This window comes from Arachis ipaensis, chromosome B4, assembly GCF_059453495.1.
Source record: "Arachis ipaensis isolate K30076 ecotype BB chromosome B4, ASM5945349v1, whole genome shotgun sequence".
NCBI lineage: Eukaryota > Viridiplantae > Streptophyta > Magnoliopsida > Fabales > Fabaceae > Arachis > Arachis ipaensis.
The window spans coordinates 4602172-4721663 of NC_142439.1; the positions used below are offsets into that span (position 1 = coordinate 4602172).

At 30.4% G+C, this 119492-nt stretch overlaps 11 protein-coding genes, 2 long non-coding RNA genes and 1 pseudogene across 26 annotated transcripts in view; 7 read left to right on the forward strand and 7 right to left on the reverse strand.

The window, feature by feature from the left end:
* The first annotated feature begins 18866 nt into the window (after positions 1-18866).
* Positions 18867-24148, forward strand: ARF1 (auxin response factor 1). 4 transcript variants are annotated; one of them, XM_016341829.3, is made up of 14 exons: positions 18867-19067; positions 19195-19272; positions 19648-19763; positions 20087-20182; positions 20268-20324; positions 20480-20632; positions 20734-20818; positions 20977-21067; positions 21199-21363; positions 21598-21717; positions 21808-22049; positions 22118-22599; positions 23175-23365; positions 23454-24148. In XM_016341829.3, exons 2-14 carry the CDS (start codon positions 19230-19232, stop codon positions 23641-23643), a joined length of 2031 nt encoding a protein of 676 aa, XP_016197315.1. In that variant the 5' UTR covers positions 18867-19067; positions 19195-19229; the 3' UTR covers positions 23644-24148. The 4 variants fall into 4 exon arrangements, with proteins under 4 accessions (XP_016197315.1, XP_016197316.1, XP_016197317.1 ...); XM_016341830.3 differs by having other exon boundaries at positions 23472-24148; XM_016341831.3 differs by having other exon boundaries at positions 18886-19067; positions 22136-22599.
* Positions 24149-24221: 73 nt separating this feature from the next.
* On the reverse strand, positions 24222-27826 carry LOC107638515 (uncharacterized). 2 transcript variants are annotated; one of them, XR_015881079.1, is made up of 8 exons: positions 27380-27826; positions 26758-26930; positions 26071-26164; positions 25706-25816; positions 25505-25594; positions 24888-24973; positions 24647-24707; positions 24222-24539 (listed from the first exon to the last, which is right to left on the reverse strand). XR_015881079.1 is itself a non-coding variant. In XM_088485177.1 (8 exons), exons 1-8 carry the CDS (start codon positions 27728-27730, stop codon positions 24433-24435), a joined length of 1077 nt encoding a protein of 358 aa, XP_088341303.1. In that variant the 5' UTR covers positions 27731-27821; the 3' UTR covers positions 24222-24432. The 2 variants fall into 2 exon arrangements, 1 of the variants encoding a protein (XP_088341303.1); XM_088485177.1 differs by having other exon boundaries at positions 24647-24711; positions 25505-25593; positions 25705-25816; positions 27380-27821.
* Positions 27827-29174: 1348 nt separating this feature from the next.
* Positions 29175-29985, forward strand: LOC148566523 (uncharacterized). Its single transcript, XR_015880797.1, has 3 exons — positions 29175-29231; positions 29595-29670; positions 29779-29985. It is a non-coding gene; the product is annotated as an uncharacterized LOC148566523 (long non-coding RNA).
* A 1200-nt stretch (positions 29986-31185) lies between these two features.
* Positions 31186-32519, reverse strand: LOC107635862 (F-box protein At2g17036-like; annotated as a pseudogene).
* A 7176-nt stretch (positions 32520-39695) lies between these two features.
* On the forward strand, positions 39696-44351 carry LOC107638516 (putative serine/threonine-protein kinase At1g54610). Its single transcript, XM_088483914.1, has 8 exons — positions 39696-39963; positions 40291-40821; positions 41212-41496; positions 41608-41925; positions 42107-42334; positions 42739-42839; positions 43290-43407; positions 43807-44351. The coding sequence occupies exons 2-8, from the start codon at positions 40471-40473 to the stop codon at positions 44056-44058; spliced, it is 1653 nt and encodes a 550-aa protein (XP_088340040.1). The 5' UTR covers positions 39696-39963; positions 40291-40470; the 3' UTR covers positions 44059-44351.
* A 954-nt stretch (positions 44352-45305) lies between these two features.
* On the forward strand, positions 45306-46482 carry LOC110262399 (uncharacterized). Its single transcript, XM_088485703.1, has 2 exons — positions 45306-45513; positions 45686-46482. The coding sequence occupies exons 1-2, from the start codon at positions 45398-45400 to the stop codon at positions 45951-45953; spliced, it is 384 nt and encodes a 127-aa protein (XP_088341829.1). The 5' UTR covers positions 45306-45397; the 3' UTR covers positions 45954-46482.
* A 10364-nt stretch (positions 46483-56846) lies between these two features.
* On the forward strand, positions 56847-59646 carry BMY3 (beta-amylase 3). The gene is made up of 3 exons (XM_016341833.3): positions 56847-57316; positions 57921-58403; positions 58502-59646. The coding sequence occupies exons 1-3, from the start codon at positions 57083-57085 to the stop codon at positions 59384-59386; spliced, it is 1602 nt and encodes a 533-aa protein (XP_016197319.1). The 5' UTR covers positions 56847-57082; the 3' UTR covers positions 59387-59646.
* Positions 59647-60427: 781 nt separating this feature from the next.
* Positions 60428-64232, reverse strand: LOC107638518 (tubby-like F-box protein 3). Its single transcript, XM_088483228.1, has 6 exons — positions 63572-64232; positions 62433-62520; positions 62156-62285; positions 61887-62066; positions 61261-61743; positions 60428-60850 (listed from the first exon to the last, which is right to left on the reverse strand). Exons 1-5 carry the CDS (start codon positions 63887-63889, stop codon positions 61272-61274), a joined length of 1188 nt encoding a protein of 395 aa, XP_088339354.1. The 5' UTR covers positions 63890-64232; the 3' UTR covers positions 60428-60850; positions 61261-61271.
* Positions 64233-73076: 8844 nt separating this feature from the next.
* On the forward strand, positions 73077-73758 carry LOC148566524 (uncharacterized). The gene is made up of 2 exons (XR_015881387.1): positions 73077-73206; positions 73324-73758. It is a non-coding gene; the product is annotated as an uncharacterized LOC148566524 (long non-coding RNA).
* A 1406-nt stretch (positions 73759-75164) lies between these two features.
* Positions 75165-81526, reverse strand: LOC107638519 (uncharacterized). 4 transcript variants are annotated; one of them, XM_016341835.3, is made up of 14 exons: positions 81396-81526; positions 81066-81198; positions 80700-80818; positions 80307-80387; positions 79993-80039; positions 79440-79497; positions 79047-79160; positions 78714-78830; positions 78003-78096; positions 77462-77550; positions 76623-76715; positions 76275-76471; positions 75788-75995; positions 75165-75394 (listed from the first exon to the last, which is right to left on the reverse strand). In XM_016341835.3, the coding sequence occupies exons 3-14, from the start codon at positions 80779-80781 to the stop codon at positions 75342-75344; spliced, it is 1233 nt and encodes a 410-aa protein (XP_016197321.1). In that variant the 5' UTR covers positions 80782-80818; positions 81066-81198; positions 81396-81526; the 3' UTR covers positions 75165-75341. The 4 variants fall into 4 exon arrangements, with proteins under 4 accessions (XP_016197321.1, XP_016197322.1, XP_016197323.1 ...); XM_016341836.2 differs by having other exon boundaries at positions 81066-81139; positions 81241-81436; XM_016341837.3 differs by having other exon boundaries at positions 78714-78821; positions 81066-81489.
* Positions 81527-83773: 2247 nt separating this feature from the next.
* LOC107638521 (vesicle-associated protein 2-2) lies at positions 83774-86417 on the reverse strand. Of its 2 annotated transcripts, none has more exons than XM_016341838.2 (8): positions 86221-86417; positions 86060-86130; positions 85902-85983; positions 85709-85824; positions 85279-85461; positions 84709-84930; positions 84382-84459; positions 83774-84030 (listed from the first exon to the last, which is right to left on the reverse strand). In XM_016341838.2, exons 1-8 carry the CDS (start codon positions 86267-86269, stop codon positions 83917-83919), a joined length of 915 nt encoding a protein of 304 aa, XP_016197324.1. In that variant the 5' UTR covers positions 86270-86417; the 3' UTR covers positions 83774-83916. The 2 variants fall into 2 exon arrangements, with proteins under 2 accessions (XP_016197324.1, XP_016197325.1); XM_016341839.3 differs by having other exon boundaries at positions 83774-84027; positions 86221-86405.
* Positions 86418-106919: 20502 nt separating this feature from the next.
* On the forward strand, positions 106920-109319 carry LOC107638524 (acyl carrier protein 1, chloroplastic). Its single transcript, XM_016341843.3, has 4 exons — positions 106920-107133; positions 107827-107940; positions 108337-108459; positions 108981-109319. The coding sequence occupies exons 1-4, from the start codon at positions 107077-107079 to the stop codon at positions 109107-109109; spliced, it is 423 nt and encodes a 140-aa protein (XP_016197329.1). The 5' UTR covers positions 106920-107076; the 3' UTR covers positions 109110-109319.
* Positions 109320-111980: 2661 nt separating this feature from the next.
* On the reverse strand, positions 111981-113708 carry LOC148566525 (uncharacterized). Of its 4 annotated transcripts, none has more exons than XM_088485194.1 (3): positions 112827-113708; positions 112290-112370; positions 111981-112209 (listed from the first exon to the last, which is right to left on the reverse strand). In XM_088485194.1, exon 1 carries the CDS (start codon positions 113432-113434, stop codon positions 112925-112927), a length of 510 nt encoding a protein of 169 aa, XP_088341320.1. In that variant the 5' UTR covers positions 113435-113708; the 3' UTR covers positions 111981-112209; positions 112290-112370; positions 112827-112924. The 4 variants fall into 4 exon arrangements, with proteins under 4 accessions (XP_088341320.1, XP_088341319.1, XP_088341318.1 ...); XM_088485193.1 differs by having other exon boundaries at positions 111981-112203; positions 112803-113708; XM_088485192.1 differs by having other exon boundaries at positions 111981-112370.
* Positions 113709-114521: 813 nt separating this feature from the next.
* LOC107638522 (kinase family with ARM repeat domain-containing protein) overlaps positions 114522-119492 on the reverse strand; it is a 6842-nt gene continuing 1871 nt past the window's right edge. For all 3 annotated transcript variants that reach the window (XM_016341841.3, XM_088485786.1, XM_088485785.1), the window contains exons 5-10: positions 119312-119373; positions 119086-119164; positions 118924-118977; positions 117195-118832; positions 116199-117068; positions 114522-115784 (exon numbers count right to left, since the gene is read on the reverse strand). In XM_016341841.3, coding sequence (XP_016197327.1) covers positions 114687-115784; positions 116199-117068; positions 117195-118832; positions 118924-118977; positions 119086-119164; positions 119312-119373 — 3801 coding nt within the window. In that variant the 3' untranslated portion in view covers positions 114522-114686. The remainder of the gene's footprint in view (positions 115785-116198; positions 117069-117194; positions 118833-118923; positions 118978-119085; positions 119165-119311; positions 119374-119492) is intronic.

Sequence of the window (119492 nt, forward strand, 5' to 3'; positions counted from 1 at the left end):
TTACATGCATATGTACAACCGATCAAACAGAGGGAGAGATTCAGGCTGAGGAATAACCTCCATCAGTGCTGTTGAACCAGGGTTACTTCTATGTAACTCCATCAGGTAATCCCGAAATTTCCTATACTGAGCTCTCTCATTGCCTAATACAATCTCCCGTGCAGCTTTTAATGCCCTGCTAATCATCTTTGTACTGACATGGACATTGTATTCCTCAACCATGTGTTCCATAGCCTGTTTCGGCTTCATATCAGACTGTGTTAGAAGCCTCTTCACCAATTTGGATGTAACCCAGGCCCTGTCAGCTAAGTTGCTTCCAAAGTCCCTTCCACAGTTATGCTCATTAAATAGAGTTTTCACTTGATAGCACCTATTGGCACTATTCCAAGAAGTCAATATCAACCACGGACAAGATTCTCCAGCACATGCAGCCCTTACTCTTTACTTCTCATTCTTAATGTATATAACATCCTTACCTTCATAAACAAAATAGTCTTTCAGAGCTTGTTTGAATACATCCATTGTAGGAAACATCTGTCCAACCTTAAAATCCACTTCACCATACTCAGTGTCTTCATTATATGAGTCAAATGATGTCCTCCCCTCATCATCATTAGAAATTGGACTGTTGAAGGCTTCATTTTCGTATTCATAGGGCCTTTCATAGTCACTATTATTTTCTAAATTATTTGGATCAATGTTGGATCCATAATGTAGCCCACCATCTACAGGGTCACTACTTTGATCCTTACTTGGGCCTGCATCAGCTGCATGAGGCCCACTTTTATCCTTGCTCCCACCATTAGACTTTCCATCCTTCAAGATATGCTTTCTCCTCACACCAGAATACTTCCTTGAGGCCACCTTCTTAGCACTACTAGGGGATATGTCCTTGTCATTACCTTTCTTCTTGTTTTGTGTTACTACTTTTTTTGGAGTAGACTTCTTATCTGTCTTATTCTTAAGCACTCTCTCATCCGAACTAGTGTCAGAGTCCTCCTCATAACCAGCTGGAGGTGGTTTCCATGCCTCATCCTCGACACTTTCATATCCGTCATCAGAACTTGATGAAGAATCACTCAAACCAACATTTTCAGCTGCCAAGCCATCACCTACCACCTCTGGCATATCTACAGGATGGTCAAAATAAATGTAAAACTCCTCACTGTCCCTGTTCTTGAGTTTGTTCTCCCTCATCTCATTAATCTCATTATCACCCTTAATGGGATGAAGCCCAGCTTCCATGTCAGAGGCCAATATGTCATACCAATACATCTCCTTATACTCAACATAACCCAACTCTTTAAATAAAACAACCAAATCAAAAAAAATTCACATAATCTAAATCCATTGGTGGGAACCTCTTCACTTTACCATCCACATAACTCATATATCCCCCACTGTCTCTCACAAACTTTCCCCCGTGATGAAACACGAGAACAACAAAATATTCAGACATCTGTAGTATAATATAATGCATACATTAAAGCAGAAACTAGCATACAAATTAAATTTGACTCCATTTCAATTTCACTTTTAAATTAGAAACCCTAATTCATTTTCTAACTCCACTGACATTGTTTACTATTTCTATTCTTCCTGGACCACACAAACAATGTACATGCCAAAACATGTCAGACTTACTGAAAATGACAACACACATTTGAAAAGGCAATGGAAGGACCACACTAACCTGGCACGTCGCAAACGCCGTGCAATCTCCGTCCAAGCTTCAACCAAGCGCCGTCAACACCAATATGTGGAGGTCAGTCAGCAACTTTGTTAGCAACACCGTCAGCATGTCGCTCCAACTTCAACAGGTCAATGATCACTACAAGGGGACGACTCTTGCTCTACTAGGGTTTTCTGGTAATTATCAGAGCAACACAGTGGGCTTATATGGAAACCCCAACATCACGTTCCCTTATTCAATCAAAACGCAACGTCTCAGACCACTAAAACGACGTAGTTTTAGGTCACTAAAGGGGGAGAAATCGACCCCTGTCCATTTTCCAAAGGCCACGTGGAACTTAACAGACTATTAACCTCCAACTCAGCAACGTTAACTGACACGTAGGCAAGTTTCGTCTGTTTTGGTCAGGGGAGATGACGGAAGGACCGGAAAGTCTCACAAAAGTATGGGACAGGGACCGATATGTCTCTTTTTTTTGACAAGGGCCGTGATGTCCATCGAGAAAAAGGACAGGGACCGGGTTGAGTGTTCACTCTAAGAAAGAAGGCAAAGGATTCATGGTTCCAAAAGGGGCATGTTTGGATTATTAAATGGTCCTATAATAAAATATATTTTTAAAATTTTTTAATAACGATTAAATAATTTTTATCTAATTTTAATTATAAATTAATTTCTTATATATTATTTAATTATAAAATTTATTTTTATTTTATAAATTATTATTTTATCATTCATATATCATGTTTATTAATAATCAAAAACTAAAACAATAACAAATTAGATCTTCCATTAATAGTAATAATTTTTTGGCAATCCTAATCGATTCAAATTTTATCGTTGATCCGTTACATTTGTATAGAGTTGTGAACTCGTGTTTCTTATAAAATCAATCGATTGGATTAATAAAATAATAGGTTGAATTTCAGATTTCCCATAATTCAATCGATTGGAATTCATGTTTCCACAAAACAATCGATTGAATGTTGGACGATAGTATGGTTTTCTCAAAAATTAATCGATTGTAACTTTTACACAATCGATTGAACGATGATTAGAATGTGGGTTTTTTCTAATTCAATCGATTGTTCATGTTACCTAATCGATTGAAGGCTTCAAAGTAATATGAGGTCTCACAATTCAATCGATTGGTTGTGTTATGCAATCGATTGAATTGTGCACTACGTTATATGTTACGCCGTTCTCAATTTTTCTACTCGTGTTTATAAATTATTATTTTATTATTCATCTATCTTATCTTTAAAATTCTATCTTTAATTTTTTAGTTTTTATTTTTATTTAGATACTCTAATCTTATCTTTTCTTTAATATTAAGGTTATAAATTGGTGAATGCAAAACTTTCACCCTCAACCCGAGCTCTTTTTGCATTTTTAGTTCTGGCTATTTTGGGGATATTGATTCGGTGAATTTTTATAGGGATTTGGATGAGGATTAATAATATGTCTGTAGTTTGGAGTGGATGTTGATGAGATTGGAGAGGAAGAAGAGAGAAGTTTTCTGAATTTAAAGAGAGAAGAGAGATTATGAAAAAATGGAGTTGTAAAATTTAAAAAGGGGAGGGAGGCTGAACACAAATGGTTATCAGGCTTAATATATAGCGCATATCAAAATTCAATCGATTGTATCATCATACCAATCGATTGAATGCAGTAAAAAATCTTATTCACGTCACATTTAAATCGATTAAATGCTCATACCAATCGATTGAACTGAAAAATACCATTAGTCGCCTACAAACTTCAATGGATTGTATTATCGTACCAATTGATTAAACTTTCATATATCATTCTAATAGCGTAAGTCAATCGATTGGGTAACAGAACCAATTGATTGAATTAACTAAACCCAGATTGCTTTGATGATTTCAATCGATTGGGTAATATGACCAATCGATTGAATAAGAAAAATCTCACATGTCTTGCAAAATTCAATCGATTGTGTATCAATTCCAATCGATTAAATTTCTAACAAACATGATTTTTCCAATCCAATACGTATGTAACATGATAAAATTATGATCGATTAAGATTGCAAAATATTTATTACGATTAATGAAAGATCTAATTTGTTATTGTTTTAGTTTTTTTATTATTAATAAACATGATAGATGAATGATAAAATAATGATTTATAAAATAAAAAATAAATCTTATAATTAAATAATATATAAGGGACTAATTTATAATTAAAATTGGATAAGAGCTATTTAACAACTATTAAAAATTTTCAAAAATATGTTTTGTTATGAGACCATTTAATGGTCCAAACATTCTGATATCATCGAATTCAGTGCCAAGAAAGAAGGAAATAATAAAGAAGGTTATAAAAGGATAATTTTATTATATATAGTAAAATGTGTTAAAAAAGAGAGGATAATATTAAAATATAATAAAGTGTTATATTTTTTATTTAATATTAGAGAAAAAAAATTAGTGAGTTCTGTTTATTTTGTTGTATTATTTATTTTCTTTTTTTTTACTTTAACTAAATAATAAAAAAATAGTTATTTTTTTAATTTTTAGGTTTAACTAATATGTGTTCTTAGAACATATAATAAATTTACTACTAATAAAAATTTTAAATATTTTTATTTGATGAATATAAAATAAATACATTTAAAACTTAAATTGTTTATGTTTTTAATAAAAAAATTATTTTATAATCTTAATATGTATTTTTAAGACACATAATAGATAAATACTATTTTTTTTTTAAATTTTCTCTTAAAACATATACACTCTTAAGTAGGAGTGTATATGACCCGATCCGAGGATCCGACCCGACCCGAACACTTTAGGAGTTATTTTTATGTGATTTCACCGGATTTAGGGTCGGGTAAGGATCTCAAAAATAGACCCGGTCATTATTTCGGGTCCGGTCCAGGCCACGGCTCGGGTCACCCGAACTCGGTCCGGTGACCCGGTCATCATACAAAATTAATATTTTGTGTTATTAGTGATGGATGATGGCTATTCTTATGTGAAATTTAAGTATTGTAAACCTTAATATTTTGTGTTATTAGTTATTATAAGACTATGCGTTAATGTTTTATGTTTAAAATGCATAAGATTTTAGACTAATGCATAATATTGTGTTATTTTTATTGATTTAAATATTTGGTGTTATTAGACAATATTAGTATTGATTATGGTTATGCTTTAATTTTAGAGAAGAGTTGGTTCTCGTTATATTTTTCTAAGTGAATTTTACTATGTCAAATAATGATTGGAGTCTTGGAAATTTGAATGTTTTCACATGCTAGCTTATAAGAAGGTATCAAGGTAGTGTAATGTTAACGGCCCAGTTTTCACCTGATATAATCGTGACCCAAAAGTGTATAGGTTCAATCGGGTCTAAGGTTGGATTCGGGTCTGATAAATAGGTCCGGTATATATTTTGGGTCGGGTATTGATCACATCAAACTCGATTTTATCTTACCCATGCACATCCCTACTCTTAAGGTGAAAAAGTTGAAAAATTGAGGAGGTGAAAGTTTAATTGTTTTTAAATTAAGATTATATGATTGCATTTGATTGAAAATATAATTTTAATAATAATTAATATCTTATTTTATTATTTGCAAAATTTTTTATCTTAACAGATTTTTTATCTATTAAATATTATTATGTAGTATGTTATGGAAAGAAATAAGAATTTATACGATGGGAATGATTATTTTTTGTTGATTAAAATTTTACTCTACATAATCGTTATGAGGTAAAAGAGAACTATCTATATTGTTTTATACTCAGACAATTAACATCAAATATTATTTATATCCGTTTTAAAAATCTAATTAACTATTAAAAAATCCACACCATTTAAGACAGGTTGAATGAAATTGGAGTAGTTCAAATTCTCATCTTTATTTATTTATTTTTTTTAAGTTAAGAGTAATTCAAACTCAAAACTTTTGTAGGTGAGAATAGAAATTGAGAAATAAAAATTAAAAAACAAAAACTAAAAAATTAAAATTAAATTAAATTTTTGTATATTATATTTAGTGTAAACGTACAGAGCAAAATTATATTTAGTATTTTTTTATTTAAAATAAATATAAATATAAAATAAAAATATTTATTAAAATATTTTTAATTATTAAAAGATATTATTAAATTTTTAATTTTTATTTTAAAAAATTTTGATTTATTATAATTTTATTTTTTCAAAATACTAAAATAATTAAAATTTTATATCTCAAAATTGAATTTTTAGTTCTAATATCTAATTATTACACGCACAATATTAAATCCTAATCTTTTTGGTCTGAGTCCCTTGGTTCAAACTTCCAATTTCAGTTTGTTTAAAACTACTTAAGAAAAAGGAATGAGGTGAGTAATACTAGGACTCAAACTCTATACCTGCCTAGTTGTCCTATCTTAGTTTTAATTTTTTTTCCAAAACCTTATCGGTAGTGGCCAATGGGAGTGAACTCTTTTAAGTTTTTTTTTTAATTATTTAATAAAATATAATATTTTATTATTTATATTTTTTAAATTTTTTTGATTTCATATAAAGAGTATAAAACTTGTTTGAATGAGTTTTTATCAAAAGATATTTTTTTAAGTGGTCTTTTATTAAAAAAAATTAAAAATAAAAGTAATTTGATATTTATATAGCTCATAAAAATATATTTTATCTAATAATTATATTTAGATATAATAATATAAAATAAATTCTTATTTATTTATTATGTTAAAAAATATTTGTTTAAGTAAAAAATCTTTAAAAAATGTAAACTATAACTTTTAAAAAATATATTTTTATTTTTTAAATATTTTTATTTTAATTATTAAAATTTTATCAAACACAATAAAAAATAAAAAGACTTTTTTATTGGAAAGAATTTTTTTCTAACAATTTAATCCGCTACCCAAAGCCCTTGCGTGACATGTGTAGTTTTAGTATACTTTCATTCATATATTTATTTTTTAATATTTTTCTATTTAAAAAAAATTAAAATTAATTATATAATGTAATAGTTTAACTTTTTACAATGTAAATATTTTATACAGTCTATAAAAATTAATTTTTTAATATAAATATAAAAAATAAAATATATAAAAATATTAATATTTATGTGTATAATTTTAAAAATAAAAACATATATTGGCCATGGAAATTTGAGAGTAGTAGAATGCATACAGTCCTATTCTTAAAATATTTTTTATTCAGAATTTTTATTTAAATAAAATATATCTTTTATTTATTAATTTATGTATTTAATTGTATTTTTGTTGACAAAAAAATAAAAACAAAATTACAATATTTATACTGGTGTTGGTAGTGAAAATAAGATTGATTTTTGTTTGTATTTATGATATTGTTGCCAACTTGCCATCGAAAACGAAGCAATCTTTTTTTTAAGGGTTAAGTAGTTTTTTTATCCTTAATGTGTTGGGTGAAAATTAAAATTATCTCCGATTTTTTTTATTATTAAATCATCTTCAACGTTATAAAACATTATAAAATCATCCATTTATTCATAAACAATATTTTTTAGACAATTTTACTTTTAAACAAAAATTGAAAAAAATCCTCCCTACCCTCACCACTAACCTCTCATCATCATCACCATTGTTACGCATCTCTTTCTCCCTTTCCTTATGGCCCCACCACTGCCACTATAACCATCACCATTGGCATCATAACCATCACACCCTTCTTTCTATTACTAATTCATCGTCCTAAATCACTATCACCCACCCACTACCCCCAACTCTTTTCTTTCCACTTAAACCCCTTTTTTTGGTGGAACAATTCAACAATTTAACAGAAATCATCAACCGTAATCATCAACAAAATAAATTTAACAGAAATTTTAAATTAAAAAAAAATTCAGCAATCATCAACTGCAATCATCAACAAAATAAATTTAACAGAAATTTTAAATTAAAAAAAAATTCAGCAATCATCAATTGCAATTTCAGATCCAAAATTAGCAACAACATAAATAAAAAAAAAATTAGAAAAAAAGAAATGATGTTTATGTATTTCAAAAATTAAAAAACACAGTAGAGACAGAGCAGGTGTACAACAATGATGGGAGAGCAACGAAACCCTTGCCCAGCCACAATGGAGTGGTTGAAACTCTAACGATGGCGGCGCAGCAGAACATAGCGCGACGGGAGAGGAACCAGAGCTCAAGTTAGGCGACGGCGAAGAAAAAACCCACGGATACATAGAGAAGATGAGGGGAGCAGCAGAGGGTTGGCCTAGCGGCGACGGAGTGGCTGAACCCCAGCTACGGCGGCGCGACAAGCCCCAGGTGAGAGAGAGATGAAGAACGACAAGCCCATCGCGACAAGTCTTATAGCCACAACGTGACGACGACGGTCACCCTCTTCTCTGCTGTCACCTCCCTCTTCTTCCTTTTTTTTTCCTCTCTTCTCCCTCTTTTGTTCTTTTTTTCATTTTGGTTTTTCCATTTTAGGTGAAAAGGAGTGGGGTAATGGGTGGGGTACTGTGAGTACTAGGTAGTGATATTAGGAAAGGGTTTTTATGTCATTTTAAAAAATATTATGAACAAAAGAATAATTTTATAACGTTTTGTAACGTTAAGGATGATTTTAATAATAAAAAAAGATCGGAGATGATTTTGATTTTTACCCAAGACGTTAAAGGACAAAAAAAAGTATTTAACCATTTTTTTTAACTTTTTTTTAATCACTATAGGCAAAAAAGAGAAAATTATAGTCATCCTCCATTCCCTTTGTGCACATAATTCAATTTACAATGTGAAGGAAAAATTGCTCTATTTTTGCTTATGCGGACAAAAAATTCAGTCCTGTTTTTTAGAAAAATTCAGAAAAACACAATAATATTCAAAACGATAAAATTGTGTATTATAATTATTTGAATAAATAAGTAAATTATTTTATTTAAACAAAAAATTCTTTTTTATTCATATGATTGTATAATAAAAATATTTTTTTAATATTTACAAGATTTAAATCCAATATTTCTTAGTTAAAATATTAAATATTTATTACAGTTTTAAATTTTAATGAATAAAAAGATAAATTAATAAACAGAATTAAAAATTTAAAGACTAGTATATTTAAAGAGAATTGGATATTCGATTTGGTATTTAAAACTTAAATAAAAACATTATATGTTTTATTTCTTTTTCTCTTTACTTTATTTTAAATCAAGATCACCCAGTTATGAGATTAAATAATTTATCATTTTAATTAATCCCACATTAATTATTCTTACAAAATTATTTTTATGCTATAATTTGAAAAAAAAAAAACTTAATTTTAAGCAAAACTACACCATTATCCAACTATTTAATTATAGTACAAAGTATTATTTTAGTTCCCAAAGTTTTAACTATATCCTAATTTGATCCCTAATGTTTTAAACGTCCTATTCAATTTCAAAACAATTTAAACAGGTTTAATATTATTATACGGTTAAATTTGGCACGAACAATTAGCATATTTATGAGTCAATATAATGTTCGATTTCAGTAGGTAATAAAATCTATCAACTCATGATCACTAATGTAAAAAAATCTTCATTAATTATTCTTCGAGTCAAATTTAACCGTAGAACAATATTAAATTCGTTTGCAACTTTTTGAGACTAAAATAGAATGTTTAAAATATTGTTGAAGACCAAAATAGTGATTAATTATAACATTTGTCGAGGTATTGAGTATAAAGTGTTTGAGCCTGATCAATTGAAGTATCATAAAAAGTATGCGCAATTTGAAAATGAATGTAATTAGTTGATAGGTAGAAGAAACACTTCTGAAAAATAAAAAAGTACAATGAAAATCACACATGTTTAGTAACAAAGATATCAACTGATAATGCACTTTATTCTCCCTTCAAATTTCTTCTTGCCAAACTTTACGGATGTCAAAGTAAAAATAGAAGATTCAATAAAACGAAAATAAACACAAATATGTATTGTGTTTCTCCAATAGTCATAAATCGTTCCACCCCTTTTAATTTTAAGGGAACGAGTAAATCGTCTCAAACTTTTTAAAATTACAGAAACACGATAAATTATCCCAATCCTTTATGTTTTGAGTTTTAAAACTTTACTCATTACACTCTAAAACGATTTATACTTATCTTTATACGCTTAATATTCTGGAACGAAATACATACTTTTCGTTTTCGAAAATATTCCATACATTAATTGTTCTAAAGTGCCACTTTTTACCAATTAACTTAAAATACAATTGGTTAGCATGATTTGCATAAATATGAGAAAAGAAAATTCACATACATAATTTGATTTAGGAAATTTATATAATATTGGATCTCCTTTATTTTATTTAGGTGAAAAACTTAATATTTAAAGTTAAATTTAAATTAAACTTTAAAAATTTAAATCATTTAAATTAAATTTTTAATTTTATAGTCATAATTTGTGTTAGTCTTTAAATTTATTTATGTTAGTGATGATGGTGCTGTTTTAGTAAGTTAATTTGCTACATTAAATAAAATAAAATGATGTTATTTTATATTGGTGTTTAAATTTCAACAAAATAATGTCGTTCCACACGATTAGAATATAATATATTTTATTTTATAACTATCACTAATAAAAAAAAGATACGTTTTGTGTGAAATAACGTAATTTTGTTAAAGATTAGATGTCACATAAAATAATATTATCTTATTTTATTTTAGATAATAAACTAATATACTAAATCAGCATATTGTTAATAGAAATAAATTAAAAAACTAACAAGAATTATATTATAAGTTTAAAGATTTTATTTGATTCAATTAAGAATTTAAAAATTAGTTTAAATTCCACCTCAAATTTTGAGATTAATTTAAGTATTTACCAATTAACTTACTTGTGCTTTGATAGTTATGACAATTTTGGGTGTAGGTCTATAATTGTGGTGGCAGTGACTACGAATATGGCAGCAATCAAGAAAGAAGAAGAATAATAACAGAAGAAAGGTGTTGTTAAATGGCTTTAGAAACATTAGAAACAACATTAAATAATAAAAGGTTTAATTATTCTATTGGTCCTTATAGTTTCGTAAAATTTTCAATTAGGTTCTTATACTTTTTTTCTTTTTAATTGGTCCCTGCACCAAATTTTCTTTTTCAATTAAGTCCATTTTAGTGGTAATTGGCTTAATTTTATAGGGACCCAACTAAAAAAAAAGAATTAGTATAGGGACCTAAATAAAAGGAAAAAAAAGTATATGACCCAGTTAAAAAAAATTTGTGCAAGGACTCAATTAAGAAAAAAAAAGTATAAGGACCTAATTGAAAATTTTACGAAACTATAAGGACCAGTAGAGTAATTAAACCATAATAAAAAAATTATTTTGATTTTTAACTGAAATATTAAAAATCAAAGCAATATTTTACCGAATATTAACTCATAAGCTCAACTACTAAACTCGTTGGACTTTTAACAAATGGAAATCGAGTTACCTTGAGAGTTGGCTTGTTCGCTTCCAAACTAACACAAGTAAATAATAAACAGGTCTTTGGCTTTTTTAAAATATTATTATTTTCAAAAATTAAAAAATACATTTATATTTTTGATTATTCTAAAATTTGGATAAATTTATTTTTCCATTAAAGTGACTCCATTGAATTCGATCAAAAAATTTGATGTAACTCCTATTATACTGACTTAATTGTTACGAAAGCACACGTAGCATGTAATTTTTAAAATAAGATATATTAGTCCTCTCACACCAAAATGACGCTGTTTCACCAAGACCCACAATCTTCTAAATTTATGAGTCATAATCCTTCGAATGCATAGAAACGATAAAGTGGGTGAAATAGTGAACGAAAAGGGGGCAGTATTTCGTCCCATAGCACCCGACAGAGTATCATCAAGTTCAAGAAGAAGTGGAGGTGGAAGAAGACAATACCAGTTCGCTGCGAGCTCGGGTCTTAACGCAACAGATGATAAAGATAGCGTCTCACCAAAGTGCTTTTGTGGAGTATATTTAATCATGTTCATGTCGAAGACGAGCAGCTGTTGGGTAAATTAGTATGAGAAGATGACAAAATCTTATATTTGTGTAGTGGTTTCAACGCACGATTAGATCGCTTTTTTTAGAGAGATATTTGTCCCCACACTTAGTTGCTATAGGGTTGATGACAATACTCTCACAGGATACAATGAAACCTAAGAATTTCTTAATTAGCAATAGTAAGAAATTCTCAACTCTCTTGAACAAAGGAAATTTCTTAATAGTTGATTAAAATGTACACCTAGTACTTCTTTTTCTGAAATAGTGGACAAGGACTTATTTATACATATTGCACGTAGCAATTATGATTAGTTACGTATACAAATGGTTATGTCTTTTCTATTGCCAATAGATACAATGTTTTGAACATACACAATCTTTAAAAGGTTATATCCTTTCAACCAAATGATACTAAACAGTTAGTAACCGTTTATTAATATTAATAATAATATCAATAATATTAATTAATCAAATTTATAAATACCCTTCAATCCCCCACTATTTACAAAATTTAAATGTCATACAAGTATATGCATAAAGAATGTGTCATTAAGATTAAACATTTTTTTTAGTGTAAATTTTAAAGTTCTAACGAAGTAATAGGTGTCTAATCGATTAAACCTATACTCCATATGCTGGTACCAAAAATCACACACATTACTTATACCCTCCAAGTTCAAGAGTTTACAATTTTAAACACTTATATGGCCTTGTGCTCATCCTGGTTTCATGAATATTTACGAGAATAAAACCTCTAAAATTCTCTATTAGAGCAGCACCACTCTTATATTCATATAGGTGGAATCTTTTGATAGATAATATTATCATTCCATTAAGAGTTTAAACTCACCCTCCTAATTTATTATAAATAGCACTAAATCCTATACCTTAGTGCTCCAATTGCTAAATAACTTGTTATTACCCATTAAACTTTGAAACTAGTGGTCTACTAGGATAAGGTTGGGTTCCCATCAGGTTTTAATCCCATTTTAGCAGTAGTTTCTTTGATTTTATCCCTTGACAAACCTTTAGTCAAAGGGTCTGCTAAATGTCCTTGAGATCTTACATAAGTAATGGTAATTACACCATCATCTATTAGTTGCCTCACAAACTCATGTCTCAAACTTATATGTCTAGACTTTCTAATATAAACCTTATTATATGCTTGAGACATGGTTGATTCACTATCACAGAAGATTGAAATGGCTGTCGTCTGCTGTGGCCACAGCTTTATATCATATAACAAATTTCTTAACCATTTCGCTTCTTTACCTGCGGCTGATAAAGCTATAAACTCAGCCTCCATAGTAGAATGTGTAATACATGTTTGTTTCTTTGAGGCCCAACTTATTACTCCACCACCTATGGTGAAAATCTATCCTGAAGTGGATTTGTTGTCACTAAGATTTGTAATCCAACTTGTGTTGGAATAACCTTCTAAAACTGCGGGATAATCACTATAATGTAATCCCAAGTTTATGATTTTCTTGAGATAACCAAGAATTCTTGTTATAGCTTTCCAATGTTGATTGCTAGGCTTTCCTGTAAACCTTGATAATTTGCACACAGCAAATTATATATCAGGTCTAGTACAATGCATTGCATACATTAAACTTCCTATAACACTAGCATATTCTAATTGTGCTATAGGTCTTCCCATGTTTCCTTCTAATTTAAGATTAGGATCATACGGCGTATTGGATTCTTTAATTGTGAGATGATCAAACTTTTCCAATACCTTTTTGATATAATGAGATTGACTTAAAGTAAAGCCAACTTCATTCTTATGCACCTTTATACCTAATATTGTATCAACTTCATTCAAATCCTTCATCTTGAATTTAGAAGTTAGATACTCCTTCGTTATACGAATTCCTTCTAAATTTGTTCTGATGATTAACATATCATCAACATATAAACAAATGATTACTCCATAATATTTAGTAAATTTTAAGTAAATACATTTATCCGCACTATTATGTGAGAAGCCATTTGATAACACCACTGAATCAAACTTCTCATGCCATTGTTTAGGCGCTTGTTTTAGCCCATACAAAGGCTTAATTAATTTGCAAACTTTCTTTTCATTTCCGGGTAGCACATAGCCTTCCGGTTACTCCATATAAATTTCTTCATTAAGATCTCCATTTAAAAAAACCGTTTTAACATCCATTTGATGTATGTGAAGCTTATGTATGGATGCTAATGCTATAAGAGCCCTAATAGAAGTCATTCTTGCCATAGGTGCGTAGGTATCAAAATAGTCTAGACCTTCTTGTTGTCTAAACCCCTTGGCCACTAACCTTGCTTTAAAGGTTTGTAATGAACCATCAATGTTATACTTTGATCCTGGAGGCAAATCAACCAAGACCCAAGTATTGTTAGATAATATTGAGTCCATTTCATCATTTATTGCTTCTTTCCAAAAAGCATAATTCCTTGAAGCTATAGCCTCTTTGAATGTTTGAGGATTACCTTCTATGTTCATAACAATAGGAATCTTGTTTGTTACAGAATTCCTAATTCCTTCTACCAAAAGGGTGATAGCCTGAGAAGAAATAAAATCTGGACCCAAGTCCTTTTCTTTTTTTACTCTCAAACTCTTCCTTGGTTCAATCAATTCTTTGTCGCTTAGACGTTTATTATTTTGATTATTTATTTCTTGTGAAATATTAGTATCATTTTGGGGATACTCTGAATTAGACGTTGAATCATTGATAAATTTATTTTCAATAAATTCTACTTCTCTTGATTCAACAACTACATTAGACACTAAGTCTAATATTCTATATGCTTTAGAATTTTGAGCATATCCTATAAAAGTGTCTTTTATGGCTCTTGGCCCCAATTTGGTTCTCTTTTGATCAGGAACTCAATAAAAGGCTAAATACCCCCACACTTTAAGATAATTTAAATTATGTTTCCTTCCTTTCTAAATTTCATAAGGAGAAACCTTTCTATGTCTTGATGGTATCCTATTATGGATATGACATGATGTCAATAATGCTTCACCCCACAAATTGTAAGGCAATTTTGCATTTAGTAACATTGAATTAACCATATCCACTAAGGTACGTTTTTTCCTTTCTGCCAAACCATTTTGTTGCAGAGTATATGGAGCGGAAGATTCATGCACAATACCATGTAATTCACAAAAGTGATCAAATTCATTAGAAAAATATTCTCCACCTCGATTACTACGAAGAACTTTTATTTTCTTATTATGCATATTTTCTACTTCCATTTTATATTTCTTAAACATTTCAAAAGTTTCATCTTTATTTCTAATCAAATACACATAAGTAAATCTAGAACAATCATCCATAAAAGTTATAAAATATATTTTTTCTCCTCTAGTAATATTGCCATTTAGTTCACAAATATCACTATGAATCAACTCCAATAAATGTGTATTTCTTTCAACTTTAGGAAAATATTTCTTAGTAATTTTGGATTGTATGCAAATATCACATTTCTTATTAAAATCCTTGTTACTAAGATCAATATAGTTATTCTTTTGCATATATTCAATTGATTTGTAATTTAAGTGTGCTAATCTACTATGCCATAAATCACAAGAATCAACAACATACAATGAAACATTCACTTTATTAATACTAAGTTTAAACATACCTTCAGTACAATATACTTTTCCTACGAATACATTATTCTTAAGCAAGATCACTTTATTGGATTTCATTACAACTTTGAATCCCTTCTTACACAAGAGACTCACAGAAACTAAATTTTTCTCAAATCTGGAACATGAAGTACATTTATTAAACTTAATTTCTTTCCAGATGTAAAATTCAATTCCACAGTTCCTTGACCACAAATTTTGGCCGAGTTGTCATTGCCCATTAAAACCTCTCTATTGTTCACTTCTTCATATGTTTTGAATTGGTTGCGATCATTGCAAACGTGAACAGTAACCCCTGAATCTAAGCACCATTCAAGTGATTTTCCTTGTGTTGCTATGTTAACTTCTGTAACCATGCCAATATGCATGTTTTGTACTTTTTCTACAACCATAGTAATTAGATCCTTCTCTTCCACTAAGTTGGTATTTGGTGCTTTCTTTTTCAGAAGTCTACATTCTTTGATATAGTGTCCTTTCTTGGGACAATGATAACACTCTCTTTGTCTCTTCTTGTCTTGCTTTGAATCTTTAGAGAACTTTCTTTTCTATCTTCTTATTGGTGTTGTTTTCACCAATATGATTCACTTTAGAACTTTAAGAAAGATACACAGCATCACGTTTTCGAGTTTCCTCCTCTATACGTTTATGCCTTAGTAATTTCTCAATTGTGAAGTTCTCACCAAGATGTAAAAGTTTCTTCCTATAACCATTCCAAGATGAAGGCAATTTTGAAATAATTGCTCCAACTTGTAATGATTCAGGGATCACCACTTATAGATCACGAAGTCTACTTACAAGGATTTGTAATTCATGAATTTGATCCATGACAGGCATAGTATCATTCATAATAAATTCAAAATATTTCATCATAATAAACTTATCTGTTCCTTGTCGTTCGGTATTGTACTTTTCTTCCAAAGATTTCCAAATCTCTAATGGTGATTGAATTGACATGTAGAGATCATAGAGTCGGTCGGATAAAGTATTGAGAATATGACCTCGACATGCAAAAGTATCTTCATCACGTTTCTTTTTCAATTGAACAATCTTTTCTTTCTCTTCCAGTGTGGAATTTTCAGCGGCATCGGCAATTGATGTAGTCTTTGGGTCAATCACATATACAAGATTGAGAACTGAAAGAAGAAACATCATCTTGTCTTTCCAACGGTTGAAGTTCGTTCCATCAAAGCGATCTAATTTGACAAACTCTTGATTCATGACCTTGAACGTAGTATTTTGATCTTGTGCCATCTTCAAGAAATATCTCTCTAAAATTGTTGGGTAAATTAGTATGAGAAGATGACAAAATCTTATATTTGTGTAGTGGTTTTAAGGCACGATTAGATCGCTTTCTTTAGAGAGATATTTTTCCCCACACTTAGTTGCTATAGGGTTGATGACAATATTCTCCCAGAACACAATGAAACCTAAGAATTTCTTAATTAGCAATAGTAAAAAATTCTCAACTCTCTTGAACAAAGAAAATTTCTTAATAGTTGATTAAAATGTACACTTAGTACTTCTTTTTCTAAAATAGTGGACAATGACTTATTTATACATATTGCACGTAGCAATTATGATTAGTTACGTATGCAAATAGTTGTGTCTTTTCTATTACCAATAGATACAATATTTTGAACATACACAACCTTTAAAAGGTTGTGTCCCTTCAACCAAATGGTACTAAACGGTTAGTAACCGTTTATTAATATTAATAATATTAATTAATCAAATTTGTAAATACCCTTCAGCAGCAACCCTAACAGATTATTTATAGGGTGTCCATTTCATAAGGTAAGTAAAGCAACTATGTGGAACTGTATTTGTATTAGAATTTATCCTCAAATACCAGATTTTTTTCTGAGTTATTTGCAACTGACTTCTTCCAGGTCACTATCTTCTTTTTACCTTTTAGACTTTTTTCTCTTGCCACCAATAATTTCTTACTACTGTCAGTTTCAGTATTATCACTTTTAAATTTAACTGGTGGAAGTTTATATAACACATCCTCCGTGATCTCATACCCATCATCTGAGGAGGAGGATGTCTTAAGTTCCCCTAAAATATCATCTATGTCCACTGTGCCATCACTGTCCTTGCCAGCATTATTAACAACTTCGGGATCATCGACAAAGTAGTCAAAGTATACTTAGCTGTCTCTTGGTTCTTGTTGGATCATACCAGTATACTGCCTTGTATGACTGGTATCCCAAACCCTTAAATAATATTACCAGATCTCCAAAATTCACAAAGTCCAGGTCCATTTCAGGGAATCTTTTTACCTTTTCATTTTGATACACCAGGGATCCATCACTTGCTCTGACAAAATTACCTCCATGATAAAAAATTGACACCACAAATACATCAATCATTTGAAATTAATCCATGAATAACTATGTATAAGTTCAACCAACTATACACACAACAGATAATATAGTCACATTTCAAACACCAACGGCTCTCCAAAATCAGAAACAAAATTTATGAATGAAACACCTTTGCCCTAACACAATCCTTCCTTCAAATCCGACACACGACATTTTAAAAACGATTTTTACACTTCAGTACACCATTTTTACCCACACTATCAACATGCACACAGAATGCTTTCAAAATTAGTTCACAGATGAATAACAAAAACTTCATCGCTAAGCAAGGCGATCTTACCTTCTAACGAAGACAGCAACCACGACCTCAATGCAACCTTCTTCACCGCATCCGACACTGACTTCACACCGCAACAATTGCTCTTCTACGTAGTCTAATTTTTGGAGGGAGAAACAGAGAGGAACGAGTTTGATTGTTTTTTTTCTTAGAGTTTTCAGTAATTCTTTGAGTGTGATATGAGTGTTATGGATATTGCATAAAGGGATTACAATGTGTATGGAGGGGTTTTGGTGAAACGGCGTCGTTTTGGTGTGGGAGGACTAATATGTCCTGTTTAAAAAGTTACATGCCACGTGTGCTCCCATAACGGCCAGGTTAATGCAACGGAAGTTACGTCAGACTTTTTCGTCGGATCCAACGGAGTCACTTCAACAGATGAATAAATTTGTTGGAAGGATCAGAAACATGAATATATTTTCTAATCCTTAGGACGAAAATGTCTGCAAAAAAAAGGTTAGTGACTTATTTATCATTTTTTCTTAATATTAAGTGTTTGTTTAGGTGTTATTAAATTGATAAAAAAGATTAATAAAATTTTTTTTTTATTTTTTAGCGTATTTAATAAATTTCTAACAATAAAAATAAAATTATTAAAAAAAAAATATTTTTTTGAGAAGTTATAATTTATATTTTTAAAAAAAAAATTTTTCTTAAAAAAACTTTTTTTTAACGTAATAAATAAATAAATAATATTTTTATATAATTATATTCAAATATAATTAATAAATAAAAGATTTTTATATAATATTTTAGTTATATTTTTCTTAAGTTATTTTTGAAAAAAATAACTTAAGAAAATGGTCTTTTCTCCTAAACTCGCTCCAACATGTCTTTAATTCTACTAAAATAAAATACAGGAAAAAAAAAAGAAAAAAAAAATGATATTATTACAGAAATAGAAATAAGGAAATAGGTGAAAGAATCGAGGCAGTAGCAGCAGCGAAAGGGAACAGAGTGGGTCTTGTCGGCTTCAACCAAACACGACCTTATCAGCGATCTAATTCGATCTACACTCTTCTGCTCTTCTTTCCCCCTTCCTTTCCCAAACCCTAGCCTACTCTCAATTCTACTAGGTACGCTTTTTCCCCATTTTTCTTCGATTCTCATTCTGATTTCATTTCTCTTCTCTCTCTCACCTGGATCTACTCTCTCTCTTCACTTCTCTATTTTCCTTTCATTTTCTCTTCTTTTCCTCTCCAGCAAACTAGCACACCACTTACGAACTTCTTCAACATATGGCTTCAAATCAGATTCAGTCATCTACTACAATTCATGCAGGTTTGACTTTTTTTTTTCCCCCTTTTGCGCAGTTTCCGTTAATTCTATATTTACTCAAACGTAATTACAAATGCAAATTACTTTCAAGCCTACCTCGGTATCCCCAATATGCTTACTGTGGTGGATTTCGAATGCGTTTCTGTTTAACTGGGATTGTAATTTCTGGATTTCTGACCAAGAAAGAAGTAGCACACATCACTAGTTAGAACTGCCAGGTTGAGCTGCAGCTGAATTTCAGTGATATAATCGGATTAAAAAAGGGACTTTTAACTCAGCGGCTCTGCATTGTTTCTAAATTTCTTTTTAAGGGAAAACAAATCTGGAAGCAAAAAAAAAGTTCAAAATCCCTTTTGTTGTTTATTCATCCTTTTACAGGGGCAACCAATGATGCTTTATACAAGGAACTGTGGCATGCCTGTGCTGGACCTCTTGTCACTCTTCCTCGTGAAGGGGAAAGGGTTTATTACTTTCCACAAGGTCATATGGAACAGGTAAAGGTTGCATGGCCTTGAATTATTAATATCCTGCTTCAATTCCAGTGAGATGTTTGTGCTTTTCTAAGTCTTGCTTTAGCTGAAGTCTTGGATGCTGTAGCTTAGTTGTTCTTTTATCAGTCCTTGAAGATTTTATTGATGTTGACTAGGCTGAGCTATCAGCTATGTTTATTCATTTTGAAGAATGACTAATCTTGAGCTATAATTCATGCCAATTTTTTATTGATTACATGGATTTTGTGGTATTGTTAAGTTCAGTTCCCATTATTTTATTATAGAATTCTTTTAGTCTCTTACCTGTGCCGTTTATTATTATATAGCTCGAGGCATCTATGAATCAAGGTTTAGAGCAGCAAATGCCTTCCTTTAATCTTCCATCTAAGATACTATGTAAAGTGGTCAATGTTCATCTTCGGGTGAGTTGCACTTTTCCTTTTCATTTGGAAATTGGTCAAGTTATATAATGATCGTCATTCACTTATCAATTCATCATGCTTGTAGGCTGAACCTGAAACCGATGAAGTATATGCACAGATAACTTTGCTTCCTGAAGCAGATGTTAGTTCCTCTCTTATTCTTTATTTGATATTACTTTTATAGTTAAATCTTTTTGGTTATTTTGATTCTATTTCTCAAGTCCCTTTCCTATTATGATGTATTTTGTTTTGGGTTCTCTCCTTTTTTTTCCCCCCTCTCTTTCTGTTGTGGTTTAGCAAAGTGAGGTGGTAAGCCCTGATGATCCTCTGCCTGAGCCACCAAGGTGTACAGTCCATTCATTTTGCAAGACACTTACCGCTTCTGACACCAGCACCCATGGAGGTTTCTCTGTTCTTCGAAGACATGCGGATGATTGTCTGCCACCACTGGTTTGCATCTTTCAACCTTTTTTTAAAAACAAAAAAGTAAACATAAAAGTTCTTTATTATGATCATATTTAGCCTCCTCATAATTTCCATATTTTGTTCAGGATATGTCTCAGCAGCCACCATGGCAAGAATTGGTTGCAACTGATTTGCATGGGAATGAATGGCATTTTCGGCATATTTTTCGAGGTATTAAGTGGTTTATAGTTTTCATATTTCCTTATTTGAAAGCATATATAAATGGGTGTGGTCTTTGACACTCATCTATCATTTTGTTGATCTGTATAATTTGATATTTGATGTTCACTCAGTCTGTTATGTTCCTGAATGCACAAACTAATTTGCAGGGCAACCAAGACGCCACTTACTGACAACTGGTTGGAGTGTCTTCGTCAGTTCCAAAAAATTAGTGGCTGGTGATGCATTTATATTCTTAAGGCAAGTTGTTTATTTTAATAGGGGAAGTGCTGTTTCTTTCTGAAGGAGCAAGACAAAAATAGCTTGCAGTTTTCATTTAATTTTGTTGTTTTAGTCATTGTGGTTGGTTTTTGTTCCATGAATTACTCTAGGGGTGAAAATGGAGAGCTCCGAGTAGGAGTTAGGAGGCTCATGAGACAGCAAAACAACATGCCATCTTCGGTTATATCCAGTCACAGCATGCATCTCGGTGTTCTGGCTACTGCATCTCACGCCATTGCCACCGGAACACTGTTTTCAGTATTTTACAAACCCAGGTCTTGTATTTAGCGCTACGAAGTTATTATTTGTTGTAGTATGCTTTTAATTCTTGATGTTGGTGTTTTCAGTTTGTCATTTTTTCAGAGAGATTGGTGTACCATCTTTTAATTTATAGTTTTTAAAATTTAAAATTTTTATTTTATATATGATAGGGATAGGGATGATAATTTTATTTCTTGTCTATTACTTTAACGACTATAAGCTCTGCTGATTATCAAAGTTTATCTCAGAACAAGCCGGTCGGAGTTTATTGTGAGTATCAATAAATATCTTGAAGCTCGAAATCATAAACTCTCAGTTGGTATGAGATTCAAAATGAGATTTGAAGGTGATGAGGTTCCTGAAAGAAGGTGCACAAGCTAGTTGCTTTACCTTTTTTATTTTATTTTAAGTTTAACACGTCATCCTGTCTGATAAACATTCCTATCTTGTGAATACAGGTTCAGTGGGACAATTGTTGGCGTTGGAGATAGCACATCATCAGTTTGGGCTGATTCTGAGTGGCGATCGTTGAAGGTTCAATGGGATGAACCATCGTCAATTTTGCGTCCTGATAGAGTTTCTCCATGGGAATTGGAGCCACTTGTATCTACCACCCCAGCAAACTCCCAGCCAGCCCAAAGAACAAAGAGATCGCGGCCTCCCATCCTGCCTTCACCAATGCCTGATTCATCAATGCAAGGTATCTTGCTCTTACACTTTATTCAAGCAAATGTTATTCTTTTGCACACATTCTTATCTTTGCACCAGGTGTATGGAAACCACCAGTTGAATCTCCATCTTTCTCCTATCGCGAACATGGCCGAGACCTCTATCCATCACCTAAATTCAATTCTAATGCAGCCAAATTTCTTGGTTTTGGCGGGAATATCTCTGCACCCAACAAGTCCATATATTGGTCTAATAGGATGGAAAACTCTACAGAATCATTTTCACCTATAGCACTTAAAGAATCTGCTGAAAAGAGACAAGGCACTGGAAATGGCTGTAGACTCTTTGGAATTCAGTTACTTGACAATGCTCATGCAGAAGAAAGTTTGCCAACTGTCATCTTGTCAGGAAGGGTGGGTGATGATAGGTCTGTTCCATCTTTGGATGGTGAGTCTGATCAGCAGTCTGAACCATCAAATGTTAATCAATCGGATATTCCTTCTGCAAGTTGTGATGCTGAAAAATCATGCCTGCGGTCTCCCCAGGAGTCACAAAGCAGGCAAATAAGAAGCTGCACAAAGGTTAGATAGCATAACTTGTACTTAATGTTGGTGTAAGATGCATTTATTCGCTTTCCATTTAGAATCCTTGAATATTCTTGACATTTTCCCTATGCACTTCTTTAGTTAGCTGTAGGTTAATTATTTGAATGTCTTAATCATACAGAATTGTCTGATGATTTGTAGCTTCTGATATATTTTTTAGAATGATTCTGCGTTGATTGACAGCATTCGACACAATGAATACATACATGAGATTGGATTGAAAGTTTTTGACATTGATACGCAATAAAACTTCATTCCTAGTCCGTTCAGAATCATGATAAATGGTTCAACTAACCAAAATATTTTAAATGGAATCCACATATTATCGGTAGTTGAATATTCTCTTAGGTACTTATTCATAAATGCTACAATAAGATTGTTATAAAGCTTCTGCTTTTTGGATGATTCAATTCAATCTAGAGGTTCGTCTTTTTTTTTTTCTTCCTAGAACTTGCAAAGAGGGTTAACTTCCTCCTTTTTTACAAGATGGTGGTGCCTGCCTCAACTTGTTTAATGAGATTCTTTTTGATAAAATTCTAATATCATTCCAGGTTCACATGCAAGGTATGGCTGTTGGAAGGGCTGTGGACTTGACAAGGTTTGATGGATATGAGGATCTGCTTTGGAAATTGGAAGAGATGTTTGACATCAAGGGTGAGCTCTGTGGATCTGAAAAGAAGTGGCAGGTTGTCTACACTGATAATGAAGATGACATGATGATGGTTGGAGATGATCCATGGCTGTAAGATCCATTGGTGCTAGCTTTTTACATAGAATCATATTTTTGTTACATATTATTAGGGTATTCATATGTCTATGTTAAACTCTAGCTTGCTAATTTACTGCAGTGAGTTCTGTAGTGTCGTGAGGAAAATTTTCATCTACACAGTAGAAGAGGTGAAGAAACTTTCACCGAAAATTGGACTTCCAATTAATGAAGTGGTTAAACCAAGCAAACTGGATGCTGAAGCAGGTGTTAATCCAGAGGATCAGTCATCCGTTGTGGGGCCTGGTTGCTAGTACTTCTAGTAGAAAAACAAAACTCATCGCTATATTACAATAAACATCAGAATGGAAGTGTAACGCGAGAGAAATTAGATGAACTTGACAAGCACTTCATCATGGACTATAGGAGCCACTACTGGTTTACTCTGTTTATCCCAAGCGGCATGGCAGCATCAACACTTCCAAGCAGAAGACTGGTTTGATACCGCTGTTTGATCTGCCTGGAAAGATAGGCTTCTGGTATTTTTGGGCACTCTGCTTCTTCCGTGGCTTAGTTTATGCCAATGGTTCATGTTCCTAGCTTATTCAGTTTTGAATGCCCCCCGAGCATTAAGAAATCAGTCTGTGATCGAGTATCTTAATACACATGCTTTGGTTTTCTTTTCTGGTTCTTGAGTAGTTATCTCGATGTATTGTATGTCATTTCTGTATATAACCTTCTGTAATCTTCGAATACTATTTAATGTATGTATAACAAGCGAAATTTTCATTTGAATTATCTCAGATCAGATAATTGGTAGTATCTTCACATGGTATGTTTACATGCTTTTGCCTTCCGTTTTCTTTCTATCATTATTTCAAAATTGATGAATTGTATTTTAAAACGGTATATTATGGGTATGAATGTATAAATATATTATTGCCCACAATGAAATTGAGGCCATTTAACAACTGGTGAATGATGATGATCCTTTCTGTACAAGAATGTGGGATAAAAAAAAAATACTATAAACCTCAGCACTTTAGCCACAATAGAACAAGTTGGTTTCAACACAAATTAAGATACTCAGCAGTTATAATCATTCAGAGGGTCTCAAGAAAATGCGCAAAGCTAGTGTACTTGGGCTCCCACCCTAGCTCGGCGCGCGTTCTCGAGTTGTTTAATCTCTTACCTAGAGGATCATCGGTTCCTACCGAAAGAAAAAAAAAAGGTAAACCAAGATAAATTGTGATTATGATTCATCAATTACTTTTGATTTTCAATCTCAACTGTTTTCAAAATCAAACAAGTCTTTACCTGTGAATTTCTCAAATCTTTTACTAAATTTCCCACTTTGGTTGACTAGATCCATCACTTCCTGCCTGCCATGATGTAGAAAAGGTGTGAGAGTCTTCCAAGAAATATGATTAAACAGGAAATGATGGAAACAATTAACACTTGTGAAAATGATGAACAAATATGTGAAACTTGAAAGCAAAGCAAATTATCAAATGAATAACATTTTACATAGTCTCAAAGTAAAGGGAAGCTTTGTAACCTGGATAAAGGGTGGTTATCACAACCCAAGAAAATCCTTCTGCGACATTTCTTCTTCAAGATTGTAACCGAAAGGGAAGCTGCATCCTGGTTTCCATGCCGACACATTTTTCAAAACAAAATACTCATCTTTTCAAAATGACAGCCAATATATGGAAACATGGAAAGGAAAAAAGCAACTTTATAAAAGATAGTTGAATCGCGTCTCAGGTGGTTTGGATATGTGAAAAGAAGACCGATAGAACATCCAGTCAGGAGGGTGGATGAGATGGAAGATGGACAAAGGGCGAAAGGCAGAGGAAGACCTAAGAAGACCATCCATGAGGTGGTCAAACGAGATCTACATGTAAACGGTCTCTCAGTAGACATGATACATGACAGAGCACAATGGCATCGTTTGATTCATGTAGCCGACCCCACTTAGTGGGACAAGGCTTTGTTGTTGTTGTTTGTTATGGTTTGAGAAAATACAACTAGGAAACAAAATACTCAAGTATACAAAGGACATAAGAGAAAGAACATAGTGGAATAATCTCAACACTTGAGCTGCTAAAGCCAAATAATATGGAGCTTCGATAATCTACCAAGTATAATAAGATGATGCAATGACATTCTGACCTCATAATGTATAAGATTCAGGATGTGGTCAGGTCGAGATTCGACAATCCCCTTCTCTAACCAATAAACGTGTGCGCCTCTATCTTCTTTGTTTTAAAGGTCAAGGTAGACATCAAGTGTAAACATAGAAGAGAAAACCACCGAGACGAAAATGATCTTTGAGATCAGAGCAAATAGAATACCGAAAACTGAAAAGGATATATAAAGTCCGGACAGCCTTACGACAGAGCCGCCGAACTCCAGCACAACATTTTCAGCTTTAAGAAGGACGTCGGTCCTGGGGCTCCTCCCAAATGGCACAACCGGAGTATCCTACAAAGAAGTAAATCAAACCTTGGGAACAAGACACTTTGGCACCATCATTCATACACCAGAAGATGCTGAAGCATGATTCTATAATTATATAAATCCGAAGATAACAAGGAAAAAAGTGATGCACAGTTGCACAAATGAAGCAACCACAAACAGATTCAAACTTGTAGATGTGATATGTAAACAATATCAATATCATTGATTCAAATATGACAAGAAAAACAAAAAACAAGCAGCAAAACAATGTTTCCTACCTCATCACAAAAGCCATTGTTGTTACAATCATAAGGAGCAGAACTTGATGTAAACAGAAAAGCACCTTCGCCGTTCCAGCACAAAGCAGCTTGCCTGATTGGTTGACAGTTCACAACACGTCAGTTCGGAAATACACCTTGTAAACTGATTTAGTTTCCTTCTATTTTAAGTATGTTTATGTTTTTTATGAAGGATATACATAAGTATCACATTCGAGGCCGTTGTCAAACTCTGAAGAAGAACAAGAGTAATCATGCATGACCCACAATAATTGTTGCTTTTTTGCAAGTTATAACATAAAATCAGGGAGGGAAATCAAGTGTAACAGTTGAAGGCTTGAGACTTCTCACATAATTCAGCACCATTTTATGCAAGCATGTTTCCCACGTAAATTAAGTTTCCATAATGGCATGTTTTCCAATAATCCTTGTGAACGAAGTTTGAAAGTGCAAAGCTTTAATATTTATACAAGAAATCTAGCAAAACAATATAATCCTCAAAGAAGCAATTTTCGCATCTAAAATACTTATCTGTATTTCTTATATATATATAGTCAACAGAAACATTAAAGCCTTGTGATTCTAGGGAGTAAGAACACCCTACATAGCAGAAGATTGTTGACAAAAAGGGACTTAATTCACAAAGGTGCTCAATATTTCATGCTAATCAACTCTGAAATTGCTCACCTTAGATCACCAGGGTAGTCTGCAGATTGGTAAGGTGGAGCACAGAAAATCACATAAGGGAATTTGTAGTCTTCTTTTGTCCACTTCAAAGAGGGACTAATACCCAATTTAATCAATTCTTCATGATGATTAGTAGTTACAGTTTGTCCAAAAACTTGACAACCCGGATATTCCTGCTTCGGTCAATACAAAGTTACAAACACATATCCATAGAAGCATATTGATAACAAGGATCAAAATTCAAATCTTCGAATCTGGGCTACATTTTTCACATAAGCCTTGCTTGACAATTGTTTAAAGACAGAAATACAAAGACATTGGAAGAAAACACAAACATAGAAACATGTACATGTCAAATGTTTCTGTCCCGGTATAAAGTATATCAATTTTCTGTCCACCCCAAAATCAGGAACAGCGGAACAAAGACAAAAACAAAGGCAAAGACACAATTTTTATGTAATATATGTGTCTTTGTCTAGATTTCTGTCACTGTCTCCGTCTCTAACTCTCAGTATTATATATTTTCTGTGATGAGACAATTATCAAATACACCAACATCATAGCTACAAATAAAAGTACATCAAAATAGACAAGAGACATGAAAAGGAAAGAAAAAGAGCACCTGACGCCATTTCTGAGCAACCAAACGACCAAGAACACCAGGACCAACGATGAGAAGGTCGTGTTGTCCAATTGCATGAGAAGGGGAAGACCCCAATTCTTGACTGGGAACAGAACCATCTTCTGCCGAGACCTGAAAATGGGTAGCACTAGCCATCAAAGACAAAGATAAAGATAAAGTTTTTGACTTTAGCTTAATACCCCAACTTGAAGTAGTGGATAGTGAGGGTAACAAGTTTTTGGACTTAGAATAAGGGAACCCAAAACGTTGAAACTGAATTTGAGTTTGAGTGTGGTGCATGCAGAGAGTGATGGAGCTGAGATGAACGATTGTTCCCAATCCCATCTTCATCAAAAACCAATTTTTTAAGTCTTTGATGTTATCTCAATTCCCGAGATTACATTTTTTTTTGGCATAACGTGTGTGAACCACCAACCAATCATCCGTAACGAACTTAGATTAATCGAGTGAAAAAACTTACTCGACCATTTAAGTAAGTATTAGAAGTTCGAATCTTATCTTATACATAGAGTAATCTTATCTTATCTTATTAGAATTTAGATTTGCGACAAATTAATCACAAACTTATAACATTAGGAGATTCTATCTATAACAAAAAAAAATCACAATGTCACGTTTTCTCTTTACTACTCGCAAAGGTGTGGCAAAATGCATTTAGCTACAGTTTGAAATGTTGTCAATAATAAAAGAAATAAATATATAGTTTTGTATATTAGTACAAAATATTTACTTACTAGTACCAAATAAAAGTGTTGCTTTCAATAGCCTGAAGTCAATTCCACCTAATTGTTTTAAAACCAATCAAATTGTAGCACTGTATGGATAATAATTTTTATTATGACTATTTTATGATTATGAAACATGAATGATGTAATATGCATCAATATTCCATGGCGTGTACATTTATTTATATTAAATGATTCCGGAACAACCGAGACAATTTTCCGTTTATTGACTTTCATTTTGGGCATCACTTTTAGTTTTGGTACTATTTATCTTTAGACCCTTATTAAAGTTTAAAAAAATTGAATAAACTACTTTTTTTTTTTTTATTTACGAATGATTAAGAAATTGATAAATTTATTTATGAAAAAATAAAATTAACGTTATATTTATAAAAGATGAGTTTCGGTGAATAAAATTATCCAAACATTAAAAAATTATCTAAATATATTAATACATTAAAATTAATAATTAATTTTAGTATATACCTAATATTATTATTTTGTTAATGTATGATAATTAATATGGTCCGATATTTAAGTAAATAAAAACTTTTGGTAAAAATAATACAAATTTACTCACATAAACACAAGCTAAGTAATAAAAAAATAACCAAATTATACATGATGTGCATTAAAATATAACCAATTTGGGGTTAAAATATCACCAAATTATACATGATGTGCATTAAAACATCTTCTCAAAAGCTTAAAACTAATTTTGGGGTTCACCAAAGATCAAACTCTTGACCTTTCGGATCTAGCATTCTAATACCGTACATGATACCACTCATCTCAAAAGCTTCAGCTAATAGGAAAGGGTAACACTAATGATTATATCTCTAATATTTCCTAAACCTCTATAATATTCCATTGGCTCCTCATACTTTCCCATAACCAAATTATACATGCATGTATGAGAATCAACATGACAAGGGACAGAGACAATATGAAAATGTTTAGGTTCACCTGCCTTATAACAACAATAATCTCTTTATCTTGTTGTAGCTGTTCTTGCACTTCAATGTTTCTCTACACTGCCAATTACCATGATGTAAAGCAACAACCAATCTCACTTGTCACCCCAAATTCGAATAAAGGATAAATAGGTACATGATCTTTTGGTTTATAGATATTTAAGTTTTTGAGAATTTAAAAATACATTTAAGTTTTTAACTTTTTCAAAATCTAGATACATCAATCTTTTTGTTCATTTGGGTCTGTCAGACCTAACAGAAAATGCAAGATTGGTGACAACAAAGCCTGGTTGTTATTGGTCTATGAAACTGTCCACAAACCTTAAAAATATAGCACCAGGGATTTAACTAGAAATTATTTTAATGTAAAAGTTGGGTGAAAAATATTGTTACCATTTTGTTATGTTGTCATTCATGTCCCCTATATGCTGAAAAATGAAATTTCTACTCTCACAAGTCACAGCGTACCATGATATTCCAATCTCTCTTCTGTAGGATATCAGGAAAAAGATGGAAACAACTCGTGACCAGTTAGCAGAGGCATTGTATCAGAAGGGGCTTGCGCTTAAAGGTAAGAGTTGCTTCATTCTTATTCTGATCATGTTTTCTTAAGCAATTACTATACAAAGTGAAGAACCATGCTTATGATTGTTTCATTTCTTTGGTTAATGACTTAAAGGTTAACTCTCAGTGTAAACAGTACCATATATCATGCATGCAGTGCTGCATGACAATTAGCTCCAAGAAGTGAGAGATCCCTGTAAAGCGTGTGAAGTTAACTTCTTTTCTTATACATCTGGTGTATGCCATAAGTGCTACTTTTCATTTAACCTAAAGATTCAAATAATGTCTTACATAACTATAATTGTTATGATCAATTGATGATCATGACGATAAACAACATAGTTTCTTCTTTCTTGTGTCTGCTATGCTGCTATGAAACTTTCTATGGTTAGTTTCAGTCATCTGCATTATTGTTCTGATGAAAATGTTAAAGTGATTCATTGGCCTGAAACGAGTCACTTTTCCATTATGGTAGTGATTACAACCCTCTAACTGTGGGGTGTATTGTATTTTAGACAGCAATACTGTACATTTTCATCAATAATTGACTGTATTTGTGAGAATACAATAATTCATGTAATATTATACATCATTTTCATTTTACACCAATAATGATGTAGGCTTTTGTTTTCCCTTCATTTTTAATTAGAGACACTTTTTAACAGATCGTTCACGTATTTTTACCGATGATTCTAGCAATGGTAAAAATTAAATAATAATTTGGAAACATGTATTCACCATACAGGGAGAATTGGAAGAACTAATATTCAAGGATATATAACAAATTAAAAGACTTGAAATATGAAAGAATAAAAAGATTAAAGTACAATGACAAAAGCTTAAGTTGAAATTATCTCATAAAATTAAGGTTTTTCTATAGAAAAGTCTTTATGAAAAGCTTCCGGTGTTGCAACAAGTTTACAGTCGGTTCGCATCCACTCCTGCTACTTGTCCAAGATGCATGTTGAAGACTGAATCAATTTCTTATGCTTTGTTCTAATGCCCCCTGTCTTCAATAATATGGAGGTTAAGCTTAATAATCCATGACCTATGGATGAGAGATGCATGTTGAAGACCGAATTAATTTCTCATGCTTTGTTTCAATGCCCCCTGTCTTCAATAATATGGAGGTTAAGCTTAATAATCTCTGACCTATGGATGAGAGAAGAAGAGACATTTTTCAATTGGTGGCAACGAGTCTTATCCTAGGCAGCAGCTCAATTCGACAGTAGACAAAAGACCCTCCTCAATTCGGTGTGTTTTTGAGAATGTAATAAGCTCAGCACCAGAGATAGTGAAAGAAGCCAGCAATTTAGTGCATAAACTCGTGAGCGATACCTGATAGATGCTGCTAATTTTCTTTACTCTTACTTTACTCTTTTCTAAACTCTTAGTCTTTCAGTCACAGTTGATGATAAATGAAAATGTCCAATTCTTTTGTCCTTCCTTATGGAAACACTTTTATATTAATAAAATAACATTTATCTTTAAAAAAAAATGACAAAAGCTTAAGGAGTATGAATTAGAGTAACAACCGAAGAGGAGGACAAAAGAACTTCACTTCTGGCAATACTCTCTGGAAATTTCCATAGTCCAAATCGAAGATGCCGATATCTTGAGCAACCGGACGGTAAAATGATGATTGCAGATCTATTTGGTTATCTGTAAACCAAATCTGATTTCCTTTGCTTAGAGAAGGCACAGGAATTTGAACAGAAGAATTAAATCCAATCACTAGTATGGAGTTACCTAAATTATCTATCGTTGACCATTCTTTTCTGTTTCTTTTTAACTCATAGATATCGAATTTAAGAGTTTCAAATTCTTCGCCTTTTCTCCCTGTGTGTCTTACCAACATCAATAAGCTTCCATTGGCGCACCCGATAAGATATTTAGACTTGACAGGGCCTAGGGGAATTTCAGATGGAGGTCTGCTTTCATGGATTCCTCCCTTAAGCCCTGATCTTGTCTTTGTATCAAATTCGTATAGCTGCCCGTAATAGTTTACGGCATATATCTTTTCTTGGAAAAATATTATGTCATGAACCACTCATCTCTCGAAAATTCTAGCCCTGAAAATTCTACCCATCTCATATTGCCAGGCTTGTAAAAGGCCAGCCTCCGGTAATAAGGTCCGAATATCACCACCGCCACAAAATTTTCAATGTCATACTCAGGAGATGAGTTTATAATAACCTTAACAACATGCAATCTATGAACTTCATCTCTTTCCTCGGTCATCGTAACGTCATCATAATCCAACAGTGTGTATTCATTCCCATGATTATCAGGCTGGTAATCAATTACATCGGGTAAAGTTGAGATTGGAGGAAGATCCAATCTACGATTTGTAAATGGATTTAACATTTGGATAGTGCCATCGGATATGGATACGACAATTAACCATCCATGACAAGAACCGCGAATTAACTTGTCGTAGGACTGCATTTCTGGCAGCATGATATGGTAAATGTTTTTCTCTTCAAGGGCGCAAGTATCAAGAGTTTCATCATCTGCAACGCCTAATTGCATGAGATGATGAATCTCCTTGTCTTCGTCAGAATGATTCTTGACGGTTTCGTCAGGTAACAATAACCACGGAATTTTGTTTTCATTGGGAATCTTTGGAAGTTTCAAGCGCCACTGTTTGCAAACAAATCGAAGTTGGATGTAATCATGGTAGGCATGGAACCGTTTTGAAATTTCTTTCAACAAATCTTCATCAATGTCTGCCCATCGATTAATCTCGTCCATGTTGAAAGTGTTGGTTGAAGAAGCTGTAAGGATATGTAAATATAATATAGAAGACTAAGAAGAGGGAGATCAAGAGAGAATGTGAAAGGATAATTAGTTAAGGCAAAGAAGACGGAAGAGCTTTTGCAATGGGTTATAATTTATATAAGAATCATAAGCATAATTCAACCAAATCATATAAAGACATCTAGGAAATTCAATGCAGAATTGTGGCAATGTTTTTATTTTGAATCAATAACAGCAAAACAACAATTCACCAAAACAAATACAACATATTGAATTCGAAGCGAAGATTAGGAGGGTTTTCTTGCGCTGGTTTTTCTCACAACATTGATTTAAATAGAGAAAGTATTGGGATAATATGATTTCTATAAAACAACATTTTTCATTGAAATACATGGAAGAAAAACGCTATGTATTTTTAATATGGGGTAAAAGCAGATGTTTTTAAATAAGGTAAAAAGTTTGTGTGTTTTTTATTTATATGGATACCACAAATTTAAGGGTCAGATTTGTGGTCTAATTGTGGTTTTAAATTTTTTTTTAAATGCAAATTTGAGGGTCAGATTTAAGTTTTTTATTTTAAATTTTTTTGAATATACAAATCTGACCCTCAGATTTGTAATCCTATAAAATCTGACCCTCTCTATTTCCCTAAATTTGAGGGTTCGATTTATTACTTAAAATTAAAAAAATTAATCCATATTAAAAAAAAACACACTAATTATTCATAATAATGAATTACACACAATTTTTTTCTATATAAAAAATTAGCCGAAAGAAAAAAGGTGACTAAAATAAATTAGAAACAATTAGACAAAATTAGAAGTAAAAATTTTACTAAAATAATAAAATATAAAATGAATACTCATACCAGCGATGGATTCAGAAAATTTTGATAATAAGGACGAAATATATATAACATGATAATAATTTTTATAATAAAAGTATTACGTTTACATAAAAAATTAGTTATGAAATTATCTATTATAAATTTGTGTATAAATACATATATCATTTAACTTATTTTTAATGTATATTTTGTATTTTAAAATTTATATTTTAAGGTTTATTTTATATAAGTGATGTTATCTCAATTCGCGAGATTACATTTTTCTTTGGGCATAACGTGTGTGAACCACCAACCAATCACAATGTCCCGTAACAAACTTAGATTAGTCGAATGATGAACTTATTCACCCATTTAAGTAAGTACTATAAATTCGAATCTTATCTTATACACACAATAATTTATTGGTCACCCACAAACCTTTAAATAGAACTTAAATTCGCGATAAATTAGTCACAAACTTATAGGATTAGGAGATTCCATCTATAACAAAAAAATCACAATGTCACGTTTTCTCTTTACTACGCGCAAAGGTGTGGCAAAATGCATTTAGCTACCGTTTGAAATGTGGTCAATAATAAATGACTAGAGTACTAAAATATTAGTCATTAGGAAATGGGAATAGGCAAATAATAATCAATAATTTGTAGATAATAATAATAATAATAATAATAATAATAATAATATATTTAAATAATTAAAAGAAATAAATATATAGTTCTGCATATTAGTACAAAATATTTACTTACTAGTACCAAATAAAAGTGTTGCTTTCAATAGCCTGAAGTCAATTCCACCTAATTGTTTTAAAACCAATCAAATTGTAGCACTGTATGGATAATAATTTTTATTATGACTATTTTATGATTATGAAATATGAATGATGTAATATGCATCAATATTCCATGGCCTGTACATTTATTTATTTATATTGACTTTCATTTTGGGCATCACTTTTAGTTTTGGTACTATTTATCTTGAGACCCTTTTTAAAGTTTAAAAAAATTGAATAAACTACTTTTTTTTATTTATGAATATTTAAAAAATTGATAAATTTACTTATGAAAAAATAAAGTTAACGTCATATTTATAAAAGATGAGTTTCGATGAACAAAATTATTCAAATATTAAAAAATTATCTAAATATATTAGTACATTAAAATTAATAATTAATTTTAGTATATACCTAATATTATTATTTTGTTAATGTATGATAATTAATATGGTCCGATATTTAAGTACATAAAAACTTTTGGTAAAAATAATACAAATTTACTCACATAAACACAAGTTAAGTAATAAAAAAAATAACCAAATTATACATGATGTGCATTAAAATATAACCAAATTATACATGCATGTATGAGAATCAACATCACAAGGGACAGAGACAATATGAAAATGTTTAGGTTCACCTGCCTTATAACAACAATAATCTCTTTATCTTGTTGTAGCTGTCCTTACACTTCAATGTTTCTCTATCCTTAATGGAAAAGACAGTGCCAATTACCATGATGTAAAGCAACAACCAATCTCATTTGTCACCCCTAATACAAAAAAAAAAAATAGGTCTTTGATCTTTTGGTCTATAAAGGTTTAAGTTTTTGAAAATTTAAAAATACATTTAAATTTTTAATTTTCTCAAAATTTAGATACATTGATCTTTTTGTTCACTTGGGTCTGTCAGACCTAATAGAAAAATCAAATATATGTCCGTGATCCTAATTTGGCCGATATACGGATGTACATGTGAGACAATTTTTAAAATAAGATAAATTAAACTCAAGATTCAAGAATCAATATGTCTAAATTTTGAAAATGTCAGAAACTTAAATATATTTTCAAATCTTCAGAGACTTAAATATCCATAAACCAAAAAGTTAAAGACCTATTTGTCCTTTTCTCTCCCAAATACATCGTGTGTAACATGCATTAGGGTTAGAAATATTTATGATTTTTTTAAAATATCCCTAACTTTTAATTTCACTCGATTTTGTTTATAATATTTTTTATTTATTCAATTTTATTTTTAATGTTTTTTATTTATGTCAAAATTATTTACGATAGGTTTTTATTTTGTTCCTAAAATTTTACATAATGTTCGAGAGTAATTTTGGCATAAATTAAAAATACTAAAGATAAAACTAGATAAAACTAAACGTTTGGAATACTTTAAAAAAAATTACAAACATTAAAACACAAAAATTATATTTTATCCTATATATTATTATATAATTTTCACACAATAAGTGTGATATAAGACAATTGCATATCAATTCCTACAACATTACCATATACCACATAATTATATTGGTGTTCATTGTGTATCATTATATTCCAACGCAACTTAATCATATTGTATATACTTTTATTATAGGTCTCACATGGAACTATGATATAATTTTTTATATAGTATTTATAAATGAGAGGTAATTTTTGCTATATAAACTAACTTTTAAAATTAAATTTATTCGATTTAATATAATAGGGTCACCACAAACTATATTTTGATTGAATACTAAATAATTAAGTGGCAGAGATAATCCGTAATCAATATATCTTTATAACCAATCTTTTTGGTATAATATTGTGGGTTTATTTGAAAGAGCCATAGATGTATATGCTATGAAATGGTTCTCATAGTGTGATTTCTGCGTATATAAGAGCATGCAATTTAATAAAGAATAAAATCTTTTTAAGTGGAAGTGAAAAAATGAAAGAAAAAATTAATGAATTTAAACATTTTAACATAAATAATAATATTTTTGTGAGAAAGAATTAATTAAAGTTGTACTCCCTTTTTATTTCCACTAAAATATTTTTTTTGTCTTTATATCACAGAAATATGTTAGTCATATATTAGTATTACATCTTTTTAATCCACAATTGTGTAATACATCAACATGACATTTATTTAAAAAATGATTTCTATATCTTTAACTTTTTTTTAATCATTTTTATAGTTTTTTAAATATAAGAAGAAAAATATATATACAAGAGTCCAATTATTATGTAAAAAAGTCATTATTTTCACACTTGTGATGTCGAAGGCATGCAATCTTGAACTTTCATGGCTATGAAGGATTGAATTGATTCTATTACTTTGTCATTGTCACACTTTGCTATAAAAGAAAAGCAAAATCAGAATGGTACACAAAATAAGAATGAATTATTTGATGTCAAAAAAGAAAGGAGAATAAATTACTTGGGACTGCCACAAACTTTGCATAAAGATGATAGAAAAATACTGTGCCTAAAGATCAATAATATTCTTGGACTGGCAAATATATTTTGTACGCTTACAATAAAGCTAAAATTTGGTCTTAGCTTGTCACAAAAGTTTAACACTTTTTCCCCGACCATGGTGCATATGTTAGGTTAAGTCTCTCAACTTAAATAAATTATCGATTAATTAAAAATATAAAAATATCATTTATTTTTTTAAAATGCAAAACATATAAATTATTTTGGGAGACTAATTTATTTTTATATATTTTGAATAATAAAAAAATTTAAATATTTTATATTTTAAAATATGAGATATTTTTGTATTTTCAATTAGCCATAAATTTATATATTTTTAAATTAAAAAAATTATAGACTTATTTATTTTTTATTTTTTTATTTTTTTTTTCAGAAAATAGAACACGAATTTAATGCTCTCTTTTTCCACATCTTGATTGAATAAGAACCACAAACATATGGTAGGAAAATACATATGGTAGGAAAATAGATAAATAATTTAGTAGAGAATTAAAACATCATAATTAATGAACTACGTACTCTCAAATTTTAAGGATAAGTTTTGTATACGATTTTGAGTTCAACTGAAATATATAAAATTTTTAGTCAAATTAATCTTAAAAGATATAGATTAATTATTTATTTGGATAAAATAAATATATTACTTATGTTAACAATTTTTTTTGTATGTATAAAACAAAATAATACCTTCTCAACAACTCAAAATAATTACTAGAATAATACCATATTACACATTTACACCATAAATTAAGCCAAGTTGTAACTGTTTTTTTCCTTTTAGTTTTTGAAATTTGATCGTTAATCTAAGACTAAATTCAAATTCAGAAATATTTGGTAACTAAAGAAAATTAGTCAAAAACAGCTATAATTTACCTTATTTAACATTCATTAATTATTGCGATAATTAATTAATATTAAATAAGACAATTTTTGACTATTTTTTTTGTCTACCTAATATTACCCGACCAAATTAACTTCCAAGTTCCAAGTTCACATTTCTAATTTAGGTCCCTCAAAAGATGGAATAATAAATTTCATATACTATTTTTCATCATGTGATCCAATGTACCTTCCCCACCAACTAAATGATGCACTTTTACCAACAATATTCTTTGTATATTAAAAATGAATTACTAAATTAACTGTGTATATTTATATATATTAAATTAAATAATCAGTCATTAAAATAATTAAATATATCAAAGTAAAATAATTATATATAATAATAGATAAATGATTAAATAGTATAATATTTTTTTATAGAAGATCAAATATGTATTTCTATAGTCACCAAAAAAAAAACACACACATGTTTATACGAAATGACAAATTAATAATTAATTTTTAATGTATAAACAATACAATTGTATTTTTACCGTATCCAATATTCATTCTTCTCCCTAAATAGATAGTTAGCTAAGTTATTATGTTATAATTTAGAGATTATTACATATCCACTAACTTTTTATTACATGAGATTCTTGCTCAATAGTGTTGTCAATTTTTTTTTATAAAATTGTTTAAAAAGTAAATGTTATCATATTTTAATTAATATTATTAGTATATAGTAAAATTATTTACATATGCAAATATATTTGATAGTTAATTTACTAAATTTACAACATTTTGCATTAGATATGAGTAGTGGTGTTCATGGTCCATCCGCCCTGAAGATCCAGTCCGATCCCGAATTTTTTATGGACTAATTTGGTGTGATTTCACCGGATCTAAGGCCGGGTAAGGGTATTAAAAATAGACCCGGTCATTATTTTGGGTTGGATTCGCGCCATAGTTCGGGTCACCCGAATTCGGCTGGATGGCTCGGTCATCATACATAATTAATATTTTGTGTTATTAGTGATGAATGATGGCTATTCTTATGTGGAATTTAAGTATTGTAAACCTTAATATTTTGTGTTATTAGTCATTATAAGACTATAAATTAATGTTTTATGTTTAAAATGCATAAGACTCTAGACTAATGCATAATATTGTGTTATTTGTATTGATTTAAATATTTTGTGTTATTAGACAATATCAGTATTGATTGTGGTTGTGCTTTAATTTTAGGAAATGGTTGGTTCTTGTGATATTTTTCTAAGTGAATTTTATCATGTCAAATAATGGTTTGAGTCTTAAAAATTTGGATATTTTTACATGCTAGCTTACAATAAGGTAATGCCGGTTTTTACTTGGTATAATCGTGACTCGAAAGTGTATAGGTTTTATCGGGTCGATGACCGGGTTCGAATCTAACAAATAAGTCCGGTATATATTTTGAGTCGAATTTGAGTCACATCAAACCTAGTTTCACCCGACTCATGAACACCCCTTGATATTAGAAACCGAAAAAGGAAAGAGAAGAAAAAATATCTTAGGACTTAGGAGGCAAAAGAAATCATATTGAAGTGAATCCTCCTCACTTGTAGTTGTAGTGGTCATTTATAGGCTATGTTTGATTTAAAAATTTAGAGATGGGTTAATTAAAAGAAAAATGACCTATCTACTATCTAGTAATATTTATTTTGGTACGTAACATTTTTTTTTTAAATTTCTTAAAAAATATTTTAAGAATATTGATTAAAAATATGCAAATATAAATTCTTTTAATGTATTTAATACATAAAAAAAATTATATTTACTTTATACTTTTTTAAAAAATTTGAAACACTTGTTACCAAGAGTTTAAAAAAAAAAATTATATTTACACAAAAAAACAACCATAATATATTTATGTAAAATATACGTGTTTTTTACATAATTATAATATATATTTTATATAAATAATTTGTTTGATGATTGATTTTTTGTATATATATATAAAAATTTAATTTTGATATATTATCAATGTAAAATAATTATACATATTATTAAATTATGTAATGTCATATCAGTAAAAATGATTATTTTTTATATTAATTACGTAAACAAAAAAAATAAATGTGATTGTACAAGTTGTGTAAAAGAAATTAAAATTAAACTCTATATATAATATGGTTATTTAAAAAATAAAAAAATGAAAAAGTGATTGTGATTAACATAAATATAATTGTACAAAGAGTTAAACAGAATAGTAGTATAGTGCATTTGTCTGATTCTTGTGTATACAGTCTCATTACTTTGATTGGAGTCTAAGGTTTTCCATGGAAGCTTCTTCACTTGATAACAGCAGCACACACAGTACCAATTAGAGTGAACAACAATAACTCAGTTTTCATTTCATCTGAAAAAAAAAAGAGAAAAAAAAAATGAAGTAAGAGAGTAAAAGACCATAGTGGGAGAGAGAGAGAGAGAGAGAGAGAGTGAAGGAACCAAAAAAAAAAAAAAAAGTAAGAGAGAGTGAGATCCACCACCACTCCCCACATCATTTGTCTCTCTCTTTCTCTCTCTAAAAACCATTACTTTCTTTCTTTTCACTGATCTTTGAATCTGGTAAGAGTCTAAGACCACCCACACAACTCACCCTTAACTGTTTCAATTCAACTTTGATTCTCTTCCATATCCAAAATCCAAAAGCAGAAAAAAATAATAAAAATATAAAAAGATTAAATTTTTAAAAGACCCACCTTCAAAAGAAAAACACACTCACACTCACTCACACACAATACACAAAAACACTGGTATTGTTTTCCTTTGACTGCACCACAAGTTTGTGGGGTGTCTCCAAATCATTGCTCCTTCACTTTTGTCTGCAAAAGTTGGGGTCTTTTGAATTAGCGTTTCCACATTTCAAGCTTCCTTTATTTTTTTTTCTTCCAGGGTCAGTGTGGTGGGTGAATCATGACTAGGGTTTTTTCTCAGAGCTGAGGAGTGGTTGTTGGTGTTGTTTCTGGTGGAGCAGCTTCTTTGGATGGCGAGAAAATGAGAGGGAAAAAATGTGGGTTTGGTGGAAATGTGTGTAATGAGTTGAGGGTATGAGTAAAGGAGATATTTTGAGAGATGGGGTGTGTGTTTGGGAGACAGTCATCACAAAAGTCCGGTGCGGCGGCAGAAGGGGAAGCGGCGGCGGAGAGGAGAGAGAGGAGAGAGGAAGTGAGGGAAGCAAAAGCAGAAGTGGTTGTTGAGACTCAGAATGGTGGTGGTGGTGGTGGAGAAGAGAAGAGGAGTTCAAGGCAAAGAGGTGAGAGGAGAAGATCTTCAAAACCAAATCCAAGACTGAGTAATCCACCAAACAATGTTCATGGTGAGCAGGTGGCAGCAGGGTGGCCCTCTTGGCTTTCCAAGGTTGCTGGTGAAGCCATCAATGGATTGACCCCTAGGAGAGCTGACACTTTTGAGAAGCTTGATAAGGTGAGAGGATTTTATTTTTCTTAAGTTTAATGTTTTCTGTTAAAGTGTGGGAAGCTTGGTTGTTATTTTGATTTGATTTGATTTGATTTGATGATGGTGGTCATGTTTTTCTTGCTATTTGAATTTTGAGCATCTGTGGTTTTTCTTTTTAGATGTTCTTCATTGTTCATTTCATTAAATGAAGGATGTTGATGTTATGAATGTGTTGCTCTTTGCCTGCAGTTGGGGATTCTTTAATCCAAATGAATTACCATATTGTTTATGTTGTTTGATTATTTTGTTAATGTAATCAAGAGCAACACCTAAAATTAGTAATATATGAAAAAAATGAAATAAAAAATCATCACATTACTTGCTCTCACTGGCACCTTACTATTTTTTTCCAATCAGATTGGGCAAGGTACATACAGCAATGTTTACAAGGCTAGGGATACTTTAACCGGAAAAATTGTTGCCCTAAAGAAAGTCCGTTTCGACAATTTGGAGCCCGAGAGTGTGAAATTCATGGCCAGGGAGATTCTGATCCTGCGTCGCCTGGATCATCCCAATGTCGTCAAATTGGAAGGTCTAGTGACTTCTAGAATGTCATGTAGCTTATATCTTGTCTTCGAATACATGGTGCATGATTTGGCTGGACTCGCTACAAATCCAGCGATTAAGTTCACAGAGCCTCAGGTATTACTTTATTTAAGTGCTAAGTACATCTTTTGTTGCTTGAAATATATGATTAATTGGTGGTTTCATAAGGTGGGCCTTTAATATCTGATCATATTTGTGTGTGTTAAGGTTAAATGTTACATGCAGCAACTATTTTCGGGGCTGGAACATTGTCACAACCGTCATGTGCTGCATCGTGATATAAAGGGATCAAACCTTCTTATTGACAATGATGGAGTTCTTAAAATTGCTGATTTTGGATTAGCATCGTTCTTTGATCCTCATCACAAGCATCCTATGACCAGTAGAGTGGTGACTTTATGGTATCGTCCTCCCGAACTTCTTCTCGGGGCCACCGAATATGGTGTCGGAGTGGACCTTTGGAGTGCTGGCTGCATTCTTGCTGAATTGTTGGCCGGAAAGCCAATTATGCCTGGTCGAACAGAGGTAATCTCTACTGTTTATTACATTATATGGGTTCTGTAGTTGCACCTTGAGAGCAGTCTGTAATTTACTAATCTATGTTAGAAGGTTTTGCTCTCCATGGCTTTTCTACTTTCACAACTTGACTTTGTGATTTGCGCTTCAGATTTTGCTGGTAATATAATATGCAATTCATGCTTCGTAGGTGGAACAGCTACATAAGATATTTAAGCTATGTGGTTCTCCTTCTGATGAATATTGGAAAAAATCAAAGTTGCCACATGCAACAATTTTTAAACCCCAACAATCGTACAAGCGGTGCATAGCAGATACTTTTAAAGATTTTCCGCCGTCATCCCTTCCACTTATTGAGACCCTTCTTGCAATCGATCCAGCAGAGCGTCTGACTGCCACTGCTGCATTGCATAGTGAAGTAAGATAATAATTGAGACTATGGAAGACTAACACTTCTGCTAAAATTGCTTGATTGGTCTCTCTCTATGATGTTTCATTCTTAAATTATTCAACAAAATTCATATGTTAATGCAATAACTATAAATAGCAATTTTATAGTGGATTATACCATGTTACTAGCAACTATCAACTTACAAAATACATTCCTTTGCTTTTTAATAACTGTTATTTGAGTTTTGAATTGCCATCTTTTGGATTTTGAAATTGACCATGAACAAAGTTAAAATGAATTTATTGATGGATGAACTGCTGAGCACCTATTTTTGTTCACACTTTTAATCAACAAATTGGGTTGCTTTTTTCCTGGGAAAATCATAGCAATGTAAGGATCCAAGTTTGACATTATTTGCTTCTCTTTTGCAGTTCTTTACAACAAAACCTTATGCTTGTGATCCCTCAAGTCTTCCAAAATATCCTCCCAGCAAGGAGATGGATGCAAAACTACGTGATGAAGAAGCTAGAAGGTTAGCTTAAGTCACTTTTGACATGATTTCATTGATATGTGATAGAAAAATTTTGAAATTTTTTTAGTGAAACTCCCAAATTTCTGACGAAACGTTGTTTTCGTACAAATTAACCTGAAAGCTTGCATGTTATTTATGTCTTGATCATGTTATGATGCGGTTTTGCTTATGTTTCTTTTTACATCCATATAAATATCCATCTTTTAATTCTATTTCTGCCATGTTGCATTTTATTTATTTTGCTTTTGTTTCTTCCTTTTACTTAGTTGAGGGAGTTTCTCAGCATGTATGTATAGAACTTGGAACATGTTTATTTAGTTATCGTTCACCATCTTTACTTTCTCTCCACCTCCTCCTCATACTTCATCGAGTAGAAGATATTTCTTTCAAAGATGAGAAATTGATGATTCAGATATGACAATATTTAATTTCAATATGTCATGACTGTAGATTGAGAGCAGCTGGTAAAGCTAATGCTGATGGTGTCAAGAAATCCCGACCACGCGATAGAATTGGCAGGGGAATTCCAGTTCCAGAGGCTAATGCTGAATTGCAAGCAAATATTGATGTATGTCAGATAAGGCATCTCATTCTCTTTAAAATTTTGCCTCAGTATTAATTTTCACTGTTTGGCTTATAGACATGAAACTTCTGAATTTATGCTTCATTTAGTTTGTGAAAACTGGAACCTAGTACTGAACTACAACAACAACAACAACAACAAAGCCTTGTCCCACTAAGTGGGGTCGGGTACATGAATCAAACGACGTCATTGTGCTCTGTCATGTGTCATGTCTACAGAGAGATCATTTACATATAGATCTCGTTTGACCACCTCAGGAACCTAGTACTGAACTAATGGGAAGAAAACTCTCTAGAGAATATTAGGTCCCTAACTCGCATTTCGTCGATGATCAGTTGCTTCCAGTTCTTGATAGCAGTTCTAACAGTTTAATCCTTGTCACAGAGACGGCGACAGATAACACATGCGAACGCGAAGAGCAAGAGTGAGAAGTTCCCGCCTCCCCACCAAGATGGAACTCTAGGCTATCCATTGGGTTCTTCGCATCACATGGATCCGGTATTTGATCCTCCCGACGTTCCGTTTAGTTCCACGAACTTCTCACAACCGAAATCAAGCATGCAAACGTGGTCTGGCCCCTTGGTAGAATCTGCCGGCGGTGGTGCACCGAGAAGAAAGAAAAAACACGGTAGGTGACCGGCCGGAGGCATATCGGCATATACACTCAAAAACATCTCAAAGGAGGACTCAAAACACACAATTGTGTGAGGATTCAAAGAGAAAGATTCTTGTAGTATAACACCAAATCATTTTTTAGGAGTATCCATGAAGTTGGTAACAAAGCCACTAGATCAGAGGTTTATTCTCTATCTTGTATATCTTACTAATATTATTATTATTTATTATTAATTTTTTCCCCCTTTAAGTTTTAAAAGCTTAATTAGGTTAGATGAACATCTAATAAAATAGGTTTTGGAAACCTTGCTGCTATTTACCTTTCTCCCTAATTTTGTTACTTTTTCAAACCATTTCATTTTTCATTTCACCTCTGCTTATCCAGAATCATGTGAATTGTGCAGTACTTAATACATAGTTTTCAAGCTCTGTTATTTCTAAATATGAATGAATGAATGTTTTCCATTATTTTCCTCTGCACCTTGGAGTAGAAACTAAGAGTTAGCATGTTAAAGTGGAGCTTATATCAAAATTCAACATGACAAAGTGAAAGTGACATAATAAACATTTTTTTTCTTTATTTGAAAGTAATTTATCTATCTTAATCATCACTCAACCTATTACAATCACCTTGCATGGGAGAAAATAAAGTGTTACATTGGGATCTAAACCGTGGTCAATTTTACTTTATTTTTCCTTCTTTTTGATCACTCTCTCTCCTTCATTCTTCTTCTTTAACTCTTTTTTTTGGTGGGGTTTTCATATGGTCAAATCAATGTGCTCAATTCAAGTGATACAAGGGTGTCTAGGACCAATTTGAGTTACCATTCTACATCAATTTTTAGGAAAATTTTCAAGGGTGCCGTCGTTTTAGTGTTTCAGTGATTTTTAACCGTTGATTTTAATTATAAAAAATATATATAATATATATAATTAAGATCAACGGTTAAAAATCACTGATATATCGATACGACGGTACACTTGAAAATCTTCCCAATTTTTATAGGTACACAATATCTTTCCAATGATGAATAAAACAAACTTCTCCATCTCAAATTTTGGTGCTATTTCTAGTTCATCATTAAAATAAAAATGTACCAACATTTATGGTCTCTCCCTAAGTATTATAAAGAAGGGTAGATTGAAGAAAATCTGTTGTTGAGTTTGATAGTTAGATTCCAAACCTCTTTATATTTAAGCTTTTTAGGTTTGTGTATTGTAGGACACGTGGCATCTATAGAGAATCCCAAGTACTAATTTTGGTCTTATCAACCATTCAATTATTTGGTGCACCCATATCTTATATATGTTTTGTTCTCACTGGAGTTGGAGAGTGCAATAATCGAGTTATACCCTAAGGATGAGGCCCCAAGGACCTCCACTTCCTCCTGGAGGGCCTGGGCCTCCGGGCTTTCCCGGCCCACTATCCGTACTTGGCAACTTCTTCAATGGGCTATGTAGTGCCATATCTTCTTGGTATGTAACATTTTTCCTTCTTGCTTTAATTAGCATTAGTCAATATCTAATCTATAAATGATGATTTAGATAGAACTTTAAAGAAAATTAGAATATACTACTATGATTATGATTTATGAAAGTGGAAATTATTGAACATTATTTTCCACAATGTTTCCAATTTTTGACACAGTTTCTACATAGTTTGCTGTTGTTGCTTGCTACAAGAGTGTTTTGGTGGGCCAGCTGAATCGCCACCTCCCCCGCAGACTCCGCTGCTAGCTCCGCCTCCACCTCCACCTCCCCCTCCACCGGCGCCACCTGTACCTACACCGCCACCACCCGGACCTCCTGGCCCTGATTTTTCTCCTGCTCCTCCAAATCCTTATGGGCCTCCTGGTCCTTCAGGCCCATATGCTCCTCCCGGGCTTCCTGGTCCTATTGGCCCACCTCCTTATTAAGGAAGTAATTTTTTGGCGGTCCATCATAACTTATAACCAACAGCTCCTTGTCCAAAAAAAAAACGGCTCAAAGAAAGAATAAATACAAGAGAAAAGGACAAATAGGTCCCTGACTTTTTGTCCCGCGGACATTTTCGTTTTTTACCATTGAAAAATACTTTTAAGTTTCTGACCTTCACAAAATTTGGACGGATCAGTCTCTCCGTCCAAATGCCTCCGTCAGGGACTGATCCATCCAAATGTCTCCGTCAGGGACTGATAAGTCCAAGTTTTGTGAAGGCCAGAGATTTAAAAGTATTTTTTAATGGTCAGGGACCTATTTATCCTTTTCTCTAAATATAAATGTTTCTACATTTTAAATAATAATAATTTTAGACCAAAGAGCTTAATGATGTAACCAAATTATGGTGATTACATTGCCATGAGAAAACCCCTAGTCTAATGCTTGTTTTATGTTATTGTTTAGATGATTATTAGCATTATTAGCATACGAAGATAATATATAACTTTGCATGTGATTGTATCTAAATTATGTCATTGCAATTTCTTGACTTTAGTTAAGATATTCAAATATTTCTTCGACGACTAACAAATTAAAAACGTATTTATGACGTAGGAGCACACGCACAGTTGTTTTGATAACTAAAACAAATTGTTTTACGCACATTGATTAGAAATAATGCAAGGTAATTAATTTTTCCATTTAATTGGTATGGCAAATAGAGCTTAGAAAGCGATGGGTGGTAGAAAGTAGAAACTGGAAATAAAGTAGTGCTTTTTCTTTTAATTAAAAAACAATAGAAGAGTAAAATATAAAAATCAATCCATCATTCAGATATTTTATTATAAAAAAATAAAAAAATAAAGATAAAATAATATTATCGTGTGGACAAGTACAGGTCATAGTCACATTTGAATGATTGAATTGGGTCAATTATTTTGCGGTGTTGTCCCAATGAATGCATATCCACATGCACCACGTATTTCTTATGATTTTCAGGGTCATTTTATTATTCAATGGACACTTTACGTCGTGTAAGAAATTGAAATGTCAAAATATTAGCCTAAAAATAAATTTGAATTAGTTTAGTAATTAATTTATTAATTTATTTAAATAAATATTTAAATTTAAATTTTATTTTGTGTATATAATAATTTATTGATCAAAGATAAATTTTTAAATAGAATTTAAAATCGTAACGAATTAAATTTTAATCTGTCAAACTAAAAGATATGGTGAGAAACAAAAAAAAAATTAGAAAAACTTTAAATAAGTTCGATGAAATTATAGCTTACTTGATAAATGTTAATATTCTAGTCACTAAACCAACTTGGATTGGTCGAGTGGTCAGTTCACTCGTCTGCTTAAGCAAGTGTCGAGAGTTTGAATCCTGTCTTGTGCATGCAACGACTCATTGGCCAGCGGCAGATCCTTAAATAGAGCTTAGATCTGCGACAGATTAGTCCTTAATCTGTCGGGTTGGGGAATACCGTTTGGGTAAACACAAAAAAAAAAAAACATTCTAGTCACTAATCTTTTATTTTCTTAAATGTTGTTTTCTTTCTTAAAAAAAGAGTTAAGTTCTAAAGTAGTCTTTGAGATTGGCGCCATGTATCAAAATTATCTATGAGATTTTAATTGCACCTATTACATCCATGAAATTGGTAAAAGAGTATTACGTTAGTTCTTGATCCATTTTTCGTTAATGACTTGCTGATGTAGACCATTAGTGACACATATCACTTTATGTTTTGGCCACGTGTGATAGTATGATGACGAGTCGTTCAGTTACACGCGGCATACTGATATGAACGGTTGTGTCAAGTGTCATAATAGAGGTAAATACTAAGTCAGTATCCGAAAGATTTTGACGCTGACAAAATAATACCTGACTTTTGTTATTGACAAAATAGTCCTTAAATGATTTTAAAATTTGACAAGTGTGTCCCTAAGTTTGCCGGAGCACATTTCTGATGAGAAGGCTGCTGAGGTGGCCACCGAAAAATTCAAGGTAAAATTTTTAATTAATTAATTATCCAGAATCTAATCCCCCCCCCCCAATCTCCCTTAATCCTAATCTCCCTCCCTTCCCCCTTTGAACCCTAATCCCCCTTCCGCAACGCACTCTCTCACACTCTCAATGCACTCTCCCAAAACGACAGTAGAGCTCAACCTTCTCAGTCTCACAGAGTCGTTGTCACTGAAACCGCACGGTCGCCATCTCGTCATCGGCTCTTCTGCGTCAGCCAACTCCTTGTCATTTGTCTCCTACTCCGTCGGCGTCACGTCGTCTGTGCGCCTTTACCGCTGTCGCCTTGCCTAAACCCACTCTCCGTCGTCCCTGCACCTTCACTGTTATCTCATCAATATCACCTCGTAGGTATGTGCTTCACAGTGGCTCGCTTCCCTTCTTGTGGTCAAACATAAGAACAGACACACATAACAGCAGCGTCTTACTCATCGGCCTCGTTTCTGTCACCTCTGCTCGCTGTCCCACCACCAGTCGCCGCTCGTAGCTGCTCGCTGTCAGTCGCTATCCTACCTCCTCTGTCTGTGTTCCGTTTTAACTCCACCGTGTCGTGCCTCCTTTGTCTCTTATTCTTCTGACCTGGTCTAAATCTGCCTCTTGTTTCTGTGGTGTTTGTGTTGAGCTTTATTTTATTTTATTTTATTTTTATTATTGTACATGAATCTGTTTGTATTTTTCTAAGATTTATTGTTATTAATCTTTTTGAATTGTAAATTAACCTACAAATTTGGAACAATTCATGATTGAAAAAGTGAGAGTGTGATAGGGAGGGAGGATCTTTTGCTAGATTAGGGTTCAAGAGGATTTCTAAGTTTACGGCAACTCATGAGTGAGAGAGTGCATTGGAGAGGGCGGAGGTTAGGATTCAGAGGAGGAAGGGAGGGGGGGATCAGGGTACAGAAAGGGGGATCTTAGACTTTTCAGGTTTGATTGATTGATTAATTAATTAATTAATTAAAAATTTCACCTTGAATTTTTCGATGGCCACCTCAGCATCCTTCTCGTCGGAAATGTGTTCTGGCGAGCTTAGGGACACGCTTGTCAAATTTTAAAATCATTTAAGGACTATTTTGTCAATAACAAAAGTCAGGTACTATTTTGTTAGCGCTAAAATCTTTCGGGTATCGATTTGGTATTTACCTCATCATGATATTATTTGGCCATATGTCAGTTTGTGCCACGTGTCACAATATTGTTCGTTCACATGTCATCATTATAAATATACCAAATTAGTTTTTGATTTTGTATTAAGTGACTCATTTTAATCTATGAAATTGAATATGGTATATCAAATTAGTTCCTTCACCAGTTTTTTCTATTTTTTTTTGTAAATTTAAAATTCTCAATATCTTTAGATGTACTAATTTCAATTCTATTTTTTCACATATTGTTTAAATACAAGTACTTTTATAATATATTTTTAAGTTTTTAGTTTTAATTATATAACTTTTTACAATAATTTAATATTGATAAATTTTATAATATATAAGTATGTTATTTTTTTAAAAAAAATTATATGATTGATTAAACATATTTTTTTATTTTAATAAAAAAATACGTATTTTTAACAAAAAATCAATAATCAAAATACATATTTTTTATTTTTTCAATTTCTATAAAATACGTAAATTTTAGGCTTCAACAATATGCATTTTTTTAATCAATTATATAATTTTTTTTATTAAATAACATAACCATTATTATGAGTCCTACCTAAAATTGGTTATGTGCAAATAAACTAGACCAATTTAGTATATCTGCGATAATGATACAGTAAATTATACATGGACAAATAATATTGTGACACATATCATAAAATAATATATAGTCAAATAATATTATAATACGTGACAGAATAATTGTCTACATCAACATATCCCATATCATTGATCAATTCGTTATTATTTGTCAAATCATGAAATAGCACGTGTCATTAACGATTCACATCATCAAATCACATTAGTACAGAGACGGATCCATTCATGTGGGTGTGGAGGCAAGCGTCTCCACTACAATTTGAAATTTTATTGAGTAGTATATAATAATAATATTTATTTGCCCCCACTAAATTATTAAATTTGACCCCACAATAATTTTTTATTCAACTTTCGACACTTGATAGCCAATTTGAAAACTTCATATTAGATATGTCCATTATAATGATTAATTTTCAAATTTAAATAAGATTCGTATTCTTTCTTAGAGATTGACTCAAAAGAATATTATCTATACATTTATGTTTCTTCTTTTAAAATTAGCTTTAGTTTTTTTCATAATAACTACACTAATCGAATGAACTTTTTTAACTATGAATATCATTAAGAGCTAATTTGTATGAAAGTTGAGTTTTAAATAATTGTTTAACGACATATACAAAAAAAAGACATTTTAATTATATTGTCAAGGTTTCAAAATATGAAATATAAAAAATTAAATATTTTAATTTGTAATTAGATATTTTAAAACCTAATCATATTTTACAATAACAAAATATAATTATAACAACAATTATGTTACGTATACATAAAATAATCACTTGTACAGAACAAATCTTAAAATATAAATTTTGAAATACAAAATATATATTAAAAATAAGTTAAATGATATATGTATTTATACACAAATTTATAATAGATAATTTGATAGCTAATTTTTTATGTAAATATAATATTTTTATTATAAAAATTATTATAATATTATATATATTTTGTCTTTACTATCAAAATTTTTTGGATCCGTCACTCTATCAACATGCTATTTATGAAAAATAGGTTAGAAACTAACGTAATACATTCTTGCTAATCTCAAAAATATACATAACTGTTGTTATTAAAATTTGAAAGACCGACGTCAATATCAAAATTCACTTTGAGGTTAACTCCTAAAAAAATTGTTTGGTTGAAAGTGTACATAAAAAATTAATTTAATTAAACGGAACTTCACTTAACTAAATTTTAGTCTAAATAAAATAGTAAGGTTACCCTTTTATTTAAAAGAACAAAAACATAGTCCCAGACTATTAATTAATTATCAAAAAACAATACTTTATTTTATAATAACTTTTACTTTATTAGTGCAATAATGATGTTAAGAGGTATGTTAGTAATCTCTCTTCTACAATTATAATAACAACAAAATATGTGTTTCATTCTTGTCAATTTACATGTTTCTCAATAATTTTCTGGGAAGATGCTAATCAACTGGGATTTCAAAGAGGAATTGACATGAGCAATTAATTCAAGCTTCAATCATTGGGTTTGAAAAATAATTACTTGTGGAAATTTTCTTCTTTATTTTTTTTTTTGTTTGTAACTACTCCTTAAAAAATTCACCATATTATATGGATACCAAAAATCAATTATCTATCTACTACAATCATCATATTTTAATCAACTTTCATAAACAATATAACAAAACTAAATTCATATTTATAATTAATTTTTATAAACAATATAATGAAACATGATTCATATTTATGATCATACACTAATCAAATTAGATTAATACTCATAATTACATAATGGAGGATTTTTTTATTCATATAAAAAATCTGGTTATTTTCCACTATTAGAAAGTTTAATTATTTTAATAGTTAATATTATTCTATAGAAAAAAATTACTCGTAAATTACATACAAATATACATATTTAGCAGTTAATTTTTAGTATTTGTATATATTTTTATTAAAATTAATACCATATATAAATAATTTTTTAAGAAAAATAAACCATCAGATCCGGCTCAAAGTTGCTTATGAATTTCTAGACTACTATTACTTGTTAAATTATTCATGTTTTTTTAACTAAGAATACAATAAGTTTAATTTATAAAATTAAAGATTATGGTGAAGTATATTTTTTATTCTTAAAATTTGTCAAAAGTTTTAGAAATATCTCTAAAATTTTATTTTGTTTCGATTTTATTCCTAAAGTTTTCTATTTAAATCAAATATATCCCCGACACTTAAATTTTTTAAAAATTTAAGACTAATTCAGCAATAATGCATAACAATTATCTCTAGTTTGCTTGTGTTGATGGTTATTCTTATAAAATTGTTACTGAATTAATCCTAATTTTTTTAAAAATTAATTGACAGAAATATATTTAATGTAAATCGAAAATTTTTTAGATAAAATTAAATAAAATAAAATTTATAATTATTTTTAAAATTTTTAACAAATTTTAAAGATTAAAAAGTATACTTTTTACACTGAAAAATTATTACGATTTAGGAATTTAAGAGATTAAAACATAAATCTACTAGAAGCAACGTGTTTATCATGTGGCCAGAACATTGATTCACCAGTCCATAACGCCTTCAATGCTCAAAGTTGGTTTTAATCAATTTCGGGTGGCCACAAAATGACAATAAACTCTTCAATTTTTCCGGCTATTATAATTCAAATTCCTTTTCACAAATAATAAAATTCTTTGGAAAATAAAAAGAACAAGACAGAGTAAACCTTGCACAACAATAACACTTTGTCAAATACTTGGAAGCATGAACTCCATAATAATAACTTCTAAGCAACAATTAGTAGTAGATAGCAGCAACCTAACATACTAATTAAAAAGATTAATTAATTCTGTCAACATGGTTTCAATCTCTTACCACTTTAGAGCTATAAATCTTCCATTAAAAATCACTTTAATTATCCACAAAAATAAAATATAAAATTTTGGATTTTTCTTATTAGATAATGAGTTAGACAATTTTTCATTTTAAGCATTATAATATATTACATATTTACACACCTAATAATAAATTTTTTTTATCCATTACTTAACTAAGACAAATTTTGAATCCAAGTGTATCTATTTAAAACAAAGATCATAACCACTAAACTAAGATTAAAAATGTTTGGATTTTGAACATGGCAAACTTGGCAAGACAAGCAAGGTCCACATAAAAGATTTCTCTCATATATGTTGATATGGTGTAGCAATAAAATATAAAAATTTTATCAGGAGTTTTGTGTAAAGGGAAGGAGCTTTTAGTTTTTGTTATCCAAGAAATAAAAGTGCATGGTTTGATCCTAGTCATAGAAGAGTCAGAGAGATTCCAAAAAGAGAACCTAGACAAATGATAGAGAAGAATAATGTTATACATACAAATTTTTTTTATTAATTAAGTTTAATTAAATTAATTTAATATAATAAAAATTAATTATAATTAATATTATTTTAAATTTTATTATTTAATTTAATTAGATTTAATTTATAAAAAAATTTGGATGTGTAGGTTACTTTATTAAAAAAAAAAAAGAGAGATCCACATAGACCAATGAATTGAATCAAAATCTGATGGCACACCACACAACACACAGCACATAAAAAGGGAGTGTGAGTCAGCACAGACGCAGCAGCAACCAAAGAAGCATATCTATGGTCCACGTGGCATGTTAATCCACAACCTATCATTCAATCCGTGAACCCAAACACCAACGCCTTCTCTTCTGTCCCTTTGTTTTCATACACACCCTCCCCCACCTAGCTACATGCATAGTACCATAGGATCAAATTTTTCTAATATAAAAATTTGTTAAAAAAAAAATCATAAACTAAATAGTTGCTGTTAATTAATTATGTATATAAATTGTTTGGGAAATAGTTATTTTTTTAATTTATAATTAAAATTTTTTTGTTAAATATGGCTTATTCGGTTATTTCGGTGTATTTATGTATTTTTAGAGACGATAATAATAGTTGCCATTGTTAAATATAGCTTTTTATTTTTAATTTATAATTTAAAATCATTGAAAAAGTCATGCTTGTTGTCTGTGTATTTTTGTGTATTCCTATATATTGTTTATAGATCTATATACTATTTAGAGACGATGATAATTGATTAAAAACGCAAAATTGAAAAAACTTAAAAGGGAGTTCGCCGGGAGATTAGGCGAACTTGCCAATTTTTATAGAGCTTGCCGGGTCTGACGAACTTATTTAAATGCAAAAAAAAAAAAAATCGTATTTGAAGAATTAAAGTCCAAAAATTACGTGGGAAGAAATAATAAATTTTTTTATTTTATAAATAAAAAAATTCATGTATTTGCTTGTTGAAAAATACTAATATTAAAACGATATTTATTATAGGTGTGGACTTAGCGAAATTATTTATAAAATAAGAAAGTAATGTTTTAATTTTATGTATAATTAAAATTATAAATTAATTATAATTACAATTTTGCCTTTTTATTTTATCAACTTATTTAAAAGAGTTTTTCACTAGTATTATTATATATTATTACTTTTCAACTTTAATTTTCATTATCTACTACTAGCCGAGTAGCCATATATGCCACTTGCATTCTCCCTATATTTATGGGATTTGCCTACACAAATTATAATAATGCTATATAAATAATATGAACAAATTAAATTTATATTTATAATAAAAATATGAACAAAAGTACGTAAAAATTTAGTTGCTAATTTTTAATAAAATTTAATTAATATATACTTTAAAAATACATGTTAAAGATTATAAATTTAAAAAATTATATTAAAAATAAAAAAAATTTAAGTTTTTAATATATTTATTCTGTATTTATTAAAAAAAATTTATTAATAATAATCTTATTGTACTGTATTAGGATATATGACTATATATTTGTATAACTTTTTTAATATTGAAAGATTTTCAAGTATACCGTCATATCGGTGTATCCGTGATTTTTAACTGTTGATATTAATTATATATATATATTATATATATTTTTTATAATTAAGATCAACGGTTAAAAATAACTGAAACACCAATACAACGATACACTTAAAAAATTTCCTTTAATATATTCAAAACATGGTTGTAATAAAAATTTGTACAAATTGTTAAACCAATAATTCAATCAACAGTTAAATGTGCAATATAGTCTATTAGATTTGGATAGGATAATGAGGGTGTACACTCACTGTTACAACATTTTTGTGGTGGATTTTTAATGTTTGATAAGAAAGTCTATCCAACTAGAGTTAAGAGTAATATATAGTACGACTATTTCAGTATTTTGTAAATTTTGATTTGTTAATTTGTAGATAAGATTTGTTTGTAATTGGTAAAATAAGGAACCTTTAGTTTCAATTTTAAATTTTTTCTATTTTTAAAAGTTGTAAAAGGAAAAGGAGGTCAAGACAACAAATCAGTTTTTTGTTTTGATTTAATACCAAAATAAAACAGAAAGCAAATATGCCCCAACTTTTATTAGCTACCCTAAGTACAACATTAACAATAATTAAACTTCGTTTTGTTAAGTCACCGAAAAAATTTTATTTTGTTAGGATTTTTAAATTTGTTATATATATATATTTTTTTTTACCAAAGATAAGAGATTTGAATCGCAACCTCTTAATTGAGTATGAGAAAAATATGTCATTTGAGCTATTATTTATTGGCTTAAATTTGTTATAATTGTTAGGGATAGTGGAGTTAATTGCATGAATCCAATGTGAAATAAAACATTAGGCGTTAACTCTATATTCATTATCAATCTTATTTTTATGTTTAAAGGAATAAATAAATTTTTAAAAATTTATATTTTAGATAGATTAATTTTAAAAAAATATTAATAAATTTTTTTACAATAATATAGATAAATTAGTTTAAATTAAGATTTTTTACTATAAATATGGAAACTAATTTAAAAATAATGAGTTTACATCTATTATTTTAAAAAATTTTATTAATATTTTTTAGAGACTAATCTATTTAAAATATAAATTTTTATATTTTTATTTGTCACGTTATTAGGGTGGCAATAGGATGGATTTGGGCTGGTTTTGGTCCTACATCCAACTCTGTGACTCTGTCCTACAATAATCTGCATAGATCCGACCCATTTTTACATGCGAATAGTAAAAAGTTGAACTTTAACTCGTTTTATTATTATCTGCCGTTATAATTATTAAGATCTAATAAATAAAATTAAATTTTAAAATTTATATAACCATCACATATATAACATAAATTAAAATAAAAATTTAAATATAATATAATATCATTAATTATTTTACATATATTATATATATACTAGAACGACTAGGAATGGGTATTACCTAAATCCAATCCCATCTCATTCAAAATTCCGTCTCACACAAAATTCGCGCCCTCAAAATAGATAATTACTATGAATAGGAGCGGAATGAATACCTGCAGATTCGGTAGTGTTGCTAACCCTAGGCGTTATTCTATTTTTATTATTTCCTTCCACATTTGTGATATTCAGTTATTCAGTTACCGTAAACAAAGTAACATTATTCTTTTGGATAAAGTATGCAAATTGCAATTATGGGATAACTGATAAGATTCATGGGACTGGATCGGAATCTATCCTCGTAAGCAGCATGGACACCAGCTTCTGTTTATGATTACATAATTAAAAATATTTTTTTTTGCTAAATAACTACTTTTAGGATATTAATTAAGACAAGGTTATTATTGTTAAAAATTCTATTTTTTTTGATAAACATATTACATTTACAAAAAAAGCTCAACTATTTTTTACAAAACTACTATTTCTATTAATCATCTTAACTAATACTCTTAAAATACTTGTTAACAATTTGTTAAACATATATCAAATTTGTTTTTTTTTTAAATAGAATATAACAATTTAATTAGGTTAATAATTTTGGATAATCCAGCCATGTGTCCAACTCATGAATTGGCCAATAGCTAGTGCCGACCACGCAATTTTTTTATTCTCTACTGTATTATATTATTATAATATTAATTAATTTATTATTGTTTGGTTCTTAATATTCATAATTTTCTTTCTTTAGGGAAAAAAATAACAACAGTATTATAATTATGCGGTTCAATTTTGGTTTCCTATGAAAGGGACACGTGGCACATTCTTACGCCAGCTTTTGTCTCACGTTTACCGGTTTCAAAGAAAAAGCGCGTGTGCGAGTTCCACACCTTTATATATGATGTTACCCCCAATTCTTCTTTATCCATTTTCAAAATCTCTTCTTTCATTCAGATACTTCATTTCCTGTGTTAATTATCTCGGAAATTTCAAGTGGATTTTTCTGATTCATTTTTATTACGGTATATTTCGTTCGGTGTGATTATTACTAGGGTTTTTGCTGTTGATCATGGAGATTTCGGTGATTGGGAGCTCCCAAGCTAAATTGGGAATGCCCGAATTGGGAAATAGGGAGCTGGGTTTTATTAATTTGAAGGATGGTTTTAGGGTTTCGAATGATAGGGTTTGTTTCGGGAAAAATATTAGGTGGAAGAAAGCTGGGATAAGATTCACTCTGAGAGCTCTTCAGTCTGAACCTGTTCAAGCGGAGAAGCATTCTGGTGCTGGTAGAAGATCCAAATCGGTAAGTTTTTTCTGTTTTGATTTGCATGCTGGGTTCTGTTTTTGGTTGGTGAGAATCTTGTGTGGAAAAATGGGATTTTTATTTGGGTTTAACCAAGGAAGAAGCTTTTAATTAATTAAATAGTTCTGTGTTGTTCTTGTTTTGACCTGATTTTTCTATATATTGTTAGCTTTGAATTAAATTCAGAGTATGTAAATATTTGTGTTGAATTATTCAACAACATCAGCCACCCAGCTAGATGAATAATAACTTAATAAGTCAACACAAATTAGTATTTTATGTTATTTTATTTGGATGGGTATGGTTTTCTTACATTAACCTAGATTTTTTTATTAATGAAAACTGAAAACCATGAGAATCGAAGACTAGAGTGTTTTGTAAGGGCTAAATGTGGATAAGATATTCTCTCTTCATCTGGATTTTATGCTAATCAGTAGAGCTATCCCTGTATAATATATTGTTGAAGTTCTTGATATGATTCGTTTGCATCATTTCAAATCTCATGTTACATGTTGGGTCAAACTAAATGCATTAGGTGTTGTTATATGATGTTCAAGGTCAAGGATTAAAAAGAAACTGACATGGCTTAGATAATATGATGCAGGATGGTGTAAGATTATTTGTGGGTCTGCCTTTAGATGCAGTTTCTAAAGACTGCAATTCACTAAACCATGCTAGAGCAATTGCAGCTGGTTTAAAAGCTTTGAAGTTATTAGGAGTTGAAGGTGTTGAGCTCCCTGTTTGGTGGGGAATTGTTGAGAAAGATGCTGCAGGAAAATATGACTGGTCTGGCTATCTTGCTATTGCTGAGATGGTTCAGAAGGTGGGTCTTAAGCTCCATGTGACACTTTGCTTTCATGGATCTACAAAACCCAATATCCCCTTGCCCAATTGGGTTACCCGGATTGGCGAGTCTCAACCCAATATTTACTTCAAGGATCGGTCAGGACAGCATTACAAAGAGTGCCTGTCGCTGGCAGTTGATACTCTTCCTGTTCTTGATGGGAAGACTCCAATTCAAGTGTATCAGAATTTCTGCGAGAGCTTCAAGTCTTCGTTCTCTTCCTTCATGGGCTCTACAATTACGGTAAGACTTTTGGATCCAACAACTATGTGATCAAATATCCAATTTAAGATTAGTATGTATGGTGACAAGGTTGTAATCAATATCTTTAAATATTGCAGGGCATATCGATGGGTTTAGGACCAGATGGCGAGCTACGTTATCCATCTCACCATCATCTCTCAAGTGATGGTAAAACTCAAGGAGTTGGGGAGTTCCAGTGTTATGACCAAAACATGCTCAGCATTCTCAAGCAGCATGCTGAAGCATCTGGAAATCCTCTATGGGGGCTTGGTGGCCCCCATGATGCCCCTACCTATGATCAGCCACCGTTCTCCGGTTTCTTCATGGATGGGGCTTCTTGGGAGTCTCCATATGGGGACTTCTTTCTTTCATGGTATTCCAAACAGCTTATGGCTCATGGAGATAGCATTCTTTCATTAGCTTCTTCGACTTTTGGCGACACTGGAGTGACAGTATATGGAAAAGTCCCTCTTATGCACTCTTGGTATGGAACTAGATCCCATCCTTCCGAGCTAACAGCAGGGTTCTATAACACGGCTAAGGGGGATGGGTATGAGCCAGTGGCCGAGTTGTTTGCTAGGAACTCATGCAAAATGATACTACCTGGAATGGACCTGTCCGATGCATACCAGCCAAATGAAACCCATTCAAGCCCTGAGTTGCTTCTTGCACAAATCATGGCAGCTTGCAAAAAGCATGGCGTGCAAGTTTCCGGTCAGAATTCATCCGAGTCTGTAGTTCTGGGAGGTTTTGAACAAATCAAGAAGAATTTAGGTGGAGATAATGTATTGGACTTGTTCACATATCAAAGAATGGGAGCATATTTCTTTTCTCCAGATCATTTTCCATCATTCACTGAATTTGTGAGGAGCCTTAATCAACTGGAACTGCACTCTGATGATCTACCAATTGCGGGAGAAGAAGAAGGCACTCAATCTATGATTACGAGCCAAGAATCAAGCGTTAGCATGCAAGCAGCCTAAGCATTATTGTTACTTTGTGATGTTGATATTCTCATGTATATATACCAATTTATTATTCCTGCAACAGATTTGAGGACAGCTTATTTTGTAAGATGAGTGAGTGAGGTTGCCTATTTATTTATAACCTCAACAAGCCTAGTTCCGTCACAATTATGTGTCTTGTAAAATAGTCAAGGTGAATGGCAAATGACCTTGCTAGTCAATATATTATTATTTAGCTTAAAAACATTTTATATGGTAGAAGTAGTACTTTATCTTCACTAATGTGGTTACTTTCTCTCTCTCATTCATAGTGTGTTTGATTTTGATGTGATCTTCACTCTGATACAAAATCTTTTTTCACCTCAACATTTTGTTGGATGTATTTTTGGGGATTCAAATAACATTGCTCTACTGGGAAGGTGAGGAGGGAGCAATACTTTTATAAAGAAGGGAGAAGCACTTGTGATAGCCATGACATGGCAATGTTATCCAATGAATTAGACTTAAATTTAAGGTCCATAACAATCTCAATCTATTACAGGGAAGCTTATAGAAGAAGAGAAGGTTGCAGATGAACACTGACTCAAGAGAGTCAGAGTGAGAAGCACCAAGAGAAATTTTTCTGGCCTGTCTCTCTGTAGGTAGCAAATAGGGGTGTCAAATGGACTAAATGGCCAACCCAACATGGGTAACCAGGTTAGACCCATTAAAGATTTCATTTTTACAAACCTATTTTTGGAGCAAAAATCTGCCTATTTAAAGTAGTTAAAACAGGTCATCCTGATGGACTCGACTCATTTTGAAAACCAAAGTTTGTCTGTCTCCCCATGTCTTTCTTATTTGCATGTTAACTGCTTTTATTGATGTTTTGATAAGCATAATGTAATGGTTGTAATCTGAACATGTTGAATAGTTGCCTTTCACAACAATATATTATTAAGTAGCCAACTACATAATGAAAAGAGCTGAATTCTTTAATGCTCTTGATAACTCATTGCTATTTCTCAGTTGTAACAGCTAAGAATTTCTAAGGCATAACATCAAAGTAGAGGAAACAACTTTTTGAAATTGTGCTCTTGCACACTTAATATGTTCATATGAGAGGATGAAGTCAGGGCTATCCAAAGTTGCAGCAGTTACTCCTACTAACATAATAATCTCAACAGATACCACCACTGTATTGTATAAACAACCAAATGGAGGGCAAATTGTAAGGAAATAAAGAGTTAAAAAAAAAAAGAATTAAATTTATTTACATGGAGAACTGGATTCAACATTGGAACATTACAATTTCATCTGATGTTGTGACCTTCCCCAGAAGCTTGTGATCCCAGGAACCAAGTGAAACTCATCCATTCAACCTCAGTTTCAACACCAACCAACAATCACCTTTACCAAACGGTTTTCTAGAGATAGATTCCCACCAAGTGGGATTCAAACCTAGCTTCTCCAGCATCATAGCAATATCAATATGGCTGAGAGCTGGAAAGAACAAGAAGCAAGCACATCAATTAGCAAACTGAAAAAACCTAGACATCAAAGAAAGCAGTACCCAGAAAAAAAAATTTCATGCAACAATGTTCTCCTATGCAGTAATTGGTGGACATGGCTAAACCCATAAACCCTAAATTATTATATTTAAGTTGACAGAAAAAAGTTAGACAATGCTCAATTGTTTTTGTTCATTAGATAAATTTGGTCACCATTATTAATACCAGAAATAGGATAATACATAACAAACCTCCCAGCCGGGAATTTCATAATATTGGCTACAATAAGATAGTAGTAACACTATTAAAACTCCTTTAGCTTCTCTGTCTTTCTATTTGTTTATGTATCATCTCAGCCATATTTGAGTTTTTACATATTGGGGTTTGCTTTCAAATGTGTACCTGTTCAAATGTCATTCACATGCAATCTTGGTATCAAAGCTGCTGAGGCAGATTGCAAATGCCTGAAATGCTGAGATAGGATATCGATAATCCATTGTAAACAGATCCTTCCCAACTTTTCCAAATTGGAGTATGATCTTATCATGTTCTGGTCCAGCAGGTCCATTTTCTGGGGAAGCCACCAGCTGAAAGTTTTTAACCGAAGCAATTGTCACCCGCCCATGAAAGTTCAAGCACCAACACTGCAGCTGCTCGTGCCACCTGGGAGCCTTGTTTTTTAACACCAGAACCCCATCCTTTTGATCAGCCAGGGGTCCAGAAAGGGAGTTGTCAACACGATTTGACCTCGATCGAAAAAAAGGGAATGTGGGGAACATATCTGCATTGCTGAGGGAAAACTCGGTCTGTGTAGGGGCCACCCCTCCCGGTTCAATTGCTGAAGCAGGAAGGGAATCCATGATGCAGTTCATTCTCCTAGGCCCCCTGCTTGCCATATTGAGGTAGATACACAATAAGCAAATAGATTTTCAGCAAAATCTTCCACTACTTGGATAAAATGTTTTAGTTTAAGAATTGAGTTAATTCAAAGAAGAACCTATTATAGTTGCATAGTACATAATGCTTACCTAGAGCCTAGCACATTCAATTCATATGATATGTGAGCCACTGGATAATTGCCTGTAGGAACCTTGGGTGCAACTTGTTTTAAATTCACCAGCCTGGTGGAGCGACTTTTTGTAATCTTTGCCCGGGCATGGGGAGGCTGCCCATCATAGATTGTGAACTTGGTTCCGAGAAAATTTGATCTTATTAAAGGGGAAGAAAAAGGTGTAAGTATTCACACTAATAAGGAAGAAAATAATGAATTCTCACGTTTCATGAATAGAAAAATCACCTCAGTTTTCCAACATAGGTGTTGCTTCCCTTTGACATGTCGTCTGCATGCAGAGAGATGATATAATCTGTGCAGGTGGGACGTCTGCATTTGCGTGCAGCCAAAAGGAACTTGCCATCTTCAGATAGTGCTGAATTGGAGAGAAAATGGCCAAAGAAACATACACAGTTAAAGAGTTAGAATCTTTAGATATTAAAAGGGAAAACAAAAACATAAAATGGAAAAGGTTTTTCAAGTGTTTCAATGAAAGAAACTAAAAGTTTTATCATATACTCACTATTAGATAAGCTAAGATACAAATAGTATGTTTGGGTGGACCGGTTGCGCCTTATAAAGCACTGGAGGAGATGCTCCCTTGGACCAGGCTGCAAAAGTTATTCGCCAATCAGAACGAGTTAAAGCAATGCCACTGGGAAAAGGAAGACACATAGAATTGCTCGGCAATAAAAAAGACAAAACGGTCGTCGCATTCGATCAACAAGGCTTTCAAAAACAAGGGAATCTTTAGAGTAACACCTTAGATAGAAAGCATGAAAGTAATTAATCAAAGCATTCCATTACAAAGAGCATCTTCTACCTACTCAATTTGCAACAAGAAGAAACTTCCACTTTTACTTTTTGGCTTGATTTGTGAATTGTTATTATATTATATGACAAGAACAAAGAAATCTCTGGCAAACTAGAAGTTAATTGAATCAAAATGAGCCGGCACAAGAAAACATAGCTTCATGTAAAGATACAATTAAGGCAAACAAGTTGCCAACAGAAAAAGAAAATGATAATTCCCAGAAGCTACAAAACATTGTCCTTTACCATATCTTAAAAGGAAACTACAGAGTAATTTCACACACAAAAAATACAAAGTACACTGTGAGTAGGAATCAAGCATCTTCTTTTCTAATAGCATATAGTAATTCCATCCGTAAGCAATATCATTTAAAATAATAATATTAATAAGGCATATTATAAGGGTTTTGCTAAGCGCACTTGTTAACGATAATTAAAATAAGCAATTTTTAAATTTTTTTTCCTTCAATACATGCACTACAAATGCATTAGCAAGTTTAATTTTTTGGATTTTCAATAAAAACTTTTCGCAAATGACATTTGTTAGCCAAATCATATTATATAATCTTAGCACAAATTCCGCTAAATATGTTGCAATAAAATTTACAGAAAATCAACCATCAATTGTAAAATTATGATCAACAACCCCCCCCCCCCCAAAATTAAACCAAAATTTAAAAAAATTAAAACACTGAAAATAATTTTTTCTTAAAATAAAAAAAAAAAAAAAAAAACACATTTTTTGGCGAACCCCATTAAAAATTTCCATCGAAGAAAAAGCAATTCCAAGTTCCAAGTCGTTCTAAGGTTGAATTGAACTTGAGAGGAGCAATTGAAGAACCTACGAACCTGTTTAACAGAAATTGGGAAGGTCAATTTTGCTGATAGCTCAGGAGTCTTAACGATCTCTTTAGTGATGTGTCTCCAGCTCCGGCAAACTCCGGCGCACGCCACCACGCTCTTCCTCGGCGGCCACGCCGCCTCCGACGCCTCGATCCTGATGAGCACCTCTCTGAGCAGCTCCTGCGGCATCTGCGCCCAGCAACTCTGCCTCAACCCATCGTCGGAGATCAACTCTGAAAGTGCTGAATCTTCTTCCATGGAAGACAAGTCCTGAACCACGCGGTGAGAACGAGACCTCATGTCTTGGATTATGCTCCTTATCATCGTCGAGAACCGTTGTTTTGTTTACCCAACAACCGCAGATCGGTGATTAAGAAGAGAAGAAGAAATGGGGTGGAAAAAGTTTGAAGCTTTTTTATGGTGGGTGGAGTGAATCAATGTGGCTCTGTGTGTGTGTAAGAATAAGAAAATGAAATTTAAAAAAAGAAGAAAACAATGGGCGATTTTTAAGCTTGATTAATTAATTAATTATTTTTTTTCTTTTTCTTCTTTCTTTTGTGGAATGTAAAGTTGGATTTTTCTTTTTTTTTTTAATATAAAAAAAATGATTGGTTATTTGGCGATTTTAGATACGATTATTTTAGAATTCACTGTTTTAGAGATATATTCTTATCTTATATGAAAGGATTAGCCTTTAGAATTTATATAAGTAAATGAGAAAATATTGTAAACTAATTTTTGAGAAAATGACAAATAGGTCTCTGGCTTTTTGTCTCGCGAATATTTTTGTTTCTGACCATTAAAAAATATTTTTAAATTATTGACCTTCACAAAACTTGAACGAATCAGTCCCTCCGTTCAAATGCCTCTGTCAGGAACTGATCTGTTCAAATTTTATGAAGGTTAGAGACTTAAAAGTATTTTTCAATGGTTAAAAGTAAAAATATCCGCATGACAAAAAGTCAGGACCTATTTGTCTTTTTCTCCTAATTTTTTTAGTTAATATGTATTTTTTACTTGTTAATTTTTATTCGTGTACTATTTTATTATTTTGATTTGTTAATTAATTAGAAAAAATAAGTACTCTAACAAAATAATGAGTTTTGTCAATAAATATTTCATATTTTAATTTAAGTTTTATCTTTCTTTCTTTTTTATTTTTATTTTATTTTATTTTATTTTTGGTTGGAAGTTTACATATAAGGAGGAAAAAGCACAAATGATATTTCCACCAACTAAGAAAGAAAAGGTTCAAATGATAAGGAGTATAAGACGACAAATGATTTATTTTTAATTATAAAATAAAAAATTAATTATTCTAATAATGTTCTCAGGAATTTTAATTTTTGGGGAAACTATATGTTTATATTTCTAAATATTGATAACTTAGCTTTTTATATGTGACTCTTGTGTGGTGTGTCAATTATATTATAGTATATTAAAAATTAATTATTTATATAAAAATATATTAAAATATAAATAATATATAAATTTATGTATAAATATATATTAATTATTAATTAATTTAGTGACCAATTTTATATATAAATAATATTTTTTAATACAATCATGATTTTTTTAGAAGTCACAGGGCATAAGCTAAGTTGAAGGTAGGTTTGGTTAGGTGAGAGACTCAAGGATCAGGTCCTAGGACTCAACTTTTGGTTCCATCTACTTATTATTATTAGATCCAATAATATTTCTGAAATAAAAATTCTTAAAATAGACAAGAATCTTCTCAATTGATTTATTTACTAGAAAATATTTTTTATTGTATCATTTCTTTTTGGCAACTAAAGTAATAATTTGCATAATCTTTAAAGTGATGGACATCTCAAGGGAAAAAAGGAAAGAAAATCTAAGTGGTAAAAGATATTATCACTTTCTTTTTAATCATGTCCATTTCTTGTCTTTGTTTTCTTATTATATCAATTCTTTTTCTTTTTAAAATAATATTTCAAAATTTTTAATTAACATTCTTTTTAAGTTGTTATTAATTTTTTTTGGATAATTATTTTAATTAAAATATTATATATTGTTATGTTATTCATTTTATTTTAATAATGTTAAAATGAATAACAAAGTGCTTAAATGTAAGTTGATAAAAATAATAATAAACAATGAAGCACTTAAAAAATTAGATTATTGTGTTTATGAGTTGCTTTCATTCAAAACTATACTAATAAAATTATGAAGATTATATCTCCAAATCAATATTAATAATATAGAATAACTTTTAAAAATATTTTATGTTTCTATTGAAGTTAAAATTTATGGGGCATTTTAAACATGCAAGTAAAGTGGCAGTAAAAGAAACTTTACTTTTCATATAATTTAATTCATTATTTTTCTTACCTTCTTATTAACTGAAATTTAAGTGCAGCCCTATTTTGTTTAAGAAAACAGAAAACCAAAAAGAAAAAAAAAAAAAGTGGGCCTTGGAATATTAATTTTGATATTAACTATTTAATGTTAATATAGAAAATATTTTATAATAATTAAAGTTTTGACCAATTTATGTAAACTGACTGTTTAATTTTTTTTTTCTCCTTTTTTTTCTTTTTTTTTTCTTTTTTTTTTAACATTTTTTTCTCCTTCTCTTTTATGTTATGCGTTATTTGTACAAAATTTTTCTATATTATTTTTAAAATTTTTCTATAATAATTTTAATAAAATTGTAAATTATTTTCGTATAATTTTTACGTTGATTTTGAAATAATTTTTCTATTGAAAATGAAGATTAAAAAAATAAATTGAAAAGTAATAACTTTTTAACCCTTTATTATTTAAAAAAAAACTTATTCACTTAATATTTTCCTGAGTTCTAATAATAACAATGGTATAAATCTATAATATTATAATAAAATAATAATATTAAATTATGCACATATTTTATCGATCGTTATCATTTTATCAATTGTTGTAGCATCTTTCATGATAATAATAACTAGTTCATCCACAAACAAACAAATCAAAATTGAACCTTCATTAACAAGCAACCCAACAAATAGAAACGCATATTTACATCATCATATCTTTGAAATTGAACCATACTCTACTAGAAATGATAAAATCAACATACAAGAATAATGCACAATATTCTATTGATACAGAGCAATAAAAAAAAAGAAAGAAAAGAAAACAAACAAACAAAACAAAACAACTCAACAACTCGAGATTTATCGGTTCAATTTCTATCATGTGTGCATATATATGATTATTTTATTTTAGCATTTTTTATTTTTGTTATAATTTCAATTAACAAACCTTTGAGTTTTCACCAACTCGAGCATTGGCATTGTTCATCTCTTAGATTTTCGAAAAACAAGTAGGTGCGTGTTTAAGAAAATTGAAATATTAAAATTATTTTTAAAATAATAATTTATTTATCATGTAATTAATAATTATTCTGAAATATTTTTATAAGTCTAACATTAAAAATCGAATTCAAAAATATAAGAAGTTTTAAGAAATCGATTTGATGATTAAGTATTTTTTTGGATTCCAAAAAATATGTTACAAAGATGATATAGCTCCTTATAACTCATTCTAATGTCTAATAACTCAATTTCATGAGATTAATTGTTATATTGTAACTATTATTCTACTATTAAAAGAAAATGTTACAACATTGACTATATATAAGTCTAAGAACATCATATGAAGAGAGATCATAATAAGACATTAAACATCTTATGATGAGAGTATTTCATAAAAAGAACAACTCATATAAGAGAAATTTGTGACATCGTAACCTCATAATATATGCACTATTCTAAATACGTGCACTCAAGTATGATCTCTAAATTTCTCTTGCGATCCATGCTAACTTGAATATCAGAGTCCTTGCAGGTACACTTCCTACCATTGAAGATGACGAATTCGGGATTGTGGTAATATCGTGTCTCCAACCTACTCTCTATAACTTTGTTCAGATAACTCTTAAAGTTAAAAGAGAAAAAACACTTCTAAACAATAGCGTCGTTTGTGGCCTTGTGGAAACACGTTGCTTATCGTATTTTCGTGTTCTAAGTTTTATCCAAGATGAGTTTAGCGCAACATATGTTTACAAGATGAACAATATAAAAAAATAAATAAAAAATACATGGTCATAAAAGATAAGTATTAAAACACATAACACAAAAATTCCACCAAAAAGATAAAAATGTTTACAAATTTCAATTTGTGATTATATCGCTATATGCTTCAAATTTGGAGGTTTGGTAACAATTTAAAAGTTGTGAAGCAAGAAATCAAGAAAAAGATTTTTGCAAATTTACCACAAAGAATATAACTTGACATCCAAAAAATCAAAATTTACAAAGTTGGAAGACGAAAACTCATTCTCTATTAATGAAGAAAAATGTTGAAAATCCTAATTAAGCTCTTTGAAGGCAAATTACATTTATACTTAGACACGTAAAGGTATGACTTGTTTTAGTCAAATTTTATAAAATATTTTAGAGCATATTATTATTCAAAAAATAATAATATAAAAATTTGTGGTAGAAATAAGAGAATAATATCTGAATTGTTTATTAAAAAAATTCATGAGTCAACTAATTTAAATAAAAAAAACTCATCGTTCAATTGTCTAAACAATTGCTTTAGATCGAAAAAAATTTATTAGATAGATTATACTTAAATAAAAAATTCATTATGCAATTATTTTAAGAGAAATAATTTTTTTATTAAAAAATTCAATATTTTTACGATTGAGTTACTATTTCAAGCATAATAAATTTAATAATTTTTTATTATGACAACTTGAATTTATTTTGATATATTTTTATCAAAATCTAAAAAATTCGAACGTTCAACCTTACAAGTTATGAGTTGGGGGTATTCACCACAAGAAGTCCATAAAACTAAAAAATAAAAAAAATCTAACATTCAAAGAATAAAAATATTGAATCTTAATCCTAAAATCACAATATATTTTGATTTAAACAATCTAACTCCCAAACTTATAAAGCAAGATAGTAACCTACGATTGATAAAAGTTATGGTCAGAGATCGAATTTTATAAGAAAAGTAAGCAAAATAAAAAGTTTCACCTTAAAGGATGAGACGCTTGGGTTGAGATCTAAAATTCGAAAAATCTTTCTCAAAAGAAAGATATATTGAGTTTGGAGGTCTGTTCTGGAATATTTTTATAAGCCCAATACTAACAAATGGGTTCAAGAGTATAAGAAGTTCTACGAAACCGGTTTAATGATTAAGTATTTTCTCAAATTCTAAAAAAATATGTTACAAAGAGGATACTAACTTCTCATAACTCATTCTAATATCTAATAACTCAAATTTATGAGGTTAAATTGTTACATTGTAACCATCATTCTACTATTAAAAGAGAATGTTACAACATTAACTATATATAGGTCTAAGAACATCATATGAGGAGAGACTGTAATAAGATATTAAGCATCTTATGACGAGAGTATTTCATGTAAAAAACAGGCCACATAAAAAAATATTGTAATATCGTAACTTCATAATATATGCACTATTCCAAATACGTGCGCTCAGGTATAATCTATGTCTTAGTTTTTTTTTGCAACTTATACTAATTTGAGCGTCGGCATTCTTAAAAGTACACCTCCTACCATTAAAAATGACGAATTTGAGACATTGAAAACTCGAAATAAAAAAATAATGACAATATTATATCTCCAACCTATTTACAATTTTATTTCAAATAACTCTTAAACTCAAAAAAAAAAAAAATACTTCTGAAAAATAATTATGTCAAAATTGACCTTCTATATTTGAATAATTTAGTTAAAAAAACAATTTTAAAATAGTTTTGCTATTTGGACTTTATGCAGAGAAAAAAAGTTATCTACTTAGAGTTTATATAAAGTTTTAAATTTGCTCTTTCAAAAAAAAAAAATTCTATTATCAAATAGAGTTACTTAAATCAAGCTGATTAAATTTTCATGAAACCATAAACAATTAAACATGGATGATTTTGAAAAGTAAAATAAAATTGAGAGAGTTGAATAAAGATCAATGAATGACATCACAAGCTTAGTGTGAGTGAAAGCATTATTATTGTGGATTTGATCAAAACAATGAAGAAGAAATTAAACATTATTGTGTATGTCATTGTCCAAATCAAATGTGGTCGATAAAGGTTTTAATTGCAATTGGTCTTAACTCGTAGACTTAATACCACAACTTAGCATTAGGTAGAGTTCCCCACCATTCTTAAATCTCCACGCAAAAACAATGCCTTTCATCGCATTCTTATTATTAGGACCCATTATTTTCCTCAACCACTTTGATTAATTCCATATATATAACACCGTATTTTCTTATTTTATTTACACGCTCAATTTATTATCATTGATGGCATACCATCTCTGTGCTTTTTATAAAAATAATTTTAGTAAAAATAATCATCAAAATAATAATAAAATAATAATTATAAATATAATTAAAAATATTATTTTAGTGTTATTTTTTTAAAATTATTTTTTATAATTATAAAAAGTTATTTTAATAAAAATAATCATAAAAAATTATAAAAAAGAGAATCATTTTAGTGTTGGATTTAATTTTTTTATTATGTTTTAGTATTTTATTTGTAGGTCAAACTTATGCCATTTTTAATCACTAAAATTAATATTATTATAGAACTCTCTCTCTCTCTATATATATATATATTTTCTCACATTGCATTTGCTTGAAGAAAATAATATGTTATTTGATGATATTAGTATATATACCTAATTAGTTTGTGCGTGACCAAGACAATAATTAACGGAAATGCAGGGAAGCTTACATGAAGTATTGAATAAATATTGGAGTTATAAAACAAAGAATTAGAAATTTTTTGGGTATTATTAAACAATTTTATTTTATTTTTTAGTGTATTTAAAAAATTTTGATAATAAAAATAAAAATATTAATTTTTTTTAAAATTATAATTCATATATTTTTTTTAAAGATTTTTTCATTTAAAAAATTATTTTTATATTATTATGTTCAAATATAGTTATTAAATATAAAATATTTAAATATAAAATTATTTTTATTTTTTTAATTTTTTTAAAAATTCACACAAATAAATTCTTACAAATAAAATTTTGTGAAAATAACGTTAATACGTAGTTGATAAATAAAGGTTTTCTAATAATAATTAAATAATACTAAAGAAAGCAACATGTTTTTCACCCCTTGAATTGCACAAAATGGTGTGTCAACGTGGGACGTGGAGAGTAGTTGAATAATAATTGGAGATTTTATCAATTTATATAGAAAACAAAAAATAGTGTTATTTAATTTTGAGAATTTAATTTTTATATATTTTCAATATAAAATAGTTTTATACGTGTATTTAATTATGTAATATTACTTTATCAATGTTTCAAAATTAAACTATTAATTCTAAATAAATAAATATAGGAGTCAACACAATTCTAAAAGAAATAAAGACCTAGTATTGTATATTTTCTTTTAACTAGTCTTCTATAACAAATTTCATTTCTCAATAATATATGAGAAAGCCGAGATTTGGATCCTTTCACTACGATAAATAAAAGCTTTTTTTTTAATCATTTTCCTTTAGTATTATATATATATATATAAGTTTTATATTATTTTTATAGTTTGGATAATTTTCAATAAAAATGAAAGGCAAGTTGTGGTCGCCACCAGCATTGTATCATAAACTCACAACAAACTTACACCAAAAAAAAAATAAACTCACAACAAACTATTTATTTAAATTAAATAAAAAGACATGATAGATATACAAGTTACTGACTTCAGAAGGCTCTTTTTAGTTTTTAATGTAAAAATAAAAAATAATACATGTAATTTAAATAATGCATTAGTTCAGTAGTGGTTATTTGAATTTGAAGTCCGTGTTTGATGACTTGATGTCATCTTTCTCTCCTAATTAATTAATATTGATTAATAATAATAGTATTGCGTTATCTCATTCCTTTGTAGGGGTGAGCACGGGTCAATTTGGTTCGGGTTCAAGATGAAATTAGAATCGAGCCGATTAAAATGTAATTGATTCGGTTTGATTCGAATTTGTATTTTTTTTGTGTATGTACCCGAACTAAATCAAACTGATTAAAAATAGATTGATTCAATTCGGGTAATTGGATACTCGATGACTTTGAAATTCATAAAAAAAAACCAAATTTTTATCTTAAAAATTCAACAATAACATCAATAGAAATAATTCAAACATGTTAAACACCAAATACATTAAAAACTAAACTCATTAAAATCCAAACATATTAATAGTGAATAATCTTTATCTAATGAAAATTCAATTTTTTTTTAATTAAACACCAATTTTTTTATTTAATTAATATAAGATCGGATTTACGGGTTGGTTCGGGTTCCGTACTCCCAGAACTGATACCCGAACTAATCACTAACAAAGACTATCGGTTTAGTTCGGATTGAACCCGATTACCCATTGATTCCAGAACAAATTTAATTGGTTCGACTTGGATTCGGACAGGTAATCGGATACCCGCTACCCGTGCTCACCCCTATTCCTTTAGTTGATGAAATATACGTGGAAAAAAAAAAGAAAGAGAAAAGTGACGTGTAGAAATTGGTAATGGACAATAGATAATTAAAAAGAAGATACATACACATTACTATTCAGAAATGAACAAAATAGGAAGCATAAAATATCTTGTGACATGGTTAAGGCCAAAACTATATTCTCACTAAGGTCTGAACATAGCTTCTATGCTGAAAATTGAAATAACATTATTCCTATAAAAAGACAAGTTCCCTATATTATCCAATCCAATATTCTAATAATAAATTAAATTAAAGAGTTCGTTTTATTTTGTGTTGATCAAATTGGAGATAAGTTAAAAGAAGCAAAGGCAATCAATAACAACTAAAAGAGAAGACAAAACGATGGAAAGGACCACATACATGTGTATATATATGTAGGGGACAACAGAGTTTCATGAGTATCAAGCTGATCAGAAAAGAAAGGGAACGCCATGCAACAGTTGAGACAATAATTCTATGGCGGCAATATAACTCATGAATCAATGTATCTTTCTCCCAAACCATGATGATGTCTTGTCCCTCCTCTAACTCCTACTCATAAAATAATAATACAGTATAATTTTCCTTTTCATTTAAAGTTTTGTTTATAGTCAATAAATTATTGTATATAGAAATAAAATTTAATTTTTAATACTTATTTAACCAGATAAATAAACTAATTATTTTGACCAATAAATTTTTGCCTATAGAAAGGTTTTAATTTCTATATTTGCTTTAAGAGAATCAACATGTGAAGCATTTACGTGATACTATACTATGTGGTTATTGATGCTACCCCATAGATATTTTTGGACTATGATCATATGCATGTCCATTTCATTGCGTTAACAATTGAGTTATCCTTTTCTGGTTGTTTATAGATATATTCTATTAACTCGAATCCACTAACTCAACTCGGACTTGATGACTTCTCCTATTTTTTTGTTTTTATTTTTTCTCCAAAACCACCAAGTATATAGTGTTGCTTTAAACGACTTGATATTAGTACAGTTAAACTTTTCTTGTACATCTTGAATTATAATTATAAATATAAAAAATAATTTAAGAAGTAAGGGGAAGCTTCTATAGACATTCATTCAAAGGTATCTATATTGTTAGTTTTACTTTTCCAAAAAAGGACCAATTTATTCACTTTTTTCATTAGAGAAAACTCTCTAGTGCAGCAAAATCAAATCTAAATTGAGATTTAAAAAATGCAGATAAGAGGGTGAAACGCACGAAGGCGGCAGAAAGAGAAAAAAGTAGGCACCATATACAGCACCTACTACTCTTCAGTCTTCACCACCATTGGAGACGCCAGGTGAAGTAAAACCTACCATAATGTTCCATTGTGGTTTGTGGAGTGGTGTCATTATCCTGTGATGGATATGGACCAATTTCTTAATAGATTAATTTTCATGTATCAGAATGTAAATAATATTTGTACTATCATTAAATAAAAATTATGAAAGCTATCCTGTCATAACAGATAGTGAGACAGGTATGTAAAAAATAAATTACCCTGACAGTTCTTTATTTTTCATTGGACACTAAACAGTATATATTGGAAATGCTGTGTTTTTTTTCCCCCCAAAAAGCAGGGTGAATAAAGAGCAAAACTGGTTTCCAAGATAATAAAAAAGATATGGATCATGATCAACATATTCCCATCACAACGGACAAAAAGGGAGTCTCTTTCTGTTACTATCACATACCATAACAGGGCCACTAATGATAATTATAATTGCTATTGGCATTTTGTCACAGCAACTACTTATCCCACCAAGCTCCCAAAAGCTTGAAAGAAGAGAAATAATTGATTCCTCATTGAATTGGAGCACCAATTCTCCACTTCATTCGAATCTTCGATGGGTGACCAAAATGTGAATATTCATAGCATTTGCAGATATGCTTCTTGTTCCCCTCAAGCATGAAATTGCGCAAAATATCAACGTGCTATTGTATTATGCTTGCTTAAAGATAAGAAATCTAAGTTTTTAAAGAACTGTTATTAGTAATAATGCGTTTGCACGCATGGAGGTGTGGGCTCCATTTGGGAAAAAAAAGTAAATATGTTTTTAAGAGTTTGATAAACAAATGCCCTTTGGTACATTTGTGAAAGAAGTACTTGTTTAAGCAGTAAAATAAATAAAATAATTACTGAAAATTCAAGTTTTTAATATTTCTAATACACTTAATGCTTTAAAAATTTCAAAAGTTTCTATGTTTTTTCTTTTGATGACTTAACAAATGTCCTAAAGGCACTTATTAATTAATTCCTTGTTTAAACTATGTTAAAATTAATATCAAATTTATCTTGAAAACTTACATTTCTTAAATACATATACAAAAAGAACTTTTTTAAATTTTAATATTCTATCTTTAATCCAAAACAACTACTGTATTCATTTTGATAAACTAATACATAGTAGCCAATTACACTGATTTAAGCATGACAAAGTGTCTGAACAACACTGATTTTATCTTTCCTTAAATTATCAATAACCTTTTCATTCCTTTCATCAGTTTTCCATATATGGTATATATCATTCAAGCTAATGTTTATTTATCTTTTGTCTCTGAATTTTATATCTTCTGTCACAATACAATTTCCACAAAAAGCCTTACTATCTGTGCCTTGAACTGCTAATACAAAGAATGGAATCTTAAAAAGAAGGGGGGAAAAATGAGAGGAGGGGGCGGAAGGGGGAAGACAGAATCCTCCAAACAGCTCATTTAGGATATACTTTTCTGAATACTCAGAATGGTTGCAAAATTTGCTGTACTTGCAAATTTAGCAACACTTGATCCTGGATAAATCACATAGAGCATATCATCTAAAGACATAATCTTGCTTCGCTTTTGAGAATACTCTAAAAATAAGAAAATTTACTTATATTGGAAAATCTTGTAATAACATGAATGATGCCAGTGTGCCTGTTGCCACCAAGCATTCTTCCTTCCATTTTATTAAGAAGTCCAAATTGTTATGAAGTTAAGCAGATTAGAAAAAGAAACCCAACTTTCAGGAGTCAGCAACAAAATTACGAAATTTGAACACAGAATTAATAATTTCTTCATTTCCAACCATTATATAACAAAGGTAAGTTTCATTTACAGAGTAGATGACAGGATGCACAATTTGAGTAATTTACTCTATCAGCTTCAAAAATGGAGCTAAATCCTAATCTCGTATTGGTTACCTGTACCACCTAGCAAAAAAATCCCATCGAAGTTGCTAAATCACAGGAACACTCCCGTTTGGTTGTTGTATTGCTCCGAGAGGATTTCCTACAAAACCAAGTCCACGTCACTTCTATGGACATCTAAGTTTCCCATGATATTAATACAACTACTACAACTAAAAAAAAAAAAAAAAAAAGCACCACACACACAGTAACACACACTCTCACTCAAACACACTAACTATAACAACTAAATGTTATGTGGCTTATCCAAATGCAACAAAGGTGCTGCAACATATCTGTTTGCTCCTTGTCAAAGTTTGTGCTTCAAAACTAGTTACGTAATAATTAATTAGTACCAAAATGCTGTGAACCCACTTATAGCTAGAGATACTCTTTTGATAATTGCCGAATTTACTTAATTTAGCATATGTCATGATCAGCATAAGCAGCTTGGTATAACAGTAAGACCAAATAAAACAACTTAATAACATATTACCTGTGTTGCTAGCAAAAGAATAAGGTTTTGAAAGAAAGTTGCTTCTTGTCAAACCCGTATGGGTAGCTGCAGACCTTGAAACATTATCAACAAGAAACTGATTCGACAAGCCACCACTTGGCGGACCTTCTTTAAGCATGGATATTTCTGAGCTTTTTGCAAGAATATGACAAGAATTTTGTGCCTGACACAAGGCTGGTGAATTGCTCTGTTTTCCAGGGGGGAAAAAAGGAGGGAAAAAAAAGAGCTTTTGGTCAAGAGCATGTGAAAAGAGAGGGTCTTTAGCATTCAAGCAGGAAGTTACAACCAGCAAGTGGAGCATACAACATAATTCCTCCTTGCTTTTAGAATGACCAAAAGATAAAACGATGATAAATGTTTACAACTATGACATTAGATTGCACCTAAGCAACATTAAGAACACAAGATTCAAAACCTGTAACGAAAAAAAAAATCAGTATTAAATAACAAGTGAAGAATGTCACACCTCCTTGTTCGGCACATTATCCATTCTTTCAAATGAAGGGTTCATTTGACTTGAATCTTGTACTGGTGACATCTTTTGACTTGCATCATGATGTAATTCCTCACACATGTTCTGGAAATATAGATGACGAATTGAAGCACGCAATCGATTTCTCCTTTGTGAATAATATATCTTTGTAGCAAGGGGTGCAGGAAAATCTAATTGAACACAATCATATAAGAATAAATGGAAGCATTCAACACTGAGGAATCTCAGAGAATAAATGTTTCAGGAAAGGGCTTCCTTCCCACAAGCTACAATAAGGTTCATGAATTGGTAAACTAAAATATATTTTGTTAGCCTCTATACCATTCTTCGCCGTAAGTTGCTCATGGACCAGCCCAAGGTTTTTATGGTTGAGGTCTTCATGTTCAGAAACAGTTCTGTCAAGCAAATCCTTGCCTGAATGGATTCAAGGAGAAAAAAGATTAGGCTATCCTTCCCATGGCCAGTGTCCATACAAAAAGTTTTAGAAGGAAATGAAATTTTAGATTTGAGGGAAAATTACATAGCTAACAAATACTTTTACAAGAGACTTTTTGAATGTTGGGCACCATGCAGACTTAACAATTGCTTGATCTTGTTGTCCCACATCTTAAATTTATGAATATAGGACATGATTTGATTAACACAAATATTTATCAAATAAATTTTTTGCAGAGTAAATTTTAACTTTGATGATATTTATTGATTTTGAATAATGATTCAGGCTCTGGCATTCAATGTATTGAAGCTTGATCACATCTGCGTGGCGAAAATCGAGTGCATCTAATGATAATTTGAATTCTACTGAAGCACAGTCCACATCCATATCCTTCATCAATGATTTCATGCATCATAGATAATACATTCCACAACCCCTTCCCCATGAATGGTCTCATACATTTTTAAAAAGTATCATTTTCCTTGTTTGCACTAGTAGATTGAACTTTTAAACAAACCATAATAATGAAACACTGGGATGAAAACTAAAGACTTTCAACAATGCTATACAATGGAAACAAATTTCTTAACTGTATTCTAACATCAAGTATAACTTAAAAATGATAATTTTTAGTCAAAAGCTTATGATTCTTATTGGAAAAAAAACTCATTTTGATAACTATGGCAAGAACAAATGACTCCGACATGCATAGTGGCACACTTACATGTAAATCCATCTGTGAAGCTCGCAGTTTTTGTCACTCCATATTCTGTTACATGAGTTTCGGGTAAAGGTAAATATGTGCTGGCTGTCCTGCAACCAAGGTAACAATACAAGGTAATGAGGTGAAAGGAGGATGTGTAAAAAGGTAAAAGAAGAAATACTGAATTCCAAACTTAATTTTTAAACAAAAATGTGAGTTATCCTTTATAGACAGGATTTTCTATTCAGGGATCAAAATTAAAGACAATTAGGGTAAAGAAGTCCCATTAATTGTAGTTTATCACTTTATGATGTTCCAAAAAGGGTGGCACACTGGTCATAAACATGGAGTTAAGATGTAAGACATGTTCATCTAGTGGGAAAAGGCTTTGCTGCTGCATTTCTCTCATATGATCCTTTTATGCCAGCAAAGATGCTCGAATTCACAAGAGTCCTCCAAACAGCATTATATTTTTGGGGCACAATATCAATTTCAACGATATCAAAATAATCAAACTGCCCAAAAAAAACCTATAAATGTCAGAAGAACTAAGAAAGCATACGCTTTACGACGTTTAGTTGGAGGATTCATTACAGAAGCTGGGTGATCTCTATTTCCAGGATTAGTTCTTGTATCCTCCATCATAGGTGTCGCATCTGCAGAATTTAAGTGTCCTATGTAAATTGGATCTAAAATGAAGCAAGTTTTTAGCAAATCAATATTATGGCATCATAACGCATTACGAACATTAGTCTCCATAAAGTTAAATCAAGCTCCACTACCTTAACATAAGAAATTAATTGTCTAAATTATCAAAATTGTAACAACTAGAGGAAAATATATCTATGTTAAAAGATATTACCAGAGGTTTTAGGTCAAATTTTGAATGCCAAGGTAAAGCTCTTAATGCAGAAACATATTTTCATGGGAGAACACATACAAGAAAGTCAGGAGGCTAATTTTTAGTTTCATAAAAGCATTGAAATTAAAGTGCACAAGTGACTTTATTTGTTCGTTTATCAGTTCAAAATTCAAAGTGAAAGTCAACATAAGAAGTTAAAACATCAAGACATACTAACTAAAAATTGGAATAACACCATCGTGCCCTTATCTTTTCCAAACAAATCATTGATAAATTGACTTAACCTTAGGAAAACTTATTATAGATAGCAACATGGCCAAAATAAGTGAGGATCTTCGAAAAACACAGGTCAAACTATTTGTGAGAATTGCACAAAATCAGAAAAGTGGAACTTAATACAAGGGGTTTTACCTTTCACTACATTTGAGAAGGCAGTCACTCTGATTTGACTGTTCAAGGGTGATTGTGATGCACCAGTATCAATATTATCCATAGATTCATATTTCCTCTGCTCCCGAACTGCAGCAGCTTGGTTTATTAGGGTTACGAGGCACAAAAAATAACTTTATGAATACCTAAGATTAGAATGGGGGCAAAATAACTGAAAAGCTCCCATTAAGAGGAAATCACATTCAAGAAATCCAGAATGCAATTTCTGAAAGATGCAATTTTGAAAATAACTGAAAATCAACAGAACATTAAGCAAACACTAAAACAATACAGAGAAGGCAAATGTAAGGATACGTGCACATGAAGTTGATAACTTTTTCTTTTCTTTCCTAGGAGGTTTTCGATTCCCTGTGCTGCCATCAAGCTCCAAGCTAGTTTGTTCTGTAAGCTTTAATGACCTACAAAGTTCTGAAAAAGAAATGAGGAAAAGGGGGTGAGAGTAAAACATAGAAAAATCAATATTAGCACTTCTATAACAAAGAGAGACCAAAAACAAAGCGTAATTAAACAGCCAACACCATATGATGGTCTTTGTAAGTCAATGATCTAGAATTTAGAAATTAATTGCATAATATTATAAGCATTCAACAGGGCATTGTAATGTTCTGATTGCCAATACTCATCCTCATATATAACATAAAGAAATAATGAAAAGTTCTAAAACAGATGGAGAAGAGACCCCCAGACCTGCATGACTGGCATACTGGCTATCCTTGATTGGTTTCTTGCAAAAGTTACAGCATACCTGAAACAGGATGCCAAAATGTTAATCGAATAATTTGATATACTTTTCAGACAATGCTTGCTTATGAAGACATCTAAAAAATACACGAATAAATTCCACAATTTAGAAAGTTGGCATAAAATGGAGAAACTGTTCCATCAAACCATGTTAGATGAGCTATGTGCTTGCAATGAATAAAATATCGTCCTAAAACCATAGCAACAGCATCTTAGAGGAATTCCTAAACAATAAAAATACTAATGACTGAATAGTCTACAGCCCATAAGGCCCAAAGGACATAAACCAAAGCGAACAGTTAAAAGACAATACTGTATCTTATTGACTTAAATTACTTAAGGAATATAGAGTACTCTTAATCAATTCATACAATGCACATGCACAGAAGATAAAAACAGTTGACAATCATACCATTTTCAGGAAATATTATATATAAATGGCAGTGGGGTCATATAGTAATCAATAAGACAACACGGAAAAAGAAGTGGCAAACCTCACCAGCTGCAATAGATCAGTCATAGGACTCTGACCATACACATGCATATCTGTGCCATTAAAAAAAATTTAGGCATCAATTATATTTTTAAAACAAAAAATAAATAAATAAATAGTGAACAACAGAAAAGGCAAACAAATTATTGATTGTCATCATGAAAATAAACCAAAAGCAATAACGGAAAACTAAATTAGAACACCAAAATCAATTCAAACAAAAACTAAGATATTGCATAATGAATTAAGTAAAATATAAAAAAAAAAAACTAATATCTCTCAAGCCAATCCACGAATTGAATTTAAAAGGTCAAGAGAACCTTCTTCATCAAGTAAATTTGCTTCATCTGCCTCACGTAGTTCTCTGCAAATATACTCAGCAGCTGACCTGCCAAAGTCATCTTCCAAAGCCATGCATGAACAGATGACATTGATCAGAAATTGAATACATCAGCAATACATAAATAGATATCTGAGTAAAATATATTTACACTCACCTACTTTTAGAATTGTCCCACCAATGGAGATGGTTACATGAATCAAACAGCACTACAGTACTTTTTAAATTATACTGACACCTATATCCATTTTTTGTTTTTTCTTGCAATAATTAAGTTCTTGATTAAGCATATTAATTCCAACAACAAACAATGCCCAAGCATAAAGCACAATCACAACAACTATAAAAATTCAGAGGTAGGGTCTTCTTCTACCTGCAATGGTTTGGGAGAAACTCCCAGCAGCTAGAAACCTTGCCATGACTTCCATTCTTCCAATCCCAAGGGAACATACCATCGAGAATGAAAAAGTTTAAAATAAAAAAGCCGCAAATCTGAACAACACAATAATTCAAATCAGTTTCAGCTTCAGCTCGTAGCTACTCTTCTGATCTAACAACAACAACGACGATAGAACAATCGGTAAAAACAGAAAACCCAACGAAACGCGAACGTCAAATGCGGAATGCGCCAGATGCATCGCCAATCAACGAATCCCTCAAGACGCAGCAAAAACAAGCGTAGGCGAAACTAACATTCGGAAATCCAGAAACAATGATCTTAGAAACAGAGGAAGGTTACCTGGATCGACGAGAACCCTAGAAACGACGGAATCGGAGCGGAATTGGGGAATGGAAGTGATCTGAGAGCAATGCCTGTGGAGGAGAAGGGGCGGGAGCTTAGGGTGATGCCATCAATGGCGGAAGAGAAAACCCTAGTAGAAGAAAAATAGAGGAAGAGGATTTTAGTATTTTACCCTCTTTCGTAGCTATTTTTGGTGGAAGAGGGAAAAAATCGCGTTCTCTCTCTCTCTCTTCTCCGCGCGGGGAGGAAGAGTGGGGAGAGAAGCAAAAATAGGAGAAACGTTTTTTTTATGAGAAGCGAGTTTTTGAGCTGAGCGTGGCTTTTTACATTTTCTGAAGCAGCATTCGTTGGTCTTTGTGCAATGCAATGCGATGCGATGATTCGTACGTACTACTTGCTATGCACTCTGCACCATACTCTTGCTATTTTATTAGTTTCGCTTCATTTTTTTATTATTTAAAGATTTAAAGATGGTCAAATTAAGAATTATTTTTTGGATGTATTCAGGCAAGAGATGAAGAGAAAGAGGAGTTATATATAGGGGGTGGCAATATGTACCCTATCTGCGGGTATCGAATTTGATCCCACCCGCTCGAATAGGGTTGCCAACTCGATTCACAACGGGTACGGTAGGGTGCGGGTTGAGCTTCAACCCTACCCGATCAACCCGCACTCTATATATGTTTATATTATATACTTATATAAAAATATGTTTTAAGTGGATGTTAAATCAAAAACCTCTCACTAAATACAAAAGATCTTTAGCCATTAATTGATAATTTAATATTTTTTTAACATAAAAATCAGTTCTATTTTAAATTATCATCAAGTTATATAATAATGTTGTATATTTTTTTGTAACCCGCGAGTAGGGTCGGGTACCCGCAGGTTAAGAGCGGATAGAGCTAGAGTTGAGATATTCTCTACCCGTGGGTAGGGTAGGATTGAGTTTATATAAAAATCTCAACTGCGAGTAGGGTTAGGGTTGGATCCAAACCCTACCCATTGCCACCCCTAACTATATACAAAAAATTTAGTTCAAATGCTTACGTATATCGGACTTTTTCTATCTATTTAAAATTTTTAGATTATATAATTTTCTGATATGATTAGGGCTGACAATGGGTAGGGTAGGGTTTGGACTCTACCCTAACCTACCCGCGAGTTGAAAATTTTATTAAAACTCTATCCTACCCTACCTGCGGGTTGAGAATCTCTCAACCCTAACCCTACTCGCACCATAAAATTCTAAACCCTACCCTACCCGCAGAAATATCAAATTTTTTCAAAGTAAATATAAAATTCAATCATTTCGAATTTTATACATATTAATAACATAAAAAATAAAAAATTAATGCTCTAAATTACTAAATTAACTAATTAGTTTTAGTGGTTTTTCATTTATTGTAAGTCATTACATAAGGGATGTTGTAGGTTCAACTCTTACTTCCTTCATTATATACCTAATTTTTATAAAATATAGGTGGAAACTCAAGTGAAGTCGACTTCACGTGAAGTTGATACATGAGAGTCGTTAGATGATTTGACTGATTTGACTAAATTTTTATCTAACGGCTCTCAGATATCAACTTCATGTAAAGTTAACTTCACCTGAGTTTTCACCTAAAATATGTGTTATATATGAGGTGCGGGTAGGGTATGGTAGGGTACACCCTAAACCCGTACCCTACCCTACCCGCAGGCATACCCGGACAGTACCCTACCTTACCCGCAGTGGGTCGGGTAGCCTACCCTACCCGAACAAGTTGGACCGGGTTGGATACCCGCGGGTAGAGTATGAGCCCTAGATATGATATCAAATTTTTAATAATAAAAATAAAAATTTATTTTTTATTCATTCTTAAAAGAAATAATTAAATTTTAGATCACATTGTTAATCAAATTTAAAATATCTTAAATTTAGTTTATGTTTACATCTTATTATATCTGTATTTAATGTAGCAAATTAAAGTCGAAAAAAATAAAATTAAAACATTTTAAATTTTACTAGACAAAACTAAAAAAAATTATAAAAATAGAAAAAATAATTTTCATAGAAATAGAAGTTTATTCATGCCAAGAATATTTATATGAGATTTTTTTTGGGATTGTATATAAGATTTTATATGAAATCAGACAATTGACTTTTAAAGTTTTGGGCTTTTGGGTTTGGGATCTGGATTTGCCTTAATCTCGTTTGGGCTTTTTTGGCATAATGAAGCATGACTGGTCGCCGGCTGCATCATGTGGGGCTTGGTTCAATTATAGGCTGGAATTATGAGTGAGTGGGTCTTAATATTAACATTGGTTGGATGTAAATACCCTACAAAAAAACATTGGTTGGATATTTTGTATTTGATAAATTAAAAAAAAACATGTATTTATATTTTTAAGATTTTTTTTGGTGACTATTTTTAAGATGTTTTTAAAATCAAGATATGACCAAAACAAAAATCAAACAGATACTTTTTTAAAACTTACTTTTGTTTTATTAAATTGTCATGTAATATCATATATTGATAAATAATTAAATACGAAAAATTTAAAATTTATATTCACCGTGATTATGTTTACCAAAGTCATGCGTTTTTTTAAAAGAAAATACTACGCAAAAAGTTTGTTTGGACAGTTTGGTAGATTGTCTCCCCTCCGATTCGTTATGATTTCAAGTCAAATAAAGAAACCTACATTACAAGGCAAAAATATAAAATGAAAAAGACCTGGATAATATGATAATGAAATTCAGTTTACAATTATATTACACAAAAATGATACAAATATGGTTTCTCTTTATAATAACGTCTATTATACATACTAATATTGATATAGACAATTGCACATGATATCGTTATGGATGCACATAATATCCCACTGTCACACTGACAAGTGCAACCACGCAAACAAACAGCAATGGAAACCCCACCTGAGGTCTTTTCATATTCCTTTTCCTCTTCAACATCTCCTGACAAAATAATCATGATTAAAAAAATTATTCGGTATCAAATATAGCAAGATAACTACTAACATATTTTACTTTACTTTCATGTAACACAGAGAAATTAAGCATTCATCAGAAACCTACTACATTTCTGGCAAGTAAAATGGTGTCTGCTAAGTGAAAAAAAAAAGTTAACCAGTGATCATATGTCAAGACTGATAAGTGTGTGTTATAGTCACTTAATATGTCAAATTACTAAATTTTGACAAAAAAAGGACTAATGTGACTAACTTAGAATTTTTGAAGGACAAATTTAATTAAAAAAATCTTTCCAGAACTAATTTGAAAAACATGTGATTTTTTCATACCACCTACCAACTCTAACTTAAGCAGATTCTTTTCTCGAGTGTTTGCGCGCTTCTCTTCAGTTAGCTTCGCAATTGTTTCATCAGCCTGAAAAGATGATAACTAATTATTCATTGCATCCATCATTGAAGTTTCAAAGTGTTTAAAACATGTCAAAAATTGCAACCCAAGAAACAGGTTTCAGGAATTGACTATATATGCTCAAGTAAAATTGCATCAAAGTTATGCAGAGGATTCTATCAGAATATACCTGAGCAAAACACAGAATAGTATAACTTCAAAGCAAAGTTACTGTGATATAAACAGGTTATCTGAATTGATGAAAATTATTCTCACCTCTCTTAGCTTAGACTCCATTATACTTAGCCTAGACTTCAATTCCTCATAATCCTTGGCTAAATTCAACCGCAAATCATCCTCCCCTTGCTTCATGCCAATCTCAACCTCAATCTTACTCTGAGTCCGAGGGTCATTCTCCACATGTTTCGAAATCATGTCCTCACCAGTTGTGTCCTCCTCCATATCCTGTGTTGGTTCCAAACTTTTCTCCTCAGCAACCTATTGAAAAAAAAAAAAAAAAAAAAAAAGAACCAGATGTACACAAAATCAAAGATTCAGCACGGTACCAAGGTTAAATAATGTTTAATTTTCATTTCTCAATAACTAATGTACTAACCATCTAACCATTTTCTTTATGGATGAATTTAGAGGGTTTATTAAGGCATAAAAGTATAAAACTATTCATGTGCCTTTAGCTAGCAACTTAAGCTTTTGGCAAAAACGATTCACGATTCATGATACATACATGTAGTCATCAATGATTACACTACAATTATTACAAGATAATAGCATATTATTCCAGAGAAACTGCTACATTTCTTTAAGTAACTGAGGAAATGAACTTACTGTAAGAGAGGGAGGTAGGTTTTCAAGTCCATCCACAGTTGGAATCCTATCCTTGTAGCCAGCTAGCGAGTCGTGGTGGTAGAGATCTGAGTTCACCGGAAGCAAGACCGGCGAAGAAGGAGGACTGATGAGAACAACCCTGAGCTTCTTCTCCTCCACATAGTTGCCGGTCTCCTTAGAGAACTGTCACGAACACACAGAGATGATCATCAAGAATGACATTATTCATTCAGATGTGCATATATATATATTTAGAAACTCACATATAATTATCTTAATGTGAAATTGATAATTGAGAATCCTTATATGATAATTTAGTCAAACCTGTCAAATTATCTAACTACTATCAACTATCAACTTCACGAGATTACAACTGCACGTGAGTGTTTGCCATATATATAACAAAAGAAAGATAAAGAGAGTAGTGTACGAATTGAGAAGAGATTTGATCGGGTGTTGTTCCAACGGGAACAATGGTGCTCTGAATGAGGAACTTGTCCTTGCATTGGAAATCCGGTGGTGCTGAGCGCTGAGGCTGCATAGTAACTGCATTTGCATTGATCCAAATTCAAAATAAACGAATCGGAAGAGAAAAGAGAAAATAAAGAGAAAAGAATCGTAACCGGTGAAATCACAGGAAGCGTGAGGCTTGATGATGCCAATGGTTGGTCTAACGCAGTATTTCTTAGGCGACGTCGTTTTAACCTGAATCATAATCGTTAGTAATTAGTGATAATGACGATGATTATGAAGAAGGTAGTGAGAATTAAGTGAAATGAACCTTAAAAGCAACATAATGAGAGGCGTTGTTGGCAAGATGCACGAGACAGGAACTCTGTTTCTTCAATTCAACTGAGAGAGGAAACGAAGGAATATGGTGAGAGAAATGAATGCAGAGAGAAGTGATGATAATAAGAATGAAGAATGGAAAGAATGACTCACAGACAAAGGTGAGATGAGGGGGTTCGATTTGGAGAAGCTCGGTATCCATGGTGGAAGAGAGGGAGAGTGTGAATTGTGAATGAAGGGAGAAGAAGAAGAAGAAGAAGAAGAAGGAATGAAGGATAACAGCGTTGGGTGGTGTCAGTTACAACGGGAGGGTGAGTGAGAGCGACTTAGTGCTTGTATTTGCCGTATGTTTCTTTATCAACTACTTTTGAGTGAACTTATTTACCCGTTTTTGTGTGTGTTTGGATGGTGGTTTGTTAAACTGGAGTTTGAATAAAAGTGATTTTATAGAATTGATTTTGTGTAGAAGTTAATTTGTGTTAATATTATTTATATTTGGCAACTCTTTATTAAAATTGATTTTGATAAAATAAATATTGTTTTGGATAATATTAATTAAAATCACTTTTAAATAGATAATTACATGACATTAATGTAAAACTGATAGTTTAGAATTTTTATGGTTGAGTTTATTTATAGGTATAAAATATTGAGATAAAAATATAAAAATATTATATATAGAAATATTGAATTAATATATTTTGTGTTAATTTTGACATAAAATATATTGAGATAATAATTATATTTTTTAAATAAAAAAATTAGAATAAATTAGATTTTAATAATTTATTTTAGTTTATTATCAAATAAAATATATGAATACTAATTTTTATGTTTTGTCTTATCCTGTTTTTAGAATCAAATACAATTTAGATGGCAATTTAGTCAAATTTGTCAAATTATTTAACGACTCTCAATTTTCAACTGAAGTTAACTACACCTGATATGAGTTTAATTTTGATACGTGAATAATTGGTTGTATTTTTTGTATAATGAAAAATATTAAAGGATCATCAAAATTTATTGTTTTATTTTTAATTAGCCATCAATATTTAAAAGTATAGATTAATAACTAAAACTGATAATCAAAAATAATAAATTTTGATAATATTCTAATATTTTTCTTGTATAACTATTTAATCATACTTATTTTTTTAGATAATTATTTACATAATTAATATAACTAGTAATATTTTTTACTAATTTAATGTTTTACATTTCGTAAATCAAAATTAAATCGTATATTGAAAAATAATATATTTTTTATCCCATATATTTAGAGCACTTAATTATTACTTATTTTCTAATTTTATTACAAGAGGAACAGCGCCCTTGCTTAATTCGTTCTATCACCTCTCTACCAACATTTCTACTGGTTATCATAATTGTGACACTTCAACCCCTTCAACTATCTTTATAACAATTTTTTTAGTATGTATTTCTTTCTATGTACATTTTACAATATCATTTTATTACATAATATGTTTTATGGGAATGCTCAACGTCTTTTTTTAAAGATATTTTTTAATAATTAAAATTTAACATATATAATAATTTAAATTATGTTATTTTTGTTAAAATTAGGTTAAACAAATTAATTTAACTAAAAAATAGTAAATCAAATTTTGAATTTGTCTAAATTAATATTATTTTTTATAAAAAATGACTACAATACATCTATTATATAAAATGACTAAAATACTCTTATTATATATATTAATTTTGAGAATCCTAAATTTTAGCTCTTTTCTTCTCTATCGTTATAGGGTTAGAATTTAAAGTTTTTAATATATATATGTATATATAAAATAGGGATATTTTAGTTGTGTTTTTATAATAGGGATATTGTAGTAATTTTTTATAAAAAATATTAATTTATATCGGTTCAAAATTTAATTTATTAATTTTTTTTGCTAAACTGATTTATCCAATCTAATTTTAATAAAAATAATATAATTTAATTGATTATATGTGTTAAATTTTAATTTTTAAAAAATATCTTTAAAAAAAATATTTTTAACATCTTTATTTAAGTGGCTCCCATATTTTATATAATAAGTAAACACTATTTACAGAGAAAGATAAATATATATATGATTTAAATTATGAAATAATATTAACAAATGATCATGTAACAACACTCGTATCATTCACACTCCAACACATAAAATGGAACCACATATTTTTTTTACGGTTAACTATTACATCACAATTATATATTTAACATTTATATTAATTAGTTATTAAATAATATTTTATTATTCTCCAAATTTATCCTAAATATCATGTGTCATTTACGGGAGATTAATTAAGCGTTCACACTTCATTTTGAAAACAAAAATAAAAAATACACTTCGTTTTTTTTTATTGCTCATACATTAATAAGAAAAAAATAATTATTCTATAAATTTTTATAGTTTTACTAATTTAAAATTGTATCTTTTTAATTTAAAAATTTATAATTAAATTTTTATACTAAATAAAATTTTATAATTAAATTCATAATAGTTGTTATTTAAAAAATACTAATCTAAACATATTTTATTTTAGAATATTTTATAGTTTATCTTACGTCAAGTACCAAATTGAATTAAAAAAAAAGATCTAATTTAAATTTTTTTATCCAATATAAATATAGGTGTATAAATTTAAATATAATCCATAAAATTTACAGTAATTATTCGTATCTGATATAAAATTGAGGATATTGATCCACAGATAAATAGGATCACATATTTTAAATATGTATTTGCAGTTTCACAAAATATATATAAATAAAAATATGTGTACCCTCTTTAGAATGTTGAGGTATTAAAGTTTGTATTATTACTTATTTGTTGTTGTTTGAATATTGGATAATTACAGTTGATTTTTTATTTGATATTTCTATTGTTATTCATATACATGTGGTTGTTTTATTTCTATTACTTAAGAAAATACCATTTATAATATTTTGGAAGTAAAAAGATTAAAAGAATTTTTTGTTTTTATTTTTTTCAAATTCTTGAATTTTTTTAGTTTTTAATAAGCAGAATTTGATACCCGAATTGTTCCACAAAATTGTGGATGGAATAATATCTAAGTAAAAAATGTGAATATTCTATTCAATTCGATTTGATGTCTTTAATGTAAATTAGATTAAAATTTTTGTCATATCTAATTCAATTCGTATGGTATATTTTTAAATATAGAGATTCAATTATAAAATTTAATTAAAAATTTAATAAAATTATAACCATTAGCGTAGTAATTAAATGAAAAAAAAAAGCTCACGCTCAAACAATCAAAATGCTCTATTAATATCTATATTTTTTTTACGTACTTTTTTAATGAAATAATTAGCTATTAAAATAATAAATTTCATAATAATAGCTAATTTTCATAGATTGTAATCAAACTTTTAACCAATACAAAAAATGAATTTCTAATATTTTTTAATATTTTTAGTCATATTTTTATTATATGTATAAAATATTAAAATATATTTGATTATAGAATTTGATTATATTATTTTATTTCTATATGAATACTATACGTTCGTATATGTACCGCCCTATATATAAATATATTTTTCAGTAATATTAGTGAGATAATAATTAAAATTATTTTATTTAACTTAAGATTTATAATTTTATGTATATAATATCAATAATTATATATTTATTATATTTAAAATTATTTATTTATTCAAATAGTAATTAAAAAATATAAGATAAGAAAATTTAATGCTAATAAATTAAAATAATTTTAGACTGTTTTAGACTAAATTTCTATTATTTGTCAAATATATATATATATATATTGTTGAGTAAAAGCAAGTCAAAGACCTGGAAAAAAAATAGAGACTTCATAGTTTATTTTGAGTGTTAAGGTTGCTTAAATAGCTACATAAATTCACAAGCCAAACATGTAAATTTAGTCAAGGCCACCGAAAGGTGAGTGTGACCCTTTAAAGAATCTATAACAATATATAATGCAAAAATCTGTTTTAGTGTCCAAAAAAATTTTTTTATTTTTATCATTCCTAATAATCTATCCCACGTCAATTATTCCGCGTTACAATACTCTCACTACTTCATCTTCATTCACGTTCTCTCTTTCTTTTCTTATTCTCTTTCACTTCACTATTGCTATTACTAGAAAAACTTCCTTAATTTCTCATCCATCTTTTCTTTGTTTTGATTAATTACAGTTGACAGGATACTAATGAAGTGGTTGACCGATTTGGCAAGACTATGTCAGACAACGAAGACAAAATATGAGCGAAGAGCAATACCTCGCCAGAAGGCATGACACTTAAGTTATACATCTCATTAATAAATTTATGTAGTTAGTATATCATTTAATATGAATTATCTTTTACAATATATTTTCATGTTAATAACAAATTTATTCAATAGTTATAATAACATGGTCTAAGTAACAGACCGAATGATCCAAATATAGGTAAAAATTCTGTATATTTATTTAATTAATAATAATTTATTTCTTAGGTTTTGATTTGATAAACCTTCCATAATTGTCCTAAATAATATTGTTATAGATATTATTATAATATCTTAATGTACTTTAAATTAAATATCTATAACAATATATCTATAACAATATATAAAGGGAATAGGAGAGTTTGGTGTCCAATTTCCACTTTTTCATCTTAATTTTATTGATAAAGAGTATTTAATATAATTGTTGTCTTAAAATTTGGTCAAAAATATAATTATTAGTTAATTTTTTTTTGTTCTTTGTACAGTTACTTTTTTATTCTACACATAACTTCTACTCATGTTGTCTTTTTCTCTATTCTATAGAGTATATGTAGTACTATCTACCTATCTTTATTTTACTTAATTAAAAAAATAATGATAAATATGTATATGGAGAATAATAAAAATAATGAAAATGAAAATAAATTTTTTTAAAAAATAATGGAACAAAATATGATTTAACATATTGAATATAAAATAAAAAAAAATTAGCAATTAAAATTATGCAAGAAAAAGAGTTCTTTAAATTTAAATTTTTATATTTATTTCAAATTAAATAAGATTAAAAAATAAATAAATTTATAAATATTTATAAATTTTTATCTTAATTGTTACATATAATAACAACATAATAATTTTAGTATCATACTTCAATTATTATAAATTTTATTATTCTATACATTAAAAAATAAATAACTTATAAAATTTTTATTTTTATTTTTATTTATTAATAATTTATTATTTATTAAAATTTTTATTTTTTATCTCAAATTTATAATTTAAAAAACATAAAAATTAATTTCCTAAAAATATTAGAAAAAAATATAAAAATTACAATTTTGTTTTGAAATTAAATAAAATTTTAAGAAAATCTTAATAATTTTATTAGTTAGAGACATAGAAGTTAACATATTAGATCTAGAGAAATATTAAGAATTATTACAAATAAGTATTAAGAATAGGAAAGATATTCAACAATAATATAATACCTTTATATTCAATTGTATATGTTAATAGTAGCTAAAATAGTAATGTCCATATAATATTACTCTTTTAAGAAGATATAAAATATTTGATATTATTTTTTTATAATTGTTGGCAAATTTTATAATTTGATTAATAAAAAATCTGAATACTTGATATCTTAAATTTTGTCTGAAAGTAATAAAATATGACTTAACAAGTAAGTCTGAAAAATAATAAGGATCTATATAATAGGTATACATCTAGATATCTAAATCAAAGAAGAAGAAAAAAATTCCTTTAGCAAATTTTTAATAACTCAAAAGTTAACACAATGGTAGTTATGGATCAAAGTGATAAACAAAGATGAGAGTTGAAATAATGGTACGGTGATAATTAATTTTGATTGGGATGAATAGAAGAAGAAGAAGAAAAAAAAAAACAAGGCATAATAATAATAATAATAATACAAAGGATAGTGTATAATATGATGAGATAATATAATCAAAATAAAAATTAATAATTTAAAAAATAATAAAAGATAATTAAAGAAGTTCAAGATAAGATTGAAGAAATATATTTTTTATCTATTAGAATTATGGATGAAAATAAAAAATATTTTGGATATAAATTTTTAAATTTGTTTTTAATTAAATAGGATTGAAAAAATAAATAAATTTAATAATATTTATAAATAACTAATCTTTAAATAATATCAATAAATTTTTATATTAATTTTATTACACATAATAGCAAATTAATATATTTTCAATTTTATTTTTTAATTTAAATTTGTTTATTTCAATATTTTACATGTTAAATAATTTAAGATATTTTATTTTTTTAATTTATTTTTAATTATTATTAAATTTATAATTTTAAAATAAAAATATAAAATTAATTTCTTAAACTCAATAGAAAAGCGGCTCAACAGACACGATAGTGCCTGGTAAGCCACTAGTAAAGATAAAGAAAATAATAGCGGTTTTTCCAAATACATTTTCGGTTTTTCCAAATACATTTTAATGCTCACTTTTCTCCTTTTTATTATTTCCAACTTTTCGTTTCATTAGTGAAAGCCGTTAGAGTAAAGGACAAATTCATCCCTGACTTTTTTTTCGCGGACATTTTCGTTTTCGAGGATTGAAAAATACTTTCATGTCCCTAACCTTTTGAAAAGTGGACATATTTACCCCTCCGTTAGAGTTGTTCCGTTTGGCCTGACGAAAAACGGTGACGTGGCTCCCGTGGCGCTGACCTCGCCGTTACGGGCTGTCACGTGGGATGGTCTTTTGAAAAGAGGACGTATTAGTCCCAGGAACCAAAACGTCGCTGTTTCTCCCCCACCTCTAATCTATGAAATTCTTGAGCCCTAATACCCCTTACTACCAATGGACCGGCATTACCTACGACTCCTCCAACCGCGTCACCAAAATAACACTCTCCTCTAAGTCCCTCACCGGAACTCTCCCCTCCGATCTAAACTCCCTCTCTCAGCTCACTGACCTATATCTTTAAGAAAACTCCCTCTCCGGCCCACTCCCTTCTCTATCCGACCTCTCTAACCTCCAAACTGCCTACTTCGGCCGCAACAACTTCACCTCCATCCCCTCCGCCGCATTCTTCGGCCTCACCAGCCTCCAAAAACTCAGCCTCTTCAACAACCCTTCCCTACCCCCCTGGCCCTTCCCCACCGACTTAACTCAATCATCAACTCTCAGCGACCTCGATTTCGGTTCCTCCGGAATCACCGGCGACCTTCCGGACATCTTTGACTCCTTTCTCAGTCTCCAGAACCTTCGCCTCTCCTACAACAACCTCACCGGAGCCTTGCCCAAGTCCCTTGCGTCCTCCTCGATTATCAACCTGTGGCTTAACAACCAACAAAACAGTTTATCGGGGACAATTGAGGTTCTCTCCAACATGACGTAGTTGTCTCAGTTGTGGCTCCACAAGAACCAGTTCACCGGTGGGATTCCTGATTTGTCCAAATGCGATAGCCTATTTGATTTGCAGCCTAGGGATAACAAGCTAACCGGGGTCGTTCCGAGCTCATTGATGGCGCTTCCAAACTTGAAGAACGTATCTTTGGACAACAATGAGTTGCAGGGTCCTGTGCCAGCGTTCGGTAAGGGTGTGCAGGTTACTCTTGATGGGATAAATAGTTTTTGTTGAGATACTCCTGGACCTTGTGATGATAAGGTGATGGTTTTGCTTAAGGTTGCTGAGGATTTTGGGTATCCGAGTCGGTTTGCGGAATTGTGGAAAGGGAATGATCCTTGCACATAATCCTCTTGATGAGGGTTCAAGGATTTTATAGATTGGGGGTGGGGGAGAAACGACGACGTTTTGGTTCCTGGGGACTAATACGTCCTCTTTTCAAAAACTCATCCCACGTGGTAGCCCGTAACAGCCAGGTCAGCGCCACGGGAGCCACGTCACCGTTTTTCGTCAGGCCAAACGGAACAACTCTAACGGAGGGGTAAATATGTCCACTTTTTTAGAGGGTCAGGAACATGAAAGTATTTTTCATTCCTCGGGGACGAAAATGTCCGCAAAAAAAAAAGATCAGAGACAAATTTGTCCTTTACTCAAACCGTTATATAGGGCCGAAACTGCACACGACCCGGACTAAAAAAAAAACTAATAAAATATTTTTTTAATGTTAAAAAACTTTTAAATATTCTCATAAATATTCTCTTAAATTATGAAACGTTGTAGGAAACAAAAACTTTTAAATACTCTCTTAAATTAAAAAACTAATAAAATATATTTTTAATGTTAAAAATTTCGTACAAATTTTTAAAAACTAATAGTGACATGATATTTTTTTTAATTTTGTAGTATAAATTAATTTTTTTTCCTTCTAGAAATACTACCTTCTTTCACTATCATTGTCTTCTTTTAAAAAAAGACAACATTTCTAATTGTGATGACAATAATAATAATTGTAGTTATTTAAAAGTGAAATTAATAAAAGAATAAAAAATAAATAATAATAAAATATATTTTTTGAAAAAAAAAAATTGATATTGATAAGAAAATAAAAAAATTATTATTAAAAATGAGATTAAAACTTAACTCAATATTAGAAACTAAAACATTATTTTACGCTAATTTTTCCCTTATAGCTCGAACTTTCCTTTCTTCAATAAGTACCCTTTATGCGTATAGCTCAAGGGAATAACCACCAAATGGAGATTGTTCGTTTATTTCTTTTATGGTGGTTGGGGTTTTAACTTTTAACTTTTTCAGAGTCAATTTTAAAAAAAATTAACTAATAATCAATTAATATCAATTTTAAATTTGTAGTAATTAAATTTTGAGTAGCTATTAAATAATTATTAATAAAAAAATTTAAATATTTTATTTTAAAAAAAATTTTACTCCCCTCTTTAAAAGATGAGATAAGTCTCAAAGTAGTCCCTAAAGTTATCCTCGAGCCTCATAGTGATCCCTGAAGTTAAAAATTACTCATATTCAGGACTCAGACTCGTCCTTCCAGCCAATTTCGTCCAGCTGGCGCAACCGGAAAGCTGACTTAAACTCGTAGGTGACACGCTGTCAGCACAACGGCTAGCTAACGTGGCGCCATAAACTGTTTTGACTCAATTTGGTCTCATCCCCAATTGACTCTCTTCTCTTAAAAGGCAAAATTTAATTTATTATTTGTCAAAACCAAGAGCTTCCGTAGCATCACAAACCAGCTTTCTTCATCTTCTTTTGATTTCGGAAGCAATGCAAGGCAATATGCAAGTTTCTGGATGTTCCAAGCAGAAGACAGTATACATCAGGATAAGAACATTTTAAATTTGTTGTCTTTATTAGAGAAAATTTTCTCCAACAAGTGCCAACTAATGAACAAAATAGACATTAAACTAGAAAATGAAAATAAATGGGGAAAACACTCATCAAGGAGGGCTCGCCTGCTCGGAGATATATTAATGCAAAAAGGCTGCTTTTTTCTAAATTGCAGTCATGGCCATGACGAAATGGCGTGGCGGATTTTGAACCTGCCAAGAAGTCGTCGCGGCAGCTTCGCCACAGCATTGCTTCCGCCGCAGTTGGGCCTCCTCGTTCCAAGTGGTTTTTCTTTTCCAACAACTTTTCCTCTCTTTTCGAGACTATTCTGTTACAAAACATTAGTTTTCTTTTTTTTTTTTCTTTTTTTGTTTGTTCCTCTCTTCCATTCCCTCTCTATGACTCAATTTATGAACCTCTCTTATTCTATATCCTTTGTTTTTTGGTGTTTCTTTTGAATTTTTAGTATTTGACTATGCCATAATTGTCATTTAAGCTCTATATCTTATGTCTTTAAACGTATACCACATATCTTTCTTGAATTCTTCTATCGGATACCTTTTCTGTTCCTCTCTTAAAAACTACAGAACTCTGTTAGGTCACAAAAATAGCTGCATCAAGCATAAGCAGGAAAATACATTCTCTTAAAAATCTTCCGTGATACCCTCCGTGCACTCTTATATTTATAATATAATCGTATCATAGAACAGGCTCTTTGAAATTTGATGAAATAATTACCTTTGCAATATCAAAACTGCATTCGTTGGACTCTTTGGACAAAAATTTTATAGCAATAACACATTCAATCTACATAATTTCACATCACAAATCAAATCATTAACACGTCAGCAAGAAAACTCTAATGCTTTTCATGTACAGTTTTTCTACTGATAAAAGCTACAAACTAACCAAAAACGCATACAAATATGACATCACCAATTGTTTTAATCTTTTAAGGCATAGAGATGTAATAATCTTGCATTAGAATAGAAAAATCTAGTTCAACATAAATGCATATGTAGGTGTAAAACACAATCACAATCAACGTCTAAGGAAAACTGTTTAATAATAAATTTAATATGAAAATCAAAATGGATTAGAACTATTTCATAAACATAATTCTATTTGATGAAATCATGTCCTTTTGTCAAAATCATCAAAATTTGAATGCTTACTGGTCAAGTTTTTTCAAGCTACATATACATTAGAATAAAGCATGTAACCAATGTTAGAAGGAAAATAGTAACTTACACTTTCATAATGATTCTAATTAATAGAAGATTGAAATGTCGTAATTATGGTACACAACAAATTAATTGCGCTCTCCTCCATTCACCACAATACATACAATGAGCAAACCCACTGGATAATTTATGCTAAAATAAATGATACACGAGAAATTTTATAGAAGTTCATATCCTATTAAGGTCATTTGTAATTTTTCATATCCTGTTATCGGCTCTAAAACGCGAATTTATGTTTCTATTCATTCTCCTCATAATGCTTTTAAATGATTGTGGGTTATTGGAGCTCCCAGCTGCGTTGCTCGCACTAGTCATAACGTGTGGTTTTTGAAGATGGAGAAGACACTATAGGAGAAGCAACAGAGAAGAGTCACCTCTGGTGCGATGGAGAAGAGAGGAGAAGATAGTCAATTGGGGATTAGGGTTTTTAATCTCAATTTGGGGACCAAATTGAGTCAAAACAGTTTATGTTTTCACGTCAACTAGCCGTTGTGCTGATAGCGTGTTACCAACGAGACCAAGTCAGCTTTTTAATTGCGCCAGCTGGACGAAATTGGCTGGAAGGACGAGTCTGAGTCTTGGAGTGCAACTTCAGAGATAAATATGAGTAATTTTTAACTTCAGGGATCACTATGAGGCTTGAGGGTAACTTCAGGGACCACTTTGAGACTTATATCTTAAAAGATGCTAAAATGACACTCTCCTCTCTTTTATTTATAAAATGTGCATTCCAATAACGTTCCAGATTTTTTAAAATTAAATAACTAATTATTTATAAGTTATTATATTATATTGAGATTTTATTTTTAAAAAAATTATTTTTGTTAACAAAAATAATTAAATAAAATTTTATAATTATTAAAGTTTAATTTAATTATGTGTTATTTTATTAGTTTAAATTATTTATTAAAAACTATTTTAGTAGATAAAATTTAAATTAATTATTATTATTATTATTGTTATTATTATTATTATTATTATTATTTTATTTGGCTTACCTTATTAAGAAAACAAAGTTTAAAGAAAAGCCAAACCTACATTCCTTTTATATATATATATATATATATATATAAAGTATGACACCTAGCCTAGGATAAGTAATAACTATATTCCTAATCCTTTTCTATTTGATTTAATTGGCCTTCTTCCATTTGGTTTAATGGGCCGAAGCCATAAGGAAATCAAAGGAAGAGAAATAAAGAGTAATTTATATGTATATACATGTACATATATAACCATGGATCATTTTTAATTATGACACCTAATCACTTCCATTATATTAATCATCAACTTTACTTTATCTTTCATTTCATTCACCGAGCCTTTGAAAAAAAAAGAGAGAGACCGAAACTTTTCTTGAGGAAATCGTGGCCTTCACCAAGACTTTCGACTTCGATTTCTTGAGATCCGTAATCCCAATAAAAAATCTAATTCGGTAAAAGTGTTTATATTCTCCTTCTCTACACGTTGACGTTATTTTTGTTCGATAGAAGCTGACAGTGACGTAATTCCCCTTCTTCTTGAATTCGGTTAATTGAAGTTCTAGGAGGCATAGATGATTCCTGACGTTTTTCTCTTTAGCAGCTCGGTCAGAAAGTTTCTCCAGAATTTTCATTGTTGTGATTTTTGCATAAAGATAGGGTTTAGTAACTTTATAATAATTAAATATGAATTTGATAAGTGAATGTTTGTTTCATTGATTATTGATTGAATTTGACTGAATTTATGTTGAATTTTGTGATATATTGATATTTGTGATTAGTTTGAGGTTTGGTCAGTTTAAGTGCAGCCAATAACCGAATTATTTTGATGAATTCGGGGCTGAAATGTTGTTGGTAATCAAGTGGAATTGGTGAGATTTGATGATGACATTGAGATTTAATAAAAAATGAATTGATGACATGCTTTGAGATATGGAAATGATTCGATTTTGGAAGTGGTTGGATTTTAATTGGTTTAATTTTATAATTTCTTTTATATTAGAAATGGTTTTGATTTATTAGAAACGATTTGAAAGAATTTGAGAATTGGTTTGGATGGGACCCGAGAAGGGTGGCAAAGTCCGAGTTTTAGGGGAGATGCTGCCAAAATTTTGTTATAAAATTTAAGACTTTGTTTAAAATATTATTTTGAAAAGGATTGGATTTGAGAGGTTTTATTAATTGATTTTTGATTTATTAAGAAAATAGTTATGTTTCGAGTTTAATTCATTTTGGAAAAGTATATGTTTTGAGTTCGATTTATTTAGAAAAGAATTATTTTATGATTTTAAATTATTTAAGAGAAGTATTATGTTTTAAGGTTGATTTAAATATAAAAAAGGATTTGTTTTGAATTTGACTTAAAAAAATGTTATTCCTAGGAGTTTAGTGAACTTTAAAAGTAATTGAATTTTGACTGAATAATTTCGTTTTGCGACGTTTTGGAAAAAGTTAAAGAATTAATTTTAAGGATGGAATGGGGAATGGTGTTAGCTTTGACATTGGTTTGGAACCTCCGATTTGTATGGTTTGGTTTTGATTTGATTTAGAAACTTTATTTGATTAACTCAATTTAAGAAAACAATGATTGTTAAGGATTTCCAATGAACTTAAGAAAATGAGATTGGTTGTTGCTCCCCTAAAATCTAGAGCCTTTGCTGAGGGGTTTAACTAGTAAATGATTTCTCTTTGTCTTTCGAAAGAAGAATTAGTTTAAGTGAAATTGTTTTAAAGGCTTTGAAGAATTTCATAAAGATGTGGTTTTGGTTTTAAAAGAAAAAGAACAAAAAAGAAAAGAAATAAAGAACGAGATGAGATAATTGTCTACCTGCTAAAAACGAACAGAGATATGGTGGTGAGTCCACCGAGATTTACTTTCCAGAAATACATCGGCTAATCCAGGGGATCGCCGCACTTGTAAGACAGAGGTTGCTTACAGAGGTTATGTTTGCATAGATCGGCTCAAGAGAGTCGCACCTGTAAAATAGAGGTTGCTTATAAAGGTTATGACACTGAAACCAAACTCAGACAAAGGTTGCTGAGTTACGTCGGGAGTGGGTCAAAACCGACAGATGAGCTCATTTCCTACACTAGGGATAGACATGCATCATACTTGTTTGTGCATATTTGTTTGTGAGTGTGTTTTCTATGATTGTGTGTGCTTGTGATTGAATTCTGTGTTCTATAATTGTTGAATTGGGTCGTACTTTGTTGACTGTTGTTGCTGACCAAGTATATATAAAATGAATATAACTATACACCCCAACCCTACTAATAACTCCCCAATTCTTACCCCTTATCTCCACCCCTTTCAGCTACAAGTGCGAAGGCTTATTGCGAAGCGGCGAGAGCACAAAGGAATTTGTTTACGAGTTGAGTTGTTAGAATTTGTTTCCCCATTGCCTTGTTAGTTAGAGTTTTGTTCAGAGGAGTAGATTCTGTAATTGCTTTTGTATGTAATACTACAATGTATTATCAATATTAAGCATGTGAATATGTGTTGTTTGTTCTGATTGAAAATGTTATAAATTTTAGTAAAAACCATCGACAGATTTATGCGTAAAGGCTCAATATTACATAGATAATAAAAGGTATTAGGTTAGTAACGCCTTGCTTTTAGTGCGATAAGGAGGTACTAAAAGTTAGGGTAGTGTTACAATTCCCCTCTCTTATAACTTTTAAAAATTTTTTTCTTTAATCTATTTTAATTTTTTTTTGTGTTAACTAATGTTAATTTTATCTATTTTTTAAGAAAAAATAAATTATTTTTTATAAAAATACTCTTTAGCAAAAAATTTATTTTTGTCATTAAATTTTGTTTACTAAAATATCTTTTAATAAATTATTTTTTATTGAATAAATTATTTTTTTTTTCAAAATATTTTTAAAAAAATTTGATAATTAAATTATTTTTTCTAAGATATCTTTCAATAATTTTTTTTAATTATTAAATTGTGATTTTACCAAATTTTTATTAACAATTATAGTTATATTTAATTTAATATTAAATAAAAAATATTAATAAAATTATTTTTCGATATGAATATATATTAATTGTTATACATATTATCGAAAAATGTTGCACTTTTAAAAGTACAATATTTTCATTGACAAATTTGTGTTATTCCACTAGTTAAAATTTCAAAGAACTCCATCATTTTATATGGTTTGAAAATTTAAAGGGATTAGAGGAAACATTAATTTTTTTTTTTTAATTTTCAAGTTAAATAGTATACATTTTTTTAGTTGGTTTTGCTATTTGATTAAAAAGTTAATGCTATTATGCTAACATTCAGTTTGGGTAAACAACTTTTTTTAAAAAATAGCTTTAACAATAAATGACTATATTAAAAGTAGATTATAAATAAGTTATTTTGTATTTGGGTTTTTAGTTCTAAAAGTACTTATTTTATAAAAAATGTAATAAAAAATAAATAGTATTATAAGAGAAGTTATTTTTTTTATTTATAAGCTCCTTGCCCAGTTTGAGTAAATAACTTAATTAAGTTACTTTTGAAGAAATAGCTTAAACAATAAATGCTTATATTAAAAGTAGCTTATAAATAAGTTATTTTGTGTTTGGTTTTTTAGTTCTAAAAGTACTTGTTTTAAGAGAAAAGTGATAAAAAGCTTTTTATTATAAGATAAGTCATTTTTTTAACTTCTCCTTTAAGCATCAAAATAACTTTTTAGAAAGTTGCAATTTTGCTTTGAAAATTGTACCAGACATTAATACTACACATTTTCATAAGTTAAAAGTTAAAAAAGTCACTTATAAATATATCCAAATGGGTCCTAAATAGTTTCTTAGAAAGCTGTAATTTGGTTTAAAAAATTACACCAGACATTAATACTATTACTTTTCATAAGTTAAAAGCTAAAAAAAAATTACTTTTGTCGTTTCCAAACGGGTCCTAAGTCGACAAGTTACTTTAAAAAAAAATTCCCTTTTTTATGAGTTTTAATTTTTAGTTAATTCTTAATTCTTTCTCAGCACATATACGCACAAATTAAAATTTAAAATTGATAACAATATTAATTGGTCTAAAACCAAATCTACATTCACCTATTTGCACAGCACCAATCTGTTAGGCCACCAAATATAATGGCAAATTAGAGTTTCCAAACTAAAGCATTGATGTAGTAATGGTATTTGGTAGACAACCCAGTTTGATCGAAGGCAAATTAATTAGATAGGTACACCAAACAATCCCAGATAGTCGTTCAATAACTATATAAATATGAAAACAAAAAACCTTCATTTAACATGAAGAAAAACTGAAAAACAAGAAGAACAAACATGTGGGGGAAAGAAGAACAGAAAAAAAAAAAAAAAGAATTGCGTAATAAACACGATGAGCTGGAGTTAGCCAAATCCAGTTACCCAACAAGCCAACAACGAGCGAGTAGCTAGATATTCTTACACCTAGTTTCATTTAAATCTGTGTCGGCGTTTTTTTTTTTTACTAAAGATAGAGAATCTGGACTTTTAAGTGAGTGTTAAAAGATTATGGCTCAGATTGGGTAAATAACTTAAATAAGTTCTTTTGGAAAAAGAGCTTTAAGCATAAGGACTTTTATTAATTTCAGCTTATAAATAAGTTATTTTGTGTTTGGATTTTTAGTTATAAAAGTACTTATTTTAAAGTTGTAGTGTTTGGATAAATAACTCAAAATAAAAATTTTTGTACAAAAGAGAATGAATATTAAAATAACAATGATAACAAATACTTTTCAATATTGAATGTTGATTTTACATAACCTAATCACTAATATTGTGTATGATATGGTAGGTGAAAATAAAAAATAAATATAAAATATATTTCAATGTATATTTTGTTGCATTTTTTATTTTTTTACTCCTATTAGAACTCCTTCTCCTTTATTGAGGTCAAGAACTTGTTATAATTAACTATGAAAATAATAGCAAATTATAAAATCACATGTGAAAAAAATAAAATTAAAACTGAAATTTCATACCACAGTTAAATACAAATTTAATAATAGAAAATAGAGTGATAAAATGATAAAAAAATACTTAGAGAAATATACGCAGTAGGTTGTTCAGATGCAATATTGTTTGAAAATGAAAATGGTGGTGGAGGATCAATACTTCCATCACATGAATCATTACGTGAAAATTGTGAGGTTTGGAACATTACATGAGAATAATGGTGGAATGATGGTGGAAGGCCAATGCTTCTAGCAAACCTTGCGTGAAAATGGTGGTGAAGGGTCAGTATTTTTCACAGAGTCAAGAAGGAAAGTAGATTTTTTTTGTTTTGAAATTAATTTTTTTTAAAGAAGTGGTAGAATGACTTATCGAGAAGTAGAGAAGTCATATATTTCTACTTCTTTAAAAAGCTGTAAATTAACTTTTAGGGAAGTTAAAAGCTTTTTCTAAAATGGTGCTAAACAGGCAGATTCTGACTTTTCATAATCCAAAAATAAAAAAAAAGTAGCTTCTACTACTTCCCAAACGGGCTCTATGTCATTTGAGTTATGACTTATGACTGTATTGACGTAATTTTATTTGTTATTTTTTGGATTTATTCAGGGACGGATCCAGAAATAGTATCATGGGGGGCTAATAACATATATAATATTAAAAAATTATGCAAAAAATTATATAATGTAAAATGCATTACAAAAATATACTGATAGAGAATATATTTTAAAGTATAAAAAATATATGTACTTTTTATTAACGAAGTGGTCGATTCCTCATTTCATAAAATTTATCGATAATAGAATTTGTGTCAAATTTTTCTGCAATTTTCTTTTCAATATAATTAAAAGACAATTAGCAAGAAATTTATCTTTCATTTTGTTTCTGAATTATTCTTCTCAGTATTCATAACTGAAAAAGAATTCTTAATTGTAGTAGTTGAAATAGAGAAAATTAATACCAAATGAATCAAGAAAGATGCTCACAAGAAGAAAAAAAATTAACTTTATGGGAATTGAAAAATTTTATTTAATTAAAAAATATTAGTAATAATATCTTTTCATATTTTTTTAATATTGTTACTTACTTTTTAGATATTAGAAATCATTAATATTTAGGTTAGACTGAATTTTTATTTATATTAGACTAAATACTAAATAAATTTAAAAAAAAATTAAATCATACTTAATAACTTATTACTATTAATATTTTTTTTTAAAAGTTGGGGCCGAGGCCTCCACTCGCCCCCGCCTAGGTTAATTTATCATGTATCATATTCTAAATTAAAAAAAATTAAATTTTTATATATTTATTTTATATTTATTAAATAAAAATATTTAAAATTTTATAGTTTTCATTAATAATAAATTTATTATGTGTTCTAGTTAAATATTTGATTTTTATATATTCGCAATAAATACAAAAAGATTATTATAGTCAAGTGGTTAAAGAATTTCAGGAATAGATATAAATTTTACGAAATTATCTATTGCAAAAATGTATACTATTATAAAAAAATAAATAAATTAGTATATATTAATATTAAATGCTGAGTAATAGCTCAAATGGCATAGACTCCCTATACTCAATTAAGAAGTTGCGGGTTCGAGTCTCCTATCTTTCTAAAAAAAAATGCACAAAAAAATGTCAATCATGTTTCATAACTAAGAATATCATGCATTTTAAAGATAAATATATTAATTGAAATTTCTTATAAAAATATATAAATTTAAAATTTTTTAATATATTTATTATAGATTTATAAAATAAAAATATGAAAACTTTTACTTATAATAAATTTAACATGTGTTCTATATATATATATTAGCTAAAATTTTAAAATTAATCAACTGAATCTATGACTACCATAATTAGCTTTAATTAATAGTACAACATTATACAGTATACTCAAATGGTTAACCATTAACTCATTCATCCAATTATATAAATATTGGTATTTGAATTTGTTTTGTACATACACTAATTTATTAGTTAGTGATAAATTTTTAAATCAATTACATTATATTTATATTAAAATTAATTATTAAAATTAGTTATCAATATAAAATATGTATTAAAATATAAATATATATTAAAAATAAATTATACCACACATATATTTAAAAAATAAATTCTTTTTATTCTTTTTCAATTAAAAAAATAAAATATAATATCTAATTTTTAAATATTTTTTTCTTATATTTTCTCTTAATTTTACTCATAAAATATACAATAAAAATAATATTTTATTTTTTTAAATATAAAAAAATTAAGAAAATTCTATTCTATATATTTATATATAAATATATTAATAGTTGATTTTAGTATATAAATAATATTTTTTTTTTAAATAAAATTATGATTCGTAACGAAATAATCGTTGATTTATCGAACCGAAAAATAACTTACAAAATAAGAAACAAAATAGAGAAATACTACTTGTACACCAAAATCAGTCACTAATGTATTTGTGTATAAATATATGTGTGGTTTAATTTATTTTTAATGTGTATTTATATTTCAGTATATATTTTATACTAGTAGCTAATTTTAGTGGCTGATTTTGGTATACACGTAACATAGCTAAACAAATATAGTAAATGACAACAGCAGCACTTGGACGGCGGAAAGATTATTGAAGTAAACCACAATACACGGAAATCTCCGCTCACTGCTCTTTGTGTGTAAAGTGCAAAAAACCCCTTTCTCTTTGTTTCTAACGTTGTTTGGGAACCCTATGAAGCACATGCTGCTCAATATTACAGCTACATTTCCCATCCTCAAACTTGTTTCACCTATCAATTACTACAAAATTATTTCATTATATAATATCTTTGTCAAATATTACTATATATAAAATCTTACTAACTACAATTTTTTTCTCGTACAAACACTCTCCCCTAAAGATGTGATTGGAGTTTTGGGTCAATTTAGAGCATGTCAAAAGATATTTGTTAAGATTTTTTTTCCTTGTATATAGAATCTCCTTTGGACCGAATTATTCAATTTCTGTTTGAATAATAAAAAAAAGAAAAACCTTGCAAGAAAAAAAAATGAATAATTTATCAATAAATATAACTTGTAGTTTGAAAAGGAATTGCACTACAAAAAATATAATATGGAAAGACTCTAACTTAATTCGTACTTGAGTGTATTAATTCTGTTATAAAAGAAATTTCTTTTGAGTTTTTTAAATGTGCAAATAATTTTCAACAGAATACTTAGATCAGTTTGAATAAGTAATTTAATTAAATTTTATTAAAAAAATTAAAATATAATATTTTATTTTTTAAATTTAGTCACAAAAAATATTGATTTTTAAAATTACAGTGACAAAAAAAACCTTATGAATCTTCCTAAACTGATTTTTAATCAATTAGGATTTAGGACAAAACAAACAATACAAACTCCGGAAAGAACTTGAAGCAAAAATATTTGTCAAGTAATATTCTTTGGTAAAAATATTATATATAAAAAAAACTAAACCAGTTATTACAATTTATATAAATTTATGTGTTATATATATTATTTATATATTTTAATATATTTATAATTAATTTAACAATTGATTTTAGCTGAAGCAATATTAATTATTTAAGAATGAACGATAAACAGGTAACTTTTTATCTGAAAGACAAATAAATTTTTAACTAATAAAAATATAAAAATATCATTGATTTTTTAAAATACGAGACATTTAAGGGTGTGTTTGACAAACGCGTTACAAGAGAAGAATCACATTTAGTTTTTTTGAAAGCTTCAATTTTTGGTTTGGCAAATTTTTTATTCATGAATGCAGAAGTGATTTTGCTTTCAAAACCACATTTACAAGAAGCTACAATTTTGAGCTTCTACATTTCACCAATGGGTTTTTAGCCATCAATACTCCATCTTTATTTACCTTTTACTAATTTTATCCTTTATACATATTATTATATTATTTATAAAATTCTTATTATTTTTATTTACATGAACTCTCTTTTTTTATTATTTATTATTTTTATTTTTTATTAATTATTTATTTGATATTATACACTTTTATAATTGTAATTTTTGTATTATTTTTATTATTTTTTATAATATGATTTATTGATTCTATTAGATAAAGTAAATTAAACAAAAAATTAATTGTAAATAATAATAATAATAAATTATAGCATACTAAAAAAGAGTACTAAGAGTACTAAATTTATCTTTATATATTTTGGATAGAAAAACTTAAATCTTTTAATTTAAAAAGTCAAAGAAATTTTTTTATTTTTAATTAATAAAAGTTTTATATATTTTTGAATTAAAAAATTAGAGACTTATTTTCTTTATTATTTATTTATTTATTTATTCCTTTTACAGACCAAAAAATAAAAAAGAAAAAGGAGTAATTGAATGGGAAACAAAGAGGGTGTTAAAGTCACGTGGGTGGTGTAATTGTAACATCGATAATAACGAAGGCGCCCTAACTAAATGAAAGTGCCGCTAACTCCGTCGCTATATAAAACCATTCTTAACTGCGCCTCATTTCTTCATTCTCATTACCACAAACACTCTTCTCGTGCTCTCCGTCCAAATCTCAGATCTCTCTCTCTGTGAAAATGGCTTCCTTTACAGCTACCTCCATCTCAATCATCTCTCTCGCCAAGCCCTCACTGGTTCGTAATTTCCTCTTTCACTCTCTCTCTTTCATTTCATATACTTCATCTTTGCATGTCATTTTTATTCGTTTCCTTACTGTGTGATTTTTGTCTCCTCGTTCGGAATCAGTGTTTACTTTTATGATTCAAGGGAAGCTTTGTTGAATTGATTAATCGGTTTAAGTGTTGAGCTGGTTAAGCAAGTTGCAAAGAAAAAAGATTGTTCCTTTTTTTTTTTGTATTGAAGCACTGTAATTTGAATATTTGGGGTTTCATGATTCGTGTTTTTACTTGCATGTCTGCTTTGTTTGAAGATTTATGACATGTTCATGCTTGGAATTTGATGATGCTGTTTTCCTTCTCGTGATTTGTGAGATCAATTTTGGATCATATGAGATTGCAGTCTTGTAAGGGTTCCTCCTTGGGTTTTGGTTCAGTCCGCAAGATCTTCAGCTGCTAAACGAAAAATTGTCCTTGTTAAATTTTTTCTGGACCAAGCCTCTAATTATCTTGTCAAAAAACCATCATAGTGATTTTATGATTGACTTTGCTTTTTACTTACTAAAGAAATCTGTTTTGTATTTTCATGATTGTTTATTATCATGTCTGTTATTATTATTATTATTATTATTATTATTATTATTATTATTATTATTATTATTATTATTATACTGTCCTGATTCATTCAGTTCTCCTTGGATGCAAGTACAGGTTCCTTCAGCCAGGATCAGTAGCCCAAATTCAGTTTCCCTCTCAATCAAAGGAAGGAGATTTCCATCAATTACATTGCAGCCTACAGGACGTAGGTTTCAAGTTACATGCGCGGTAAGATTTTCAGCCATAGCTGGTAACATGTTTTCCCTTTTCCATCATTTATTTATAAATGGGAAAATTTCATGTAATTTGCTCTGTTTTTTGTTCTGTCATATTAACATTTAGTTTCAGATCCTTAAACATGTTTTGCATGGTGGATGTTTTGCCGTTCACCTTTGGTTCATGCTAATGAAATTTGACATTGTATTATACAGACAGTACAGTGGATAAAAACCTCTGTTCATTCTGCCTGAATTATAATTTGGTTCCTTCTGCTTGTGATTCTAGATTATGTGCCTAGAATTACAGGAAGGTAGAACAAATATTAGAGACAGTACTGATGTGGTGTATGAATTTCCGTTATATTTAACAAGATTTAACTACCATGGACTTTATTATTTTGTGCAGACGAAGCAGGAGACAGTGCAGAAGGTCTGTGACATAGTCAAGAAGCAATTGGCACTGCCAGAGGGTTCAAGTGTCACTGGAGAGTCCAAGTTTGCTGCCCTTGGAGCTGATTCTCTTGACACAGTACTTTCACATTTTCTTAAACTTCATCTCTGAATTCTTGATTGTATCTTTCATCTATGCATGTCTTTGTTGAAAATGTTATATGTTATCAGTCCTTTTCATGGTACTCTTTCTCATTATGGAGGGATGAGAGGTTCCTTAAAATGAGTAACCAGTGATGGATTGATCGAGAATAAGAGGGGTTTTTGAGTTCTAAGCCTTCATATTTTACAAGGGAGATTATTTTGTGTGTGTCTCACTTGATAGTTGCTAAGAGCTTCCTTTTGGATGCAAAATTCCTCAGTTTGTTTATTATGTTTGCCTTTTTAATGAAATGAGTTGGTTTGTTTAGGTGGTTTTTCTCTTCTGTTGGTTGTGTTATTCCTTTTGACATTTGACCCTGAACCTTTTTGCACCGAGACCACACGAGCAATGTTTGCTTGTTGAATTAGCTTTGAGTGTTTGCACTTACTGGAAAGATCATAACACACAGTTTTGCCATGTTTTGTTTGGTTATTTAGAGGTTTTCAAATTTCGTGTAGGTTGAGATTGTGATGGGACTGGAAGAGGAATTCGGTATCAGCGTCGAGGAGGAGAGCGCACAGAGCATCACCACCGTTCAAGAAGCTGCTGACATGATTGATAAGCTTCTTGAGAGCAAGACAGATTAAGTCCATTTTGTAGCGGTTTTCTTTTTTCCTTTTTCCCTTTTTTTTTTTTGTGTGCGTGGCTATTTTGATGTCCTAAGTTTAGTGGCTATTTTGATGTCCTAAGTTTAATTTACCTTTCGTATCTCAGTTTGATTGTTACCCAAGTAATTGCGAGATCTATCTTGGAACTGAAATAGGATTACTATAATACTAGTTTTCTGTTTCTTAAAACATGTATTTTTCTCCTTATCATTGAAATTGGTCTTACTCTTAAGTCTTAAGTCTTTGAATTCGCTTTCTAAAGAAGATTTATCATGATCGAATGACATTTCAATAAGGCTTCTCCTTTGCCTGAACACTAAAATATGAATTTAATTTTGATGGACTACAATAACCAGTTGTGTATTTACATTTTTTACTTTATCAATCTCTTTATTTTAGTTAATTTTTTACATTTTTTACTTTATCAATCTCTTTATTTAGTTAATTTTTCCCCACATAAGTATTGTCGTTTGTACCTTAGCTATGGAGCCGTACCTTAGCGAGGGAGGCGACAATTTTTAAATATTTTGATAATATTTTTATTGGTATCATAAATTAGGAGCATTTTTGGTTAGTAATTTTTAGTGGTTTATTCTTATTAATGGACATGTTTGCTTTAAAACTATATTCTTTTATATATTTTTATTCAAACTTTTTATTTATCATATTGTTAATTATTACTCCTTACTTGTTAGCAAGAGTTTAAATATAAAATCAAAATAAGAGTATTCTCATTTTTTCAGCTCTTCTACTGTACTCTCCTTGAAATTGACAAGTGACCGGTAACCTCAGTTTATTTTTAATAATTGGCTTTGTTTAAATCCGGTTAAAGCAAAAATTGGTACTCAAACTAATTGATTATTGAAATATTTTTGTCACATAAACTAAATAAAAGAACAATTACATCATTATTCATTTCAGTCTATTCATCCAAATTATGGCCTCTTTAGTACCCATAATTTTGGCTTTTGAGTTTTGGGGAACCGTTGATAACTCTCATATCATATGTCCTTTTACCAAATGGAAAACACAACCAAGTGAACTCAAGAATCAAATTCAAAACATGTATTTGTATTAGAATTTTTTAGGTGTTCTGAGAGTAAGTTAGTGTTTTTGTTCTCATCAATTAGTTGTCTTCTATTTCAGAATGATAGGTTTCCTATTATTTTTTATTTAAATTTTAATCTTAAATTCTAAACTCTTAAATTCTAAAACCCTAAACTCTATATCTTACAATAAAACTAACATTAAGCTAGCAAAATAAATGACACAAAATAAGAATATTCATTTGCTTTTAGAGTACATAAGAAATTTTTGTATTTAAATATCACAACTATCAAATAATAACAAGAGCACACTAAAAGTTGAATTTCTCACATTGTTTTCTTTTTCTTTCTCCAAAAAGAAGTGCTCTAAATTGTGTGTTTCTTTTTTTTTTAATTTGAATATCAAAATGGACAAATTAAAAGGGGTAAAAAAATTGAGTTAAATAAAGATGTGAAACAAGCATGCTGATTAATGGTGACATTAATTAATCCATAGTGCTAGTATCTTAGTATGTTATTAGCACCAATTGCTTTGCAGGCATAATTAGCATAGACTTTCTCATTAGCATATCCTCAACAATCATATATCTCAACAAACTAGAAATGGTTAAGAAATGGGGAGTGCCATGTATTCCACCAACCTAAAAAGTTGGCTGAGAAAAAGGAGATATTAAATTGCACATGCTTTTGAAGAACTTATTGTTAGTAATTTGTTGTGGACCACATTGAACAATCACCGAAGTATCTGGTAAAACTTGGTAATTTTCTAGAACATTACCATGCATCTTCAATAAATTCTCCAAAAATATTGATGTAACATAGTTAATGGAATTGTTGACAACATCCACCTCCAGCCATAATATTTAGTAAAGCCTTGGTTTTATGAATTGCTTGGTTCATATTTTAATTTTGGACAATGTTTGATGCATCTGCAAAATGCTGAATACTATAAAAAGCATGTACAGCCTAGGGTTAAAGTATTTGAATACCTTAAATATGTTATTTAAATAATCTAGAGTTGCCTAGTAAGTTTATGTTGAACTAAGTAAAAGTGTATATTGAGACTATATATAACTAAATGTTTATGTAATTAGATACCAAAAAAATATGTTTATGTAACTTTTTTTTTTTAAATTTATGCTGGCATACAAATTAAATCCAGAATTATTGTATATGAAATAAACTACTAAGTCAGTTAATACCAAATAATGATAATACAAAATATTCTATTTATACTAAAAATCAGTCCAAAAATTCGTAATTATGTATTTATAAATATTTATACATATTGATTTATATTTTTTTTAACTAGATAATTAATCATCATCATAATCGAATTTGTTATTAGAATAATTAAACATGTAATAGATGAATAATTAAACTTGTTTATAATAATATAATAAAAGTTTTTTTTTATGAAATATCAACTACATATTTCTATATATGGTGACTGGCTAATTTTACACGTAGATTGAATAATAATAATAATAATAATAATAATAATAATAATAATAATAATAATAATAATAATAATATTGCCAATAAATTATAGTTCAAATGACATAATCTCTTTATCTTCATCTAAAGGTTTCGGGTTTGAGTCCCACTCCTAATTTAAAAAATAATAATAATAATAATAATAATGTTAGTGTTAAGTATATACTAAAATCGCCAATGAGCTATAACTCAAATGACATAATCTCCCCGTACTTATCTAAAAGGTTGCGAATTTGAGTTTCTCTATTTTTGATAAAAAAAATATATACTAAAATAATCCACTGAAATCAATCATTAGTATACAATATATATTAAAATATAAAATATATATTAAAAATAAATTAAACTACGTATATTTATATAGTGTACAAACAACCAAACAAAAAGTTATGATGATATTAGGAGGAAAAGTATATAAATACTATTGAAATTTCTGATTTGATTGGCAACATATGGTTAATAATTGGAGAAAAAACAAAAAAGAAAGCACCTAATTCAAGATTATTAGGTGTCTGTCACGTGCACTTCAGCTGCATCTACAGGTGGAAAAAAATATTAGCACTTGCTTCAACCATGTGACACCACCTTAATAGAGATGACAATTTGACATGCAAACCTGACAGAAGCTGTAAGATACTCTTCATTTCAATCTTACCAGCCATGGTTCCAGCTATTGGAAGATTGAAGTTGGAAAATCCTAAAAAAGAAAACACAAGAATGGAAGAAAAGAAAAGAAAAGATAAAAAAAAAAAAGAAGGCTTTTATAAAGTTAATCATAGGTCTCTGATTAAAAAGCTAAAGGGACTTTTTTTATGCAATAGGATAGCAGAAAGAAAGGCATACCTTAATAATTACAACAGTAGAAAAACGGAGAAAAAAGAAACACAAAAAGTGTAAAGTGTAAATATATTGATTATATTGATTTCATATTTCTTTCTCTTAAAAGAAAAATCTCAAATTTGAATTTTGTAGATTAAGCTAAATTAGTTTAAGTTCGGTTAATCTCAGAAACTAGTAATTTATAAGTTAAAAAGAAATGAAAAAAAAAAAATCTCAAGTCATTCAAGAGATTGATAATGTTTCATTATATATGATATGGTACAATCAAAGAATAAAAAGTTTGACATACAACAATGAAGAATCTGCCTCATACTTATTTTGCTTCTCTCATTTTCTTGCATTTGTTCTGCATGCTGAATCCTCTCTACTGAATTGCATATCATAAGTGGAATCTATCACACCCCAGATCACTCAAACTCTCATATGCTGCATAGAACAATAGTATGCTGCTGCTAAGCCTGCAAAAGCTGCAATGGCTGCATTAGAAGCAAGAGTTCTTGGAGCAGTGGAAGAAGATTGCATTGGTGAGAATGCAGAAAGTGGGCCAGGGGCAATAATGTCATCTGGGTTTGGAGTGCTTGGGGTTGAAGGAATTGTGGGGATTTCAGAGCCAGAAGCAGGAGTAGGGAACACACCACCACCAGGAGAAGGAAAGAGTGGAGCAATATCTGGTGACAACGGTTGAAAAGGAGATTTAGTAGTAGTAGTAGTAGTAGAAGAAGAAGAAGAAGAAGATGTAGGAGGATCTGTTGATGTTGCTGATGAAGAAGAAGATTGAGTTGGAATCTTGGGAATGTAAGGTTGTGAAGGTGATGAATGGAGTTTTGAGGGCATGGAGGCCATGATGATGATCATTAGTGAAATATGAACACTGCATGATGATGATGATGATGATGATGATGATGTTGATGATGATGCCATTTGTGATGGTGAAGAAACCAAAGTTTTGCACACTAATGCTCTGAGGATTTTGTGAAGGGGATGGAAAATGTGTGAGCTTTTTAGTGGAAATAATGATGGGAAAACCTTTAAATCTTCAATACCTTAAAAACTGCAGAGGGAAAAATTCTTAGTGTTAAGGATCATGTGTATTGTGGTTACAACTAAGAAAATATCATTTATTTAATATCTAAAGATGATTTTGAAAAATGTTTTCGAACAGAAAATATAAAAGCAAAAAACAAATACATGATAGAAAAATTGTGTCTTTATGTCTCTATTGTTTCATTTTCCCTTGCTTAAAACTAAATGGGATCTTATGTGGGCATCCATGTGGCAAGTGTTTATTGGATGATGATGAGAGGATATAGTTGGTTTGTTTGAGGTAGAGACAAAGATTGGAACAGGTTTCCCATGTGATGCGTTTGGTAAATGGTGAGAGAGAATCATTTTTCTGTCTGTGAATGTGCCCTACAGCTCTTTAATTTTGGAACAAGTTGGTAGTAATTGTTAATTGTTGTGATTGCTTTTACAAAATCCATAATTATTGTGCTTGATCTTTCAAAGGTGAATACTAAATTACTCACCAAAAGGTTCAAAATTTTACTGCATATTTGTAGCTTTTATGACAGGGAAAGCATGTACCTAATCATTGAGTGTGAGTATGTGACAGTGACACTAACATTTGACTTCACAAGAATATTTGCTAAGAAATTCAAGCTTGCACTATAATTTTGATGGAGTAAAAGATTTAGCAGTGAGTAGACCTAAGAATATTATGATTTTAGATTGAAATGTGAAACTGATCTACTTAAAAGATTTGTGCTGCTTGAGCAACATTATTGGCATGTCCTTTTGCCATTTACATAACTGGCAACACTTCGTTATTCTAAATTATTGGAGAAAATGAAGGGATGGTTTGTGCAGGAATCTAATCATGCAGTTTCTTCGTTATATTTGTTTTAAGTTCTTTTGTACTTGTGTGCATGTGTTCTGTTAGCCTTATTGAATTAAGAATCACATGGGCATAGAAAAAGACGAAATGAATCGTATGCAAATCAATATCTGCCAAATTGGAGAAAATTCCTTGAATTAATAATATTATATTGTGTGTTCATGATGATAGAGTACAAATACTATACATAGAAGTACACTGAAGCCTGAGTGGAATTCACCACAACTCTTAAATTTTAATCTGAAACAGGCAATCATCAACATGATACCTACAAATTATTCAAATGCAGCGTGGCAGCCGCTGCAATTCCAAGGCAGCCAGTGCAGCAGTTTTGGCTAAACCAGGAACACCTGAACTCTTTAGTTCAGAAACAATCACTTCAATTCTTGAAATCTCTGGCATGGATATTGACAATATCATTGCATGTAGTAAGTACTGCTTGCAAGCATAACCTAGAGCATGAAGCATTCGCTGCACAATTAGGTGAGAGATTCCTCTATTCCATGATTCTAGGATCACACTGACCTTGGGGAGATTCGTTAGTAGACCGGTGGTGGCTTCTCGAGGAGCTGCCTTAAGAAGTAAAACTACACATTTGGAAGCTATGTCAGCAATGTTGGTTTTAGCAGATGCACTCAAGGCTAGCATGACACCAACATTGCTTCCAAAGTCCATTATGTCTCTAATGCATTGTTGGGGATCAACAACACCACTCACCTCAGGAGGACAGTCACCTAAGAGTGTTGGTTCTTTTCCGCAGGTGACTGAACGTGCTAGAAATGCCATGCACAGCCCCAGAGTTGGTTCTAACAAGTCTTCCATCTCCTTTGCACATACAAATTCTAGAAAGTTGCCAATCCTCCTAACCACTTTCAATTGAGAGAGTAACTTGGTCTCCATTTCAGGAGCAGAAGCCAGAGCCAGACAAAGCTTAACATTATTCACATTTGCATTTGACAGATCACCAAGCAAAAACTCAAAGCATTGTGAAATTATCTTAAGGTGTAGAATGTCTGGAATTGTAATAAAGCTGAACTCTAGTAGCATGACAAGAAGCCTCTGTGCAAAGATGGGAATAGGATCTTCATCTTCAATAAAAGTTGGGTAAAGAGGAAGAAAGCGGGTGTTTGATATGAATTTCAGATCCTTCAATCTTTGCTCTTCTTCAATTGGTTCACTTAAAAGAATAATCATGGCATCAAAAAAGATTTTAAGACACAAAAACCTAGCATCGCCATCCTTATTACCCTTATAGAGAACTGTCAAACTGGGGAGTATTTCACGTATGAAAATATCCGGATTGCCAAAAAGCACGCGAGAGTCCTCTGTGACAGACTCCAAAATGCGAAGAAGGGTTATTTGGAAGTCATCTCTTCCCTGAAAATCGACAAAGGATGATGATATCAAGAGTTATTAAAATTCAACCTTGCAAACTACCATCTTACTAATCCCTATGGTAGTCTCATCAGTCATCACCAGCAAAATCATTATGTATTTGACAGACATTTTATGAGACATTAATTAATCTAATTAATCATTATGTATTTAAGAATTTGTTAATTTGATTTGATCGAGAGATATATAGAAGGTTCCTAAGACCAAAATCTCATGTTTTCAGATTAACAAGTATATATCAGCAAATCAATTTATGGCTAAATTAGTGACTGTGGTCAGTCAGCCAAACACCTTTATTTTATTTTTCAACAAGCAGCGAGTCAAGGTCCATGAAAACAATTAAACAATAAAACATATCATTAAAAGGATAACAGCAACAATGGTTGAGTCACTAACCTGAAACGGTGTCTCAATGAGTTTAATTAGATTGGCCAGCTGTCGTAGGACTTGAATTGTAACCACTTTGTGTTTAAATGTTGAACTGCTAACAAGATGAAGGACAACCGGAAACAAATGAATGTTGGTTTTTGGAGCAGATCTGCTGGTAAGAGCTGAAATGTGTCCATGGCGCCTTCCACCCATCATTTGTTGGATGTCCCCAGTTATTATATCTAGCAAACCGGGAATAGTCGATGCCACAATGTTGACAAATGCATCTAAACACTGCCGCACATATGTATCCTTTTCTTTTCCTAGCCTGTCCACCACAGAAAGTAGCTTTTGGCTACAAAAGAAGTGTGGAAGCCACCTCCTACCATGCTTACAAAGTAGAGCCACAAAGAAAAGTGCCTTTCCTTTTAGAATTTCACTACCCTGCTCAACAAGAGACAAAAGACTTGGGATCAAATTTTTGTCCTCTGCAAGAGGTATGAGGTATCTTCCAATATTTGTCAACATGTGACTTCCAAGCATTGCCATGTTAAGGAGATTTAGGCTGACTTGTTGCTCTCTTGGACTACCCTTGACAAGGGATGAAGCAAGGTCCTTGAATGACAGTTTCTCCGCAACCAACTGAATGCTAGGAGGGTTAAACCGAACTAAGCGCACTAAGCATGATCCTGCAGTAAGCCTCATGCTCTCTTGTTTCCCTGCTGCCCTATAGATATAGCAAAGATTGCTAATGACATCTTGACTGCTCAAACGTCCCACCCACAACCCTCCTTGACTGAAAATATTCTCAATTGTTCTCAACGCATACAGTTGAGTTATATCATCCTCACCCTTCCTCAGCATTGATGACACTAATGATAATAATGCATTTGGAACCTGCAGAAAGGTAGAAATAGTTTAACCATGAAAGAAAATTGTAGAATTTAATATAGTAAATTAGGCTTCAAATGTTCTTGGCAGATGGACAAATGAAGAGCATAAGCAACAAGAATAGAAGCTAACCTGCCAGCCACATGTAGTCCTATTGTCCTTTGATGGAGATTCAAGTGGAATGTTATCCTTACTGCAATCGCCATTTTGAGTGGATATGTAGAATAGCAACTCACCTAAAGCAGCCATGGAAAACCTCCTCACTTTTTCCTGCTTGTCTCTAAGGCCATCAGTCAATGAGCCTAAAATTCCAGAACTTGCCAAACTGTCATCAACGACAGTAGAATGCCGAATCAACAGACCAATCAGTGAAGCAAGTTGAACACGTAGAGCTGATGCCTTGGATTGACGAAGAAATTTCACAAGCATGAGCATTATTGGGCCATTGGTCAATATATTAGCTGCATCAGCATTACTACTTAACCTCTCAAGATACCTAATCACATTCTGTTTCTCCCCAATGCTTGTATTCCCGTTCAGAATGGTTATAATTCGGTTTTGGACTGCCTCCAATTGCTCTTTTGGCATCTTGACAAAATCAGCTGCTTGCAAAGTTTCAAAAGGAAGTGAGGGAATAGTTTCTGAGACTTTATCAACTTTTCTGCTCGGCATCACTGGTCTAACTGAGAGATCAGATGCATGCCAAAGAACCTGGGAAAGGTTGTTAGATGGTCTTGAAGAATCTGAGTCAAGACCAGATCCTGCGTCATCTTTAACTCTATGCTTCTTCACCTGAGGGCTTACACTAGGAGAAATAACAGATATGTCAGGATGCTCAGGGGTTGACTCGTGATCTAATGATCTTGGATCATTTGAGACAGGTGTGTCAACAATGGGTGAGGCATCCAGGTGGTTAATATTGCTCTCAAACTCCTCTGCTTTCCCTTGATTCTCATCACACACAGTTGTATGTTCGGAGCCATCTGCTTCTTCTGGTGCATCTTCTTCTGTACTCTCATTAAAATCAAGTTCCATGTCAGTGTTCTCAATTTTGACTTCAGAATCATTCTCAGCACTATTAGGTAAGGGACGCCTGTAATTTTCCTTGTCATTTTCTTTATGTAGATTTGATTTTGCTATTCTTGACAATCTCAAAATATTCACTCTTTTGCCAATATTGGAAGGATCCTTTTGCTTCACCTCAACTGTTCTGCCAGAACCCTTTGTGTGTGTTCTATGGCTATTAGGTGTTGCCCTATTTGGTGTTTCCATGCCTCTAGACCCTGAAATTGAATTCTCATCCTTCTTCACCACCCCCTTTACATCTTTTTCACGATATTTTGGAGGGGTCCTGTTATGAGAGGACTTATCACCATTTCGCTCTGATAAGCATGGTTTAGCATGTAGCTCTATCATATCATCAAACGCCGGTTGAGCAGGCAAGGGCATCAAAGTGTATTTGGTTCTCCAAAAAGCGTGTCCACAAAGCTCAGGCCATTGTATTCTCTCAGCTGGATCTTTCACCAGCAGAGAATTAATTAAATTGACAAAAGGTCGACTTGGATTACCAGGGAGAGGAGGAGTTGGATCCAAAAGGATGGACTTTACAAGCTGAGTGAATTCTCTTCCCACAAAAGGAGGTCTCCCAGCATAACATTCATATAATACACAGCCTAGGGCCCAGAAATCAGAAGCATAAGAATGGACTCCGCCATCCTCAAAAAGCTCTGGAGCCATGTAAGAGGGTGTTCCACGTTTGGCTTGAGGCAACTGAAAATGTATAAAAAACACATGCACATTAATAAATAAGTTATGAAGCAAAACAACCAGTGCAGTAAAAAAAAAAAAAGGTCTTGCATACCGCAGAAGCAACTTTTATATCTTTCACCTTTCTAGCCAATCCGAAATCACATAGCTGCATCAATGAAGTAGAAAATACACAGTCACAAGCTCCGTCTCAGTTATAGTATTTAAACATCTAAGAATACCAATCAATATAGCAAGATGGCATGATAATATATACCTTTGCACACCCATTTTCGTCTAGTAGGATGTTTGATGGTTTAAGGTCACAATAAAGTATTCCATTTGAATGTAAAAACCTGCATTGTGTATCTGGTTTCAGTGCATACAAGAGCAACACAACTGATAATAAGAAGTCTCTTCTCACTAGGTGGTGTCACCAAGTAACAAGACCAAATGGTTGGCTCGAAAAAAAGAAAAAGTGAAATTAAGAGTAGTGGATATACTGCAAAGCCTTGACTAGATTGTAAGCAAGATCATGAACTGAATCTTCAGGAAGTCGGTTATCCTGCAGGTCATCCACATAATCAACATTAAACAAGAAACTAATATTGTGTAAACACTGCACAACAGCACAAGTTCACAAAATGAAAACATTTACAATTATTACAGCTACATTAGACATCA

Coding starts and splice junctions, on each gene's coding strand:
- LOC107638518 (XM_088483228.1), bottom strand. CDS start 63,889: ATGATAAGGAGCATAATCCAAGACATGAGGTCTCGTTCTCACCGCGTG. Junction 62,521..63,571: donor TCCCAATTTCTGTTAAACAG/GTTCGTAGGTTC, acceptor TAACTTTTGCAG/CCTGGTCCAAGGGAGCATCT. Junction 61,744..61,886: donor TTGAATGTGCTAGGCTCTAG/GTAAGCATTATG, acceptor TATGGCAAGCAG/GGGGCCTAGGAGAATGAACT.
- LOC148566525 (XM_088485194.1), bottom strand. CDS start 113,434: ATGGCATCATCATCAACATCATCATCATCATCATCATCATCATCATGC.
- LOC107638519 (XM_016341835.3), bottom strand. CDS start 80,781: ATGGTATGTTCCCTTGGGATTGGAAGAATGGAAGTCATGGCAAGGTTT. Junction 79,498..79,992: donor TGACTGATCTATTGCAGCTG/GTGAGGTTTGCC, acceptor ATCCTGTTTCAG/GTATGCTGTAACTTTTGCAA. Junction 78,097..78,713: donor CTTCTCAAATGTAGTGAAAG/GTAAAACCCCTT, acceptor TAAATTCTGCAG/ATGCGACACCTATGATGGAG.
- LOC107638524 (XM_016341843.3), top strand. CDS start 107,077: ATGGCTTCCTTTACAGCTACCTCCATCTCAATCATCTCTCTCGCCAAG. Junction 107,134..107,826: donor CTCTCGCCAAGCCCTCACTG/GTTCGTAATTTC, acceptor ATGCAAGTACAG/GTTCCTTCAGCCAGGATCAG. Junction 107,941..108,336: donor GGTTTCAAGTTACATGCGCG/GTAAGATTTTCA, acceptor TATTTTGTGCAG/ACGAAGCAGGAGACAGTGCA.
- LOC110262399 (XM_088485703.1), top strand. CDS start 45,398: ATGAGGCCCCAAGGACCTCCACTTCCTCCTGGAGGGCCTGGGCCTCCG. Junction 45,514..45,685: donor TGTAGTGCCATATCTTCTTG/GTATGTAACATT, acceptor TTTTTGACACAG/TTTCTACATAGTTTGCTGTT.
- LOC107638521 (XM_016341838.2), bottom strand. CDS start 86,269: ATGGATACCGAGCTTCTCCAAATCGAACCCCCTCATCTCACCTTTGTC. Junction 85,984..86,059: donor CTCATTATGTTGCTTTTAAG/GTTCATTTCACT, acceptor ATTATGATTCAG/GTTAAAACGACGTCGCCTAA. Junction 84,460..84,708: donor TGGAGTCTAAGCTAAGAGAG/GTGAGAATAATT, acceptor TCATCTTTTCAG/GCTGATGAAACAATTGCGAA.
- ARF1 (XM_016341829.3), top strand. CDS start 19,230: ATGGCTTCAAATCAGATTCAGTCATCTACTACAATTCATGCAG. Junction 20,325..20,479: donor CTTTGCTTCCTGAAGCAGAT/GTTAGTTCCTCT, acceptor GTTGTGGTTTAG/CAAAGTGAGGTGGTAAGCCC. Junction 22,600..23,174: donor AAATAAGAAGCTGCACAAAG/GTTAGATAGCAT, acceptor ATATCATTCCAG/GTTCACATGCAAGGTATGGC.
- BMY3 (XM_016341833.3), top strand. CDS start 57,083: ATGGAGATTTCGGTGATTGGGAGCTCCCAAGCTAAATTGGGAATGCCC. Junction 57,317..57,920: donor CTGGTAGAAGATCCAAATCG/GTAAGTTTTTTC, acceptor AATATGATGCAG/GATGGTGTAAGATTATTTGT. Junction 58,404..58,501: donor TCATGGGCTCTACAATTACG/GTAAGACTTTTG, acceptor TAAATATTGCAG/GGCATATCGATGGGTTTAGG.
- LOC107638515 (XM_088485177.1), bottom strand. CDS start 27,730: ATGAAGATGGGATTGGGAACAATCGTTCATCTCAGCTCCATCACTCTC. Junction 26,165..26,757: donor GACTACCCTGGTGATCTAAG/GTGAGCAATTTC, acceptor TCAACCAATCAG/GCAAGCTGCTTTGTGCTGGA. Junction 24,974..25,504: donor TGAATCTTATACATTATGAG/GTCAGAATGTCA, acceptor CATGGAAACCAG/GATGCAGCTTCCCTTTCGGT.
- LOC107638516 (XM_088483914.1), top strand. CDS start 40,471: ATGGGGTGTGTGTTTGGGAGACAGTCATCACAAAAGTCCGGTGCGGCG. Junction 40,822..41,211: donor CTTTTGAGAAGCTTGATAAG/GTGAGAGGATTT, acceptor TTTTCCAATCAG/ATTGGGCAAGGTACATACAG. Junction 41,497..41,607: donor TTAAGTTCACAGAGCCTCAG/GTATTACTTTAT, acceptor GTGTGTGTTAAG/GTTAAATGTTACATGCAGCA.